Source organism: Oryza glaberrima, chromosome 1 (genome assembly GCF_000147395.1).
Source record: "Oryza glaberrima chromosome 1, OglaRS2, whole genome shotgun sequence".
NCBI lineage: Eukaryota > Viridiplantae > Streptophyta > Magnoliopsida > Poales > Poaceae > Oryza > Oryza glaberrima.
The window spans coordinates 4,978,038-5,122,216 of record NC_068326.1 but is presented as its reverse complement, the minus strand read 5'-3'; the positions used below and the strand labels follow the sequence as shown (position 1 = coordinate 5,122,216).

The 144,179-nt window shown below is 40.4% G+C and overlaps 10 protein-coding genes and 1 pseudogene across 25 annotated transcripts; 6 read left to right on the top strand and 5 right to left on the bottom strand.

The window, feature by feature from the left end:
• Nucleotides 1-4,408: 4,408 nt before the first annotated feature.
• LOC127776252 (uncharacterized) lies at nt 4,409-14,998 on the top strand. Of its 3 annotated transcripts, none has more exons than XM_052302623.1 (5): nt 4,409-4,781; nt 5,419-5,525; nt 6,239-6,386; nt 7,261-7,370; nt 9,024-14,998. In XM_052302623.1, exon 5 carries the CDS (start codon nt 10,628-10,630, stop codon nt 12,035-12,037), a length of 1,410 nt encoding a protein of 469 aa, XP_052158583.1. In that variant the 5' UTR covers nt 4,409-4,781; nt 5,419-5,525; nt 6,239-6,386; nt 7,261-7,370; nt 9,024-10,627; the 3' UTR covers nt 12,038-14,998. The 3 variants fall into 3 exon arrangements, 1 of the variants encoding a protein (XP_052158583.1); XR_008018147.1 differs by lacking the exon at nt 9,024-14,998 and adding an exon at nt 7,561-9,016 and having other exon boundaries at nt 4,412-4,781; XR_008018146.1 differs by lacking the exon at nt 9,024-14,998 and adding an exon at nt 7,447-9,016 and having other exon boundaries at nt 4,412-4,781.
• A 1,358-nt stretch (nt 14,999-16,356) lies between these two features.
• LOC127753932 (G-type lectin S-receptor-like serine/threonine-protein kinase SD2-5) lies at nt 16,357-18,884 on the bottom strand. The gene is made up of 3 exons (XM_052279386.1): nt 18,292-18,884; nt 17,517-18,197; nt 16,357-17,392 (listed from the first exon to the last, which is right to left on the bottom strand). Exons 1-3 carry the CDS (start codon nt 18,882-18,884, stop codon nt 16,357-16,359), a joined length of 2,310 nt encoding a protein of 769 aa, XP_052135346.1.
• A 2,027-nt stretch (nt 18,885-20,911) lies between these two features.
• LOC127753913 (G-type lectin S-receptor-like serine/threonine-protein kinase SD2-5) lies at nt 20,912-23,340 on the bottom strand (annotated as a pseudogene).
• Nucleotides 23,341-26,482: 3,142 nt separating this feature from the next.
• Nucleotides 26,483-31,790, top strand: LOC127760774 (uncharacterized). The gene is made up of 8 exons (XM_052285074.1): nt 26,483-26,716; nt 27,875-27,930; nt 28,021-28,145; nt 28,267-28,426; nt 28,663-29,075; nt 29,215-29,697; nt 30,303-30,384; nt 31,128-31,790. Exons 1-8 carry the CDS (start codon nt 26,636-26,638, stop codon nt 31,264-31,266), a joined length of 1,539 nt encoding a protein of 512 aa, XP_052141034.1. The 5' UTR covers nt 26,483-26,635; the 3' UTR covers nt 31,267-31,790.
• Nucleotides 31,791-43,161: 11,371 nt separating this feature from the next.
• Nucleotides 43,162-51,917, top strand: LOC127774085 (protein GRAVITROPIC IN THE LIGHT 1-like). Its single transcript, XM_052300363.1, has 2 exons — nt 43,162-43,523; nt 50,015-51,917. The coding sequence occupies exon 2, from the start codon at nt 50,113-50,115 to the stop codon at nt 51,682-51,684; it is 1,572 nt and encodes a 523-aa protein (XP_052156323.1). The 5' UTR covers nt 43,162-43,523; nt 50,015-50,112; the 3' UTR covers nt 51,685-51,917.
• Nucleotides 51,918-65,819: 13,902 nt separating this feature from the next.
• LOC127760142 (uncharacterized) lies at nt 65,820-66,675 on the bottom strand. Its single transcript, XM_052284357.1, has one exon. The coding sequence runs from the start codon at nt 66,573-66,575 to the stop codon at nt 66,249-66,251; it is 327 nt and encodes a 108-aa protein (XP_052140317.1). The 5' UTR covers nt 66,576-66,675; the 3' UTR covers nt 65,820-66,248.
• Nucleotides 66,676-72,698: 6,023 nt separating this feature from the next.
• Nucleotides 72,699-77,780, top strand: LOC127762707 (uncharacterized). Of its 7 annotated transcripts, XR_008015545.1 has the most exons (7): nt 72,708-73,137; nt 74,320-74,437; nt 74,533-74,785; nt 74,887-74,954; nt 75,465-75,574; nt 76,037-76,132; nt 76,284-77,780. XR_008015545.1 is itself a non-coding variant. In XM_052287200.1 (4 exons), exons 1-3 carry the CDS (start codon nt 72,791-72,793, stop codon nt 74,734-74,736), a joined length of 669 nt encoding a protein of 222 aa, XP_052143160.1. In that variant the 5' UTR covers nt 72,707-72,790; the 3' UTR covers nt 74,737-74,785; nt 74,887-75,426. The 7 variants fall into 7 exon arrangements, 1 of the variants encoding a protein (XP_052143160.1); XR_008015547.1 differs by having other exon boundaries at nt 72,699-73,137; nt 74,533-74,767; nt 76,037-77,780; XR_008015543.1 differs by having other exon boundaries at nt 76,037-77,780.
• Nucleotides 77,781-80,011: 2,231 nt separating this feature from the next.
• Nucleotides 80,012-82,514, top strand: LOC127759920 (protein BZR1 homolog 2). Its single transcript, XM_052284132.1, has 2 exons — nt 80,012-80,439; nt 81,400-82,514. The coding sequence occupies exons 1-2, from the start codon at nt 80,149-80,151 to the stop codon at nt 82,204-82,206; spliced, it is 1,098 nt and encodes a 365-aa protein (XP_052140092.1). The 5' UTR covers nt 80,012-80,148; the 3' UTR covers nt 82,207-82,514.
• A 1,067-nt stretch (nt 82,515-83,581) lies between these two features.
• On the top strand, nt 83,582-87,687 carry LOC127754770 (aquaporin NIP1-2). Its single transcript, XM_052280346.1, has 5 exons — nt 83,582-83,800; nt 84,770-84,994; nt 86,262-86,468; nt 86,557-86,618; nt 86,976-87,687. The coding sequence occupies exons 1-5, from the start codon at nt 83,651-83,653 to the stop codon at nt 87,187-87,189; spliced, it is 858 nt and encodes a 285-aa protein (XP_052136306.1). The 5' UTR covers nt 83,582-83,650; the 3' UTR covers nt 87,190-87,687.
• A 6,863-nt stretch (nt 87,688-94,550) lies between these two features.
• On the bottom strand, nt 94,551-106,829 carry LOC127783291 (protein FLOWERING LOCUS T-like). 8 transcript variants are annotated; one of them, XM_052310568.1, is made up of 9 exons: nt 106,119-106,388; nt 104,918-105,032; nt 104,048-104,402; nt 103,600-103,658; nt 98,046-103,043; nt 97,758-97,977; nt 97,585-97,646; nt 97,372-97,412; nt 94,551-95,436 (listed from the first exon to the last, which is right to left on the bottom strand). In XM_052310568.1, the coding sequence occupies exons 6-9, from the start codon at nt 97,947-97,949 to the stop codon at nt 95,189-95,191; spliced, it is 543 nt and encodes a 180-aa protein (XP_052166528.1). In that variant the 5' UTR covers nt 97,950-97,977; nt 98,046-103,043; nt 103,600-103,658; nt 104,048-104,402; nt 104,918-105,032; nt 106,119-106,388; the 3' UTR covers nt 94,551-95,188. The 8 variants fall into 8 exon arrangements, with proteins under 8 accessions (XP_052166528.1, XP_052166544.1, XP_052166546.1 ...); XM_052310584.1 differs by having other exon boundaries at nt 98,046-98,133; XM_052310586.1 differs by having other exon boundaries at nt 97,758-97,958; nt 98,046-98,133.
• A 2,241-nt stretch (nt 106,830-109,070) lies between these two features.
• Nucleotides 109,071-110,894, bottom strand: LOC127766724 (B-box zinc finger protein 22-like). The gene is made up of 2 exons (XM_052291851.1): nt 110,071-110,894; nt 109,071-109,869 (listed from the first exon to the last, which is right to left on the bottom strand). Exons 1-2 carry the CDS (start codon nt 110,809-110,811, stop codon nt 109,540-109,542), a joined length of 1,071 nt encoding a protein of 356 aa, XP_052147811.1. The 5' UTR covers nt 110,812-110,894; the 3' UTR covers nt 109,071-109,539.
• Nucleotides 110,895-144,179: the final 33,285 nt, after the last annotated feature.

Below are 144,179 nucleotides of genomic sequence, written 5' to 3'. Positions count from 1 at the left end.
GTAGGGCATGTTTCACTATCCACAACAATCCAACCATTTGAACTCAATACAGTGCCAAGTGCAACATATCTCATACAAGCTCACTATCCACAAGTTCAAAGACAAGACACACAAACGTTCCTAACTATCATTCCAAAACAGACAAGCTCACTATCCACAAGTTCAAAGACAAGAGACGCAGATATTCCCCAACTATTCCTCAACTAAGACACGGATATTCCTCAACTATTCCTCAACTATCATTCCAAGATGATGTAGCGAACCACGAAACGTGCATTACAATACTGCAAAACAGACAATAGAACTATAGAAGCCATTAACCAACTGTAAAAGTACTATTAACATAGAGTATAGCCACAAATCACATCTCATTATACATCACAACTTGTTAGATTAAAGTATTGCCAATATGTAGTTGCTCAAATCTAAACCAGCCACTTAAACACGAGATAAGAAAAGCTTCAATCGACTGCGATAGTTCAGGGGTAATTCAGTCGACCGCGATAGTTCGGAGGGTAATTCGTACTTTTTTCTTTAAACAAAAAAGAGGTCGTTGGTATCGATCTTCAGTATTAGGATTAATGTGCCTTCTTAGGATTTTTATTGCGAATAACATTACTTGAAACATACTCCCTCTATACTCGTAAAGGAAGTCGTTTTAGATAGCGACATGGTCTCCAAAACACATCTTTAACTTCTTGCTTCTATAAAAAAATTTATTGAAAAGCGATATATGTATACTTTTATGAAAGTATTTTTTAAGACAAATCTATTCATATAATCTTTATATTTTCAAACTCAACAACTTGAGAGTTATTCATGATTTATATTCTTAAGGTTTGACTTAAACATTATCCTAAACGATTTTCTTTACGAGTACGGAGGGAGTATGTATAACACTCTTTTGTGACTCAATAAATTCAACTTCTTGTTCCCCCTTTTTTTTTCTTTTCTCGGCAGCAGACGAAATTCTTCTTAGGTAACATTTCAATACCAAAAGTTGTAAAGGAAAATGATCAACAGGAACACATGCATGTACCATCTGGATTCTTCACTAGTTCATTGCATTGGTGACAGCAAGCAGTAGCTAAAAATCGACCCTTGTGTCCTGTGATGAGGGTACGTATCTGGGACGGAGGCAGTGACTTTGGCAACATGGCCTGGCGGTGGCACAGCATCTACGGTGATCGAACAGGCGAAGTCCGGCCGAAGGGCACGCACGCACGCAGACATAGAATTAAATTTGAAAATATACTTTTAATTCGTTTGTTTCTTAGAAATATTCGTGATACAAACTTTTTAGAAGAAATATACTGTCGATCTTACATAATCGTTATGCGAAAGTGACGAGAGCGTGACGACGCACGCAGTGTCGCGTGGTGGGAGCGCGAGACCGCGCGAAATCACGATATGAAAGAGCGAGAGCGAACGGTCTCGCGTAAGGAATCAGCGAGACCGAATGTCTTGTCCATCAGTGCCGATTAATTAGTGATTAATTACTCTAATTAATGATTAAATAATAATAATTAATGATTAATTAGGATAATTAATCACTAATTAACCATTTTCAACAGTCGCTTTCGCCCGGTGAGCGAGCGAGACTGCTCGGTCTCGCGGTTTGGCCGCGCGAGACCATGTGGTCTGACGCCGCCACCACGTAGGTCCTCGATTTTGCCATTCATAGTGTCGCAGTTTTATCGTACGAGACTGTGCGGTCTCGTCCTATTACCGCACGACACCGTGTGGTCTCGCGCTGTCGTTGTGCGAGACCGTTCGCGTCGTCACGTCCACGTCACTTTCGCGATACGGTTGTGCGAGATCGAGGGTATATTTCTGCTAATAAATTTACATCCCGAATATTTGAAAGAAAAAAACGAATCAACAGTATATTTTCAAATTTAATTCCGCAGCCATAGAGCAACGAAGATCGATTAGGGTCCCTTTGAATTACAGGAATGAAAAAACGGAGGAATAGAAAAAACATAGAATTCTAATAAGAATGTAAGTATAAAATAGAGGATTACAAAACACAGGAAAAACATAGGAATAACCGTTTGATTAGACCACAGGAAAAATACAGGAATTTGATGAGAGATAAAGACTCAAAGGATTTTTTCCATGAGGTTCTACCTCTTGTTAAAATTTCTCCAAAACTTATATAGGAAGAGGCATTCTATAGGAATTTCATATGATTCTATATGATTCTATATGGTTCATTCCTTTGATTTAAAGGACTTTGTAGGACAAATTTTTATAGGAATAAAATCCTCTAAAATTTCTATAAATTTTCTTTGAATCAAAAGGGGCTTAGACTTGCGGAAGCACACAGGCATTGCACACACGCAATCGGACGTTGTCGATCCCACCTCCCACAGTCCCGCGGTGGCGACGTATAGTCCGTCCGTCGCACCTCTTGCCGCGACTGCCCACACTGCAATCACCAGCCAGCCAGCCTCAACAAGTGTTAGCCGTGATGTCAGCGAGCGGGGGTGATGCCGTCACCATCACGTATGTCGATCGAGATCGGCAGCGCACTTTAGCACCATCGACTGGCCGTATGCCATGGAAATTGGCAAGCACCAGTGAGCAAGTTCCGAGGGATTCACTTGTGTCGATGGTGTTTCCTTTGCCCTGCGCATCAGATCAGATATGCCCGCCCCCATCGATGTTCAGCCTAATCGGGGCCCTCTCAAAGCTCTCGCCTAATATATGCTGGGGCTCGATACTGTCGAATTACATTGGTTTCAGAAGTTTGGGAATGCGAAATCAAATCCGACTCATAATCGAGGGACAACAGGTGGACTTTCTCCACCGATGGAACTGCAATGCGTTTTGGGCTGGAAGCCATCACCATTCAGGTGAAATATCGTGTGATTATCTTCTCCATATACTATCTCGTGCTACATCCATCAGTTTGCACCGGACTGATCACATCACTATATCCTTCTTGACATAAAAGGGAGGAGCTCACCCCTTCCAATACAACAGGTGAAATCCATCCTCATAACCCCGCCCCCACATCCCCATACCACATTCCTAGTGGATCGGTCGGTATCATCTAGCTCACACCCAACGTTCCAAATTCACCCACCTCTCTCCCCGCAAACGAGCGTCCCCTTCCCAAGGAAAAAAAAATTCTATACAGAGATGCCGCGCGCCACAGCATGTGTAGCACCGCGTAGAATAATAATATGTGTCCAGTAGCACGCCGCAGCCCGAGCCCAACTTTGGAGCCGAGCCGATGTTTGGTCTCCTACACCCGCATATCTGCCAGCTCGTTGAGAATGCCTGAATGTACATGGAGTAGCTCCGATCATTTTTAATTGTACAGGTGTTGAACTATACAGGAATACCAACCACACGAAGGCATGAATGTTTGCAACACACAACCAATTCTAGCACTATACCCAACATGACTAGTATAAATTACAAGGGTTAATTGGATCTATGCCATTGCAAATTTGTCTATTCAGAAAAAAAACGTCATTATAATTCGTCTATTTGTAGCCGTGCCACTGGAATTTTATAAAATTAGAATTATGTTATTGTCGTCACGTTTTCCATCCATTTCATTCCCTTTCCATGTTCTTCTTTCTATCCCTGTCTTCCTCCCTCCTCGTTTGGTCTTTCTTCGCTTGCCTGTATCGAGCCGCTCCGCCGCCCAATGCACTGGGCTACAGAAACCCGTGCCTCACCGCTCCTCCGCGTTGCCTGAGGAAGCCGCCGCTAGTGGCCAAAAACTGTCACCTCTTGGTCTCCTCAATGATGCCACCTGACCGAGAGCTGCTGCGCATAGCTATAAATAAATAAATTGTAATGCTATTTTTTTTGAATTTACGAATTTGAAATGGTGTGGATCTAATTAACCTAAATTACAATGTGTTCATTGACAACTTAAAAACACAACTGGTGTTGAAACTTGAAACCAGGTTAGGCAGGTTCACAACATCGTAGTTGTACAGCATGTAAAATCATTTTTGTCTCTATTGCAGAAATAAAAGGAGAGCCAAAACACTACCCTTACATAGGAAACCCAAAAAAAACTTCAGAACTAAAGGTGTGTTTAGTTAATGCTAAAATTAAAAGTTTGATTGAAATTGGAACGATGTGATGGAAAAAAGTTTGATTGAAATTGGAATGATGTGATGGAAAAGTTAAAAGTTTATGTGTGTAGAAAAGTTTTGATAAGATGAAAAAGTTAAAAATTTAAAGAAAAAGTTTGGAACTAAACTCGGCCTAATACAAGCCAAATTACCTATCGGGCCATATGCAGGATGCACTCCCGTCTCCTGGAAAGCTTTGACTCCAATCAGCGGCAGCAAGAGATGGCTCGGCTCGACTCGACACCAAAGGTGGCTCGGCCCGCAGCAGGAGATTAACACACGCGTCACTATTCTGCGCGGTGTTGCACGGGCTGTGTAGAATAATTTTTTTTCCAACCCCAACCCGCACCCCAACCTCAACCCGCGCCTCCCCCAGCCCCAGCCGATCTCCGCCATCCTGCCGCGTCAAGCTGTCGCCATCGTGCCCTCCCTCCCCACGCCGCCGCCTGTGCCGACTCCCTGCCGCAAGGTATCCTCCTCACGCCAGTTCGCCATCGCTACGCACCCGATCTCGCCGCCGGAGCCGCACCTGTCACGCCCGTCCAAGGCGCCGCCACGAATCGCATACGGAGATCGGTGCCCTCGACCTGTCCATCAAGGAGAGCTCGTAAGGCGGCTTAACGAGGAGGAGGCGCTGACCATCCTTCGCCCCTCCATGGGTCACCCCGCCGTTCCACGGTCTCTGATCCCCTGTCAACACCAATTGCTTTTCGATTTTGGCCCACTCTGATCCGTTTGATTCTGGTTTGTGTTGCATAATTTCTCTTTCTTGCATTTCAGTAATAACCGTTGTAAATCTATAATCTCGATTCTGGTTCTATTGCAAGCTATGGCCAGTATTTGTTTATGAGTGTACCAATAGATTAGAGCTAATTCATGTGGTGCCAATCGTCTCTACTTAGATTTTTTTTTACCAGGATATGGATTTTGGGGAAGAAATAATGTCGATTAACCATTGCTTTTCTGTTTATTTTAAACAACCTTTTGCTATTAATAACTGCGCTGATGCAATGGGATTTCAAGTTGGATTGCTTAAACAGTATGCTTCTCATATAATTAACATGTTTTACACCTCTTATACGCTTCACTAGCGTATGGACCTAAAGGTGCTTAGCCAAGCAATTTATCTCCAGGAAGGAAACGAAATTCAGGATGATAGTTGGTGCATATGACATGGAGTTGTTGGATATATAATTTAGGAATTGTTGCAAAAATTGCTATTTACTTTTGTTGTTCGTACATCTCTAGCTTATCTAACTGTATATACTCGAGATCTATTGCTGAATTCTGTCAACTGCTTGTTCTACTTTTTCAGAGGTCTTGCAATTTAAATGCTCACAGTATTTGGTAACATGGTGCCCTCACTATGCTGCATAACTTCTGTCTCTGCATCACTATCCAGTTGTTGCAGTTCCATTTGAGGTAAGTTTGGAACTGCTTAAAAGCATTTAATTCATTCCATTTGAGGTAAGTTTGGAACTGCTTAAAAGCATTTAATTCATTCTTTAGTTCACTGGAAATAGTCACTCTAAATAACACCATATGTATAAGGACCAACTGTTATCAAGGAAATTTAACTTTCAAATTGAAGAAAATGTATAGGATGCAAAACATCATATACGATGGATTGGTTGTTAGTGGTATTTAACCTCAGTTTCTTATGGTAATACAATATGTAACACTACCTATTTTATCAACCTTTGTTTTCAAGTGCTTGTTTTCAGACAATTGTTTAATATCATGGGGAGCTAAATAACATTTATTACTAATCACCCCCAAGCAAATGTATTGCCAAGGGCGCTATATAGCTTAGCCATTGCCTTAATTAATTTATGGCCTGCTTGCCTGGAAAATCTGAAATGAAGATCTGTGATATGTAGAGATGTCACCACGAAAGAAATGAGGTAGTTCTTAGATGTTTGGTATCTTTAGTCTTCAGTGATATGGTATTCTTCTAGATACTTGTTAATCAACAAAAGAAGTGCATTCAACAGTTTTAGACTTTATATTAAGACATGTTCAAGTTTTCCTCTTTTATGATATTACTTTCCAATCTCCGTTGTGCTAAACATCACTAAAAACAAGTCCCCATAGACATTGTCCTTCACTCTAAATATGGGTGCTTGCTGCTGCAGGATCTTGGGAGATGCCAGATGTCTTTATGGGAGCCAAGTAGCCAACCATACCATGTTTGATTATGACAACCTGAAGGTTGGCTTCCCAGAGGCGGCATAAGGCCCCATGGTGATCAGATGAGCCGGAGAGTCCTTAGTTTTTCAGCATGTATGTATATATTTTTCATGCTCAATTATAATGCTTGGGTGATCAGGACCTGTCTGTTTTAAACTTTAGTTTGGCTATGCTAAACATGAACTAGGCAGAATTCAGATAACAGTCTATCATAGGAAATAAGCAATAATAAAACAAATCGGTAGCAGTATGTATATGTTGGTACTTGATTGCTTGGCTGTGTTCATAATTGAAAAGCTGTATGCTTTTTAAAACAAGTAGTTTATGCTTACAGGCTTTTTCAAGGAATTTGAGCTACTTATTACAGCTGATGTGCTGCCTTCTTATATGTTATGTTCAGTCCACACGACGGATAGCTCACTAACATTAAGCAGAAATGCCCCCTTCATGAGAAAAAGAAAAGTTATATGGCCATATGTCTTTGCAATAAATAATTGACACCGGACTGTTGGTGTAGGTTGTATTTGATAGGAACCATCCTGTTTAGCAGGTTGAAAATATCTGATACTGTGTTAGTCATTCCTAGGCTGAAATCATTGGCAAATACCCTGTCAACACCATGCTGGGGCTTATTTTACCGAGCCACATTATTTCCCACCTTCAGTGATCCAATTGTCAAGTACTCAAGTTGAATTATCGATGCTTAAAGATAGGCTTATACACGATGTAACATTGTTTTCAGTGGCAGGTAAGCATTAAGAAGCTATGACAATAGAAATATGTGGTTTGGGAAGCACAGTTAGTTAGACATGTGGCTCAGGGCATAGAGTAGTGGACTTCAAATTTTATAGGAGTCTAATTTTCCATATATCAGAATATACAATGTTGAAAATTGTACATATACATGTTCTGGTTTATTCGATATGCATATTAACAATATGGTAAACTTTGACACTGCTAATTCTAGGAGGTTACTCAAATTTTGAATGGCAAATTCGAGCACAGCTTATATATCCTGGAGATACATGTTTGTCAAGTGACTTGCGTTCTTGCTGTTGGCTGCTTCATTGTTCTGCGGTATAACTCAGTATGGAGCAAATTTGCACTTATTTATATTCAGATATATTGTTAATTTATTTTTCATTTGTTGCAGTACATTGCCGATATTAAATGATAAATTGAGTTCTCTACATATATACAGTTGCAGCATTCATTTTTCACATCATTGTTGTTAGAAATTAGTTTGATACTTTGATTCTTGCTGTAGAAATTCAAGATTTGAGAAGCTCGCCATGTAGGACAAATAACTTCAAAGTTCCAAATACAGCATACTAAAATGTATGTGTCAAAAAGCAAGTTTCCCCAGCAGTATGGTACATAAACACTGGGCTATGTAGAGTCCCGCACTTCAGGGCTATATATATAACAAAATTAAATTGGACTGTCCATTTAAACATGAATAAAAAAAATCCTAAAATAAACTAATTATTGAACGCACGCATACAAAAAGGGTTCATGTCCCAAAATAAACTATTTTATCACATCACGCGAAAAAAGGTGATGTGACATGAATCACATTATAGTGCTTTATAATGGGCGGCTTCAACATGAATACAAACAAATCCTAAAATAAAATATTTATCAAACGCGTGGCAAAAAACAAAACATATGTGTGACATTATCCTAAAATAAAATATTTTATCACATACCCACCAAAAAAATATCTGAGCATAACATCAAACGCGTGGCAAAAAAAAATTAAAAGAGATGCGTGACACTATCGTGTATGCTGTTTCACTTCCTATATCTATCATCCGATTTTTTTTAACAGCACTACCATTCCAGTGACCCAGATTGAATGGCGGATGAAGCGCCCGAGCGAGCGTCGTTTCTCCTAGCGCCCTGATCTGAGTACTCTCCCATAAAAAATCCATCTGAGCTCTGCATATAACCTTTCTTTTATATATTCATTCATATCACATCATCTCCCAGTTTGAAAAATATATTTTGTTAGACAAATAAAATTGCACCGTAGCGTTTAGCAGGGCATATTACTAGTGCTAGGGTAGGAGTAGGGAGGCGGGAAAATTGGTGCTGGTCATTGGCCCTCCAACCGCGCGATTCCCGCGCCCAAATTCCTTGCCTCCTTCCCCAATTGCCCCAAACCCTAGCAAGGTGCGAGGGATCTGGAACCTTCTGAAAACGGGAGCAGGAGCTCGCGCCAAGCACCACCCCCCATGGCGGCCGCCGCGGACTAGGCGCTGCTCGACCTGATCCCCCAAATCCACTCCCTCTTCGCTGATCCGCTCTAAGTGGTGAGTCACAACGGAATGCGAGGCTCTACCGCATTAGGGATTAAGGTTGGGGTCGAGATGATTTCTTGGTTTCTCGTGCGCTTCGAATTCTTGTTCTTGCCGGCTCATTTTGGTACTTGGGGCGCGCATGGGTTAGGGTTGTGTTTTGTTCGAGGTGTACCTTAGGGTTGATAAGTTTTGTTTTGGACATTAATGTTCATATTGCGTTAAGCTTAGAAAAACAAAAAAAGAAACAAGAAACAAATGTGCCAGTTCATGGTGGATTTGATATCTTTGTTGATGGTTCGGTGCCCATTCATGATATCATGTATATGGAGTAACAATGTTTCCAGTTTTCCATGACAAACTTAGATTTACTCCAATCTTTTGTGGGAGGATTAACATTGCATCAGCCTTTTGTTGTCAAATTCAACAGGAACTGGCCAAGTTTGTTCAGCTTGGGATGGTGGAGTTTCTAATCAGATTGCTGTATGTCATGAGTTTATTTACATAATGATTAAACGAGTGTGATACTGCAGCTCCACATGACCATAGGATGAACCACTTGCCTGTCCTTTCTCGTAATATTCTTGTTACTTGTTTAGTGGTTGATTCATTGAAATTGTTTGAGTTGTTGGATTTGTTTACCTTGGCAGACTGTTTCAACAATCGATATGTGTGTTTTTGACAGATTTCATATAAATGGCTCAGCAGGAACTTCTCTGTATCATCCAATGATTCCAAGAGGTAAAGGTTCCCTTATTATGGATATTTCCCTTGATCATTGGATGAAACATCCTGACCTGTCATGACCGGCAATGGTGACACTGAGAAAGAGGTTTAACTGTGAATGATAGTGTGTGTGTTTTGGGCTAGACTTTATCAAATAGAATGCGGCCTGCGTGCCTTAAATCGTTTGGGCCAACGGCCCATGTAATCAGGAGATAAATACTCGAGAGAGAGAATGGCTGTGGCCAACCTGGCAAAAGAAATCGAATCTATCTCTCTCCAAACTCTGTCTCTCCTCTGCCTCAGCTCTGTTTCTCTTCGTCCCCAACTCCGATCTCGTCTAAATATCTCTCTCTTGTCGGCGGCGAGTTTCGCGGTGGCGTAGTGTTACAGTGGTATCAGAGCCAGGTTGTGGGCGGGGCCGTGCGTTGGATTCTTCCTGATTCGCCACGGCGCCCGCAAAACTTTCAGCCCCTTTGAAGCAAGCTAATGGACTCCATGGAGTCCAAACTCTTGGAGAAGTTGGAAGGCATCACAAAGTGGATGCACGAGATTGATCAGCGGCTGGATTCCCAAGGTGGCAGTCTCGAGAAGGTGACTACCAAGGTGGATCTCGCCATGGATTCCGTCGGCAAGGTGCAGCAAGAGTGTGCTGAGTTGGCCCGTTCGATGAAGCGGGTGGCCAGCTGCTCTGATCAGGCCGGGATTTTGGGTTCGCCTTCCGGGATCTCGCAGGTTAGTGCAAGTGGTTCCGCGACTCCTCCGCCGTTGAATCCACCTGTTCCTCCTGTGTTGGATGGGGTTGATTTGGGTCGTGGTTTTGGTGATGGGATTTATCGGCGTCATCAGCCACTTCCTAAAATGGATTTTCCTCGTTTCTATGGTTCTGATGTGCGGATTTGGTTGGATATGTGTGAGACTTATTTTGACATGTACCAAATCACTCAAAATTTCAAAGTCTCTGCTGCTGTGTTGCATATGTCGGGAAATGCGGCTCAATGGTATCATTCTTATAAGTTAGTGAATGAGGTTAACTCTTGGGATCAGTTTAGAATGGCAGTCGCAACAGAATTTGAGGGTGTTGTGGAACGTGAGAAAATGTCTGCACTAGATACTCTGACTCAAACTGGTACAGTGACTGAGTATAAACAACAATTTGATTCTCTTGTCTATCAGATCAGAGTGTTTGATCCATCTGTGGGGGGTAAAATGTTAGTGACTCGTTTTATGAATGGTCTTACTGAAGAAATTTGAGCTGCTGTTGTTGTTCAATTGCCTGACACTGTACAGCAAGCATCTGCTATTGCTCTTATGCAGGAATCTGTCTTGGCTAGTAGAGCTACCAAAGCTCTCAAAGGGAAATTTGTGAAACTTCCTCAGTACAAGAGTGATATCAGTTCTGATACTACTCCAGGTCGAGTAGATAAAGGGGATCTATGGAAGGCTAAGCAGTTGAAAGACTATCGACGTGCTCAGGGTCTTTGTTTTAAGTGTGGTGACAAATATACTCCTGAACATCGTTGTGCTGTTGGAGGCCAAATCAAAGCTATGCAGTTGGAAGAGGTGCTCACTGATGACATATTGGATGCTGTTATTGCTGCAGAACAATCTGATGATGAGGAGGACTGTCATATTTCTCTGAATGCATTGACAGGAGCTCACCTTCCTACTGCTATTCGTTTGAGAGCATTGGTTCACAGTAAAGTCTTGTTACTTTTGGTGGATTCTGGCAGCTCTCACAGCTTTATTGATTACAACTTTGCACAGATGCTGGGTTTACCTCTAAAACCAATTCCTTCTACTCTGGTGAAAGTTGCTAATGGTGATTGCTTACCTTGTCAGTATGTGGTTCCTGGTTTTTCTTGGTGGATTCAGGGGCACACATTTACTTATGACATGAGGGTGGTCACTTTGGGGGGTCACGATGCCATCTTGGGTATGGACTGGCTTGAGCAATGGGGGGAAATGTCTTGTCATTGGGCTAATAAAACACTCAAGTTTCAGTATCAAGGGTCTTGGATTTCTCTTCAAGGAGTACAAGATGCTGCAGTCCCTTCTGAAATTGCTGCTGTCACTCTGCCACAACTTTTGAAATGGCATAAGGGTTGTGAAATATGGGCTGCTGCTTTGTTGGAACATTCCCAGGATGATGTCCAGCATGTGATTACTTCTTCAGTGCAACAATTGTTAACTGACTTCGACGATGTCTTTCACGATCCTAAGTGTCTTCCCCCACACAGGGTTTTTGATCATGCTATTTCTCTAGTACCTGATGCTATTCCTGTCAACTGCAGACCTTATCGCTATTCTCCGTTACAAAAAGACGAGATTGAGAAACATGTGAACGAAATGATTGATGCTGGTTTAATTACACCTAGTATGAGTCCCTATGCATCACCTGTTTTACTTGTCAAGAAAAAGGATGGTAGTTGGCGTTTTTGTGTGGATTACAGAAGATTAAATGCTCTCACCATTAAAAGTAAGTTTCCTATGCCGGTTGTTGATGAATTATTGGATGAGCTCTCAGGCACTAAATTCTTCTCTAAACTGGGCTTGAAAGCTGGGTATCATCAAATTCGAATGGTGGAAACTGATGAAGCCAAGACAGCCTTTAAGACACATCATGGGCAATTTCAGTTTAGGGTTATGCCATTTGGTCTCACGAATGCAACCTCCACCTTTCAGTGCCTTATGAACTTAGTCTTTGCACCATTTATCTAGAAGTTTGTGTTGGTGTTTATGGACGATATCTTAGTTTATAGCCCTGACCTTGATAGTCATTTGCATCATCTTCAGCAAGTTTTTGTTATTTTGAGGCAGCACCAGTTGTTTGCTAAGAGGTCTAAATGCTCTTTTGCTTGCACTCAACTGGAATACTTAGGACATATCATTTCTGACAAAGGAGTTAGTACTGATCCTGAGAAGACAGCAGCAATGCTGGCTTGGCCTGTGCCTACTTCTGTTACTGAATTGAGGGGATTTTTGGGACTGACAGGCTATTACAGAAAATTTGTTCAGGGTTATAGTATCATAGCATGACCATTGACACTCTTGTTGAAGAAGAATGCCTTTCTTTGGACTGATGCTGCTCAGCTTGCTTTTGATCAGTTGAAGACAACTATGAGTAACACTCCAGTGTTAGCTTTGCCCAATTTTCAGCTTCCTTTTACTTTGGAGACTGATGCATGTGCTTATGGTCTTGGTGCTGTTTTAAGTCAGCAGGGTCACCCTATTGCTTATTATAGCAAAACTTTGGGTCCTGTTAATCAGAAATTGTCCATTTACGAAAAAGAGTTTCTAGCTATTATGATGGCTGTGGATAAGTGGAGATGTTATCTGCAGAGAGGTCCATTTATCATTAAAACAGATCACAAAAGCTTGTGTCATTTGGATGATCAAATATTGGGGACTGAATTACAGCAAAAGGCAATGACTAAATTGATGGGTTTGCAATATTCTTTTCAATACAAGAGAGGGGTTGATAATATTGTTGCTGATGCTTTATCTAGAATGCCTTCCTCCTCTCAATTTTGTGCTCTTTCTGTGGTCCAACCGATCTGGATTCAGGAGGTGATCAATTCTTATACAGTGGATCCTCAAGCTCAGCAGCTACTAGCTGAGTTGGCTGTGCATTCTCCTAATTCTCAAGGGTATTCATTGACACAAGGGATTATTAGATTCCAGAATAAGATTTGGATTGGATCCAATGCAGGACTGCATACTAAGTTGATTCAAGCTTTTCATGCTTCTGCACTTGGTGGCCATTCTGGGATTGCTGCTACTTATCATCGGATTAAGAAATTATTTGCTTGGCCTGGTCTCAAGTTGGATGTTGAAAATTTTGTGAAGCAATGTCAGGTTTGCCAACAGGCCAAACATGAACACTGTCGGCTTCCTGGACTGTTAGCTCCTCTCCCAATTCCAAAAGAGGCCTGGCAGGACATCTCCATGGATTTTATTGAAGGTTTACCGCGCTCTGATGGTTATAATGCAATTTTGGTGGTGGTGGAACGTTTTACTAAGTATGCGAATTTCATTCCTTTGCGTCATCCATTCACTGCATCACAAGTGGCTCATCTGGTGGACAAAACTGTATTTAAAACTCATGGCATCCCTCGTTCTATTGTGTCTGATCGTGATCGTCTCTTTACTAGCAAGTTTTGGACAACTCTTTTTGCTACTTGGGACACTCAATTACAGATGAGCACAGCATATCACCCGCAAACAGATGGCCAAACAGAGCGTGTCAATCAGTGTTTGGAAATGTATTTACGATGCATGACTCAGGCTAACCCTAAGAAGTGGAGCCATTGGATTCATTTGGCAAAATTTTCGTACAATACAAATTATCATATATCTCTTGGCTGTTCTCCTCATAAGGCTCTTTTTGGGGTGGATTCTCATTATTCTCAAGTTCCTGATCTGACATTGGCTACTCTGCCTGATGTGGTGGATGTTCAGACTAAAAGGCAGCACTTGTCTGAATTTTTACAGCAGCAGTTAACTTGAGCCCAGCTGCGTATGAAGAACAAGGCTGATAAAGGTCGTTCTGACCGTGTTTTTGCTATGGGTGATGCTGTTTTCTTGAAGTTACAGCCTTATGCTCAGTCCTCAGTAGTTAATAGACCATATCCTAAGTTGGCTTATAAGTTCTTTGGCCCTTTTACTGTTTTGGAGCGCACTGGAGTGGCGGCTTATCATTTGGATCTACCTGCCAGCAGCACTGTGCATCCGGTGTTTCATGTTTCTCAACTCAAAGCTCAGGTGCCAGATCATACTCCTGTTTATACTTCTTTGCCATCCCCAGTGGTTCTTGATGCTGCTGACGTTGTTCCTGAGGCGATTTTGGAGCGTCGACTAGTGAAGCGCGGCAATGCAGCTCATGTCCAGGTGTTGCTGAAATGGTCTTCATTACCAGCAGATCATGCTACTTGGGAGGACTATCATGTTGTGAAGACTCGCTTTCCAGATGCTCCAGCTTGGGGACAAGCTGAAACTCCTGCGGGCGGCACTGTCATGACCGGCAATGGTGACACTGAGAAAGAGGTTTAACTGTGAATGATAGTGTGTGTGTTTTGGGCTAGACTTTATCAAATAGAATGCGGCCTGCGTGCCTTAAATCGTTTGGGCCAACGGCCCATGTAATCAGGAGATAAATACTAGAGAGAGAGAATGGCTGTGGCCAACCTGGCAAAAGAAATCGAATCTATCTCTCTCCAAACTCTGTCTCTCCTCTGCCTCAGCTCTGTTTCTCTTCGTCCCCAACTCCGATCTCGTCTAAATATCTCTCTCTCTCGTCGGTGGCGAGTTTCGCGGTGGCGTAGTGTTACATGACCACACCTAACTAGTCACTAATTCTTTTCAGGTTGCTTCAGGAGTTCGTTAACACTTAACAAACATGGGGCTGATCTTAAAGTGATTTACAGTGTATCTGGATGGTTAAAAAAACAACTCCACAGGTGTAAAACTCACTTCAGGCCATAAACTTGAAGATAATGTGTTGCCTTAGGCTTATTATGGTACAATTTCCCAATTTACACCATACGAACAATAAGAACTCGAATTCTTATCAATACTGGAACTCAGAGCATAGGAGGGAAAGTCGATTTATGGATGGAATCAAATATTATACCCTTTTTCTGATAAATGTTGAATTAGACTGAAAAGTGGAGAGTGGGCATCTCTGAGCTTTTTTTTTTTTTTTTGGGGGGGGGGGGTGGGTGGGTGGGTGGGGGGAATCCCCTTTTAGCTGTGGCGTGGGAGTTAGGGTTTGATGTTCCAGGAGACAGCAGCGAAGCAGTTGGGCTAGTGGCAGACTGGCAGGTCATCAGCTTGCCGATCTCTCGAGGAGACATTAGTGAGGTATCCAACCTCCCTTGAAATTCTCTTGCTCTTCGTGGTTCTAATCTATTCTGAAATTTCCCCCCTTCTAGTTGGGAATATCTTCATGGAGCCAGCCTTACGGATAGGGATTCAACGCCTCCTACGAGCTTCTCCTCGTGGACATCTCCAGGAGATGATCTGAGCACCAGTGAAGCCATTACAATCTCCCCAAGGCGTCATATGCGTTCTGAGGTACTTCTCTCCTGATGATACTAATGACACAGGTAGCATGCAAAATGTACTGTACAAACATAAATAATGTCTGCATGCACTCATCACTCAAATGTATAACATATACTCCCTCCATTCCAAAATATAAGGCACAACCACCCTTAACCCAAAGACCAAGAAATAATTATTATCATCTTGTAGTTTGGAACTTTGGATCATCCTAATAAATATAATGCATGCATCCAATATGATTATATAACATGAGAGTGGAGAATTTTAAAAAGTAATAATTTAATGGAGAAGATGTTATAATTAATTGCATGCTTGCATGCATGCCTTATATTATGGAACATCTAAGTCTCTAAGAAAAGTGGTCGTGCCTTATATTATGGAATGGAGGGAGTATAGAGGAAGAGAATGATCTTGTGTCAGAAGGGAGGGCAATAATCATCTGTTGACATGATATTTGCCAACTACCCTGAATACTAACAGGGGAAAAATCTCAAACAAATATCATCTGTGAAGACATATTTCAAAATATTCCTCACACCCTGAATGGCAACAGATAAAAAACAAATTAGCTCATAAATCAGCACTGTTGGCTATATGTGGCATCAACCTGATTGTCTGATGCAATGAAATACTCAAACTAATCAAATATTTAATAACAAGAATAACAACAATAACAGTAATAACAACAATAACAATAATAACCATAATAATATCAGGGCCTTAAGCCCCATGTACAATTTATTAAAACTGAGTGGCCATATGTTCAGTACATCGCTGTTTTTCAAGGGCCATTTTAAAATCTCAGTATATATAATGCATATATGCATGTTATTTCAGATTTTAACTTAGACAAAGACATTTTAAAGCTACATTGCTGAAACATACATGACAATCACGAACTAAATCAAACTTCATCATAGGATAATTAGAAACAACACTAGTGTTGAACACTGGACCTTTTTTTACCTATGATTTCACCTAGGGGCAGATAAAATTGATGCTTCAGGGTGCAATGAACTGTTGAGCTGCTCAACTGGAACAGATATTGCAGGGCTCAAATCAAAGAAGTTATAACCCAAATTGTCATCTACCGCCCTTTCTCCTTCCATGGTCTTCACCACCACGGACATGGATGGTCTTCTACTGCTATCGCTCTGCAAACACCACATGGCAAGCTTCATCACCTCAATCACTTCCTCCTTGTGTAAGTGCATTTCATCACTATTCTTGTCAACCAGATCTTCAAGCTGGCCTTTCTTTGCCTTCTCTTGCAGTAAAGTAATGAGCTGAACATTCTCCTCTGACTGAGAGTAGTCAATGTTCTTTCTTCCACTGATGATTTCCATGACCACAACACCAAAGCTATATACATCAACCTTCTCTGTGATTTGTGAAGTCAGCCATTCAGGTGCCATGTATCCAGGTGTCCCTTTCATTCTTGTCACAACTTTGCTTATCTCCCTCTCGATCAGCTTTGATAGACCAAAGTCAGCGACTTTCGCATTGAAGCTGTCATCTAAGAGAATGTTATGTGGTTTAATGTCCAAATGAACAATTCTCTGCCTACACTCGTCATGAAGATAAGACAGACCCCTGGCGACATTGGTGATTATCCTCTTCCGCGTGCCCCAATCTAGTGGAGCATTGCTATGCAAGTAATAGATCCACTTGTCTAGTGATCCTCTAGGCATATACTCATAAACCAGGAGCCTGTGTGATCTCTCCACACAAAAACCTATCAGCTTTACCAGATTGATGTGATGAATGTTGCCAATTGTCTGAACTTCTGCTAAGAAGTCCTTCTTTCCTTGACCTGCTCGATCCAGCAGTTTTACTGCAACCATCTCATTGCCTAATTTTCCTAGAAAAACTGAACCAAATCCTCCTTCCCCGAGCTTGCTACTGAAATCATTGGTTGCTGCTTTCAGCATCTTGAAGGTGAACCTCGTTATTGTTCCAGGCAGGTCTGCAAAATCGCTTTCATCAGCTCTTTGTCGATTACACCTCTTCCTGATGACCATTGAGATAATGGTGAGTGTCACTAGTGCAGCGGCGGTTGCTCCAATTGCATAACCAAAAGTGTTTTTTTTTCTTTGATGGAGGAAGCAGGTGTGTACTCTGCACCTTGACGTACAATGTTGACCTATCTTTTGAGTAGTAGCCTGGATCAAGATATGCTTTCAGTGAAAGGACTTCTGGTAGCAAGTAACACGTATTCAGATATGACATAGAAAGAGATAGATCCGGATAGAGCAAAGCCTGAGTTTGGTTGAGATACAAAATAAACAAGGCAGCTTTACAGGAGCAGTTGCTCAAGCAGTCTTTCTTGCAACTCTCTTCATCGGTCATTGGTGCACCACGGCTATCGCCCCAGAGATGGAAGTATGTAACATTAGGAATTGCTACGAGTTGGTGATCTTGCATAGCTTGGCAGGAAATCTCAGTTTCCACCGCACAACCAAGAGTAGGTCTCATGTTGTCAATTGGCTTGAAGTATGTGGTATTGGGACAGGAGCACTCCGTAGTCGAGCAGTCCATGCCCTCAGTGGAGCAGCCCTCACTTAAGCAGATGCCGTACTCCCCACAAACAGTTGGGTATTGACAGTAGTTTAACTCAAAGATGTCCTTTGCTATCACCCAGCGTTGTTTGAACTCTTCCCATTCATATAGCCTGAGATGCCCATCTGACTCAAACCTCAAGTACTGAAGTGAGTGTGCAGGTGGCAATTTGGTCTCCAGTTGATCAGATCCAGGGATTGATAGGCTCCCATTCACCAGAGTCACAAAGGTTGGTTTGTACTGATACTGTGTGATGCTTTCATTTTTAACCAGATATGACGAATAAAACTCAAAACCGATTGTATGGTTGAGGTTGGTCAGATCCGGCAAACGCATAGAGTCCATCAGACCGAACAGTGAAATATAACTGTCTGCTTGTAGTCCAGTTGGTGGCAGAGCTGTTGGGCCTTAACATCATTCCCTCCGCTAGCATCTGCCCAGGGAGCAAAGAATCTGTTGGATTTTCGAACGACTGCCACACCGGCATGTAGGCATCATTAAATAGCACCAGGTTGCCAGAGTTGGTGATGGTCATTCCAATGACAAACTGCCCTGAGGTGCCGGTGGACCAGACAACGCTGCCATCTGCATTTGCAAGAACCAAATCACCACTGGCGGTGAAGCTCAGGGTGGCGTTCTGGTGTGCCGCAAGGTCACGGTTGGCAGACCACACGACCACAGGGATATCGCCGGAGCCTGAGGTGATGTAGACGGCGAAGAGGATGGCGTCGCAAGGGGAGGAGCAGTAGAAGCCGGCAGCGAAGGACAGTTTCTCGTTGCCATTGCCTGGGACAGAGCAGAGGAGCACGTCTCTAGAGGTATTGCTGCTCCAGACCCTGGATACATTTGCAACGGGGCCAGGGGTTTGGTTACCACCGCATGTTTGCAGGGCTGCATGTGCGGCAGTGAGAAAGAGGAGGAGGAGGCGGCCTGGAAGAGCCATTCTCGTACACAGCAACAACCATGTGCACGCAAATCCCACTCCTTTTTTTTCCTTAACCCCCCAATTAGCGTATAAGAACTAAGAAGAGGACTGCAATTCTCTGGATGCTGCTGATTCTTTTTTTTATAAGGACTTGTGTTTTTCTTCTTTCAAAATTGTACAACCATCTAAGGTCAGATGACCATTGCACTAACCCAGTTGTATTGCTGTCGACTGTCGTGTGCCGTATGATAGAAGTATTGGTCTAAAGGCAACGTCTTTAAAGAGGACAGAGGAAAGCAATGAGAGCCAGGTACATTTCAGTTCCTTGTCCATATCACATGTTGGTTTATCTCAGCATTGACTTTGAATATTCTTAGTCAAGAAACAGAACTAGTGGAACAGATAAAATACAGATTGTTTTCAAAACATTAAATTGAGTAACAGATATCGATGTAGACTAGAATAAATATGTTTCCACATCTGATGTTAAGAACTAGTCTTTAACCCCTGCATAGCATGGGCTATTATTATAAACATTAAAATATTAATCACAATATGTTGGTAATATTTAGAGTTACAGCAGTTTAAATAAAGTAAAATAAAAATATGCCTCAGCTACACTTTTCTAATTTTTATATTCAAATTTTGGAATTAAAGGTGGCACATGACATTGAACACAGATTGGATTTAGATCATGATGGTATGATCCATCTAATGAATTATACAATTAGTACATATTTCCTCTGTTTCACATTCTAAGACGTTTTGGGTTATGAACATATGCATGCATAGATCTATGTTTGTGCTTTATATATGCATCCAAATTAATAAGGATGTTAGTGAATTTAGACGAAGGATGTAGAGGCCAAAACGTCTTATAATGTGGAATGGAGGGAGTAGATATCAGATCAAAATATCTCTTGGAATGGCGAAAAATAGGGAACATCTATTTCAAGAATGTTTTGATCTAAGTAACAGCAAGAAATTAAAATGTTTAGCACAAGATTAGTGAAATACTATACCGAAATTCTGGAAGAGGTAATGTTGAAGAAGTCATCTGTGCCTCGTTCTCTTTACTGTGAGGAAGAAAACCTATGATTATATGACATATTAGCCATCCTATCTTTTCACGAATATGCAGTTGAGTTGAGCACACCTATACATAGCCAGTGCAGGCCACCACATTGGTCGCAAGTTAGTTGGCTTAGGATTACAATAGTTGATTTAACTGCAGTAGAAATAAGTTGTAGGACTTGTTAATTAGTCGGTCAATTTAAGTATTGCTGTGCGTATGAATAAAGATCAGCAAGGATAATTAATCTCTAATATCTTGTTCTCCTTCCTCCATGTGCGCTCCCCCTACACATTGCTGCTAATTTCTAGCCTGAGATGTGAACGTTTATAACTCATACTTGAAACATGAGGTTTGTCAATTAACCTGGGGGCACAGTGGATATAATTTACATACTATTGACGCGTGACGACTATATTCACCATCCAAATAACACAGATGTCTATTTCACATGCTAAAAGAGTTCCCTATTTCCAACCTACATCTTACGTACATTCAAAATTTGAATCACTGCAGTGCTTTTATTGACATAATCATCTTAATATCATTGCGAGATGGATAAATGACGATCAGCAGAAGTTAAACCTGTTAGCTAGGGGCAACCAACAAAATGGTGCAACAAAAGACACAAAATAACTGAACTGAAACAGTACTACCATTTCTAGTCAATACACAGATTAACTTGGGTATGCACTGATCGATATGTGATATCAATGATATGATTGCAGTAATACAGTTCACAAAAATGGTTTTCTACATCTGCATTTGCTTCAGGTGGAGGCATGGAGCCATGCAGTGACATCTTGAATGGGTCAACGGGAACATAATTCGCAGGACTTAACAGGCTAATAATCTGAAGCGCATGGATACAAGTTATCCTTGGAAGGAAAGACAATTCCGAATCCGCTTTGTCTACAAATAAGGAAGCTATAAGTAATGCAACCATGAATCTCATGGAGAGTTCGATCCTGGCTCAGGATGAACGCTGGCGGCAATCAAAGAAGTTATAGTTCAAGTTGGCTTCAACATCCCTTTCTCCTTCAAGGACCTTCATCACCAATGACATGGAAGGCCTTCTTTTGCAATCACTCTGCAAGCACCACATTGCAAGCTTCATTATCTTTATCACATCCTGTTGGTGTAAGGACATGTCATTGCACTTCCTGTCAATCATATCTTCCAGGTGACTGTTCTGTGCCTTCTCTTGCAGTCATTTAAGGAGCTGAATACCCCCTCCAAGATTGGAATGGTCAAGGTTTGGCCTTCCATTGATGATTTCAATCATCACAACTCCATAACTATAGACATCAACCTTCTCGGTGATATGAGATGTTAACCATTCAGGGGCCAAATATCCAGGTGTTCCTCTCATTCTGGTTGTCACGTGACTCTGGTCCCTATGTATCAGCCTAGACAATCCAAAATCACAAACTTTGGCATTGAAGTTATCATCTAAGAGGATATTTTGTGGTTTGATATCCAGATGAGCAATCTTATGTGTGCACTCCTCATGAAGATAAGCAAGGGCCCTAGCAATGTCGGTGATGATATTGCGCGTGTGCGCCAGTCAAGAGTATCATTGCTGTCTTTGTAGTAGATCCATTGGTCTAGTGATCCCTTGGGCATAAACTCATACGCTAGGAGCCTGTGTGATTTCTCTAGACAGAAGCCAATCAACCTGACCAAATTGATGTGATGAATTCTTCCAATTGTCTCGACTTCTGCAAAGAATTCCCTTTTTCCTTGACTTGCTTGATCCAAACACTTCACTGCAATCTTCTCCTCACCTAACTGTCCACTGAAAACTGAACCAAATCCTCCTCCACCTAGTTTGTTGCTGAAATCCTTGGTTGCAAGTTTTAGCATCTGAAAACTAAACCTTGTTGGCATGCCAGGTAGCTCAGCAAACTCGTCTTCGCCATCTTTGTCTTGCTGACGCCGTATTTGGACAACTACCAAGACAATGGTGAGCATGACAAAGAAAGAAGCAACTCCTACAAGCACAGGAACCAAAGGTACTAATCTATGTTTTTCCAGGTGAGGTGAAGGTGTGATCTGGACCTTCAGGAATGCTAAAGAATCATATCCTGGATAACTTGTCTTAAGTGAGAGGACTTGTGATACCAAGGTACAGTCTCCAGCTGATTTATTATCAACATACCGAAACAAGGCAGCCTTGCAAGAGCAAGTGGTCAAGCATGCTTGCTTACAGCTCTCCTCATCAGTTAGTTCTGAAACTCTGGAGCTATCGTAGTATAAGTATGAAACATTAGGTAGAGATATGAGTTGGTGATCTTGTATAAACTGGCAAGAGATCGGGGTCTCCAGTGTGCAGCCAAGATGTGGTCTCCTGTCATCGACCGGTCTGAAGTATCTAATGTGACTTTCAGTTGCAGTTGGACAGGAGCACAGTCCATTCAAGCAGATCCCATACTCACCGCAGACAGTTGGGTAATCACAGTACTGAAATGGGAAAACGTCCTGCACATATAGCCATCTACCATTTTGGTCTGCTTGCCATTCATACAACCTGAGTTGCCCATCAGATTCAAATCTAATGTACTGGAGAGACAGAGCCGGAGATTGAAGGGACAAGTGTTCCAGATTTGCAGATGAAGAGGATGGAACAAATATGTCCAAGCTCCTGTTCGCCAGAGTTAAATACGCTGGAGGATTCTGTGACTTGTTTCCAGTTGACACTGTGAACTCATAGTAGGGCTGGGAGTTGCTAGATCCTGCAAATGCATAGAGCCCATCCGAATGAACAGTTAAATAATACAGGTCGCTGGCAGTCAGATTTACTGCCAATGCGTTAGGCTTCAATCTCATTCCTTGCACCAATCTCTGTCCAGGGAGCAAGGAATCCGTTGGGTGGTCGAATGACTGCCAGACCGGTAAGTTGTTGTGATTATACAGCACCAGGTTGCCGGACTCTGTGAGGGTCATTCCTGCAACAGACTGGCCGGAAGTGTTGGTAGACCAGACAAGGCTGCCAACCGGATGCTGAAGAACCAGGTCCCCCTCAGCCGTGAAGCTTAGGGTGGAGTTCTGCCGGATCAACTGGTCCCTGTTGGCCGACCATACAACTGCCACGGGTTCTGGGCGCCAAGAGGTCATGTCTGCAAATTCACCGGCGTCAGTAACAGTGTAGACTCCAAAGATGTAGGTGTTAACCAGGGGGTAATTGTAGAAGCCTGCAGCAAAATGAAGGTTGTGATTGTCTGGTACGGGCCGGCTGAGTAGAGGGTTAGCGACGAGAACATCGGTTGTTGGGGAAGTGCAGGTCCAGATGGTGGACAGGTTCGCGGAGTGTCCTGGGCTGTCGAAACAGCAGGTTTGGAGGGTGAGACCAGCGGTGGTGAGGAAGAAGATGAGGAGGAAGCTTACAGGAGCCATGGCCATGCCTGGTACAGACAATAGGGTGCAGCTAGATTTTCATGCTTGTATTTTGAAGATTAAAGTACTGCAATCTGCAGCATTGCTTTATCTGTCATCTGTGAGTTCTAATTCCTTGTTTGTTTTCCTTGACAGAGTGTTCAGGCCGGCAATGAGTCACATTGATGGATATGGCTATAGGAAGCTTACTAATGGAGTATTATCGTGTGGGACGGGGTTAACTAACCAATCAACAAGGACCAAAGTGGCTTGTGTTTTCGATGTCTCCCCGACTTTGCTCCGACTATCAATCATGTGGCCCGTGGAAGATTCACAAACCAACGGCCAGCGGTTTTTTACGGGGTTGACTAAAAGTCGTTAGTTTTTATCATCTTTTGGTCGGTTTTCGTTATACCAGTGGGGAGTGGTTTTCATTTTGTAAACGAAAAGGTAAACCTTGCATAGACCGTTACACTTTCAACGAAGGGACCTTTGTGCATGAACTCCCTGTACAGTTCCCCCTCAGCTATCTGGCAGTCGATGTTGGCTCGTGCAGATAAATCCATGTACAAAAAGGTTAAGGACAAGGCAAAAATTGTTAGGATGTATAGATCGTTGTACTTAAAAACCTTTGTGCGTTCACTTTGTGTGGAATTGAGATCACCTGCATACTGCACTTGCTATAGCCACTGCAACTTGAGCAGTCATATAAGCACCGTTGGATTGGGAAGTAATGGCCAAGATATTACTGGGCATATTTGACAAATGCTGTAGCTGCGTATTTCCCGTAGCGAGCACGGTAGCAGTTACTGTTTGAAACGACGTGGCATAGATTTAAACCGTTGATCGTCTTAATCCAACCGTGAAAAATGATTACAACTGCTAAGTTGCAGTCTCTATTACAACTGCACTGGAACCATATTCCTTTGTGTGTGTATATGTCCGGCAGCCTGCACTCGAATCCCGATGTTGACTCGCGCAAAAGAAAGTCCATGGATAAATAGGGCAAAAGAAAGTCCATGGATAAACAAGGTTAAGGACAAGGGGAATATTTGTAAGCACCCGATGTTCACTCTCGTAAGGAGTGAAGTGTACAGGCAATTTTTAAATTTGTACGGACATGTTATATAGGTTTTAAATTTCTAAGATGTATTTTTGCGTCCTCGAATTTATTATTTGTGCCGTATATGACTAAATAGGTTTCAACTTACTTCATGTGTTGATGTGGCATAGCACAGCGGTGCATATATGTTAGTGGGACCCACATATTAGTAAAAAATAAATAAATAACCATCTTTTTCTCCTCTCTCTCTCTCTCCTTTATTTTTATTTTTTATCCTCTCTTTTAATTTAATTTTTTTATGACTAGCACTTTGGTCCACCGACACGTAGGCATCAACGTGGTGTGCCACGTCCGCACATGGAGGGTTGGAACTTATTTAGATCTATATGACACTCACGACAAGTTCGGAGACAAAAAAAGTATATTTTGAGATTTCAGAGACTTAGATGACACTCTCACAAGTTACTCACAAGTTTTAGGGACTGCTCATACACTTAAGTGTATGCAGGTTGTTACACTGAATAAACCAACACCCTCCATCCATGGTTGATGACTTTGTGCTGATATGCATATTGTTCTTCCCGATAGGCAAAACCAATGAAAGAGTACCACCCTCTCCATCCATGGTTGCTGACTTTGTGCAAGAGTATATCCATCCAAAATCAAAAAGAACCACTCCCCAATATTATACCTTTGTGTTGTGAGTTAGAAGTTGAGAAGGGATTTGAAAAGAGAAGAGTTTGGGGGTTGAGTGGTTGAGAAGAGAAGTTAAGAGCTAGTGAGCTTTAACCCAATCTTTGAGCACTTGGATTCATAGTAAGCAACTCTTCGATTGTGTTTGTTACTCTTAGAGGTTAAGCTTTCTAGTTAGCAGAGTGTTATTCGGTGAACTTCCAAGTTTGTGAAGGCTTCCCTCACCTCCGCAAGGAAAGAGGTAATTTAGTGGAAACCAAGCTATTTTCTAGGAGATTGCATGTTATAGCAAGCTTCACCGGTGGATCAGCGCTCATCATCCATATTTGGATCTTGAGTCGTTTGGAGACTTGCTAATCCTAGGTGGTTGCTTGAAACCTAGATTTCCTTGGGGTTGCTAGCCTGGTAAGGGAAGTGGTTGAAAGAGACAAATTCTTTCAGAGTTTCCTCAACGAAGGGCGGAAGCAGAAGCAACTACCCCCTCCCTACAATGCCGTCAATCCTGGTCCTCGTCGCAAACCCGCATGCGCAACCGCCGCTGTGATCCGTCACCTAGCCCCTACCACAGCCATAAGGATCGGTCCCCTAACCCCTACCACGACTGTCACCGCTGCAAGCGGAGAGTGGACCGGACATCCGACTGTGAGGGCGGTGGAGCTCCCAGGTTGCCCCTTCTACCGCCACTAGGAAAAGGTGGACGATGTCGCCCGGGACAAGATCGACCCTTGCGCGGACTCCGCTCTCTTGTTGACCACCTCGCGTTGCACTGGGCCAGCCTCCACTAAACTGGTCCGTCACCCTCGCTGCCCGCTCTGAGGGGCTCGTCGGCCACCGGCACATTGGCTAGCAACCTCAAAGCTTGGGCTGGGTCCGGGGGAAGAAAGAGAAAAGAAAGATGGGAAAGGATATGAGTAGGCGCTGACATATTGGCTTCACAATTGCTTTTCTTGTTACTTACATGTGGGCTTCACGTCTACTTTTAATTCTCCTAGTGACTGGACTGCAACATGAATGTCACGTTAGCCAAAATCACTCCCCAATCAATCGAGGGAGTCATTATATATGATTTTAATAGTTAGAGGGATCCATATATCCGGTTTTAGTGTTGAGAGATACGAATCAGGTCTAACTGAGAAAGCCAAGTTAAATTCAACTTTTTCCTCCTAAAATAGGGATGTTGATATATGATGGGCCGGAACGGTCATACGACTTACGTTGGGACGGCAATGCGTTTTGGGCCGGAACAGGCCAGAACCTGAGTGTGATGTGCGCGCCATATGTGGCCCATCGGGTTAACCGGACCGCTCCAGCGTGGGTCCCACTGTCAGTGACATGGATGTATCTAGAGCAGGTGGGGCCTACCCCTGCGTCCCGGTCTCTCGGGCTGCCGCCTAGAGGAAAAAGGAGGGAGGCGGGAAAACCGCCGCTTGGTCATTATCCCCCCAAGCGATTCCCGCCAATTCCCCAATTCTTCTCCTCCCCCCAATTCCCCAAACCCTAGCGAGGCGCGAGGGCTCTAGAATCTTCTGGAAACGGGAGAAGGAGCTCTCGCCAAGCACCACCCTCATGGCGGCCGCCGCCGCGGACCCGGCCCTGCTCGACCTGATTCCCCAGATCCACGCCCTCTTCGCCGATCCGCTCCGTGTGGTGAGTGATAACGGAAATAATCCCCATCCTGATTAGTACGATTCTATCGTCTGATTTCGCGTTGTCTTGCTCTTGCGAGGCTCTACCGCGTTACGGCCCGTTTGGTTGGAGGGAGTTTTTAGGAGGGATTGGTAGTTCAGAGGGATGAGGTTATTAAGTGTTTGGTTTGGTTGGGAGACATGAGAATTTTGGTAGGATTGGGATGAGGAATTAAGGAAGGAACTCCCTCCTTTTCAATACTTGGGTAGTGGCAGGTAATTGGGATATAATTTCTCCTTTATTTTGTCTAAACAAATCTCAGCCATCCGTTTTAATCTCCAACTAAACTCCCTATCAATTTCCATCACCTCTACTAAACAAGATATTAGGATTAAAAATTAAATTCCCATCTTAATCTCATCATCAATTCCCTCATATAAACTCTGGTCCCCTTCCCTCGTGTTACCAAACAAGCTTTATCTGTTTCTCGGTTCAAGGCATTCGAAAGAAGGAAATATTTGGGGGAAGGGGGGGGGGGGGGGGGGGGGGGGCGAGACGATTTCTCGGTTTCTCGTGCGACTTGTCTTACTGTTCTTGCCAGTTAGGGTTTGCGTTTCGTTTGAGGTGTAACTTAGGGTTGCTGGGTTTTGTTTTGGCTATCAATGTTCATATTGCGGTAAGCTTAGAAAAGCAAAAAGAAACAAGCAACAAATGTGCCAGTTCGCGGTGGATTTACTGTTCTGAGTTGACACGTCTGCTTTTCTTTGTTGATGGCTCGGTGCCTATTCATGTGTATGTAGGGAGTAAAAGTGTTTCCATTTTTCCATGACAAACTTAGATTTACTCCAATCATTTGGTGGAGGATTAAGATTTGCCTCAGCCTCTTTGTCAAATTCAACAATTTTGAAGCTGGTAGTTTGTGTAGCTTGGGAAACACGACATAGATGTGATGGTGGAGTATCCAATTAGATTGCTGTATATCATGTGTTTATTCACATAATGATTAACCAAGTGTGATACTGCAGCTCCACATGGCCATAGGATGAACCAGTTGCCTGTCCTTTCTCTTAATATTTTTGTTACTTGTTTAGTGGTTGATTCATTGGACAATGTTTGAGTTGTTGGATTTATTTGCCTGGCAGACAGTGTTTCAACAATTGGTATGTATGTTTTTGACAGATTTCATACAAATGGCTCAGCAGGAACTTCTCAGTATCATCCAATGATTCAAAGAGGTAAAGGTTTCCCTTTTATGGATATTTCCCTTAATCATTGGATAAATGAAACATCCTAACCACAACTAACTAGTTACTAATTCTTTTTAGGTTGCTTCAGGAGTTCGTCAACAAACATGGGGCTGATCTTAAAGTGATTTACAGTGTGTCTGGATGGTTAAAGAAGAACCCCACAAATTATTGTGTAAAACTCACTTCAGGCCATAAACTTGAAGGTAATGTCTTGCCTCAGGTTTATCATAGTATAGTTTCCCAATTTACAGTATACCCTTTTCTGATAAATGTTGAATTTGACTGAAAAGTGGAGCATTTGTTTTTTTTTTCTTTATGATGCAGAAGCAAGGCAAGAATTTAAAGATTCTTGTTCAGTTCAAGTGTACAGTATCCAGGCTTGTATTCCAAAAGATACTGCTGTACTTTGGAATCCTGAATTTGTACAGGCAGAGGAGCTTTTTAACCGGCCATTTGATGAAGAAAATTGTTTGAGAGATAATAGGTATTGTTCTTCTTAGTCACCTTGCTTAGCCCCCAAAATCAAGAGAAGACATAATTAGATAGGAGCAGTACAGAATGGGTCAGAGTGGGAGGGAGGGATGTAATATACTTATATTAAACAGCAAAAATATAAATAAGAACTATATGGTGCAAAAAAAAAAAAAAATACAAGTATCCCAATGTTTGCCACTTATTTCCCTCATCAGGATTATGAATTCAGTATCTTCTCTTCTGCAGGTTTTGTGGTGTTTTGAATTCTTTTGTCAAGCGAACTGCTAATGGGAAGCTTGTGAGTTCATTGCCGCCAAAGCCTATAAATAGTGTTGCTGCAGCTGCACCGTTGAAAACTAGTAGTGCTCCAAAAGAACAATCTGCTAAGGGTCAACAGCAAGGTCTACCTGGATCATCCAGTCCAAAGAAAGGAACAAGTAATAAGGCTGAGAAGGATATTTCCTCGGTCTTGGATAAAGCCACCAATGCTCCTGTTGTCAAAGAATCATCAATTGCTCTGCAGGGAAACAAAAACAAGGCTCAGAATGGGAAGGCGCTGCCCAGTAATGGTGGATCACTTGCTACGATGTGGGGACGTGCATCAGCTAAACCCAAGACTCCAGCTACCACTAATCCTACAGTTTTACCAAGTGTTGCTGGTATTGCATACAAACATTCATGTTTCTTTTCTTTGTTATATTTTCTTGCATGTTAATTCAAATGCATACCTAATCATGTAAAATCAGATATGTCAAGTTAAGCATACTTCTGAAGTTCTCATCTTGTTGCTGTTTTCAGTTACAGCTGATGCACAAATATGTGCAAAGGAAGAAGCAAATGCTGATAGTAGTGATGATGAACAAGCTGTACACTACAAGCGTGGCTCTAGTGCAAATAACAGAAAGAGAAGAGCAGTCTTTGATCTTTCAGATGATGATGAAGATGACAATGTTGTAGCCATTGCATCTCCTGAGCCACCGGAACAGTGCATTACAAATCCTATTGATGAGGTTGCTCAAGAAAGTAACCCCAAACAAGAAAACTTGGAAAATAAACAAGAGGTTGAGAAGGATGTGAAATGTTGCATAGGAAGGACAGAGTCTCCTGAGTGTAAAACCAAAAGTAGCAACACTGTCAGCCATTCTGGGATCACCTTAAAAGAAAAGAACAATGGTCCACCACCTAATGACAATAAGCAGGATCATGCTGCTGAGACTGCTTCCAACTCACCTAAAAGAAGGAAAGTTTTGAAGACACGAATAGATGAGCGGGGAAGAGAAGGTAAGCATTATACTCTAATCCCATAAAGTATATTACACATGTTTCTAATATGTCAATATTGTTTACTTATGTTTACTGGCTACCGCAAAAACAAAGGCAAAACTATAATAATACAAATGCAGTAAAAAAAATTATTTTTCCTGTATTGTGGCTAGTTTGTGTCTTTTTTATGGAAAGCATGGTTATGTTGTGTTGACATGTTGTCCTATATAACAAAGCAATAAAGACATTATGCAGTTCTTTTGAAATAGTAAGGATAGTACAGAAAAGTGTAGTTTAGTCTAATATAGACGAACGAAATAGTTTACACTATAGTGACGTTTAGTATGTCCAGATTTATTTATAGTCAATCTTCTAGTTTTAAGCTCATGTAAGGAAATCATGGAAATGATGCTTTTTTCCGTATTACTTTGGGTATTACTTTGGGTGCATGGCTGCAGTGCTGCATGCTCACAATGCCTACAGAATATTAAGGTGGCACTGATATGTGTTACCATGTATTGTCAGAATATTATTGTAACATGCATCTTAGTTTAATTCCCTGGTCTGCTTTACATCCGTATTAATTGGAGACATTGATTTTCTTACTTGCTTTTCTGTTTCAGTAACCGAGGTTGTCTGGGAGGGTGAAGCTTCTGCAGGTGATAAGGCTGAGAAGAATGTGAGCGATACTGGTGCTGCAAACAGGTAATGTCTTCTGCCGTGTTTGATGAAATTTGATAGCTCATTATAGTTTCACCACATTCAGCGTCAGTTTCTTTTATATTTTTGTACCACTAACGACCTGATTAGTTTTCATGTATTAATCTCCATTGAATTAAAGACAACGTGGTTCTGACTATATTTGCCACTATGGGCATGGAGTATTACCTAATCCCTAGGTCTTCTTCCGTTTTGTGGAAATGTTTGGCCCTGTAGCCATAAATAATCTGTCCAGTATGAAGCTGTAGGTATGGTATGGAGCTGGCCATAGAGTAGTAGGAGAAAATGTAGTCATCTAATCACCATCCTGCTGATTGGTACCTTAAACCCTTTTACATCCTATATCTTATCTACAATAGCAATCCAATTTGTTTGTGAAATATTGTTCAGCCTGCTTTCCTGATCTCTTTGCACAGCTGGGGAAAATATGTATTGCAAACCATATATGTAGTGGAAATCTAAAAACTAGCATCGGATGTAAAAATAGACATCTGATTGATTTGTTCTCTTCAAGTCCTAAGTACTAGCTGTGTTGGTGCATGCAAGTATGCCATCTAATCTGATTTCAACATTTTTCCTGATTTGATGTCTCTATCTTAATTAGTTTGTGAGACGACTAGGCAACTTCAGCTAGCGTGTCATTTTTAACAGAACTCCCTCACAAAACCAACGTACCTGATCCGATTGGACCTGCTGATAACTATTGTTCTCCTTGCATTTTCTGTCAGGGCAACTCTCTCAAGCAAGCCGCAGCCAGTAGCAAAGACCGAAAAAAGCAATGCTTCGAGTAAAACAGCCGGCAACAAGAAACCTGCCAAGGCTGGAACCAAGCAAGGCAACATTATGTCATTCTTCAAGAAGGTATAAGCCTTCTCGCTTATCTGACAGAGTTATTCAGGAAGGAGTATCTGTTGTTGCCCTGGCTAAAGCTACCGTGCCAAGCTCCCAGGCAACTGTAGTATTAATTGATTCAAGTAAACAGACCAGCATGTTTCAGAATTCAGAAGCTCACTTGCTGTACATATCCTGTGTGATTTTGTACTGGTACTACTACCCATTTTTCAGAATTCTGTATGAATTCTGAAGATGCTGCTGGATGAGTATGGCAACGGCATGGCTTGTGAAGTTTGTACTGTAGGCTGTATGGCTGTATGCATCCAGGCACCCGTGCGGCCGTGCCTTTGTCACTTCGCCGTGTGGTCAGATTCAGGTATGGGCATTGTAGCCTAGTACGTGTACACGTGTACTAGTTCATGGGATGCTTTGCTTGTTTTCCCTGACACATGCACTGTACATCACCTGTCAGCTGCATGGTCCATCATCCATGACATACCAGGTCAACCTCATGTAGAAAGTTAAAAACAAACAGTCATCTGTTAATAACTTTTGCATCCTATATCTGGTTTGATAGCCGCTCTCTGGTCGCCAACAAGTAAAGCAGATGAGTACAACGTAAGTAAAGCTCTACTACTACTATACCAGCAGCAGAAGTATGATCTTGCCGTCTCGTATTTAATCTTTTCTCCTCTGAAAGTTCGATCGGCATGTACACTGCGTGTTCTACAAGACAAGCTTTGTCAGCACGACAGTGTGTGATCGAGCTTCTTCTCCAGTTCTCCTCTCCTTTCCGTCTGCCATGATCATGTCTTCCCATGATTACGCCACGTTAATCCTACCTAAACACCGATCCTAATCTCGCCGGTTTACTACTTATGAACGAACACGATCTGTCATCATCGTCGTCGATCGTCGAGATGGTGCCTTACGACGGCAGCAAAACGGCAGAGCAATCAGGGAAAGAGGAATTTGGATTCTAGGTAGAGAGAGACAGACACCAACGTCACAACTCGATTGGATTCTACTACATTGACATGATACGTAGAGTGAGACCTGCGTGTCCGTCCTTGTGTTAGGTTACAGAAAACGAACCGTCTCGAGGAAGATTACGAGCTATATAGCGTAGTTAGGAGAAAAAGGACTTGAGGTAGGATTAACAAACTCAAGAGGAACATGTAATTAACCCAAACTTTGCATGGTAATAATCAATTCATTTGTATGATGACATTGGAGGAGATTAGCATGATGACTTTGGATGAATCGTATGATCTGTCCAACTCAATCTATAGGCTTTACTAATTAATACTCCCTCCGTTCCATAATAGGAGAGATTTTCAGTTTTTGTTTGCAACGTTTGACCACTCGTCTTATTCAAATTTTTTTTTGCAAATATAGAAAACGAAAAGTTGTGCTGTAGATAATATAGTAAGTCACAAATAAAATAATTAATAATTTCAAAATTTTTTAAATAAGATGAGTGATCAAACATTGTAAGTAAAAACTTAAAATCTATTGTATTATGGGACGGAGAGAGTAGTAATAACGGATGAAGATGATGATCGGGCCCTGCACGCTGGGACCCACTCAAGTGTTAAACTCAATTTGGGATCGCCACCCTGTGGGCTACCGGATGGATATGCTTCGACCAACTCTGTCCGTGGGCCCACAGAGCCCATGCCACGTGGGTCCCGGTGGCGGCCACGTCACCCGTATCGTGCCGTGCAAGAAATTTTTTTCTTTTCCTCTGATCGTCGAAGACAGGAAGTTCTACGGCGGTAAATACCAGTACAAGTTTTACTTTTTCAAAAAACGACACTACATTCCTTTCAAATTTTAAAGGAAGGAAAGAACCATACTCATAGCTAGACTTTATTTACCTTTACATGGAGCATTTAGGATAATGAAATGTCCGTAGTAATTTCGTTAATCTCAAGATAGCCGGCTCAGTCTTTCGGAGATGTTTATATAAGTAGGGTATACGTGTGTGCGTTCATAGAGATGAATGTGCACACGTGATAATATACGCTTATGTTGTATTATAAGAAAACATTAGTTTTCACATAAATTAATTATTATACAGAGTAATCCCATTGGCAGATTACACTACAGAGCGAGGCCCTTAATCCCGTCTGACAGGTGGGGCACACACATATCTCTCCGTGGGTCATCCACTCCTAGAGGCGCTGAGCTGGATCATTTTGGGCAGGGGCGGTGGGAACGCTGGCCCACGAGTTGGGAGGTGGGCCCCCCGGGTCAGGCCCACACGTGATGGGTCAGAGCGGTGCATTTGCACATGGGCCGCCTAGTGCCGCCAGGACGGTCAGAGCGCGGGCCCCATGTGTCATAAAGAGACAGCCACGTAGGTTAGGTTAGGTTAGGTTAAACGCCCCGGATTAGGGGACATGAATACATGATGCCCCCCAAAATTTTTTTGACCCTAGCAGGTGGGCCCTCGTGTGAGCCTTGTTTATTTTAGTTGTCGTATTGTGCCGCATGTAATCAGGTACATAGTGCTCCGTCCAAAAATATAAAAAAGTACTTCCTCCTATTTACAATATAAGTCATTATAGTATTTTCCACATTTATATTGATATTAATGAATCTAGATAATTATATATGTCTAGATTCACTACCATCAAGATGAATATGGAAAATGTGAGAATGACTTACATTGTGAAACGGAGAAAGTAGAGGTTTTTATAAGAAATTATGAAATTCGCATGTAAAATTAAATGGTGAATGATTAGATTGGTTGAGATGAGAGTGTGTGTATATGGAGAATAACTATATTTTTTCAATTAATTTAAACTCAACAAATAGCTAGTAGGATGTAGGGAGCAATTGACTGATAATCGCTATTGGGCTCTATCTCAAAATCTTTCAAGTAATTTCAAGCATGTTTTTTTTTAATGGACAACGGGGGTAATTTCAAGCATGTTAAAGGCCCCTTTAATTTGAAGGAAAAATATAGGAATTTTTAGAGGATTTCAATTCTATAGGAAAATTTCCTATGAAGCCCTTTGAAACAAAGGATTTAATCATATCCAATCCTTTGAAATTCTTATGGAATGGACAATCCTATAAATATTTTGGAGGAAATTTAGCAAGAGCTTCAACCTCTTACTAACTTTCCTTTGAGTCTATCTCTCTCACCCAATTCCTGTGTTTTTCCTGTGGTTCAATAAAACGGTCATTCCTGTGTTTTTCCTGCGTTTTTCAATCCTCTGTTTTACACTTGCATTCCTATTAAAATCCTACGTTTTTTCTATTTCTACGTTTTTCGCATATGTAATGTGTGTTCTATGGTGTGATACTTTAGCAGTGCATGCCTGAGTGTGCGTCTTGAAAGACTATTAAACGACGTAGGTTGTTCACTTGTTCTTGTGGAAAAACTGAAGTGAGGACAGTCTATCAACACATCTGTAAAGAATAAAAAACCCTTAATATTTTTTGTCTCAATCAAATTTTACGAAGGCGACGAACTTCTCGTCAAAAGAGCTAACCTCCATACCCGGTGTTTGGAAGTTGGAACGGTGCCAATCAAAGGTTAGTTGAGAAGTCACCGTGAATTTAGACCATTTACACATCCGTCCCATTTTAAACGCAGTCACGAGCTTCTGTGTTCAACTTTAATTATACGCGTTGTTTGAAAATTGTTTGAAAAAAATAAAAAACATCAGTCACATATAAAATATTAATTTTGTTTTATCATCTAATAACAATAAAAAAACTAATCATAAAAAAAATTTCAAATAAAACTCATGACTACGCTTAAAATGGAATGGAGAAAGTAATTACCAGAGATTGTACCGTTGCAACACCTTTCAAGATTGTGCCGTGAATTTAGAGCCCATAGGTTGGCCTAATAAGCCAAAGCAAAAGCTAAAATTCAAATTTTTGAACCTGAAGTTGATTTTAAGATATTTTCAATGTAATTTTTTTTTATATTAGCTTTTAAATCGCTACAAATAAATATATAAAAGTTTTATCTATAAATTAATTTTTATTTTCTAATAAACCTTTTTACTTACCAGAGAGCATGAACAACCAATAAGCTTCCTAGACCATTTTTCCGACAATGGCAAGATGCACGGATGGCTTGGGACGTGATTGTACCATTGCAACGCTTTTCATGCATGAGAGCAAAGAGAGCGTGTGCCATTTTTGGGCTTAGGATAACCAATTACACATGCAAATTCTTAAAAGAGAAAAAAAAAAGAGCACACATACAAAGTGGAAAACGCAGGACAGGGAACTAGGCAGGAGCCAGCTTTTCTCATCACATTTTCAGTTCTCCCCTTGTTTGGACCATCTGTTCATGATTGACGACTCAAATGCGGCTATAATTCCTCGCAACTTTCATACCGTTTAGTCCTTCGATTTTTCTCTCGGGCAAACTAGGGTATCTTTTATGTATTATTAATTGAATCCTTTTTTTTAAAAAAAAAGAAAATGGCATAATCCTGAGCTTAGAGACTTTGCAAGTTAGTGTCCTGATTTCCAGACGATCCTGGGTAGCTGTTCCTGCTAGTCTCACCGGCTAGCCACCTCACTATGATGTCTTACATTTATGATGTATTATATTTATGATGTTCGACGTTCTTCATAATTGTTTATGTATGTATTTGTTCAAAACTAAAAATGTTGTTGGTTACGACTATGACAGCTTGTTCTTCGTAGCTCGTTGCCAGCTGAATATATGATGTAACAATAGAGAGATTAACAATCAGTTATTGCTGATAAAGCCATACATCGAATTAATCAAAACATGGAGCCGGCCGCTTTGCATATGCATGTCATCAGACAAAATCAAATGTGACAAAACTGCAAACTCTTTTTGCCTGAATCTATATATCCAATCTGAATGGAAGCCATGATTTGCTCTGACCTAATCATGGGGAGGTTGGTAGCAGCTGGTTGTTGCGTGATATGCTCGACGAGATCGATCAGCCACACAGATGTGAGATTCATGCACATAATTCTCCAAGATCACGTACCTTGCAGTCAAAGCATATATAATAGGCTAATTAATCCTGTCTCTTAGCCCTGCTCTTACGGAGGTAATCATGGTGTAAACCACTGGACCGACTAATAATTCGAAGTGCCCCCTACTGGTTAGTACTAGTACTTAAACTAAAATGCGACACACGCCGTCACATGATGAACATGATTATTATTATTATTTCAAAAAAGAACAAGAACATGATTATACGTACTGAAAGCAAATGCATTATAAATATTAACTAAGTTGTGATCTGTTTCAAGATTGGGAATGAACTAAAATTAATTTGCGCACAACTTTTTCTCTGAGCTAACGATTGGCAGGCACACTGAGCAAGAGTTCTTTCTCCTTTTACAAGTATACATTATATTAAATATATTATTACTGCATTACTTTTAAAGGATTTAGATTATAGTATATGGAGTACACGTTTGTTAAGAAAATAAAATTATCAGAAGTTATCAATCACAAAGAAACTAGCTAGTTAAATAATTTAATCTTTTTCCATCTAGTTGCACGAGAGTCACACTCATTTCTCGCTTTCAGTCCATGTCAGACAAAAGAGATAAAAGTATACCGCATTAATAAAACAGGAAGGAATTGTGTGCTTTCCCTTTAATCACGATCGATGCAGACATTTTGATTTACAAAGTTGCATATTTGTTTTGTGGTTGGAGCTGTATATATATAGACACAAATACTACAACAGTTATGACAAAGTTGCTTTGCCGACTACAACAAATTTAGGCTTAAACTGTTTCGTCCTCTTGGATTAGTTACGGTGTCGCTTGCAAGTTCATGATCGAGCTACCTTAATGTGATCCTTTCCAATAAATCTACTAATCTAAAAGGTAGTGATTGTCAATGCATGAAAAATACTGTATCTTTGACACAACGAGCTGTATTTACACATCAGAAAGCTCACGACCTCGAAGACGATGATCACAACACGTTCTAGTTAATCAACATATAAAAAACACCATCTCTAATCTTTCTTTTGTACACACAATGCTACATACTCCATCCGTTATATAAAAAACCAATCTAGTAATATGGACATAACTCTCTTTAGATTTGTTGTATTAGAATGTATTATTTTTTTTTTTGACAGGACGAGGGAGTATTGCTTTCAAGAAATTAATTAATTAACACATGGCGGCTAGCTCCCATCAAAGCAAGTAAGCAACACAGCTATGTTGATGTGTACACAAATGTTCGTTCTGTTCACCTAAAGCTTAAAACTGGTTTGGCTCCGAGAAACTTCAACGGAAAGCAGCCGGTTGTGATGAATGAATCGCAAGCGAAATGAGTGACCAAATGTAAAAACACCTACACACTCACCCATGAAAAGCCCATGCATGGAATGATTTGATCGGATTCCAAGTGTTTTTTTAAAAAATATGTTTTTGATTGCTTTTTAGTCTTAAGCTAGCTGGTCATGATCGAGAGGTAGGTCGGGGCCCCACATGACAGGCTCCCAAAAGGCAAAGTACCACATTTTATGGGGTGGGCCCACACGTAGGAGAGCCCCGCTTTGAGATATTCTCAAGTGCACTCACCTTGGGAGGACCCACCTTGCAGGTCATCTCGTAGGCCATCATGCTGGGTTTATCTTTTTTATTTTTCTCCATTTATCCATGGCTTTTAAGCTTGATTGGCTACAAAGACAAAGAAAGGTAGGGGTAGAGGTAGGTGAAGGTGAACATGCTGCCCTCTCTAAAGAAACACGAATGAAAAGAAAAAAAAAGGGGGCTTTGCATTGGTTTAGAGTTTAGATAATGTTGGATACTCCACTAATGTAACCTCACAATTCACAAGATTCACGCTAGGAGCCTAGGATATTCAGGGAGTTTGTTGGTCAGTGTGAGTGTGAATGATGAGTCGGTGCGTTTGAACTGTCCGTTTGGCTTGGCTAATTTGCTTCACGCAAAAAGAGACAGATCATGAATTATTCATTAAGTATTACTAGTAACTATTTTAAACATGAAAAATAATTTTATATAATTTTGTTTTAAAAACTTTAAATGTAAAATATATCATTTATTAGTTTGAGAGGCATACTTTCTTGACCCATGAAAAGGAAGATATCCTATGCACACAAGTTTCTAGTGCACACTAACTATCAAATGTCACAGAAAATTCTAGAAAAAATAGACACATATTTTCAATAGTACTACACCTAGTATGAAATCTTATCTTCAATTCATTATATTTTAGACGTAACAAAAAAGTGAAAAATCTGACAATTTTAAGAGTAATAATCTGCCGGTATTTTGGTTTATTGTTACGGCTAAAATATAATGAATTGAAGATAAGATTTCATACGTAGGTACAGTACTATTGAAAATATGTATCCTTTTTCTGGAATTTTATGTAACATTTGGTAGTTGGTGTGTATAGAGTTTGTACTAAAAACTTACGTGCATAGGATATGTTCCGCCGATGAAGTCGCTCAACCAAGTATCTGAATCAAACTCAGCCGTCAGTCTTTTGCCATCTTGGGTATGATCATGAGCACACCTGGCTGATGAACAGTTTGGTGAATGAATCGATGGCATGCTGGCATGCATGCTGAGGGGTTTGCCCCTTTTTGATTCTTTTGAAGGAGCATTGCATTGCAAGATGCATGAAGGTGCCGAGATAGCTCATCAAAAGGTGACCAACGACCAACGGCATGCATCCATGATCCATCAATGGCGCTTCACCTGGCAAGCTCCTTGCAGTTGCAGTTGCACGCACGGGGAGGAACTCGACGAAAGGCTGCCAAAATCGCACAAGACAAGCTCGCACGTTTAGGTCCCCATCACTGATATGAGCGACAGTGCGCCACTGGTTTGCATTCTTTCATAACTTTTCTTGGTTTATTGGTCTTTGTTGACTTAGACCGAAGATGTAGGTTATTTCCATTATTAAAAAACAAAACAACCGACACAATTTTAATATTTATAAATACGATAAAAAGTACCTTAAAATCAAACCTAAAATTAAAATTTAAAATCTGGTTACGAATAAGATAACAAGCAAACAGTGAAGCTGCACCGCAAAATCCATTTCTGTGTTGTAAATCAAACATGCTATCAAAATTATTTTCTAAAAAACACATTACAAATGCAAGCGTCCATGTTGATTTGGTTTGATGCCGGACAAGACAATGGCTTAATTCTTCACGTGAAATCAGGGACGGATATAGCGTGGGTGTTGAAGGAGGGAGGAAAAAGGAGGAAGAAGAAGATGAGTCCTCCTCTATCCTATTCTAGATCCGTCCCTGTGTGAAAATACTGTAGTACTTCTTTGAAGTTAACAAAATGTAACACAACGACTGAAATCGAACCTCAGAAAATCCCCGTGTTGTATTTGAAAAGAAAATATGTCGAGGAAGCTGGGTGTATCATATCAGCATCAGTATGAGGCTATATATCAGCCAGCAACAGACAGGAAGTATTCTTCCCGGTTGGATCCCTTCAATGGCGGACGCGTGCATGACAAAGCACGAAAGCGACCACCACAAGAGAAGAGACGACGGTGCCACACTGTCAGTCTTACACACCGCATCATGTTTCCAACTCCTGCATGCGTATCGCCGTTCTGCTTTCCTTTGTTTTTTTTTTGGGTCTTGTCTTTCTTCTACAAGTGCCAAACAAAATTAGTTAGGTGAGAAGCAGCTAAACAGGGGAAGATTAAGCCAAGTATCTTAAATCTTGGGACCCCGTACTTCCAGCAAAGTGACCCCGTCGTTCCCGTTTTGGGAGGTCATAGGTTCAACAGTCCAGTTTGGCAGTGCGAACTCTGATTCGAGGACTGTGACACAATGTCTCGTGTTTCTCCCTCTCATTTTCTTTTACACTTACCCCCTTCGTCCCATAAATAATTCAATACTAATTATTTTTTTTTAAGAATTACACAGTACAACGCAGACACTCACAACACACGCGCACTCACCCCTATAAACACATGCACGCAAACCCTATCCCTATGAGCATCTTCGAAGACTGGGCCTATGAATACACGCACGCAAACCCTACCCATAAATAATTCAATACTAATTATTTTTTTTAGAATTACACAGTACAATACAGATACTCACAACGCACACGCACTCACCCCCTATAAACATACGCACGCAAACCCTATCCCTATGAGCATCTTCGAAGACTGGGCCTATGAACACACGCACGCAAACCCTATCCCTATGAACATCTTCGAAGACAGGGCCGGTAAATTCTGGAGAGATTGACGAAGTAACCACAGACGCCTCGTTATCGACGGGTACGTCGTCTACCACTGAAAGCACGACGCCGTTAAATCCTGAAAAATTTGCTCCCATAGGGAGTTGAACCCAGGATCTTAGGTGCTACTGAGGCTCTTGTAACCAGTAGGCTACAGGTCTTTTCGCAATTCAATACTAATTATGAATCTTAACATATACGTATTCTGATTTATGTTTAGATTTGTAGCTAGGATTTTTTTTTTTTTGACAGAGTAGTATTGAGTTGTTTCTCATATGGATGGTTGTTTTGAACGCTAAACGCAAACTTGATACAACCATACAGGTATTATCTTAAAGTTATTTTAATTGTATTAGTCACATCTCTTTGGTTTGGAGTATGATTATGGAAAATGTCTTGGAAGTAGGTTAAAGGAAGCTTCTAGCGGTTGCATCTTCTTTTATAATCAGATCTTTTCACAAACATTTTTGCTTTGCATTTAGATTTTAAAAAAATATAGTTATAACATTTAGAAAATAAATTAGAAGTCAGAATCTGATTTCCCTATCTTCTCCGAACTCATCAGCTGCTTCTTAAAATATACTCTAAATAGATCGTAATATCGAGTAGATTAATGCTGGCTTGAGATTCATGTATTTTAATACGACAAAAAAGAGTACTATTAAAACAGGGACTGGAAAATAATCGTGCATGTTGGGAACGAACCCACATTTTTCTCCACGGTCGTACTCCAGACAATGTGATGATGTGACACCAGTGTTACATGACTTTCAACAAGTAACAGTCGATAGTACTGTTACTTGAAGGTGGACACAACCTATCCGGTCCCACATGTCAGTAATATGTATTGATATAGGAGTAGTACGTACTATCACCGTCAAAAGTGAGGTAGGAGTGCAATATAAAAGTGGCTGGTGATTTACCACCAGCTTTCGTCTACTGATGGACCACATTGCGGTCTGGCCGTAACGTAAAATGGAATGACCAAAACAGCCCCAGTTGTTTTTTTTAAAAAAGACCCATTGGTTAAGTTAATTACTGCTAGGACTCCATAATTATTACTATCTCAACTCTCATGCAGCAGCAGCAAGCAGGTAGAAAGGAGAAACGAGAAAGCACATGCTTAAGAAGCACTGGTCTAGAAAAAGAAAAGGAGTTGGAGTACTCAACAACTGATCTGGTCAAATTGATGAGTATGGAGGTTTGATTTTCTTTTTCCTCGGTGATACTTGTATCAGAAGCAAATGTGTGTGTAAACCGGCAACATATCCTATGCACACATGCCCTCACGTGTACACACGTGCACACCAACTAAAAAATGTCACCAAAAAATCTAGAAAAAATCATACACATACTTTCAATTGTATTACACCTAGGGTTAAAATCTTAACGTCAAATTCATTATATTTTAGCCGTAACAAAAAAACAAAAAATCTGACAGTTTTAAGGTTGCAATTTTGTCAGAATTTTATCTTTTTTGTTATTCTCTATGTAGAATGAGTTTGAAGATGCGACTTTGCACGTAGATGTAATACTATTGAAAGTACATGTATGAATTTTCCTATAATTTTTTGTGATAATTTTTAGTTGGTGTACATGGTGTGTACACGCGAGGGCCTGTGTGCATAGGATACGCTCCCGTGTAAACCAGGCAACACAACATCACAGCAATGACAAGTACTCGTCATCCTCTTCTCTGCAGCGATCACCACATGGCATAAATGATAAATTTGCTTGGAACAATTGAGGCCAAACGTGATTATTTCTTGAATATTTTTCCAGTAAAAAAAATCAAACTAAACCTTCAAACAACTTTGATTGTTCTTTTTCTCTACAGAGAAATAGATGTTTCAGCCATTAGCATGGTGTCATGCTATAAACAGTGCCTTAGAACAACTGTCCATGATACAATGATTTGAGTGATGTAAGATCAGATCTTCAATATGACACTGTGGAACAACACAAATAACGTACAGTAACATTTCTCTGGCACCACAAGAAGGATGGCACGGCCGAAACAAAAACAGTGACGTTTTAGCCTGTGTTCATTTGGGGTTAAGAACCCTTCGCTCTAAAAAGGAGCAACAAATTAACATCTAATTAATTAAGTATACTTAAAAAAATAAAAAGTAGATTAAAGGAGCCATTGTTTATAGCATATTTATAAATAAAAAATAATTTATAAATAAAACTTTTATATACGTGTTTTTAGTATTCTAAAAGTAATACTAGAAATAAACATTGATGAAAAACCTCAAAATTAGCTCTAAATTTAATATTGAAAATTTAAATTTTGGATGATAAGCATAAATATAAGTCAAAAAATAAAAAGATAAGGCCCTAATTTTCAATAGAAATTTGAGAAACGTGTTTGGAAGATGTGGGAATAGACGGTTCAGTTTTAAAATTTATTTCTAATAAAGATTCAGAAACGCCGTCTAATAGATTTTTTGAATAAAAAAATGTACTCCTACCAGCTTAAAAACATATATAGGAAAAAGAGAGAGAGAGAGAAAGAACGAGGAAATCGCTTCCTGCCGTGTGCTCCACCCCTCGTCCATCGCGTGCCACGTGGCGTGGAAGGCCGGAAACCCGGAACGGGCGGGGAGGGCAATTTCGGTACACCACCCTGGGTGCATTGAATTGAATTCCCCCCCGAAATAAATTGAGCCGGAGATTTTGAGGAAGGCGTGGAAAATTACAGAAATATTTTTTTTGTGTTGTGTCTGTCTCTCTCTCTCCCATCACAACCGCGTCGTCTTCTCTGCTCTCTCGCCATTGCCGCCGCGGCGCCGCCTCCTCCTCCTCTTCTTCCCCCGCTGGTCCGGCGAATACGGCGGCAAGCCGGCGCCGGTGGAGACGGGGTAGCGTCCGGCGCCAGACTGCGCCGACCTGGGTGACCGACTGAAGTTGAAGGTGAAGGAAAGGGGACGACGACGACGTCAGGTGTGGAGGAAGTGACTTGCAAGGTTGCCGGCGCCGCGTCTTCCTTCGGAGTTCGTACTCGAGGGGCGTCTTCCTCCCTAGAGGAGTGTACGCTTCTTCTCCCGGCCTCTACGGTGAGTCCTCCTCTTCTCTCGCTTTTTTTTTTTTTTCTGTTTCTCTTGTTGTTTTTCGATTCCTTCCCCGTGGTTGGCTCGCTTCTCTCTCTCGCTCGTGTTCGTTGGAATCCAAGGCGCGGTTGATGATTTGATTGGACCGTAGCTGATCTGCGGATGCTTAGTTTTTCGTCGGGTTTGGTAGAGAGAGGCTGCTTCGATCTCGCGTTTTTTGACTTTGATCATAAGGTTTACCCAATTTGAAACCGATGGATTTGGTTGCGTGGATACTATCAAACTGCTTCATGGCTCTTAGCTTGTGCCGATTTATGATCGTCCTGGATGCAATGGAGTAATTAGTCGCTGTGCCCCAATAATTATTCAGTTCCTTCTTCATGTGTTTTCTCTGTTTTTTTTTGTGTGCATGAGGTGACCTCGTGTCCTTGTTTGGTTTGAACTTTGAACACGCGAGGACGATTACCCTTGAAAATAAGTGGTGGAGAAACAAAACTTAGATGCGTCTCTCTGCTGGTGATCATCTGCCACTTGTTAATTATTTTTCTGCAAAATAAAAAAAATCGGTTGCTGAAGATGAGGTCGGCGTAGTAGGCTTTGACAACGCCCCCTGAATTTTTTAAACCATCCTGAATCTGTGAATAACACCATTGCATAATCTCTGATAGTGAATTGAACCTACTATTCTACAAGTGTATACTAATGTTAAACCTGTCAAGAAAGTACTTGTAAGAGTAGTGAGCCCTTGTGCCTTGATAAGGGTGAGCTTCAGGTTTGCAAAACCGTGCAATTACCGAACGGCTATCGTGGGTTATAACTTGTGGTAACTTTTTGAAATCACTGTATACCATACGATAATCTTTAAACCGGGAGTGACTAAACGGTTTGGTAAACCTGTTGAACGCTAATTGTTTGTGTTTCTAAACGGTTTGGTAAACCTGTTGAGCGCTAATTGTTTGTGTTTCTCAAGACGGCATTCTACTACCTGCGTCCTAGTAACCCCTCAATCCATCCCAAGATATAAGGATTTTGGGTGGACGTCTAGATTCACTGTTTTAGAATGAGATGGGATTACTCATTCTAGGTTATAACATTTTGGGCAACAGGATAGTATTATGTCGAGATTCGGTGTTTAGGATGAGTAAGATCGTAGGTTATAACATTTGGGAAGGACACTATATTACACTGTTTTTTTTTTCACGGTATGAACTGGCTATACAGTATTGGTATATACAGTATTAGTACACAGCATTCAACCATGTGTAACTAACGGGCTACGCTCCGGTGCATTTTACTTGCAGTATTCTACTCCAAGTAGAATTAATCTCAACCGTTTATTTTAAAGGGTAGATTAGTAATCTCTTAATACAGTTTAGGGTAATTTTGGCATGGGTTGAATTCTTTTTCTCATCTGGTACGGCGGAGTCGTCGCTTTTCTTTACGTCCGACGCAATCCGAGCTCCTGACGCATGCACCGCATCAGTCATCGCAGGCGGCGGCACGGCAATATTAGGTCCAAACCAGTATGTTGATTCTTTGAGATCCAACCTAAACAACCGTTGATAACTCGAATCTTACTCACAGCACAGCGCCTCGACACGCAGGCCCGCATCAGGTTACCGCTCCTCCTCACCCGGCAGGCGGCGGCCGGGCGAAAATCGCCGGCGGTGCGGTCGGCGGCTCGGCAAATTACAGTTAGATAATGACAAATTACGATAATACCCCTACACGAATTATTATCTCTGGACAAATATGCCCCTCCATATTTTTACTACTATAAAAATCTGGTGGGAGTAGAACTAAATCTCAACCCTACGATTAAATACGATCAACGGCTCGGATTAATTTCTATTACAAGTAGAAAGCACCGGAGCGAGCCTCGTAACTAAAACGTCTGCACCTTCATAAATCGGTAGGGCGTAAAAGACGCCATGGGTTTTTAGGTGCACGATTGATCTCTGCATTTATCTCCTGGCGTAGCGTCTTACCGTACATCGTACTTAGTTGACTTCAGCAGACACGAAAAGAATGGACGGGGGCCCACCTGCCAGTCGTGGTTCAACGGTTACGGTTAGGTTACCATCAGAGGATAAACCTGGGCGTCCCACTTAACTTTTGATCTCAGCAACTGATCTAGTAGTATTGAATTGTACTAGTAATTACTGTGTGGTAGGATTACTAGATGAACATGCCATTCGCTCATATTAGTGATGGGGGCATTAGTATCTGCGTATTGTTATTACAGTCCTGGGTACGGGGTGCCTGGGTACTGCTATGCTGGTGAATGTTGTTAATTGTTCTGTCTGTTTTCTGTTTCCAAACAAGTGATGTCAATGGATTTACTATCAAAACTTTGACCAAACAATAAAATTTCATAAACTATTCGGTCAGGAAAAATTCTACTACTAAGTTTTAGCAATTGGTGTCAGATTTTGATAACAGATGAAGTAGCGCTATGATCATGGGTATTTTATACACATGTTATTGGATTCTACCAGCCGTGTCAAGACTCGAGAGTGGCTTACTCCTCTTACTATTTTATATTATATGTCATTTTGATTCTTTTATGTTTTTTTTAAATTTGACTAAGTTTATAGAAAACAAAACATATTTTTCAACACAAGACAAACATATCATAAAAATATATTTAATGTTAGATGTTGTGAAACTAATAGTTAAACTTGAATAAGATTGACATGTGAGAAAGTCAAAATGACTTATAATATAAAATGTAAAGAGTAACTGACAATCACAGTGATGAAAAGAAATAGTGCTGTTTTTCCAGGTTCAGAAACGTCCCAGTGTAGTGTATGACTAATACACTGTATTAGTGTTCAGTATTAGCAGCGGTGGCTGCTATTGGTTCGTCGAATCTATTCCTCTGCCTGCCAATTGCAGTTAACTAAATCACTAACCGGATGCGGTTTAATAAGTTGGTAGCATTGCTGCATGTGCAGCAGTATCAATGTATTCATAGTACCGTAGTACAATCAGGGGAAGTGACAGGAACATTAGGGGTAAGTGGCGGTATACTAATCGCTGCAACCAACCAACGTTTAGTGCCAGTAATTAGTACTGTTCGTGCAACGTTGTGATGCGTAAAGTGGTGTGCTAGCTTAATGAAAGGCTGCACTGCTGCCAATCCTGGCAGTCCACCAATTGATAGTACTAGTAATCAAATTTCTGTATGGACTAATTCGTTTCTTTCTTGTTCCGTTTTTTTCTGGTTCTTTTGTTTGGTTTCATTTCATTTGAGGGGAAATGAAACAGCATGGCCTGCAGTGGTTCTGCAGTTGCACGTGAGCTCTGATAGTCTTCTGGGGAATAACAGTTGCAATTAGTCATAGTCTAGCGCATCTTTTTGTACTATACTACCTGTTTGTGAATATTTTTTTACATGGGAGTTTCACCGAACTCCCTGTTTGTCTCTTGAATTTGAAAAGATAAATCATCTCTGGGAGGGTTAGTTACTGTTCTTCACTTTTGGTGCGTTTCACCAAACAAGTGGCAGCACCATGATTTTTTCCAAAAGACAAAAATTTTCCGGTAAAGAAGCACGTGATGTCACCTAATACCACCGGTAGGATGCAGCACCTTGTCGACAGAAAAAGATGTTTTTGAGTTCAACTTAAGTGGCATGAATCATTGCAAATAAAGCTGAGAGGGGTAGGATGTTTTAGTGCTACAGCACAATAGTAGCAAGCAATGTGCTGTTAATCGCCGTCCATTCCTTTTCGTTTTTAGTAGGAGATGAGTTGCAAGTAGCCATCAGGAATGTGTCGCTCGACATGCGCATTGCACCTTTCTTTGCTTCCACTATACTCTCATCTCGTGATAATTGAGCCGTGGAAAACTGTAGCAACAGATTTGTTCAGCTGCACGAGGACATTTGAGTTATCCTTGGTGTCCGGGCTTAATCTAGGTTAAGATGATGCTAGCATATAGGACATGTCGGGTTTGATTAGTTTATGAGCATCGGAACATCGGAGCAAATAAACTAACCCAACCTATGAATTGGCTGAGTTGCTTGAATTTCATTAAGGCTGTGTTTAGTCCACACAAAAATTGGAAGTTTGGTTAAAATTGGAACGATGTGACGGAAAAGTTGGAAGTTTATGTGTGTAGAAAAGTTTTGATATGGTGGAAAAGTTAGAAGTTTAAAGAAAAATTTTGCAACTAAACACGACCTAAAAAAGATTTTGCATGACCTCATCCACTCAGGTCTGTCTTTGGTTGGAAGTTCAAATGCAAAAACGATTTTGGATCCTATTTGGTTTTAAAATGGGGATCAGGTGTACACAAAACACACATATTTTAGCACCATATACTAGTAGTTTTGTTATTTTATTTTATATACCCCCTGATTATGACTGACCTAACCAATCTCCAATTGAATCTAGCATAACCGGAGAAGTTCCAAACATTGCTATTGCTATCAACAAAAAGCCATTGCCTTTATTAGGTTCCTGCCATGTGTGAACCCCGGAAGCCAGCAGCGGCTAGTCATCTGTCCTTACCCTTGTTTCGCATATCACCAGCATTACTTAGATTTAATAAAATTAGATTCAGATCAGATTGCCGGCCTGCTGCTGCTGCTGCTGCTGTTGAGTTGTTGACTGCATCATGTTCATAGCACAGCTCCACCACTGTTGGAACACACACGTCACGTAATTACTTCCCATGGAGCCTGGAATCCTCGGTGAAAGCGATTTTGATCAGCATGTGATAAGGTGCAATTAATCCCTGTAATTTTCTGCTTAGTAATCGATTCGGTTTGTGGCCTACGTGCAATGACAGCGATCATTTTGGGGAGGAGGGGAGAGAGATGTTTGTGTTGCAAGTGTTGCCACATGTTGGGTGAAAACGGCGACCCTCCAAACGCCGGAAAATACAGAAGGTTTTGAATCATTTGGATGGAATTTTTCATCATCAAGGTTTCTTGTAGTGTGCTGGAGTACTTGCTGTTTGGGTGGTAGTGAAGGATTTGTTGCGTTGCTCACAAGCTTCAAATGCTTGCCTGTCTTTGTTTTGGCACGTGTGGCTCTGTGCTGGTTTGTGTGAAACTTCCCAGGATGTCGAAGTTAGAGCTTACCGTGTTTTGCCTATTTTTGGACATAGGAGTGTGGCACAATCATTTATCTGTTCTTTTATACTCTTCCTTTTTCACTTCCTCTGTTCTTTTTTTTAATTAAAGAAATTTTAAGGAGATGGCAGCTTTTCCTATGCTTTTTGTGGTTAGGTTTAGCGTGTGTTATAGGATACGACGATCCATATTTTGTTGGATAGGGCAATCTAATTTTTTGTTTGGTTTGTATGGATATGATGATCCAATCTTTTTTTTTGTTAGAGGGATATAGCATGTATGGGAAAAACCAAAAGTTAGTGGGACCTATTTGTCATATATATTTTTTCATCGAAATTTAATCATCTGAGATCTTGTTTTAAAGATTTAATTGTAACAAATATAATGTGTAATCAAATCATAAATTAGATAAAATGTTTAGGAGAAAAAAATCAGTTGGAGCTTGCTTAACAGAAAATCAAGCGACCACAGCCAATCAAAATAGGACACATCACCCAGACCAAAACTAATGACTTCATCCAGCCAAATCGACCAGATGCAATTATCCAGCATATTGAGAGAATATTCCTTATTCCGGACCGCCTCATCTACTCTGCCCTTCAACCAAACACCAAAAAAGAATCGGGCGGCCATCTCCCATCAGACTCATCCACCCAACCTGGCAAATGGGATATGGGAGGTGGGATTGGAAAAGGGAAATGGATAAATGGCTAGGATTAAATGAGGTGGGAAGAATGGATGGCTAGATGCAATATTACTCTTTGGAGGGTGGGATATTATTTCCCAATCCTCAAACAAAGCCTCGGTTGGCACAAATAAATGCTTGTTTAGACACAGCTCGAATTCTTTGCAATGCTTACTAGAATTGGAAATTGCTCAAAATTGCAGCTCTAGATACAGCGTGCATTCGGTCAAATTTCAAATAGAGAGCTGAAGTGAGGTCCCATTGGCTTTGAATACTTACTATTTATATTTGAATTTAGAAAATTGCTATTAAAGCATTAATTATTTGCAGTATGTTTGTAGTACTACTCTTCAGGGCACCGTATCACATCATAGTAATTGCATTATACTCTTAATTAATTCAGACCTGAATCTTCTCCAAAAATGCCCATTTCTATATGCATCAAGCACGTGTTAAAAAAGAGCACCCAAAAAGAAAATAGAGTGCAAAATATAGTTAGCTGTAAAAATTAATGAATTAGCATAGTGCCCCTCTAAATTCTCCCAAATCATAGAACCCACCCCTCAGCAGTCACCACCTCATCGATAGCACAACCACACATGCACAGTGTCACAGTGGTCACATCACCCACCCCTATACCCCCCTGCTCGCCCCCCATCTTTTTTACTTTACAGTATCCCCCAAATATTCCCGCAAAAATTAATCCCACTCCTCCCCATTCCCCCGCAGGCAGAGGTAGTAGTAGTACTAGCCCAAGAAGAGGAAGAGCAAGAAGAAGCTGGAGGTGGAATCCTCCCGCCGGCGACGAGAGGCCGCTCTAGATCGACATGGACGCGCAAATGGCGGCCGCGGCGGCGCACCACCCGCTGCCGCATCAGCAGAAGGCGGCCAACCTGGCCCGCACCTTCACCAAGCTGCTCCGCCGCAAGCGCGCTGACGCTGTCGCCGCCGCCACCGCGGTGGGAGAGCCCGGTGTGCCCGATGCGGCCGCGGCGTCTGTGGTTGGAGATGAGTACGAGTGCTCCGTCGAGGCGGCGGCGGCGGGTGTGCCGTCGTTGAGCAAGCTGAAGCTGTCCGGTAACCTCGGCGCGGCGTATTCGCTCGACGCGTTCTTCCGCAATGCGGCCGAGAAGAAGGCGGCGGGGGTGGCCGGGGTGGCGGTGGCGCAGACGTCGCCGCAGGTGGCGCCGGATGTGGCGAAGGATTCGTTGCTGGCTAACCTGTTCGCTGGCGTCTCGGCGGTGAAGGCGGCGTACGCGCAGCTGCAGCTCGCGCAGTTCCCCTACGACGCGGAGGCGATTCAGGCCGCGGACGCCGCGCTGGTGGCGGAGCTCACCAGGCTGTCCGACACCAAGCGGCGGTATCTCCGGGACCCCGCCGCGGCGGCCAAGAACGCGGCGGCGGCGGGGCACACCGCGCTGTACGCGCACGCCGAGGAGCAGCGGCATCTCCTCAAGACGTACCAGATCACGGCGAGGAAGCTGGAGGGCGAGCTCCGCGCCAAGGAGGCGGAGGCCGACCGCGCCAGGAGCTCCCTCACCGCCGAGCTCCGCGCCGAGCGCGCCATGGAGGCGCGTCTCCACCCCGGGCGCACCCTCGCGTCGCTCGACGAGCTCCACCTCTCCGGCCTCAACCCCACCCACTTCCTCACCGCCCTCCGCCACACCGTCAAGTCGATCCGCTCCTTCTCCAAGTCAATGCTCAACTCGATGCAGTCCGCCGGTTGGGATCTCGCCGCCGCGGCGGCCGCCGTGCACCCGGGCGTCCAGCTGCGCCGCGCCGGGGACACCAAGTTCGTCTTCGAGTCCTACGTCGCCATGAAGATGTTCGCCAATTTCCACCGGAGGGACTTCAACCTCAGCTTCTTGGACGAGCGGGAGTTCTACGACCGCCGCCGCTTCTTCGAGGAGTTCACGGAGCTCAAGGCGGCGCCGGCGAGCGCCTTCCTCGACGCGAGGAACGCGCGGTGGGGCGGGTTCGGCAAGTTCCTGCGCGCCAAGTACCTGTCGCTGGTGCACGCGAGGATGGAGACGGCCTTCTTCGGGAGGCTGGAGCAGCGCGGCATCGTGAGCGCCGGGCCGGGCTTCCCGGAGAGCTCGTGGTTCGCCGACTTCGCCGAGATGGCGCGCCGCGTCTGGCTGCTGCATTGCCTCTTCTACGCGTTCGACGGCGGCGCCGAGGAGGACGGCGCCTCCATCTTCCAAGTCCGCACCGGTGCGCGCTTCTCCGAAGTGTACATGGAGAGTGTCAGCGACGGGCGCTCCGACGAGGCCGCCGCCGCCGCCACCGCCGCCGCCGAGGAACGCGTCGTCGGGTTCACCGTGGTGCCGGGGTTTAGAGTTGGCCGGACAATGATCCAATGCCGGGTCTACCTGTCGCGGCCGGGACGGCGGCCATGATGGGTTGTGACAAAGCCGTCTTGTTTCAGGTGTCCGGCGGATGATAAAGGGGGAGGAATGTCCATTTTGGGGCGGCCGTCGAGGTCTCCCGCCGGCAGCCGGCTGCGGCGGCGGTGTTGGTGATGATGATCAGTGGGTGGTTATGTATCTATTAAGGGATGTAGTGGTGGTGATCATAATATAAATGGCATTTTAAGTTTGGATCCATTGGAGCAATCAGCAATGTTCTTGCAGTGTTCTTGTCTCGGATCAGATTGTCTCCTGTCACTTGCTTGTTTTGCAGGGGTTGTACTCTACACAAGATGGAACCAAAGATCCAGTTCATGAGCATCCATGTATGTTGGGTGGTAACTACTGCTACTACTAACTGGTTAGCATATTCTTGCTCCAATTTTGCGCTTATTTAACTTGTATATTAAATCATGGGGGTTGATCTGATCAATGTGGTCTTAGTTCTGGAATGGTGTTCTTGTTTCTGGGGAGGAACAAAACAATAATAATAAATACTTTTTGGATGTTTGTTGCGATGGCTTTGGCATGTTGGAACTTGTGATTTGCTGTTTTGCAGTTGGTTGCCTCCTTTTGGTGGTTTGTGATCAAGAGCTAAAGTTATGCGTAGTGCTTATGGGCGACGGCATCAGCATGGACTAGTTAATCTTGCTGGCTTCTTTAATCTTTAAGCCAAGCCGCCTGGTTTGGTTTGTTATGAGAACAAGACAAGGTGAGGATCAAAAGCTTTTCTTGCTTTGGCTAATGTCAAATACTCACGCACAAAACGGTTCTCCACTCTTTCAGTGTTGCTGTCTACTGGATTAGCTCAGTTTTGCTGACAGTGTCAAATATAAATGAGGATCATCAGCATAGCTGAGCTGTTCGTGTTGATCCATTACTTTTTTTTTTCTGTTGCATCATTATAGCACCTCGTGTACAAGTACAACCTCTTTTCCTTTTTTGTGTGTAAGAAAGTGAGGTCGTATTTTCAACTAATTTTTTTTCTCCTTTTGCTTTTCTTTCTTATTTGTTAAGACAATGATAACTGGTGCTAGCTTTGGTTTGGGAGCATGATACACAGCTAATTTGCACTAAGCAGCAACAGAAAAAGGATCGAGATGTTGAACGTGAAAATAATCACACACTTAGGCCTTATAATCCAAGTGGAGTGGGGGACTTTATTCCCTAATTTTTTAGCTGAACTTTACTCCTTTATGAGAATGTCCCAACTGTTGTTTTGACCGTCATCTTTAGGCCTTAATCAAACGGGTCGCATCTCTGCATTTTGGCCCATGGGCTATCGCCTGAATATATAGGGGCTAGCCAATGGGGTCATCGTACATTCTTAAGGGCCCGTTTGAATTGGAGGAAAAACATATGAATTTTAGAGGATTTTAATCTTATAGGAAAATTTCCTATGAAGCTTTTGAAACAAAAGATTGGATCCTATCCAATCCTTTAAAATTCCTATGGAATGGATAATCCTATAGAGATTTTGGAGGAAATTTAGCAAGAGCTTCAACCTCTTGGTAAATTTCCCTTGAGTCTATCTCTCTCATCCAATTCCTACGTTTTTCCTGCGGTTCAATCAAACGGCCATTCCTGTATTTTTCCTGCGTTTTGCAATCCTCTGTTTTACACTTACATTTCTATCAAAATCCTACATTTTTCCTATTCCTACGTTTTCTCAATCCTGCGAATGAAAGGGGCCCGAGTGTTATTCTTTGGAGTCTTGTTTCACAAAACTTTGGGCGGCATGCAATAGGCTGTAGGCTTTAGTACAGCAAGTAGTACTAACTTGGTTGAGAATTATCCCTGCAAATTCAGCTAAAATTTACATTGTCTATTGGTAGAAAAAAACAAATCATCGTTAGGTAAATTTGTGAAACTACCCTTTTTTTTGCTGGTAAAACTATGAAGAATCACACACTAAGGGTCCCTTTGAATCGTAAGCTTGAGAAAACATAGAAATAGGAAAAACGTAGAATTTTGATAGAATATAAGTGTAAAATAGAGGATTGCAAAACGCAGAAAAAATATAGGAATGACCGTTAGATTGAACCGTAGGAAAAACGCAGAATTTGAATGAGAGAGTGACTCAGAGAAAAGTTACCAAGAGGTTGAAGTTCTCGCTAAATTTTCTCTAAAATCTCTATAGGATCGTCCATTCCATAGAAATTTCAAAGGATTGGATATGATTTAATCCTTTGTTTCAAATGGCTTCATAGAAAATTTTCCTATAGGATTGAAATTCTCTAAAATTACTACTTCCTCCGTCCCAAAATGTAGCTACATAGTACAGGACCTGTCCAGATTCGTAGTACTAGATAATGTTCCATCCTGTACTAGGTAGCTACATTTTAGGACGGAGGAAGTATATTTTTCCTTCAACATTCCATCTTTTGTACTATAGGAAATACATTTGTAAACTGTCCGTTTTCTCAAATAATTTGCAACCAAAATCGTACTTTTGTTAGGTTACTTCAGGTAGTTCATCGACAGTTCTTGGAACGAAAAATCAAAATTCAGTAGGTCCCAAAAATGTTTGACTGTCCTAAGATAATTTCCCTTAAGCCCCTGCCATCCAACCAAATCATCCAATTCCATTATTTCGAGCACATGTTGGTTGCAGGCAGGAGGAGCACACAAGGAGGCAGGCAAATCACAAATAATCACAGGTTCGTGCGTGCATATTAATTCCAGTGTCATGCCACGAGACAGGAAATGTCAAACATGTCACGTGGCAAACCGGAGCTAAAGGTCAAATATTCCAGTGCCGTACATGTCGTCTTTCGGCCATGGTCCATGGGCCCCTTCCAAGAATGGACATTTGATAACAGATGACACTGTCAAGTGGGCTACTAACGCAGACAAATATGCTGTGGAGTACCAGTACAATCTTTTCTTTCACTGTCTGGATCTATAATACTTATGTACAGTGTATATTATTATGTACATTGTATACTGAAATGTCACGTATACTCTCTGGCTTCCCAAATATAGTACCACATTCATCTTAAAATAAATTTATTTTAGGTTTAATTACTCTCTGCAATTTTTGGTTTATTTTAGGTCGAAGTTAGTAATTTACATGGTTTTATCTTTATCTCCTATTTTTAAAGTTTTAAAGTGCAATTTTAGGAAATATTTCAGATCAGGAGTATGGCTTTGCTGCCCTACTCCTGTTTCTTTCGCCACATGCAGCAACTAAACTAAGGCTGTGTTTGCATCCTCATGTTCCCAACCCCTCTCCCTCGTTTTCCACGCGCACGCTTTTCAAACTACTAAACGGTGTGTTTTTTTTGCAAAAATTTCTATACGAAAGTTGTTTAAAAAAATCATATTGATCCACTTTTGAAAAAATAAATAGCTAATACTTAATTAATCACGCGCTAATGGACTGCTCCGTTTTCCGTGATGGAGGAGTGTTCCCATCCAGGAGGAGCGAACACAGCCTAAGGCCTGTTTGGATCTAGGGACTAAAATACATCGGATGTTAAAACACTAATTAGAACTTGTTTAGTGTCTTTATTTATAACAAAACTACAGATTTAGTGTCTTTATTATCACAAAACTACATGCTTCAGCATTGATGAAGCATGTAGTTTTGTGATAATGGAGACACTAAACTTATAGTTCTAGGATAAATGGAGATATTAAATATGTAGTTTTGAAAACAAGTTCTTAAATCTGTAGTATTGTGATATATTGTGCAAAGTACCTGTAGTTTAATTTGTGATAAATAAAGTCAGTGAATTTATAATTTGTGAAATAAATTCTTAAATCTGTGGTTTTGTGAAAGATTGTGCAAAGTATATATAGTTTTATGAAATTTACTCTTTTTTAAACAACTTTTTTATAGAATTATTTTTAAAAACACATTGTTTTATAGTTTGAGAAGCGTGTGCATTTAAACCGAGAAAATAAATGATGGGAAAAGTGAGAAACAAACGCAACATAAATGCCATAAAACTCCTATATTCAAAAAGATACCTTGAATTCGATTCCCTATCTATCCAGTCTGTCTCATTGTGGAATGATTTTCCAACACAAACATGGGCTTCGATCCAATAAAGGCAAAGTTGGTAACTTGACGCCAATGCAAGCAATTTGCAATTCTCAAGATTATCCGGGACTTCGCCTCTGCGATTTGAAAACCTAATCCTGAATCCCATCATGCATGTGTTACATACGTACACCGGGGCATGCAATCACGCGTCGCCCCTTTTCGTAATCAAATCGATCCGTGCATGAACACATATGAACAATATATATTAATACTTGCCTGGATCGAGAGAAATTAAGCCGTCGATCGAGTCGATCTTCTTCTCGGCGTCTCAACCATGACGACGACGGCGCGTGTTCTTGCGACGCTGGCGATTGCGGCAGCATCGGTGCTAGTGCTCGTCTTCATGGCGCTCACCGTCGCCTCCACGGCGGCGACGGCGGGCGTGAGGCGGAGCGAGCAGCATTACTCTGCTTCTAGGACGGCGGCGGCCGCGGCGGTGGCAGCTGCGTCGTCGTCGTCGTCCCCATCGGCGGCGGCGGCGGCGGTGCCGGTGTCGTCGACGGGTGGCCAGTTTGTCGCCGTTGCCAAGACGGGACGGCCGCCGCTGCCGCCGTCCGGCCCCAGCGACGGCGGCCACAGCTAGCTTAGCTAGCTAGCTAGCGTTCGCGCGATCATCATCAATCGATCGAGCTTGTACATAACCGTATGATTAAATTATAATCCGAATGATAATAATACATGATACATCCATCGATTCTGTGTAAGCAATGTTTAAATGCTTTAACTACTCCGTGCTCGCCGTCGCCGTCGCCGCCGCCGTCGTTGAGCTACACCGCCGCCGCCACCGCGCGCGCGTGCGACGGCAACTTGGCGCGTCGTTGCCGTGGTCCGTGTGATCGGTGGGCCCCGGTCACCGAGGAGTGGGCCCAGGGGCGGCGCACGCGGGCGGGGTGGCGGTGTGGGCCCCAGGGATTCGGCCCAGTTGGGCGGGAGCGTCGCTGTTGTTGGATAGATGGGCCAAGAGTAGGCCCACGGGAGCGCAAGTGGTGGTGGCGCGCGTGCTGTCGGCCCGCCGCGAGACATGCCGCCAGCTTGCGTTGCATCGCGGGAATTCAACGAAGGAACGAATTACAAACGCGTTTTGTTTTGTTATAGTTGTTGGATGATGGCCTGACCGGAATCAAAATCAAGGGTCTTTTTCTCAAACTTTTGTGTGTGTTTTCATATGTTCAATCTCTTTTTTATATAGTAGTACTATGCTTTAATGTGGCACTTCGATCAGTTGCATTGACCTAGGCAAGTACTACAAGTAGAGTAGAGGAGATCCACCGAACCCTGCAGCATTGGCACTTTGCCGGAGATCCACTGAATGTGTATAAGCGTATGTTCGTGTATCTCTAAAATTAATGGACATAAATATCAAGTCTAGAAAAAAAGCCTTGTGATAATTAACACCGGCGCTTCATTTAAAAAAGACAATTTTTTTGAAGCATAAAGATAATTAACTCGATCTGGTATACTTGTATCACGTACACTTGTACAAACTAACCGTTATGTAGATAGCCGTTGATCAACTTTAGTTAAAAATTTTCGCTCAAATATAACTATATATACATATATATATATATACATATATATATATATACATATATATATATATATATATATATATATATATATATATATATATATATATATATATAATGTTTTTACGATCAATTGCATAAAGGCTTTCCCCCAAACTATCAAATTCGGTATTTGCTTGTAGATGGAGCGCCTACCTGGTGCCACATAAAAATGTTGATTATCACAAGTCGGCACCTCAACCGCGTGCAAAATCGTTTTTTGGCCTACAAAAGATATTTGGCAAAAAAAAAAAAGGAAACCTAGAAACCCTAGCCTTGATCCCCTACCTCCCCTACGCTAGATGCGCCACTAGATCTGGCCTACACAAGGCTGCTAGCGATGGAGGAGCCGAGGCGCATGGTGTCCGCTTCCATCGCCGCCTCTACCGTTGTGAGGCCACCAAAGGTAGAGGAGCCGAGGCGAGCAGTGGATGCTCTCATCACTGCCTCTGCTGAATCTGGTTGTCGCAAGGCTACCGACGATGGAGGAGGAGGAGCCAAGGCACGCGATGGTCACTCTCGTTGTCGGCCGCTGGTGGATTCGAGGAGAAAGGAGAGGGGAAGGAAGGGTTGGGGAAGGAGAAGTGATGGGGGAGAGAGAGGAAGGAGGAGATGTGGAAGAAGAAGAGAAGTGATGGAGAAGGAATGCGGGGTGCAGCGAAAATGAAGGGAGAAGGAAAAGGATGGAGCCAGGTCTTCACTTTCGCAATTGTTCTTCTTAACATGCATGTCTGTGAGAACAAACTATTTCCATAGGCAGGCCTTTATTGGACATCCCCTGGCTTATTATATATATATATATATTTAGTACGTTTGTAAAAATAAAGGTGGGCGTATACAAAGACCAAATTAATTTGTAGTAGTGTTGGTTGAGCATAACTAGAGTCGATCGATGGACACACGTAAAATGACCCATACCATTTCTACATTATGGATTTGCATGCACCACTATGCATTATATGATCCATACCACTTCACAACCTAAAGTAAGTCAACACATGTCGCCCCCCCCCCCCCCCCCCCCCCACACACACACACACACACTTAAGCAGGGCATCTCAAACTCTCAATGTGCATGCTTGTTTCCACAATCCACACTGATATTATCCTATCCAAAAGTCCAAGCATAACTATCTAGGGCCCATAGAGTTGAATTCAAGAAGGGGCGTCTAGAGTAAGACCTTGTTGGCATTATACTCTATTATCTGTACCAGCTAAATATTTCAATTTTGTCTATTTTACCATGAGAGTTGAAAGAAAGTAGTTTGATTGAGACCATATCAAAAAAGTGCTTTCATCTCTTTCCTCATCTTTCTGAAGGCAGCATCTTTGTTGCTGGTGTTGAAAAGACCTAACTAGATATGATGGAGATAATGAAAATATCTTGTGGACCTCTATGCACTAGTGTCTAGTACATATATGGTCTGCAGTGGGTAGGCCATGTCAAGCAAGTTTGTTTCTATTGAACATCACGGGAAGATGCTGCTGGTTTATTTTGCCTTGCTGTGTTCATCATAGCAAAGTTGAGCCCAGATTAAGTTTAGGTAACCGGATCATTAAATCTTAATGAAACCTACTTGAAACTATGTCAATTCCTTCAAGAAAGACTTGATTTTTGATGTAAATCATGGGGAAATTACATGAAACATATGTGATTATATCAGTTAGCATGAGATCTATAAGAGATACTTAGATTATGGCCCACCATTATGACTACCTAATGCCAACATTTATGCACACATGTCATTTCACCTTTTATTTTAAAACATAAGTTTATTTTTTTTCAGGATAAAACAAGTTTACATTAACTGATAGGTTTTGTCGATATCAAAGATATGACATTCATTATAACTCTGTTAGCGAGATATATGAGCGTCACATCTCAGTATCTCATATTGTGGGCATAAAACCAACTACACGATAGTATAATTGTATTAGATAGACTTTCTATTAAAATAGTGCAAGCATATTCTTTAGCAAAACGCAAAGGATACATCTCATCATGAAACTCAATGGTTCGTCAATACTACTATATATCTAATGATCATATTTATGGACACACGCCATTTCAACTTTTTTTTTTAAAAAAAAGGAGAAACTGTAAATGCTAGATCTATATTAACCAATGGGTTTTATCAATATCTAAGATATGGCATCATTCTAAGACATTGCTCTATTAGAAAAACCATTTTCGCAGACATGGTGTCTTTTTTTTCCTAGACGGGTAGGTCTCTCGGAACCAAACGACCGCATACAATTATTATAACTTCACGAGACAGACTTTCTATTGAAACATTTTGCCTGCATACGCTCCACTCCAGCGATGGCAGTGGCAGCGTCATCACAAAAGAACTTGAGCTGATCAGCATTATTGCATTAATATCCTGTACGTGCTGTGGGGATCGATCAAAAGTGCAAAATGCCAAAAGGGTTTACGCACAAAACGCACTCACGTAACGCGTATAAATCCCCCCCCCCCCCCCCCCCCCCCCCCAAATTGGGTGGCTGCTGGCGTCGAATCGGTCGTGAATTGTGTCAAAATTTTGACATGGACAACTCCTGGGAGACCCGGCAGGAAAGCCAGTAGTTGCATGGAATTTTTCCAACGTGCCGTGCATTACTGGGAACGACAACTTTAATTATCTGCTGTATTAGAGCTAGTTTACTTTGCTACTTAATTACCATGTTTATCCATTCTTGATTGGCCATTTAAAGTTGGAGCCGTGAGCCTGTGATGTTAATTAATTCTGATTCTACATATATATTACCTATCTTTTAATATATACGTTGTTAACTTTCTATCAACATATAACCATTTATCTTATTCAAATTTTTTTGCATATAAAAAATATTTAAATCATGTTTAAAAGAAATTTGATGATAAATCAAGTTATAATAAAATAAATAATAATTATATATTTTTTATAAGATAAATGGTTAAATCTTAACTAATATAAAGAATCGTATTTTTCCGTTCGTCACAGCGCGGACGAACGCGTCTTCGCCCCCACCCCCCGAATCCCAATTGCTCTCAGACTTCCCAAAACCGGCACAACCAAATCACTCTTGGCTCCCCAAAATATCGACCACAATTATCACAAAATCTTCCCAAAATCGGCACAACCAAATCACAATCATCACAAAATCACAAAATAATTGTTAAAGAAGAACAGCAAAACTATATCACAAAACTTCTCTTGCCTTCCACCGGATCCGCCTTCGGCCATCGCCACCGCGGGCCCTCAGCCGTTGCCACCGCCGCCATCGGTTGTCACCACGCCATCCATCTGCGGCCACCGCCGACGCCACCACCGCCGCTGGTGGGAGAAGAGAGGCCGCGGAGGGACTTCCGCCGGATCCGCCCTCGGCCATTGCCACCGCGGCCCTCGGCCGCTGCCACCGCCGCCGTCGGTCGTCGCCACGCCATCCATCTGCGGCCGCTGCCACGCCTTCCATCCGCGGCCGCCGCCGACGCGACCACCGCTGCCGGAGGGAGAAGAGAGGGGCGGAGGGAGCCGCCGCTACCGGATCCACCCGCGGGGCGCCGTCACCGCTGTTCGTGCGCCGCCGCCGCGCGGCGAAGTGGACCGCCGCCTTCACTGCTTCACATCTTCGAGAGGCCGGGCGCCGCCTTCGCTGGGAGTGGCGAATCGGAGAGTGGAGAAGATGCGTCGCCGTCGCTGGGGCCGACGCCGCTGCCGCAGGGGCAGCGGCCCTCCCCCTCCGGCCAGATCTGAGAGGGAGGGAGGGAGGGGAGGGAGCGCCGCCTCCGCCACCGTTGCTCCCTACTCCAGCCGGATCTGGGAGCTAGGGAGGAGCGCCACGCCGCCACCTCCGCCGCCTGCGGTGGCCGCCTCCACCATCGCTCCCCTCCTGCAGCCTGATCCAGGAGCGGGGAGAAAGGAAGGGGAGGGGAGAGCCGCCTTCACGCCGCCGCCTGCCATGGCAACCGCTGCCGCCGTCCCCTCATCCAGTCGGATGGCGCGCTGCCGTCGCTGGTTGTGGGAGAGCCGCAAGTGGCGGAGAGACGGGGAGACGGAGAGAACGACGAGAGAAAACTGAGGCGGAGAGTTCCAGAGAACGAGATAAGGTACGAGAGGAGGTGGGGTCCACGCTGATTTTTTTTTCTTTACCGTGCGATAGGATTGATTTTTTTTTTCTGTAATTTTATTTTTGGTTTTTTTCTGTGGTGCCGGCACATAGTACATTTTTTTTATGTAATTTTATTTTGGTTTTTTCTGTGGTGCCGGCACATAATACATCTTTTTTAATTAGATTATGTCATTTACTTTTGGCCACATGTTTAATCATTCGTCTTATTAAAAAAATTATGTAACTATCATTTAATTTATGTTGTTTTGAGTTGTTTTATCACTAAAAGTATTTTAATCACGATTTATATCTTATGTATTTGCATAAAATTTTTGTATAAGAAAAATGATCAAACATATGTCTAAAAGTCAACGACATCATCTATCATCTATTATATAATATAAGCAATTTTTTTCATAAACCATCACTTATAAACTGCTATAGGTGCCGGTCTTTTAGCCACTGGGTGTTCGAGTGAGAAAAAAATGACACAAATCCAAAACCCAGCCAAACGTCGACAGAACTGCACCGCTAGCGTTTCCTACGCTTCGATCTGTTTCACAAAATCGGAAGAAGCTCAATTCGAGCATGCTCTATCCAATTCATATATTGATGCCTAAATCAATACAGCAGAACATGCTAGATCGATGCCTAGGTCAACAAAATCATCCTATCTAAAAATTGAATCAACCGGAAAGATGTGAATTATTAATGTCCTTGTCCAAAAAAGAAAAACTAACTTCTCAAATCCACGACATGTTGAGGTCACAGATGTTGCCGTTGCTTGCCCAAGGCCGAGGCTAAGGACGCCACCGCTCCCGCTACCTGCCAAGGCCAAGGCCGCTGCACATCGGGGTCGTCGCCACCTGTGCCGACGCCATCACCTCTCCCACCGCCCGACGAAGCCGAGGTCACTGCTCGCTGTGGTGAGGCCATCGCCTCTCCTGCTGCTCGACGAGGCCACTGCTTGTCGCTCATGGGGAGGCTGTCGCCTCTCCTGCTGCTCGACGAGGCTGATGTCTTTGCTCGCCAGTCGGGGCCACCACCGCCATTGCTACCGCTCGCACTCGCACTGCGCTGCTTGCGTGTGGATGTAGGAGAGATCGGTTGTGGGAGATATGAGAAAGAGATAAGGAGAGAAGTGGTGTGTGGCTACGGTAGAGAGAAAAATAGATAAGGGAGAAGAGAAAAAGATAAAGTTGGATCTGTCTGCCCCTGCCTGCCGCCTCCATCTCCCGCCGAAAGGGAAGAGGGGGAGATAGAGCGGCACTGCCGGTGGCCTCCCACTAGAAGGAAGGGCGCCACCCCTGCCTGCCGCATCCATCTCCCGCCGGAAGGAAAGAGGGGGAGATAGAGCGACGCGCTGGTGGGGGGAGGGGAGGGGGAGGGGCGCCGCCGCCACCGTTGAGAGAGAGTGGGGGAGAGGGGAAATGATTTTAGGGTTAGGGTTTGGGCTGTTGAACTTTTATATAGGTCGGAATCAAACAGTACTGTCCATTAGATCGTATGGCTACGGCTTCTCCCGCGTCAAGCCGAACGGCATTCCCAAGCTGCCCACACGGAATAAGTTCACTTTATGTCGCTTAAGTTGCCCCGATTCTGTTCCCATGCTGTCCATACTTTTGGGTTATATCATATAAAACTAAACCTTAATCATATAATATTTCTATATTTATTATATTTTTTTTTGCAATGCACGAACATTTTTCTATGTCAAAAAAATTGTTTTAATTTACAGAATTAGTTTGCTCTATTTAAGCTTTTTAAAACTTTTCCTACTTCATATTAAATTATTTTTAGCTAATGGAATTAAAGGATAATTAATTATATTTTTTTTATCTTTTTGACCAAAGGTCACTGCAATTTTATTTTATTATTATTTTTTTCTAACAGTATGCATGATTAAAATTACCTTAATCCGTTGCAACACACGAACATCATTGCTAGTATATTTTAAAAAATCAACGGCAAAACGAAGGGTGTACTTCTCACCCGAACTCCTCGAGGGGATGGCGATGAGGTTTATGTTGGTGCCAATTATTGGTTCGGTTTCGACTTGACTGATGCTAATTTTGGCTTATGTAGAAGTCTACGGTAAGATTCTTCCTTTTTTAGGTTTCATGCCCGGCAGTAGTGTTATCAGTTATCACTTATCACATCCCGTACGTCATTATCTTCAACAGTGTCAGGCCAGCTGAATAAATGTTCTTATGCCAGTATGCCTAACTAATGTACTTGGGTTTCACAGAAATGCTGCTACTATGGTTTGTCTAATTCGACGTACTACTCCACTTATTATTGAAATATTGACAATTAATGACACTATATTCATGTTTAAACATTTACCTTTTCTCTCTCTCTTTTTTAAATAAATACTTGAAAATATATTATACTACTGAAATATGTAGCATGAAAAAAAATTAACTATAAAACTTTTATTCATTATAATATAATCATCTAAAAGTAATTTGTGGTCAAATTAAGTAAAACAGTTGTAACAATCATTCGAAAATAGATAATTTTAATTTTACACCTTTTTTGAGGGATAATTTGGTCCTGTTTGGAATGAGGATTTATTATCCTTGAGTGGATGTAGTACTAAATTTGAACCATCCACCCAAGGGCTAATATTGTTTTGTACTGAGTGGTACCGCTCATTGGTAATTTCCTAGGCCTGTGAGTAAGCACGACTTGAACCCCTCACTAGGTAATTTCCTAGGCCTAGGAGCAAATTCAGGCCTTGTTTAGTTCGCGAAAAGAAAATTTTTTGGTGTTACATCGGACGTTTGACCAGATGTCGGAAGGGGTTTTGAACACGAATGAAAAAACTAATTTCATAACTCGCCTGGAAACTGCGAGACGAATTTATTAAGCCTAATTAATCCGTCATTAGCACATGTGAGTACTGTAGCACTTATGACTAATCATGGATTAATTAGGCTCAAAAGATTCGTCTCACGATTTCCATATAAACTGTGCAATTAATTTTTCTTTTTATCTATGTTTAATGCTCCATGCATGTATCAAAGATTCAATGTGACGTTTTTGGGAACTAAACAAGGCCTCACTTTCTGCGTGAACAGAGGAAATAAGAGTCTCCGTTTGGTATAGCTCCGACTCCTAAATTTAGCTTCAGAAGTTAGATTTGGAGTAAAGTTGTGAAGCAGCCTAAACTCAGCTCTATCTCTCTAGTTCATTTTGTGAGAACGCTCCACTCAGCTACGTTTTTATTTTAGGTGGAGCTGAAATTATTTGGTTAGGCTCTAACTCCAATAGAGGTGGAGCTGGAGATAGAGCCGTGTCAAATAGGCCTTAAGTTTGCCTAATGTATACTCCTTTAATACTTAAAAAGGTGGTACTAGTAGTGACAAAATCTGTCAGCCACCTACTTCCTGCTGTAAGTTTGTAATTTACCCTATGAACTTTATAATATTAAGAAACAATTAACTTTATAATATTAAGAAACAATTAGATCTAAATGGATAGTTGTATATAAATTAATTAAATTTGAAAAATGGATAGGTAACATGTTTTATGGAAAATATATTTTATTTTATCCGTAGTAAAGTATGGTATTTAACAAATATTACAAAATATCTCTAACCTAGATGTACTGTTGCTACACTGAAGCCTATCTCAACCATGTTGCTTTAGAGCGATAACAACCCAAGATCGTCTTGACCTATTTGGCACTACTCTATTATCATATACTACTTTTTTAGTCTTAAAATATATTAACCTAGTAATAGAGTACATATCTCTGTATAGGTATTTCACATGACTAACAAAACCGATTAAAATGATTTTTCTTCATAAGGATAATCTAACCCAGTTTTTACAATGTTATTTTTTATATATAAAAAAGAAAGATGTAGGAGTCCATTTAACACTAACATAAATACCTAAATCAGCTTGAGATTGCAGCTCACCTAGTACTAACACATAATTAGATTGGAGAGCAATGCACGCAACATAATTAACGATGTGTGTTCATTGTATCTATTTGTACGTGTACGTTGTGCTGCAAGCCAAAGCAACCCAGGGAAGTCCAAGCAGAGTAGGCGACAATTTTGGCGCCAAGCACATGGAGAGGGAAACGGTTTCAACTCAGCCAGCCAATCAGATCACCTCGTTCTGCTCGTACTCTAAGTGGCGATCATTGATACTCTCTCCGTCCCAAAATAAGTGCAGTCATGGTTTTCCGCGCCCAACTTTAACCGTTTGTCTTATTTAAAATTTTTTAAAAAGATTAAAAACATAAGTCACGAGTAAAGTACTTTTCATGTTTTATCATCCTATAACAACAAAAATGCTAATTATAAAAAAATTTCAAATATGACGGACGATTAAATGAGCACGGATGCTCATGGCTACACTTATTTTAGCACGGATGTAGTAATAGAAAAGGACGACGGCTAATTGATTCGTAATTCAACTCATCAGAAGAAAAAAGATGTAGAAATCCAACGGAATAATTGAATTGCTATTTACACACACACATCATTATCATCTAAACACATAACTAATCCCTCTTACATACATCGTAATTGCTAAACCATGTTCAATTGAAAAATTGAGATAAAATCTTGCGAATTTCTAACCTTTAGAGTTTCACAAGATATTTATATACTCCCTCTCTTTTTTAAATAAATAACGTCTTTAAACACATGTTTGATCATTCCTCCTATTTAACTTTTTCCTACAAATACATCATACTTAAACTATATTTTATAAAACAACTAAAAAATATTTACATAAATATTTTAAAGAAAGTCAAATATGTATAAAAAAAGGGACACTCTGAATCTACTGTATTAACTAACTATAGATCAGCCGGCGTCGTCCCGCTAGTGGCCAACGCCGGGGCTGGGCACCGACCCGAGCATCCTGCTGCTGCGAGCTCCGGTGGTCGCCGCCGGCGGCGACAGCGGCAGAGGTGGTCTCCTCGGGAGCAGCATCTCCTCCTCCGGCGGCGAGGACGACGCCGTGCTTCTTCTTCCTGCGACGGCGGCGGCGGCGGCGCCGGCAGAGGATCCCATCATCATCGTCACGGCCTCCTGAACAATCTCCCCGCCGTCTCCCGGCATCATCCTGGCTTGCAAGAACGGAGCCGACGATGTCAGCAGCAAGAAGACCAGGAGCAGGACGGCGGCGGCGGCGGTCATGGACGCCATGGTTGTCGGTCAAGAACTCAGAATTGGATCGATCAGGGCTAGCTATGGCTGAATTCTTGTGTAAGATTGATCAGGTTGTACAGCTGAATTCGTGTGTTTGGCTCGTGCAGGAGAAGGAGATAGCAGAGCATATTTATAGGCAGAGGAAGAGGAGGAGATGCTAGTCGTTGCCCCAGTGCCCGCGAATCTAGCCGGCATTTCGATTGTTTTGCCACGTCATTATGGTCCCGTTTGAGTTCACTGAATATAAAGATTTTTATTATGAACACATAAAACGAGAAAATCGTTAATGTACGACTAATTAACTTCTAGTTATTATAAAATTAAAAATAGATTTAACTGATATTTTGAAAAGTAACTTCTACATAAATTTTTTATATGAAATGCACCGTGTAGTAGTTCAAATATCGTGACAACAAAATACCAAGGTAAAAGGTTTATCTTAATTAGAAACGGAGCTATGCTAATTGATTAGGCTATGTTTGGCAACCTGGGTTAGGAACCCATGTGCTGGGCACGGAAAACGGAGCAATCTATTAATGTATGATTAATTAAGTATTAGCTTTTTTTTTAAAAAAAGGATCAATATGATTTTGATGCAACTTTCGTATATAAACTTTTAGAAAAACATATTGTTTAACAAATTGGAAAATGTGTAAACGGAAAACGAGGGAAATAAGTTGAAAAAAGGGGGAAGAACATAGCCTAAAGACTATTAGACCCTGACTTGTTAACCCAAAAATCATGCAAAGGAATTGCAAGTACGGCCTCGGCTCTATTAGACGGACCCTGACTTGTTAACCACCGTCCTCGTCAAAAACTAGTGCTTAGTACTACCCCCTACGTGTGCGACAATGGTGCGTCCCCGTAGAACAGGGGAATCGAGTCAAACGAGAGGGGCTAGAGTACAAAATGTACTATGATGCTACTGTGTAGGAAAAGGAAAACGAGGGGGAATGCGATTCAAATCCGATGGAAATATTGAAATCGTGCCGGAATTGAAATTTGGAGTTCGGTCGCCGTCGCCGCCGCCTGCCGGCCGGACGGACGGCGAGTTTAATTGCCGGCGTATTTGGAAACTTCCTCGACAGAGATCGAGAGTCAGAGGAAGCTTCTAGTTCTGCAAGTTGCAGGTGGCTGTGCCTAGTTGCTTTCAGGGTATATTTATGTCTGTTTGGCAAGCTAATACCCAGGGCGAACACAGGATTAAAATTGACCCGGATCATCTAGTGTTATATCGAGTGACGTGGTGCATGCATATTGTACTCGTAGCTATATCGAGTGACGTGGTGCATACATATTGTACTCGTAGCTATATCAAGTGACGTGGTGGTGAGTAAGGAGGGGACTATGTCGAATCACAACTTGATAGCTAATGGGAAGGGTTTTAGGATTTAGGCACACCGAGTAAGAACTAGCCGACTAGAATGTGGCGGTAGATATCGGCCACAACGTACGACGTCACCTAGTGGACAGCGAGATACACTGCTGTCGGACAGAGAGTATTGGAAGGAAGTACCAAGGTCGCTAGCATCTATGAGTGGCAACTCCTCCGGCGGCCACTCGTTAGACGCGCTGCTCCTCCTCTCGAAGGTGATGGCTGGCTGCGTGGAAGCGCAAGAATTTTTCGGTGAGTGTAGGACGACGCATCAATTTCTCGCTTCCCATCCTGATTTGTTGTTGATTGTCAATTAGATCGAGAGGATTGGGAGCGAATGGTTCGAGTATTGGTAGTGACACCTCAATGCATGTACAAAGATTGCGAGAAAAGTAACGAGTAAAAATTGATTGGGATCCTAAACCCCATTGGCTATATGGTAAATCCGTCTATGATATTACCTGCTTTCTCCGTTTTAAAAAAAACCAACCTCATATTAAGATGTGATATATTCGTTGTATTAGGATGTGGCAACAAGATTTTTTTTATTGGAGGGAGTAACTCTAATGCGAGCTTAATTAACTACTGTAGCTGATTACCTGATCATCCAGTCAGGATTGATGAATTAATGAATGAAACGCATGCATACCGGGTTGATTGCAATTGGTCGTACGCAAGGAATAGGTTTAAATACTCTCTTCAATTTTTACGTTTTACTTGTCTGTTTCACAATGTAAGTCATTCTAATATTTTCCACATTCATATTAATGTTAATAAATCTAGATAGATATATATGTCTAGATTCATTACCATCAATATAAATGTGGGAAATACTAAAATGACTTACATTATAAAACGGAGGAAGTAGATAATAACACGATCTTCAAAATAACGTTATTGACTATATTTTTTTTATATATAAACTTATTTCTATTGTAGTAATTTGCAAGACAACTCTATATGTTGTTATAGTGCCTTTAAATTAAATATTTTTAAAGATGTTGATAGTTAAAATTGTAAAAGTTTAATTGACTATGGAACGGGATGGTGTAGGTCCCAACTGGCAGGGGAAAACCAACATCACAACATGCATGCATACATGTTACCGACATGAATTCTTGTGTTAAGGATGTTGCTGGAAGTTAGAATGCTAGCTAACCACTTCTCAGGTCCTGGCTTTATGGATTAGTCATATTCAAGCAATCAAAATAGCTTCTGCATTATTGGCCCACTATGCTCTATGCTGATCTATCGTACTACTAGCTAGTACTGTATTAAAGATTTAAAGGTGGTAACACTCTCAGGGGTGAAAGTCATTTTCTCAACAAATGCTTCAGGAAAACGGCGCTCGCTACTTGCTAACCTAACACATCTGATACTATATCCTACTGTTCAGGGATCAGTGTATCCGTATGATGTTTCAGTAAACAATCCAGTATTCCAGTGGGTCACTAGCTAAACTACATGTCACAAGTTGGTATATATTTGTGACACATATGCTCACTATATGCTGCTGATGATTTCTTAGCTCATTCATATTGCATCAACCATATATAGTATTACCAACTAAGGCTCCCATCGGATGGCCTAATCAGCCAAAGAAAAAACCAAATTTTAAATTTTCAATCTTAATTTTGAGATTGATTTTAAAATATTTTCAACGTAGTTTCTTTTTCAATATTGGCTTTTAAGTCACCAAGAACACATTTATAAAAGTTTCACCTACAAATTTATTTTTATTTCCTAATAAGCCGTTTTGACTTATTAGATAATAAGCCAAACGATGGGTACCTAAACTATCTTATGATGAGCTAATTAGAGATAATCACTCAGGAAATGATGTACGTGTTTTGTCTGATCTGCTGTGTCAGGGGCAAAGAGTGGCTCTTCCTTCCAAGCCAAGCCTCCCGTACTACTTACTTCTCCGTCCCAAAATGTAACTACCTAATACAAGATGTGACATTATTTACTTCCTCCGTCTAAAAAAACTCAACCTACCCTCCTAGGTTAAGTTTTTTTTGGACGGAGGGAGTAGTAATACAAATCTGAAGTGTTCTGTCCAGATTCGTAGTCCTGTCCAGATTCGTAGTACCAGATAATATCACATCTTGTACTAGATAGATATATTTTGCTACGGAGGAAGTATCTTATATTCTCTCAAGAGACTCCAAGGAGAAATGCCACAGATGAACCAACCAACTAACCTCATGCTGTTGCAGTGGCGCCTCGGAGACATACTCCTTCTGCATCAGCCATCTGAAAACATATACATGCAATTTATACATAAAAATGCAGTGGCTTGTGTTGCTCAACTGTGCATGGAGAATTGGACTCTTGGAACTTGGAAGGAATCAGGAGGGTGTGTATCAGTCCATCTTGTTGCTGTTCCTTCCTGCCAATGCTTCTCTAGAAAGAACTTTATTTGATTTAGATTATTGAACAGATTAAACTTGGTTATAGAAATAAATTAGATATTTTAAGAACTAAACTTAAACTAAATTAGACCGACAGCAAAAGGGAACAGCTGAACTGAAGAACAGAGTTGCAACTTCGCACCATTTTATCTCCACTTTATAGATCCGAAAATAAACACAGCTCTCGTACTGTCTTTTAACTAACATATTCGCGTCAAGATTATGCGTCGACGTCCAAATATTCAACTTCACTTTTGCCTATAAAAGTAGGATGAGCATATCATCAGATCACTAATATATAAATGCGTTTCATCCAATAGCAATAAAACGACGCACGACTGGGGCTCATTCAAGTCAAAATCTGCGGAAAAAGTTGCAGTTTGGCATGTTGTTGAGAGCTGTAGCGATCGACCCGGAGAAATTCTGCACAAGGAATTAAGGCCTGTTTAATTTGTGAAATGAAAATTTTTGGTGCCACGTCTGACGTTTGACCAGATATCGGAAGAAGTTTTCGGACACGAATGAAAAAACTATTTTCACAACTCGCATGTAAACCGCGAGACGAATCTTTTGAGCCTAATTAAGCCATCATTAGTACATGTGGGTTACTGTAGTACTTATGGTTAATTATGGACTAATTAGACTTAAAAGATTCGTCTCGCGATTTACATGCAAAGTGTGCAATTATTTTTTTATCTATATTTAATGTTTCATACATGTGTCCAAAGATTCAATGTGATGTTTTTACGAAAAGTTTTTAAAACTAAATAGGGCCTAAAGGCTTGAATAGTTGAATTGATTTAGTTGTTATCAGCTGATCGGTGCATCTAATGCTAAGTAGCACTGTAGCAGCCGGTGCAGGGCAATGTGCTGTTTATTTCTTCTCCGGTTCCTGAACCTGCCCTGATCCCCGGTCGAGTCTGATGTGGCGCCACCTCTTCGCCTCGGACAAATCTTAACAAGCATTTTTATTCGTGTTCATGTCCTTTCGATCATATTTATACCTACGTGAATCAGTTTATTTTAGAATAGAGGGAGTAATCTTAGTCGGTGATGCACTGATTAATAAGTAGGCACCTAGGCCAACTAGTTAGAGGATCCAATATAGTAGCCGTAAAAATATTTTCCACAGAATAGATACGCTATTCCTTCTGGCTCAAAATAAAATGACATATCTAATTGATCGAGAGTTGTTTGAGGGAGTTTTTGGTAGCTGCAACTTCTCTCCTCTCAGCATTAAGAGCTCCCTCAAACTGTTAAATATGTTATCTATATTTTGGACCAACAATATATTCGGATGAGTTTTCTAGGAGGAGTTCCTATTAGTTGTTTTTCTTTTATCAACTATATATACTCTTGTAAGCTGTACGGGAAGGGGGTGACGTTCCCATTATGATTCCCCTAGTTTGTAATCATCTCCTCTATAGTGATTATTGCTGGTCGGCGCCCATGGTTTTTTCCCGCAAGGGTTTTCCACATAAAAATTCGTGTCTCCGTTGTGCATCTATTTTTATAATACAAACAATCTATTTTTTTCATCTAGATTTTGAGAAGATGTGGTTATAAATCCGTAAAATGATGTGTTTTTCAGCTTTTCTAAATTATTAGAAGTTAAATACTAATCGATTTTCCTTAGAATTTTGAACTCCAAACAACACTTAAATCACATACTAAAGCCGACTAGACCGACTTTAACTGATTAATCGGTGAAAACCGACTAATCCACAGATTACCTTTTGATTAGGGCGGTCTACCCATGTCTATCAAGTATCAACTGGCCATTGACTCGTAGGTCGACCAGTCAATTGAGCCAGTACACTCGCTTTCGTCAATTGAGCCAGGGTTGGGAGAGTTCATTTGCGGGTGCACGTGCAGTGCAGTCTTTTCGAATTTCGAGTGATTGAAAAAGAAAAACACACACGACCAAATGAGAGAAACCTAAATGTACAAATTCGTGAGAATTCTGTGGTGTTTGAATCTCCTGAGAATGAAGACGAAGTTTAAATGTTTCACGTAAAACGATGTAGTAATAACATGTAATTAATTAAATTTTAACTATTACAAATTTATAAAATGGATTAATCTGATATTTTAGAACAACTTTCATATAAAAAGTTTTCGTACGAAACACTCTGTTTAGCGGTTTGAAAAACGTGCTACGAATATCCAAAAATTAATACATCCTTTCCAGAGGAAACGAACAGGGCCGAAGACTGCACGTTCCATGGGCTTCACGGCATTAGGCTAGTAACAAAATACCGGCCCATCTACGTGAATGGGCCCTGGAGTTCAGTATACCGGCCCATTCGTGTACATGGGCTTCGATCTAGGCCCATCCAAACTAGGCCATACGGATTTTGATCGGACGGTTCAGATCACACCAGATCTCTTCCCCGTCTCCGTCACCCGAACCCTCTCAACCCATGGCACTCTCCGCCGCTCGCCGGCTCTCCTCCGCCGCCGCCGGCGGCGACGCCGCGCGGCCTGGGACGCTCTCTTCCCTCTTCGCGCCTCGAAGCTCTCCGAAGCCTCGCGCCCTGCGGCCGGAGCCCGGGGATGGGCCACCGCAGGAGCGGAGGAAGCCGAGGGCGAGGCCGAGGCCGAGGTCGAGGCAGCCGTGGGGTGAGGAGGCGGCGGCGCTGCTCCGGAGGTTCTACGACGGCGGGTACCTCCCGGGGCCTGACTTGTCGGTGGCGCCGCACGTCTTGTCCCCCGACGTCGTCAAGGGCGCGGCCGAGCGGTTCGGTCATGATCACCAGGTCGTCGCCAAGTGAGTGCCGCCTCTCCGATTGCTTTGTTCCCTTTGCGCTCTATATAAGTTGTATGATTTAGCTACATCAGATGGATGCCACTAAATTACCATGAAACACTAGATTTTGTGAGTTTAATTCGGAATGCCTGTATTTTTTTTTCTGTTGCATCTCTGAACAATATGTCGACAGTGGAAGTATGACGGTCGTTAAGTATCGATTTCGACCGTCAATTATCTCAATAAATAAAAATAGGACTAACATTTCTTACACGTACATTAGTTTCAAATAATGTACTTCCTCCATATTTCACAATGTAAGACTTTCTAGCATTACCTAAATTCATATAGATGCTAATAAATCTGGACACATATACAAAACATATATAGTGATCAACGGATACATCTAGATAAGTCCAAAAAGTCTTACAATATAAAACGGAGGGAGTATGTTGGTAGCAAGTTTGGTCTAAACTCTGGATATGGTGGGTGAATTCATTGCGTTTCTGATTTCGTTAACCTGGGAGAAGATGTGGTAATGTGGCCTTATAGAAGAGAACAAGTGAACAGCTACCCTGGGGAATTACCAATGTCTAGGTCTTCTTCAATTTGGAAATGAAGAGCTTAGTTTGTGGCAATGAGTTTTACCATGTAATTGGTTCTGCTTCCTTGTTTCAAATCTTGACTTTCTGGATTGTGGTATGCCGTATGCATTGTGCTGATGCTGCTGTATGTTTTGCAGTGGATTCTAACAATGAACTGCATTCCTTTTTTTTTCCTCTTACACTTTGGAAACTGGTTAATTGCCACCTACAGTGGGGGAGCTATCAGTCCTGAGCAGATTTTATAGGTTGAACACAAAACTATACTAAAAAAAATCATGAATTAACCGTTTACTTATCTGAAACTCTTCCATTTAACTTTCCGTGCTCTGAAATGCTGTGTTTCAAGATTAATAGTGATTCCAGGCATAATACATCCTTGTGAACAACACTGATCATGCTCCCTGTCCCTGCATATGCTACATGAGCTGGCCATGCTTGATATTTTGTTGAACAGTTCCTTTGGTCTTTTATGTTTGATTTTAATATTCTTTGGTAGTAGTATGTAAGGCAAAAAAATAAGTTGAAAATAACATTGAAGAACTATCTTTATCACCCAATTTCTCCGCTGTTGAAGCTGAACCTTGTGTGTGCACTGTAGATGGTTGTCTGGAAGTGACTTGAAGAAGGTTGCGTTGTTTGGTTGTCCATCTGTTGAGCGAAGAACAGTTTTTGCATCAAAAAGACTACGAGCTTTCTTTAAAATCCAGGAAGCTAAAGTAGGTATCATGTAATTGTCAATTTAATCCTATGCGAGAATTACTTCTGTCAAAACATGCTTGAGGTTAACGTTTTGCTCGTTGTCCTCCTTCAGATATGCGGCTCTTGTAAGATGAGAAATTCATGCCAGTTTGTTAACCAGGAAGTATCTAGGCATGATAAAGTGATCCTGTCAGATACTATGAGAATTCTTACTTTATTCGTCCTGGATACATGTCCTCAGCAACTCAAGGTTACTCCTGAATTGAAAGCTAGCATTTGCAAGCTTGTCAAGGACACCATAAACCTAAGCCACTAATTACTAAGCAGATCATTTGTAACTGTAGAAGGTACTTGAAGTATACCAGGTAGACAAGCATTCATGTTTCGTACATTTTATTTACTTGATACTATGTGACAAGGGCTAAAACATAATTATAACATGTTTTTTTTCTGGTGCTTTTGCCAGAGAGGTGACCAAATTTATTTGGATCAAATGGATGAAGCTCATATTTTGTTTGCAAATACTACCTGAAGGTTAGAGCGCTGACCTCGCATATTTATATTGTGTGTAACTTCTGTTGAGGCAGGGGTATGTGAACCTGACTGAGTAGCAATTGACGATAGCTGTAAACTGCCAAGCTCATACTGTTTGATTACATTATTTGATTCCTTTAAGTCAGTTCTGCATATTTATGAGGTTCCTTGTCTCTTAAGTATCTTGTGTCAGCTTGACGAGAGATACTCCATAGATTTTTCTAAGCTCCTTTGCTTTCAGAAGCCATTGTCTGTTTCAATGACCTTATAAATATTTATGAAGCCATTGTTTTAATGACCTTATATCAAGGAAAACATAAGGATATCTTGTTTCCTGTTTCCTGTGATTTGTTATTTTGCTGTGAACTCGTAAAAGTTTACATAACGCCGTACCATGATATCCTTTTTTCTTTAAACATCACCAACGCTTCCACATTCCAACACATGTATCACATACCATCTGATTACTTGTTTTTTGCACTTAAGCAACTCAACCTGATTGCACCGCAGAAGCAGATGCGCTGAAGCTAAGATGCAGTGGTTCACCCAGGAATCTTGCATCAGTCAGACTCCCCATGTGATGTTGTTTAGCTAGCTGTAAACCATTTAGTTTGGACAAGGTACCGTACCCCTATCACTCAATCTAACTCTTACTCTTTCTTTAATAACCTGTTCCTTTCGTGATTAGAAAAAGATCAGCCAATGTATGCCCTTAGCCGGCAATGCATCTGCCTTCAGGTTTTGTTGGCCATATTATATTCGAAGCACTATGGTTCATGTGCCCCTGAAGCTCCAATTGGCATGGATCCCCTTATCCTATCAGCGCATGCTAACTTGGTAAAATATGATGCAGTAGAAAAAGGGAGGCCCTTTTCAGACCAATGCCCCGTCACTTTCTACCTTTACCTTGTAGCCACGAGCTTTTCTTCTCCTTCATATGATGGAGATTCTTGTGCTGTATTCTTGTCCAACCATGGAACACTGGGTCTTTAGCAACCATTGTCACGTAGTGATGTAGTCGACAGGATCAAGAGTTCGTTTTCAGACTGACTGGAAACACTGATCTTTGGTGTGTTGTGCAGGGAGAGGAACAGTTTGGCTTCAGACTCACTGGACTGCTTCTCTGCATGGCACCTCTCTTGTAGAATAATCCAGGATAGCTGGTCTCCTGAGGCGAGGTCGGTAGGTCACTTCATCTATGTGATAATGTGAACCCTTCCATATTGCCGCCTGATGAGAACTGAATCTTCTACGGAAGTGATGCTCTACTCTCTACTCTGTTTTTTTTTTCCTTTTGGTTTCTTTTCCCTAATCTCTTGGACAGTTCAGTTTTGATGGATTCTTCTGGCCTCGTGTTGATGATCAAAGTATTCAAGTCGTCGTCTCGTGCTGATGGCTGCTTGCTTGATTTTAAACTTCGGCTGAAACTCGGAGCCTCTTTCACATTTGTCCGGTCAGCGATTGCTTTTCTTCTCTCCCCCGGTTTGCCGCTTGCATGGTAGTGCCTGCCACTAGTAATCTAATAGCATAGGTCTTCTTGTTAACTTCTCTCACATAATAAGTCAAGTAGTAGTACTTCAGTTAAGCAAGATTGATCATGTCAGAAAGCATGCTATTTGAACGTTTTGAAAGGTTGAATCACAGGAGCGTGATGCATGCATCTCACTGATGCAGCAGAGAATCAGGTTATGTAATTTTTTATTCTCCTGGAAGAAGTGTAGAAAAGTCCACAATCCTTCAGTTTTGATCGTAATCAATCTACCATCAAGCTTCTAAAAAAATTGTATCATCAAGTGGAGCCCTCTATTAAGCTGGCTGGTTGGATTAATTAGAAGTGCATGTTGACAAGGCGGCAGAGTATTCAGCTGGAGAAATCCTTTGTGTACGCAAGTAGGACGTTTTTTTCCCCCTCTTTTTGAGGGAAAGACGCAAGTATGTTTTCTCGTTGCCTCTTCTATCGAATCACGGGAAAATTAATTCGGGTCTAAAAGCTCATTCTGCCTGTTTGAAACTTGAAAAAAAGAGAAAATGTACTGGTTTCTAAAAGAATTGAATTAATTTTGTTCCGTGAAACTTTTCCAGAGTCATGTGAAATGAACTGTTTTTCCTGGTGGAGTTGAATTCAGTAATACTAGAAAATTAGCGCGCCACTTGGCGCGCTCATTATAGCCCGTGTGTACTTGCTAAGTAGTTTCCAAAATTCATGTCTATAAAAGGTTGGTAAATGAAATATTCAATGGTGTTATTAACCGATGCAACAAGTTAAGCTAAATTATGATGAGCACACTAACCAATTATGATGCAAATGTCAGTAAATTGCGCCACTTTTATAGATCATTTTCTTTTGTCAGGAGGAGAAGTACTCTCGAAATAAACTACTGAGCAGGATTGAGACCAAAGAAAAAACTATGTATCAATGCAGAATTGTTTTCATGATTATAAATGTTATTAGAAAGGGTATTCAGAAAAAAAAAATCAACTTGAGTTTTGTCAAGAACCATTCCTGATTATGTTCTTCTAGCGCATTAATATTTCTGTTCCAAATTATGCTAACTGTATATATACTAATAGCTCTAACTCATGTATAATTCGATTGCTGCTACGATGGAATCAGTAATACATAACTTAACTGATTACTAATCCATATAAGAGTTTCATAACTTAGCATCAAATTCTGCAATTTCTAGTTGTGTTTCTCCTGGATTTCTGCAGAAGTAGTATAGTAGCAACAGAGCAATTAATACACTATCCAACAAAATAGTCCTAACTGTGCTATCAAATGCAACTCTAAGAAAGAACAAGATATATTCTTTCTTGGTCATTTCATCGAACACCATGAATGCACAGTTCGCACTACAAATCAGCAACCACACGTTCAGGAAAATAAATTGAACAAACATTACACTGTAGCTTGCTCACCACTACCGGCCATGGCGACGACCGATAAGCGCGCTCTGCTGACCGCCGAGAATGGCCATGGCGGCGGCGGTCCAGTCGCCATGTCGTTCAACACCAATGCCATCGTCCTGCTCGCCCTCCTCGTCTGCGGCCTTGGCGCGGTCACGCTCCACGTCGTCCTCTAGTGCGCGCTTCGCGTCACGTCGTAGGCTGGGATCCCTGTCGTTGGCTCGCCGGCACCGTTACGGGAGCGGGAGGCGTCGAGATGAGATCGATTGGAAGGGGAAGAGGCATGAGGTCGATCGATCCTTCAGGAGAGGACGAGAGGCTAACTTTTTTGCATTTTACTCCTTCGCTAGATCATATTTTACATTTTAGTCCTTCGCGGGAAGAGCGTATACACGAACCACGCAGCGCCACGTGGCCTCACTAATCGCACGCTAATCTGCATAGATTTCGATATATAGAGATGGCTTTTGCCCTTGAACTTATCTGGAGTGCTGCTAGGATAAATAAAAACTTATATTTTCTGCCACGCTATATTATATTGGTGTTCTTCTATAAGGTCTTGTTTGGTTAATCCCGGTGAGACCTCTTCAATCCCCTTTAAACCGAATAGGGCCTAATGAAGATGAAGATATGATCACAAAGTTAAGGCGCGCAAAACAATGATTCAATGAAGATATTAGCACATGATTAATTAATTTTAAATTACTATAAACTTGAAAAATAAATTCATTTATATTCTAAAGCAACTTTTATATTTATATCTAGAATTTTTTTGCAACATACTCCCTCTGTCCCATAAAAATCAACTTAATACCGGATGTGACACATCCGATTTTAGATTCGTATTTTATGGGACAAAAAGAGTAGCGTTTAGCAGTTTAAATAGCATGTTAATGAAAATCGAGAGAAAATCTATATCTTAATCGAAAATAATTCCACGTAAACCGTCGACGCTTACACACTTAATTATCTCATGCCAGGAAAAGTCGCTCTCCAGTAGGTGACACCCCAACTAGGGCCACCACTAAGCTGTCACCCATGCATATGTAAACGCATGCTTTAATTAACCCCGTATATTATGTTCGAGCACTAAGCTATTTTTACCTACGTTATTCTCTTAATCAATCACAACAATTTTCCTTTTAATTGTGCATCTACTTTCTCTGGTTAACATATCACAATATTTTTATAATCATTTTTAACTACTTTCTTAATAGCTATAATTATCTTAAAAAATATTTGTATTTTGATACGGAGAGAGCACTATGCTATCCAAACCACCCGTTGCATCGTACATGCCCAGACCAGAAGCCACCAGTATGAGGGTATCAGGGTCGTTGAGGTCTCTCCTCCTACACTACACGGCTCGTGGGGGCCATGGGCCGCCGGGGATCACGTGGTGGCAACTGGCAAAAAAGCCCACATCGCGCGTGGCGCGGACCAATCGCCGGGCCTCCGTGCGGCGGGGGGTCGGGTGGGGGTGGGCCCCGGGCCCCCACGCTCACGTGCACGCCGCACGCCGCCCCGTAACCGCGTTCCGCTGTCCCCCCCCCCCCCCCTCACCCCCGTTTCCCCGTCACCTCCACGTGGGCCCCACGATCCACCACGTGTCGACGCCACCCCAACCCGCCGAGCACGAGCACGGAGGTCACTGACATCCTGGCCCCACCCCATCCTCGCACGCCGAGGTGGGGAAGGAGGAAAAAAAATAAAAATAATCGCACGCGCCAAAATTAAAATACTGGACGGAGCAGTAGCACAGTACTCGACGTCCGAGCGAGAAAAAAAAAGAGAGGCGTGGGTTGATCGCAAAAGCAATAGGCTCCTCACGTGTCCCGCTCGTGGGGCCCACCGCGCATGGGTGCCCACGTGCAGCGTCGTTGACGTGGACCGAGCCGAGGGGGGTGGGGCCCACCCCGGCGGAGGGAGAGAGACACGCTTCGTGGTGGGTGCCCCCCACGCACACCCTAGTGGCTAGTGGTGTGGGGTGGTGGTGCGAAATGACGAGACTACCCCTGGCGGGGTTAGAGCAGACGCGGCGCCGCGGCGGTGGCATGTGCGTAAATAAGCGGAGATCGAGGGGTAATACGGTGGCGAGGCAACCCCCGGTGCTTTGTCAAAGCTCACGCCACTGCAGCCTCCGCTACCCACCCACAACCTCCTCCCCCTCCTCCGCCTCCGCCTCCGCGTGATCTCTTCTCGCTTCACGCTTCTGTCCTCCTCTCCGCGGCGGCGAGAGCAAGGGCGAGGCGGGCGGCGAGGTGAGAAGGTGGGGGTTTGGGTTGGTATGGCGACGGGAGGAGGAGGAGGAGGGGGAGGGATGGGGGGAGGAGGTGTCGGAGGAGGAGCGGGGGCGGCGGGGGTGGGGGTGGGAGGGAGGATGCCGACGTGGAGGGAACGGGAGAACAACAAGCGGAGGGAGCGGCGGCGTCGCGCGATCGCCGCCAAGATCTTCGCCGGCCTCCGCGCCCACGGCGGCTACAAGCTCCCCAAGCACTGCGACAACAACGAGGTCCTCAAGGCCCTCTGCAACGAGGCCGGCTGGGTCGTCGAGCCCGACGGCACCACCTACCGCAAGGTACCCCCAGATCTCCCCCCTCCCCTCCCCTCTCCGCCCCACCGGATCCGCCGCGCAGGCCGCCGCCGCCGCGGCGACGATGTGAACTGTGATTCCGTTTTTTTTTTTTTTTTTTTTTTTTTTTTTTTTTTTTTTGCGCCGTGGAGATGCACGTGGTGGCGACTGGCAAAGGTGGGGTGAAGATGCCGCCAGTCTGGACCCGCGCACGGGTGTGGTGGGTGGGTGGGGCGCGGGTGGTGGAATTTCCGGGGGGAATTTTCGCGCGGAGAGCATTGCAGTTCGCGGATTCGTGGAATCCTTTGCTAGGGCGATTGTTACCACCACTCCACCCGGTGATTCCCGCTTTGCTTTTGTTTGCATAAGCAAAAGCGGCGGATCCTGGCTCCTGATTGGCCGATGGGATTTGTGGTGGAGCGGGGGATGCATGAACTCGGGGCGTGTGTGTATGTGTGGATCGGATCGGCCTTATGCTTGCGTGATGTTGACCTTGTCTTTGCCCTTGGATTTGGGGATAGATATGCGCTTGTGTTAACATAGTGGTTTGTAACGACGATTGACCGTGAGTATCTGCTCTTCAAGACTGGGCATTAGCATTTGTGTTGTTGCATTAGCAAGCGTTGCTAGGTTGTCTCTTCAGAATTTCATGGCTACTGCTGATTTGCTCTTCTAGAACTGAAACAATACAATTAGTACTACTTTCGAATCTGCTGATGATTGTAAATTAATGAATCATAAGGTCATTTTTAGAGTTGAGTTGAACAATGGGGCATTGGAGTTGCATGATCTATAAAATCTTGGAGGTTGTTTGTGTTGTTAGTTCACTCACCTTGTTCTGTATCAAATGTGCTTGTCTGCGTCCCAAACATCCTGAGAAACAATGCATTTGACTTAATTTCAGCTAATTGAATAATTTGATGAATGATTTTATTTATGTGTAACCGATTGTGCCTTTTTCCACAGGGATACAAGCCTCCTGAACGCATGGAAGTGATTGGGTGCTCCGTATCACCAAGCCCGTGTTCCTCGTATCAACCAAGCCCGCGGGCATCATACAATGCGAGTCCTACTTCCTCCTCATTCCCTAGCGGCGCATCCTCCCCCTTCCTTCCTCACCCTAACAACATGGCCAATGGTGTTGATGGTAATCCTATCCTCCCATGGCTTAAAACACTGTCCAATTCTCCATCATCAAAGAAACATCCACAGCTTCCCCCACTATTGATTCACGGTGGTTCCATTAGTGCCCCTGTAACTCCTCCATTGAGTTCACCAACTGCTCGCACTCCTCGCATGAAGACAGATTGGGATGAATCAAATGTCCAGCCTACGTGGACTGGTTCGAACAGTCCCTGCGTGGTGAACTCCACGCCGCCCAGCCCCGGACGCACAATGCTTCCGGACCCAGCATGGTTAGCTGGTATCCAAATATCATCAACAAGTCCATCATCACCGACATTTAGTCTTGTGTCATCAAATCCATTTAGTGTCTTTAAAGACGCTATTCCGGTGGGCAACAATTCATCGAGGATGTGCACGCCAGGGCAAAGCGGCACATGCTCCCCTGCGATTCCTGGCATGGCACCACACCCAGATATTCATATGATGGATGCGGTTTCTGATGAGTTTGCATTTGGAAGCAGCACAAACGGTGGCCATCAGGCGGCTGGTCTGGTGAGGGCGTGGGAAGGCGAGAGGATCCACGAGGACTCGGGATCGGACGACCTAGAGCTGACTCTTGGAAGCTCTAGGACAAGAGCTGCTGCTTAACAAAAAAAAAAAAAACTAACCTGGAGGCATTCTTGTCTGTAGCTTATTTGTTCGTGTTCATTAGTTTCTGAAAGAGAGACCAATCGTGTGGTTCCTTCAGATAGCTTCAGTTGTGATGATAATTGTGTTATTTATGTGAGACACGAGCTAGAGAGAAAGGGGGCTTTAATTCGGCCAAACCCAGCTGTGATATGGTAATCTCAGCTGGCTGTAATTTTAAAGCCCCCCCTTTGTTGTGACAAATGTAAATTGATGTGAGAAATCATGCAAAATTCATGGAGCGTTCAGCTCAACGAAGCATTCATTTGCGTTCCGTGCACGGACAGCAAGGCATCCACATACTTTTGCCGAAGCCTGCTGCTTTCCTCGAGCTCCACGGCGGCGATGGCGGTGGTGGTCGACGGCGTCTCGCCGCCGTGGTCCAAGGAGGCCGTCGTACACCTCCTGTCCGGTGAGCTGGTGGTGGTGGTGATTGACTATTGTATCATCCTTGCCAACTCGTGCACTACAGGGTCATTTTCAGGCTTAATTGAACGTGCCATTCGAAGTCAGCAAATGCAGCTATGAGAGCACACCTGTGCCGTCCTTTTCCACTGCCTTCAAAACCAAATCTTGCCCTTGAAAAGCCAGACCACACTTGTACTGTCTGTTCTCCGTGTGAGCATAACAGCAGGAGTGGTCGAGTACCTGATAGTAGTAGTAACAAAAATTTTTTTAGACCCTGGGATTTGACTTAATCAAATGAAGAATTCAGTAGCCCTGATCACGTAAGTATTAGTGTCACAGCTCACCAACCCTGCCTGCTGAAGAACGGCTTGGAGGAGACAGAGACAACTAGGGCAAGTGGTTTGCCAAACTTGCGCAATGATTCGATCAACCGTGTTCTGATTGAGTCTTTGGTTGAAAGGTAATTTGCATTTTCAGAGGGTTAATCTTGACTTGTGGTGTTCGAGAAACCGCCCCTGATTTCTGAACATTTAGTACAAGCCAAGTAATTAGAAACATATTATAGAACTTTAGTTGTGCTGTTGTCTTCAGTCCATAAGCCAAGCACTAGTCTCCGAGCTGTCTCCGAGTAGGCTGGACTGCTGTATATGCATATGAAAAGTTCGTTTGTTTTTACATGGATGGTTTGTCATGTCCTGAAAGTCTGAATTTCATCTGTTTTAGTACAAAAAAAGAGAATGACTTGAGAGTTGAGATGAATTCAATTAGGTAGGAAAAACGTACCAGCAAGACTATATTTGCCAGATTCTGATTTTAAAATTCGTGTTAATCCAACTTCAGATGGCTTTCGTCTTTGCACACGCCTGCCTGCATCAACACACTCATGGTGCTATAAAAGTCTAGAACATGATGCAGCTGGCCTGGACTAGTCTTTCACTGTCTTTGTGCTCTCAATTCTCAACAGATTGATAGCTTTGCCATTGAGTCAGGGAGAGAGATGGCTGGGAGAGAGGATGGAGCAGCAGCAGGAGCCATGGAAGAAGGGCAAGACAGCAAGGAGGTGAAGTGTGAGAGTTCAGAGGATGGAAGCAGCAGCAGCAGCAGATGCCATGGCAACGACGTGATCTCCGTCCAATTCATGCAGAAGGTACGTATGGTGATGGTCGTTGCGAACTTGCGATACACGGTCTCCTGGTACTACCCCGTTGCCGTACCTGAACTCGCAAACTGAAACTCTGAACTTGACACCCGTGTCAAAAGCATATGGTTTCTGACTTTCTTCTCCATTCCTTTTCAGCAGCAGTAACACGTTTATAGTAATTCCGTTGGCGATTACTACCATCTGTGACTTTTTGACTGTGGAGTAGATTTCTTCATGTAGACTAATTCAGAAACAGCATTAGAGATTCCTAGTGACTGACTGACTGACTGACTAATAGGGATGAAAGCGGTCAGCCTGCTATCCCGTATAAGAGCCCGAATGCTAGTTCATTTTCAATCCACTGCTACAAAAATTAGATGCAAAAAATACAGTTACAGTTGTGGTTTAGGGGACAACAAGCCTGCAAGCCCGCCCTGCTTTCATCGATCCCTACTGAGTAGTACTGGCTAACCGTTGCTCTGAATATTTTCGCAAACTGAAACTCTGAACTTGACATCCATATGCGACTAATTCCACTGGGGATTACTGTCATATGTGACTTTGTGAGTGTTCATTTCTTCATGAAGACTACTAACTCAGAAATGGCATTAGACTATTAGAGAGGGAAATATACGGTGGAAATCATATATCTAGTAGAAACCTGAAAATTACCGTTGGATTGAAAAATAAACGTTTGAGATTCGTCCACATCATCAAGAGTAAAAATTTTACTCCTAGGTTTACTCATGAGTAAAAATTTTACTGGACGTGGACGAATTTCAGACATCCATTTTCTAATCCAATGGTAGTTTTTATGTTTCTACAACATACGTGGTTTGCGCTACATATTTTCCATATTAGAGATTACTCGCCTGACCAACTGTAACTATGATTGATCCTTCTAGATCAAATTTTCAACGAACATTGATTGCTGACACAGATCCATGGTGCATGTGCATGAACAAAAACCTGCAGATTCTTGCGGAAATTCTGGGGACATATTTCATGATATTCGCCGGGTGCGGCGCCGTGGTGGTGAACCAGAGCACCGGCGGCGCGGTGACGTTCCCGGGGATCTGCGCCGTGTGGGGGCTCGTCGTCACGGTGCTAGTCTACTCTGTCGGCCACATCTCCGGTGCCCACTTCAACCCCGCCGTCACCGTCGCCTTCGCCACGTGCGGACGCTTCCGGTGGAAGCAGGTAACAAAGCATTTTCTTGGATCTGGAAAATGACATCCCAACCAACGACAATTTTTTTTCTAGCTTTCTGTAGCACAAACGGAGTTATCAGTGGCACGTAGATTGTCCGACAAAAACAGATTTTTGGTTTCATGGTTCGCTTATTGGCTGACCAGCCGCAACCAAAATTTAAATTCAAAAAAGTTGATTTAAAGGTTTTTGTTATATACGTGTGTATAAAAAATATACAGTATACAAAGTTTGTATACGTGTATATAAAGTTTGTATACATATATAGTATTAAGAAATAAAAAACCGAGAAAAGAAAAAAAAGGAAAGAAAAAAAGGAAAAGAAACGAAAAAAAAGAAGGAAAACAGGAAAACCATATGTGGGAATCAGATCTACTTTTTTTTTCCATTGCATAGGAATCGGATAGCATGTTTTTTTGTCGTTGTTTTTCCCCCTTTTTAAGGGAACCGGATCTACGATTTTTTTTTTCGCTATTTTTTTCTCGAACTCTTTTTTTTTTGCTTTTCCCTGTTTTTAAGGGGAATTGGACTTCTTTTTTTTCGGTTTTTTTCGCTATTTTTTTTATTTAGACGGACGGAGGAAACGCTTTGTATTTTTTAAGTAGTAGAGATAGAGAAGAGATATATTTTTTTTAAAAAAAAAGTAAAGTAGTATAAGTAGAAGAGAAGATTACGGACAAGAAATTTTTTTTAGGGAGTCGTAGCTTTTCTCTAGGAGTCGGACCTTTTTTTTTCTTTTTTTCATGGTAGAAGTTTTTTCTCCTTTTTTTTCTCGCTTTTTTTCTCCACCGGGGAGTCGGACGTTTTTTTTTTGCCGATTGATTTTTTTTCCTCCTTTTTTGTTTTTCTCGCTTTTTTTTTCCAAACGGATGACGGAAATTTCTTTTATTTTTTAAATAGTAGTAGATAGAAGATAGATAATATTTCTTTTCTCCTTTAACATTGGTTTTTAGATTGTAAAGAACATGGATGTAAAAGTTTTTACCTGTCAATTAAAAACGAGAATTGGAAGGAGAGACATTTTGCTCCAAACATTTTCTAAGAAGGAATTGTGATCTCGTTGATTGAAAACCACACACACCACTTAACGCTGTACTATTAAGTACATCTCTTTCTACCCGTCAATTATTTGTGGTTGCTTCCTTCAATTTTTCCAGGGCTTATCAACCGTGGATCAAACGATGGATCGGATTATGTTTCGGTTAAATTTACTGCCAATAACTCATTTGTGGTGATCAATGTGTGTGTGGGGGTGCAGGTGCCATCGTACGTGGTGGCCCAGGTGCTGGGATCCACCATGGCAAGCCTGACGCTGCGCGTGGTGTTCGTCGGCGGCGGGCGCGGGGAGCACTTGTTCTTCGGGACGACGCCGGCGGGGTCGATGGCGCAGGCGGCGGCGCTGGAGTTCGTCATCTCCTTCTTCCTCATGTTCGTCGTCTCCGGCGTCGCCACGGACAACAGAGCAGTATAAGATCGAACACCAAAACTAACAAATTAACTATATATATATATATGCATGATGATCGATGATAATTTTGTGGTGTACAACACAGATCGGTGAATTGGCTGGGCTCGCTGTCGGTGCGACGGTCGCGGTGAACGTGCTCTTCGCAGGGTATGTGTTGAAGTAAATCATAAAATTTTACAGTTAACTACGTGCTGTTGATGCCGCATTAGTAGTAGTTGTTCGGTATTCTTTTTCGTTTATGCTTATACTTATCAGCCAAAGTTTGAATTTCTAAAATTAAATTTGAAACTAATTTTGTGAATTTTTTTCATCGAAGTTTATTTTTCAGCCCTTTGCTTGTAAAGCGCTAAAAACCCGTATATAAAAGTTTTATTCACAAATTATCTTTTTTTTATAAACACGTCGTTTGATTTATTCCACGAATAAGCTAAACGATGAGGCCCCTCGTTGTTGTTGCTGCTGCTGCTGCTACAGTGTGTATTGCATTGGGGGTTTAATTTGCAGGCCGGTGACGGGGGCGTCGATGAACCCGGCTCGGAGCCTTGGTCCGGCGATGGTGGCGGGGAGGTACGGCGGCGTGTGGGTGTACGTGGCGGCGCCGGTGAGCGGGATGGTGTGCGGCGCGTGGGCGTACAACCTGCTCCGCTTCACCGACAAGCCGCTGCGTGACATCGCCAACACCGCCTCCTTCCTCAGGAGGAGCTCGCGTAGGAGTTAGCGATAGATATATAGACAGAATTGAAGCCGTTCTGTCTCTCGAATTTGCAGCAAAAATCCAATCACCGTGATGCTAATGTTTTTCATGCCCGTTGCAAGTGTAAATGTGTAATTAACGGCCCAGGCAGGCAGGCAGGCGGACCGGCCCATCCTTCGGTTGATTTGGTGAAATTTGGGCCGAGGCGGAATGAAGTATCGGGCCGTGATGTCAGAGATGCGGTGGGCCCATAGTGGGCTGCGCGAGCGGCTAGTGGGGTCGTCGTGCACGTACGTCGGTTGCACGATTCTCTTTTCTTTTTATTTTTACCGAACTAGGTAAAAACCCAGAAGTTGCAACGAATATTATAAAAGAAAAAAAAATACAGTATTGTCGGTCGATTAGATATATAATGTCATCTTCAAAGGCAGCCATACTAAAATATGCTGCTATGCTGGTGGATCATCTATTCTTATCCTCTTCATATATTTCCACAAGTTATATGGTCGGACAATCGTTGAACACTTCTAATTCACCTGATACCCACATATATATTTGTGTGTGAAACCCCTTGCAATTTCTAGAGTTAACAATTCTCTTATTCATTCATGTGTTGTGGGGCTTATGGCCCCCACATGTTAGTTTGTGGTATTAAAGGCAGACTCGAATACCACACTAGCATCACTTAAAGCAGTATATATACACCAAAACATACATATACTACACTCGGACATATAAGAATATATAATAATACATCATTTGACACGATCTCGAAGATAAAAAATCAATGGTAGATTCATATCATCATTGAATTCTATTAAAAACGCACCCACGTGCAAAACATAATAACTTTGGTTGGAGGTTCCCCAGTAGAATTCAATAATTAATGCGTCTTTGTTTTGTGTGGATATTTATTAGCTTGTGTTTTCTTTAGCTTTGCTGGTGTGTTTTTTAAAACTTGTTTTTTATGCTAGTTTGTGTGAATTTGTATAATAATTGGCTATAGCTCCTTGAGCAAAGGCTGAGATTTTATTCCATTATCTAAAAAATGCAAAACATAATTGTGAGCATAAGAATCTTAAACCTGGTTGGTGGTGGAGTCACTCCATCAACGTACCAATGGTGCTTCCTCTACACATTTTTTTTTCTTTTTCTAACTTGATGATTGGATAGATTATATATACTAGATAGATACCCCGCGCTTTGCTGAGTGATATTTTTATTCTACCAAACAGTATTTGGTATATATTGAAGTGTTATTCTTGCTTTGAATGAGGAAATAATATGGAAAAGAGACATGAATGATTAATCTAAATGGACTACATGAAAACTTGATAGCCAAAAAAGGCACATTCAAAATTATACATACAGTTGATCTCAAAGAAAACAAAAACAAAATCACCTTCAATTGAGATCGATGTACATACAGTGAGATGTCAGTGCTGTAGCCACTTGTAATTATGAATTAGAACTTGCGCAGTGTGCAAAAAAAGTTATCTGAGGCTAAATTAGAAAAATAAAGATCAGACATAATTTGAAACAAAGTAGGATATATTATAAAAATAGATGCACAACGGAGACACGATTTTTACGTGGAAAACCCTTATAGGAAAAAACCACGGGCGCTGACCAACAATAATCACTATAGAGGAGTTGGATACAAACGCGGGGAATACATTGGGCTGTTGCACCCTTCTTGTGCGACTTACGAGGGATATATATAGGAGAAATCTATGAGTCCTAGTGGGGAAAGATTTAAGAGTCATACTAGGAAACTAATCATAATAGTCAAGTTCTATTAGTAAACTTATCCGAATATATTGCAGGCCTAAATTTCGGATCACATATTTAACAAAATCTCCACCTTGATACGAATTTCCCAACATAAAAATCTTCAATCTCCAAACAACCTCACATATGAGATAAAATCACTGTGCGGCAAATAGCCTCCATGACTATACTGTATCACCCTCGATCCAGAAGAGGTAGACTATACTTCAAACTCGCCATTGGGAATAAATCCTGAATCTGCTAGTATAAACCGGTGTGAACCTAGCAGAGATGCAAAATTGATGCACAAACTTTAAACTCGCCATGGGAATAAAATCTTGAATTTGCTGGCATGAATTTCTGTAATCCTAGCAGAAACGCGAAACTCTTGTGCTCAAAACGGAGTACTTAGATCTCCTTATTAACCTTCTGATACACTAGGCAAACGGACGTAGCAATTCCGCCGAAAATTTGACCACCCTCATGTGATTTGGACAGGAACCTTCCAACTCCCTCTCGATGATTTCGCTTGTGTGTCCTGAAACATGTATGCGCAACTGATAGATTGGTGCACGACAGTATTAGCATCTCCTCATCCCGCTTCAAATCATCACTTGCCATAATGAGAATTTGTATCTCAATCTTGAAACGGTAGATCAAATTTTAAACTCGTCTTGAGAATAAAATCCTAAATCTGCCGGTATAATTCGTTGAATCTTAGCAGAAACGCGAAACACCTAGATGCATAAAACGAAGTATTTTGATCTCTGTGCAGAACCTGGTAGACTTGGCTTTGTGAACATGGCAATTGAATTGATTCCCTAGTATACACAAGCTTGGGTGCGTATAACAATTTCCCCTCCGAAAAAATCAGACTAGACAGGAGCTCGCGGTTAATTTTGCCCCGGGAATCGTGCGTGATTAGATGGCCTCCTGCTTTTCTTGCGCTGCTCTTTCTGCGATGGCTGTGCAGCGGCTACTGCTCCTTTTTCCTGTGCAGGAGGACGGCGACGACTCGGACTTGCCGAACCTGCCGATTAGTAGGGCTGTGTTTACATCCGAGGGTAAAATTTTCTGGCGTATCACATCGGATACACGGATATACTCCTTTGTTTTTTAATATATAACGCTGTTGACTTTTTCTCGCATGTTTGACCATTCGTCAAAAGAATTTACGTAATTATAATTTATTTTGTTATGAGTTGTTTTATCACTTATAATACTTTAAGTGTGATTTATATCTTATACATTTGCATAAATTTTTTGAATAAAACGAATGGTCAAACATGTGAGAAAAAATCAACGGCGTCATCTATTAAAAAACGGAGGTAATATATTTGAAATATTAAGTGAAGTTTAATAATAAAATAAATTACATAATCCGTCTGTAAACTGCGAGACGAATTTATTAAACCTAATTAATCTGTCATTTAAATGTTAATGTAGCACCACATTGTCAAATCATGGAGCAATTAGGCTTAAAAAATTCGTCTTGCAATTTACACGCAATCTGTGTAATTAGTTATTTTTTTGGTCGATGTGACAGGGTGAAAATTTTTGGGGTGAGATCTAAACAGGGCCTAGATCGATTCTTCAATCGGGAGAAACACGCCGGCCGCCAGGACTAGTAGATCTAATCTTCAATGCTTTAATACCACTTGTTATAAAAATTGATGTATAATGGAGACACGAATTTTACGTGAAAAACCCTTATGGGAAAAAATCACGGGCGTCGACCGACAAGATCACCATAGAGGAGTTGGATATAAACACAGAGGATACATTGGGCTATCGCACCCTCCCTGTACGGCTTACAAGGAATATATATATGGGAGAAATCTATTGAGTTTTAGTGGGGAAAGACTTAAAACATATTTAACAAGATAGATTTATGCCGGAATATAAAGTTGAATGCAAAGTCTCGTACCCACAAATCTATCCTAACAAAATATTGTTCTATACAATCTGGCATCGCTGCAACCTAAGCAAGTTAAAAATAGGGTGAATAGCCAGTTCAGTCCTTCAACTTTTGCTCAGAGGTCGAATTAGTACTTCATGTTTTATAATGTCCAAATAGGACCCTAAAGATTATCATGCGGCTTAATATAGTCCTTAGACCCACTTAAAACGCCACATGGACATGCCACGTCATTTGTACATGTAAGATAACATTTAAATATCCATTTTAACCTTCAATTTTCTATCAAATATAGAAAACAAAAACAAGAAGAAGCAATCATAAAACAAAAAATGTTAATTTTTTTTATCTATCAATGCTACATATTTTTGCCAATGGTCAAAAGCTTTTTTTTTTGTGTTTTCTCAATAGTTTTTCTTTATTTCCTATGAAAACATAAGGGTGTAAAGGACATTTAAATATTGAATTTACATGCATAGATGATGTGGCATGTACACATGGCATGTTTAGAGGGTCTAAGGACCATATTGAATCACACAATGAATTTAAGGTACTTGTTTGGACAATACGAAATGTCAGGGACTAAATTGATTCTTAAGCGAAAGTTCAAGGATCATGTTGGGTATTCACCCTTAAAAATACATAATCTAAATAATTTTCCAGCATGAAGCTTGGATGAACGGAAAACTGCGGGATGTATACTTTGTACTTCAGATTCATATATGCACCAAAAATATTGATATCTTGAGCTCATAATTATAGTTAGGAATCCATGCGTTAACCAAAACAAAACATTAGCAGTAAACAGAAGGACCATAGAAATTCGAGAGAAAAGGGAGGGGGAGATAAGTAAATAATTACCTGTGCTTGCCGTCAATGATCAATTAAACAGGGTTGAACAACGAAACTAAGCCAATAAGATTGAATTGTAGGCTACGTTTCTCAGAGTAGGACCCTAAAGTAATCTAATATCTCACTTTGTGGAGCAACTGTGCGCAGGATGTACTAGTAGCAAGCCTACAGAAGGAGAAAGAGCACCATGGCAAGATGGTCCAAAAAAGTATGCAGGCAACATGCAACAAATAGTCTCATCAAATAAAGTAATTCTATGAAAAATATTTGAAGGGGTCTGCTTTACCTCATAGTGCAGCGACAAACACTTTTATTGGCTAATCAGACAGTTGGATTTTTTTTTCCGTAAGAAACATTATACATTTTTATCGAACTAAGAAATTTTTGATATTTGACGGACAATTTCAGAAAGAAATCCGAAACCAATCTGTAGCATTAATAATGGTTAATAACGGTTTAGTTTCCAATTTTTTTTCCCAAAAACGTCACATCGAATATTTGGACATATACATGGAGCATTAAATATAGATAAAAATTAAACAAAAATTTATTGCACAATTTGCATGGAAATCGCGAGACGAATCTTTTGAGCCTAATTAGTCCATGATTAGCCATAAGTGCTACAGTAACTCACATGTGCTAATGATCGGCTTAATTAGGCTCAAAAGATTTGTCTCGTGGTTTCCATGCGAACTATGAAATTAGTTTTTTCATTCGTGTCCGAAAACCTCTTCCGACATTCAGTCAAACATTCGATGTGATAACAAAAAATTTTCTTTTTGCGAACTAAACACACCCTAACATACCTGATGGGAGGTTTGCAAAATCCGAGATCAAGTAGGCGAGTAAAAATTTTGAACAGGGGCTAATCAAATTCCTGTGCATCACTGCAATGATGATCGGTGGCACTTTTCCCTGCTTGATCAAATCAGTTGATGCTAGAGCTATTACATCCTAGGCTTCAATTCAAATAACTTGATATCATGGTGGAAACCACCTTGGAAAGAGAGATTGAATTCTCTCTGTTTTTTTTCAACAATGAACTGTATTCTCTCATAGGGGAAAACAAATTAAATCTGCAACTTGACGATAGAAAATCAATAAAATAACCTTGTCAACGGAAGAGAAGCGGCCAGGGTAGGTAGAACATCACTCGAGCCAGTTGCCTATTGTCAAATAGTATGAACAATGAAAAATGAGAAAAATGAAATAGAACTTGGCTGCTTGTGAGGATAATGATGACATGCGAGAGATTCATCAAGCGATCGATCTTCTGATTGATTTCAGAAAGACGAAACAACTGTTCGAAGCTCTCAAACATATGCAAAATTAGTTGATCTAGGTGAGGTGCCGATCACAACAGATCGTGGTCGGAGAATACAATCACGAAGGCCTTCAAGATCAGATGATAAAACCAGGATGACATGCCCTTTAATAACTGGCATCCGTTTCCTGGCTCTTTAGTACTCCCACCGTCCCTAAATATTTGACGTCGTTAACTTTTTTTTAATATGTTTGACCGTTCGTCTTATTAAAAAAAATATAAGTAATTATTATTTTTTTCTATCATTTGAGTCGTTGTTAAATATACTTTTATGTATACATATAGTTTTACATATTTAAAAAAAATGAATAAGACAAACGGTCAAACATGTTTTAAAAAAATCAACGGCGTCAAATATTTAGGGATGAAGGAAGTAACTGGCATCCGTTTCCACTTTTGCGTGCATCACTTGAAGGAGGCGACCAGCCACGACGTGGGAATTCAATGGTCAGGGATGTGGGACGCCACAGTTTAATCTTCCATCCAGTCAACCATGGAGATCGCCATGTACGTCCTTATAAATGCACACGTCCATCTTACTCCAATGAGCACCTCCACGAGACTGGAAACAATTAATTAGCTGTAAATACAAGCATCTCGTGCCAAGCATATGACTTTAATTTAGGTGAATAGGTTCCACTACAAGAAACCTAACCATTTAAGATACGCACACTTCGAGACGAAAAAACTCATATCGATGAATTATATATTATAAAGATAATAACAAATAATTTAGAAAAGCACTATCTGTTCAATGCTTATGTAGAACGTTTATTAAGCATCAATATCTTCTACAATAAAACCTTTAATTATGTGTTAGCTGCCCCCCCCCCCCCCCCCCAAAGCTATCCTCCATCCCCGTGCCCGATCTAGCAACGTTGCTGCACTCTCCCATCTTCATGGCCCACGACCGACATGCTGTTGCCCTAGCAGCCTAGCTCCCTCTAAATTCGGCGAACTTCCCTTCCACGGTTCCACCCTCATCCTTACCCTAACTTTCAACATTGACTTGTCAGAGTTCGTTGAAGCATGTTTGGACTTCACTAGAGCTAGAAATCAAAGGAGGTTTTAGATCACAAACAGTGAAGCAGATATGAAGGTCATGAATACAATATTTTGGTTGGATTGTTTTTTCTCATATGATGTTTAGCGAATTCAAAAATTCTTAGCAATTGTTATTTTCCCCATACATAAGTCTTGGATTGAGGTTTTTTTTTTTAAAAAAAAAATCCACGGTCCACATAGGCCACCCTCTAGATTTGTACACGGGTGCGCCCCTCACCCTGAAGAATTTTCTTCCTGAACTTGAAGAAGCGAACCTAAACCCTCAACAAGAGTTGGATAAAGATTAAGATTTTTGTGGCACGCTTTTCAAACTGCTAAACGGTGTGTTTCGTGCGAAAACTTTTTATATGAAAGTTGCTCTAAAATATCATATTAATCTATTTTTCAAGTTTGTAATAATTAAAACTCAATCAATCATACGTTAATACCATCTCGTTTTGCATAAAAAAAACTTAATCTTCATCTTCATCTTAAGGAGAAAAGAACACCATCATAGCTGCGCCGGTGGAGATCAGGAAGTTGGACAGAGTGACAGAGAGACGATTCCATGTGCGTCGAGTTAGCGGGCGATTTTATTCCTGTGTGATGTCGATGTGATGATATGATGCAAGATGCGTTTAGGGATCCATGGCCATGGATACATAGCGCCTCACTGTTCAAGTTTGAACGGTCTTTTGTGATGTGCGTACGTGTTCATAGTGTGTACTAATCCTAGCCAATACGTACCTAGAGGAGAAATATGTAGATGGAATATTGGAATTGAAGTATCAATAGATCACATTCCTTTTATTTTGTACTACTCCATAAAGCCACTGCTCACTCCGTAGATTATACACATTCTAGTATTTCGAATTAGAGTTTGTCTATAGGTCCATGGTACTGTTACGATGTGTTTAATTTAGTTATAGGTTACTAACTTACTATATTTTATGATTTATGATTTCATGATAGAGAGAGTACATTATTAGACCGGCCTGTTCGAACCCACTGGTTATTCCTTTAGTTAATTATTAGGAAGGGTCACCGGCGAGCGGCGGCAGCCAGCCGGCTGCAAGAGCTAGCTAGCTAGATAGATACGCCGGCTATATACATAGCTAGCTATGCCGTGACGGTGGCCGGAAGCGGCGGCCGCCGGTGCCGCCCTCGGGCTTGCAGGTGAAGAAGGCGGCGGCGACGGGGGCGCCGAGGGCGTGGTCGTCGGCGAAGCCGCGGGTGGAGAAGTTGTGGCGGAGCAGCGGCGGCTGGTCCACGCCGCCGCGCGCCATCTGCCGGAACAGCACCACCGCCACCCGGTGGATCCCCGCCGCTGGCCGGGGGCTCTCGTAGCACACCACCTCGCGCCCTGCAATGTGCAATGACATATTATTACCAATTTACCTCCGTGCACCATATGCACACATATCGCCAAATTTACTTGCTGTGCAATTGATAGTGCATGCATGCAGACATTCAGGCAATTAATTAACAGTACTGTTAGTTCGAAGATATTTGTAAGCTAATTCCTATATATATCTATAAAGTTCAACTCCACTAAGTGTAGGTAATACTAATTCTCTCTTCTCTCGCGATGCCATATCAACTCAATTGTTTTTAATCTTTGGATGATTCATCAAGAGTGTAAATTGCATCTCTTCACATCACCTCAATTGTTTTTAACTTTTGGATGATTCATCATAGGTGTAAATTGCATATCTCTTACCCCCAAAACGCACACAATACAATCAATCATTTATAACTTTTGGATAATTGATAAATATAAATATATATATAAACATATAAACACTTGAAAAAAAATTATATAGTAGGTAAGAAAGAAAATTTTAGATATATCACACAATTCTCTCACAGCAACGCATGGGGTACCCATCTAGTTTATTAGGGATGATGTACAAGGCTAGCTTAACTAGATATACTCCCTTCGTCCTAGAATAAATTTATTTTTTTCCTCTCATTTGTTCCAAACTAAGTTTATTTTTTAAAGTAATCATTACATAGAAGTTTGTAAAAATATGAAATAAATATATTAGAAGTAGATAAAGAGAGAAATAATTGCATTATTGTTATTTGATAAAGTGGGGGTATTCAGTATTTTTTATTTTATATTGAGTGAATAATGAATATATATTTTGGGGCGGAAAAGTACAACAGAACAATTTAAAAAGAGTATTTTATTTTATTTTATATTGGTATGTGTGGGATTAATGGTAGAGGTGAAATTGAAGGAAAGATGATTTTGATTGGTTAAGATGACAAAGTAGGTGCATAAATTAAACAAGATAATATGAGTACTGATCGTGATGCGGGAGCAGATGCCAAAAATAACTTATATTTTAAAACAAAATTTAAACTATATAATTTGGGAGGGAGACAATAGGAAGCACAAACTCGAGCAAATTATTGTAATAAAAAAGGATAAATTATTGCAAACGAAAAAGATAAATTACTGTAAAAAGGACAATTATTGCAAACAAAAAGGAAGATAAGTACTAGATGTACGATCGACAAAGAAAACGCTATAAAAAGTTGAAAGTTATTGTCAGGGACACGCGAGTCCTTTACATATGCACAACTCACAACTTTCGTATTTTCAGATTAGCTTTGCTGCTGCAGCGCGGCACCTGAGTTTAGCGAAACACGGTCATCGGCTATGTAAAGATCAAATATCCAATTACATGGTTCTATTTATGATAGTTAGATTCAGACTTTTGCTGTATATATTCATACAGCAAATGATGCATTCCTGCTTATATCTATAAAGGACATTTAATTTAGTATTTCTAAGATCAAGATAAATTAATATACTATACACTGATGAAACTTAATTTGCATGATAAAAATAGTTGCAATTACAAACAGTTTAGTAGTGGATAAAATATGCATGACAGAAATTTGCTGACAGTATTGAATAAATAACTAGATTGATGAGTGTAGTATGTGCTACCGCTAGGTGTTAAGTAGGGTAATCAGGGCACTTCTATAAATCAGATGGTTGATTTTGGCATCTCTACAAGAAATACAGTATATGCATGATCCATTTCCCATTTTAGCATGCACTAACAGCATCTAACGTACTAATTGTTTGAAGATCTCATGACCGTTTTGTTTTAATTGCATATTGCATTGCATTTGATGGTAACATATGATATGTAGATATATTCGATCACGCATCTCGCAAACACAAAACTGCACTAAGAGATCTCATGGAAACAAAAAAAAAAAATGAATGTGCAGTTATCAACTGATTCAGCTGACAGTGTTAACGAATGTTTCCCCATACCATAGTTCGCATCAGTTGTTCCAGGAATATCTGTCACCAACCTGTGCAAGCAAACAAACTAATGGTCAAATTCCAAATAACCATGCTTACGTCCACGTACTGAAGTTACTGATCGTTCAGAGTTTTTCAGACATCTACATATATGCACGCTGCATGCTGTACAACAAATAAAAAAGGACAAATAACGATAGATATGATAGATCGATCGATCACCAGTGTAAGTACTCTCTCAACGTCGGATTGCTTGGGTTTGGAGCATCTGGATCCACCATCACCTTAATTTGCATGAATCAGACATATACACAGCAAATTAATTAATATGTAGTCAAGAACACAGCTAGCATCATATATACTTCAAGAAATTAAAGTAACATATATATACTGACGAGCGTGTAGAACTGGTGGAGATCCCCTCCGACCTCGACGCGGGGCCTCGCCGACACCGCCGACGGCCGGAGGTCCTCGCCGTTGACGACCCGCACGCCGTTGTACATCACCCGGAGCGTCACCTCCGGCGAGAACAGGTCCACCACGTCGCCGATCACCCGCCCCAGCACCAGGCTGTTCGCCGACGACATCTCTTCAAGCTAAATAAATCAGTTGAAACTACAGAGATTTCAGTATAGTTAAACAATTACCCTTGAGGACGTACAATTGGATTGGACTCTGCTCACATTATATAGAATAGATAGCCAAGGCTGCGAGCGTCATAGTCAAGAATCGAATGATATCGTCGCTGCATCCACCTTCGAAAAAAGATATCTTCGATGCATCCAAAAAAGAATCTTATTCTGATGTATGAAGTGCTACGTCATTCCAGTGCATGCAAGTACGCAATATATATGGGCCGGCCGGCTAACTCTTTACGCATGGGCCAGAATTTTAACTAGCTCTATATTCTTATTAAAACGATTTTATGGAGCTTGTAAAAAACAGCTTCTACATCATACATAGGAACTCACGATCACAAAGTTCATTTTAGTGGGTAAGTGTATTGGTAAGATGAAAGTGGAACGGTATTTGTCATATACTCCCACTGGTGGAGAAACCCTTATTTATCCCGGTTTGCAACCCCCTATAATCCTGGGTTGCAAACTAGGACCAAGAATTCAGTCCCGAGTGAAATAATCGGGATTAAAGATACATAGTAATTAATATACTCCCAAATATAGAAATTAATATGACTCAAAATTTATACCGGACATCAACATTTCCAGGCCATTGATTCCAATGCACGGGAATTCAAACATTTTTGAGCAATCATGTGCTTACAAGAGGAATCTAAGCAATTTAAAATTTGAACAATAAGATAACTAAAAGGTTTTTTTTTCTCGTTTACCTTAATCTTTGCTAAATAACACAGAAATACTTATATTTAGAAACAGCGGGAGTAACTTTCACATGTGAAAATCAGATTGCTAATTTATTATTTTTATTCCAAAGAAAAGAAGCCACTCTCGCTCTCAAGACTAAAAAATTCTCACATTAGATAAAAAGAAAAAGATATTAACCATCCAATTGTGATATATCCAAATTATAACGGTGTAAATATAGTTGTATATAAAATATGATGGCATCTATAAAAACAGAAGTTAAGAGTTCTATACAATTGTATCTATGAAAATATGTGTTAAGAGTTGTATACCAAATCTGGTTTTTCTATTGTATATAAATTACAATTATATATCAAATGTTAAGTGTTGTATACAAATCCACTTCTACATTAATTTATCTAACCTCACACAAAGTTGTGTGGGTCAATTCACTAGTTGTATCTGATATGGATTCTTTATTGAATAATTTTACAACTTTTAACCAAAATATCAGTTATTTCTAAATTATATTTTAATGAATACTGTAGAAGGGTAGTTTATTACAGTAAGAAAGATATTACATCTCATAGCTATGATCGATTGAGATAAGGTTGATAAGACATCCAAAAAAATGAAACAATATATATCCCTTGTAAGCCGCATAGGGAGGGTGCGACAGCCCAATGTATCCCTTGTGTTTGTATCTAACTCTTCTATAGTGATCATTGCCGACCGGTACCCGTGGTGGATTTTTCCCGTAAGGGTTTTCCACGTAAAATTCGTGTCTCCGTTGTGCATCTATTTTCATAACATATCCTACTTTGTTTCAAATTATGATTGATCTTTATTTTTCTAAATTAGCCTCGATAACTTAGAAAACCTAAATTCAACTACAAAATTAAGTTTTAAATTCAAATTTTGGATATAACTATTTTTTTTGAACGAATTAGCTATATAAGAAACCAACTAGAGTTCGATGAAAACCTGATTTGATTAATTGTCGCAACATATGTAAGCAAATGAGCAGAGCCATAAAATGATTATCCAATTTTGATAAGCAAGAACTAAGAACACTACTGATTTGATTAATTTATAGACTGCATTTTGAGAATTACAAGAAACTTCAGGAATTCGAGCAGAAGAATTTTGTTGAAACTCACTGAAATTGGACTGGTTCTTGTGAAAGTTTTGTAAAATTGCTATGTTTTAAAAGAATCTTAATTTGGACTAACTTACAAATTATTCAAAAAGAAACTCTGCTATGACTGCATGTGTTGTTCTATAGCTATATATCTCTATGCCACAATCTCTAGAAGCTAAGCCATCTCTACTCTTTTTTTAACAGATACATGCAGTCACAAAGAGTTCCTTTTTAATAATTTATAAGTTAGCCTGAGCCAATATTCCTTTAAACAATAGCAATTTTATAGAACTTTCACGAGAACCAGTCCAATTTTAGTGAATTTTCACAAAATTCCTCTGCTCGATTGAATGCCTTAGGGCCTCATGGTTTTCCCTGGTTTTAAAGTTGATTTTGATGTTTTCAATGTAGTTTTTTTTTTCAATATTATAAGTCGCTAAGAACACATACAAAAAGAATTTATTTTTTTCAATTATTTTTTATCACTAACAAAAGTTTTACTTTTAAATTATTTTTTATCACAAATAAGCTGTTAGGATCCATAAGCAAACCTTAACTTTCTAGTAATTCACAAAATGTGAAGGACAGATCGAAGACAGGAAGTCTGTCGGCACTCGGCTGTCGTTAAAGAAAGTGCTGGTCTTTTTCAAATGTCACCTCGGCTACCTCCAAATCTACTTTCATTGAACTCGCGGTGTGATGCACATGCTACAGTAGATGAATCTTAAAATATGTACCTCAGATCGCAGGACACAGAAACCTACGTTATCAACAAGGTTGGAGGAGCCTTCCGATTGAGCGCCCAATACCCCCAAAAAAAAATCGATCGATCAAATGTTTCAGTTGACCAATGAGTGAAACATCAAGTTATATGGTGAAACGAAAAACCACCAACTGAAACATTTAAAAATTTTATGAAACATGGTGAAGATACACGTTGAAACATGTTCCTATCACATATGAAACAACAAATATTAACGGATTGAAACATATGTTTTTCTTTCATCAAAATATAATCATACGATATCTTGTTGTAAAGATTTAATTACAACAAATACAACGGTGTGATCGGATCATAGATTGGATAATTAGTTTAGAAGAAAAATCATTTTGAAGCTCACTAAAATACATGCATACATGCATCAATGAGGTGGAGAGAGAGGAGAGAGTAGTGGCATGTAGTTTTGGAAATTTTGTGAAACACACTGAAGATATATATTGAAACATATCACTACCACATATGAAACAAAGAGTGTTAACGGATTGAAACATACATTTTTCTTTCGTCATAATATAATCATGCCATATCTTATTGTAAAGATTTAATTACAACGAATACAACGGTGTGATCGGATCGTAGATTAAATAAATAGTTTAGGAGAAAAATCGTTTTGAAACTTGCTAAAATGCATGCATGCATGAGGTGGAGAGAGAGAGGAGAGAGAGTAGTGGCAGGTTGTTTCGAGAATTTTGTGAAACACATTGAAGACACATATTAAAACATATATTTTTCTTTCGTCATAATATAATTATGTAATATCTTATTATAAGTATTTAATTATAACAAATACAATGGTGTAATCGAATCGTGGATTAGATAAGTAGTTTATGAGAAAATATTTTAAAGATTGCTATATGTATGTATTGTTGGAGCAAAAGAGGAAGCGGTAGTACACTAGTTGTTAGTAGTACACCGGTACCAATCAGATATTTGTTAGTAGTACACTAGTACCAATCAGAGCCCGATGGATTGGTTCACCGATTCGGGGCATTCTCCAACAAGGTTAGCTCCCTCATTGGTTGTCCAAAAAAAAAAAAGCAAAAGCCAAAAAAAATATATTCAACGTAGTTTCTTTTTTAGCATTGGTTTTTAAGTCGTTAAGAGCACAAATATAAAAGCTTTACGCATACATTACTCCCTCCGGGCTGATAATACTTGTCGTTTTAGACAAGGATGAGGTCAAACTTTAGAATCTTTGATTATGAATCATTTTAAAAATATTTGTCTTTCAAATATGGTGACTACAGGTATATATTAGTCTTAAAAAGTACTTTAATAAAATCATATATTTGTTAACACTTTTATACATATTATAATAGAAAATAATGGTCAAAGTTGTTTTTTTTAGACCGTGATCTTGTCCAAAACGACAAGTATTATCAACCTGAAGGGAGTATTTTATAGTTGTTAATAAGCCGTTACTTTATAATCAGTTTAGGGGCAACCGATGAGGTCCTAGGATGCCAACTAGGGTAGAAAAAGTGTGGCTACTGTATTTCTTCCTTTGTTTCATATATTTATTTTTTTGAAACAGTTTAAGTATCAATGTATCATGTTGCATATAGCTAGAGGCATTATGCAAGTTATCAGGAGTACGCTAACATGTACTTAAAAAGGGATAGCAAAAGCAATACTGAAGAAAAGTTTTCAAAAAAGAGAGAAAGCAATAATGAAGAAGGCAAAAAGCCAAGATGTAGTGGGCAAGTGGCAACCTACTTAGCAGAAAAGTCAGGGCATGCATCCTAGGATATCTGATTGATCAAATTATCAAATTATTCACATGGGGATAGAATATGCAGGGGCATTGTTCATTGGTTCATATAAAAGGGACATAGCTTCACAGGGTTGGCCAGCTATATAAACCAAAACAGCTTATTAGCGAAAAAAATTTATAGGTAAAAAAATTATGTGTCCTTAGCAACTTAAAAAAACAAATGTTGAAAAAAAAATTACGTTGAGAACACCCTAAATTCTCCAAAATTAAGTGAGACGCACAAACCACTACTTTTTATAAACAATCTTTCATAAGTGGTATGCCAATGTTGGCATAAGTCCAGTAAAGAATGGTTTGTTATCTTTTGAAACATGTGTGGTGTGTGTTGTAGTCATAGCAACCAAACAAACACTTGTCTAATAAAATATGGGACACCTATCATTTAATACGGTAAACAGTAACAGCAAACCAAACAGACGAACATTTTGCGAAAGATGAGAAATCTACACACTGATCACTGATTGGGCCGGGCTCGCTAGGTCTTATACAGCTAATCAAATTAAGGCCACTAGATGCTGCAGGTAATAATTAAAAAGAAAATTATTACGAAACAAAAAGGCAGGATTCCTCGGGTGCTCACATGGTAAAGGAGGAACAAAGCGACAAAATCTTTCTGGTTAAATGTATTGGAGACACAACGTGAATCACAGACGAATCAACAAGCTGAAAGACAAAATGTGAATCGGCTTGACTTCAGGGTGGCTATAGCAAGAGCATGGTCAACATTCTACTAAGTAATGGAGTCTTTGCTAAGTAAATAATTATCTCAGTAAACCCTCATACAAAGCAATGTACTCTCTAATCGTCAAAAGAAAGCTCTAGCTAGGGAGCACAAGCACACCAAAAAAATGACTTTGGGGAAGTTTTTGTCTTGTTTAGCCCCTTATACACTCATTAACTAAATTAGGATACATACTTATCTTTATGATAATTGATAGCTGCCCTTCTCAGAATTTGGAGGTTGGAAAAACACTCTTCACGTCTTTTTAACATTCTTCCCTTGATTATTTTACTACTGGTATTGGTAAATAGGGTTTGGCCTACGATTTTTTAAGGAGCATTTGCATTCACAATTGCAAGGAAGAAAGAGGGGTAGTGTTGGAGCAAATAACATTATTAATCACATATTGGTATCAGCAAAGATGCCCTACCTTTGTTTGGTGACTGGAGGGACCAATTACTAGAAACTTCTATGTAAAAAGTCAAAAAAAGGGCATACCATATAGAATTTTGCAGTATCCTGCTTTAGATCTGGAGAAGTGAACGGAATAAATGCACCTGTGTTGCCCATCAGCATCAGAATAACGTTACGTACTTGAACAGTGTGATTGATCAGAGTACCAATGAGGAAGAAAACATGTGCAGGGGAAATGAAATCTGTTGTCTTTTACTATGTGAAACTAAAAAAATCAGTTGCCTTTTACTATGTGAAACTAACTGGAATAACATAGTTTGAATCCAATGGATATGTAAGATACAATTTAGGGATGCAAAAATTTGAGACTTTAGTTACTAACCATAATTTCAGTAAGTACTTTAGACATGAAAAATAATATAGAAAGACATTTTATTCAAGAGACAGGTAAAGCAAACAAATTGAACTCACCAACTGATGCAAACGTCAGCTTGTGCAAGGAAAGAAAATGGTTACAATTACTAAAGCATACCTGGTAGAAACAACTAGGAGCAGAAAAACTGAATAAACTTTCCATCATGTTTGATTTCATATCCTTCACTTTGTGGCATCGGATAACAAGGTCTGACATGCCATCAGGCACGTTAACACTCCATCATGTTTGATAGTAGAAGACAACATGAAAGAAAAGAATATTATATGCTTACATCGTGTAAAAAATTAAAAAAAGACAGAGAAAAATAAGATATCAGTTAAGCAGTTTTCAAGATAAGAATGAATGACAGTTTGTGATGGCACCTACCTAGATTGTTTCCATCCAAAAACCTCTTTATCGCATCAACACCAAAGGAAAGAACTGCACCTCTTTTGCGTGAACCTCTCTGAAGCTGAGGCTTGGCACATTAAACCAGTCACAAGAGAGCCCAGAAGGAATATAGCAATTATATATATTGAAGCAAGCTTTGTTTCCATGTAAATATTTTTGCTCGACATTGCAGTGATTCAAAACAGTCAGAACTCAGAACTACAAGGGTGGCATATAGCATCAGATATATAATGTTTGCAGACTTGGGGCTATCGTTTACAGATTACATAAATTCAGGTTGCAGTTGATGGTGTAGCGAATTTTAACGTGATATCCTTATAATTTAAGAGAATCAAAGAAAACACAATCAATCCAGAGCACAACTGTTTGTGTTCATAAAAGAAAACATAAGTTCCACTCAAGATTGGACAATGATAACTAGAGAACTACGTATATGCCTTATACAGGAAGCTCACATAAATAACCGATGGCCTTAATGACATAAAAGATATAACTTCACTCCATGAACACTAAATAAACTCCCAAAAGCTACAAACTCCTTACTTATTACATGAGCGCGAGGCAGGTGACAAATACCTCAGAAAACAGCTCAACAAATGTATCGCTCAGTTTGGACTCAGTTATTCCTCAAAACCATATATAGTTTTGTTCATGCTCTTGCTTTCATGGTATCCTCATTTTAGGTAGATACCTGAAGCATAAAAAATAGCCACACAATTTTATAAGTAAAGCCTGTGTATCCATTTAATTTAAATTTAGCTAGTACCAGTATGTAATGGAAAAACACATACTAGAGCAAATTAAGCTAGCTTCACACCATCAAAATAAGAACCACACATAATACATGTTGGATTGAGCCACCAGAATGCAAAATGTGTAAAAATGACTTCAGGAGAAAATGATCCTCTGTCCAGAGTCTCCATTGAAAAAGTAAGGGTTTTCTGAAGCCCATTGAGCTCAAACATATTTAAAAGATCAAAGCAATGAATGAAAAACAAGAGATTAGTCCAACGAACAACCACAATTTAAAGTTTGAGTAATGGCGTTCCTTTCATGAGGTCAAATCTCCTACTGTTTTCCGTCAAAAAATTTTCACGCGGTATGATATATAATAATATAACACTCTATTTGTTACCAATCACACCGGATTATGACATTGTCAAATGCATCCGAGAAATTGTAATGTATAGAGCTATATTATGAAACCCCTCAAATGTTAAAACAAATATCCGACCATAAATCTCCACAAACTGTAAAAGGACAGGCTCTCAGGGCATTCACATCAACAAGCTGGCATTGATTGAAATAAGTATTGATCTTGTAACACAATCTGGAAGGAATTGTGTGTTCACAAAATGCTTCAGTTAAATATCAGCACTATGTTAGTGAAAGAATGGCGAGCATTCAATTCATCTTAGCACAAAGGAAATCTAGAACCTCACTTGCCTCTATTTCCGTAGATATCAGGATTTCAAGATCTAGGGTGTGTTTAGTTCCACGTCAAAATTGAAAATTTGACTAAAATTGGAAGTTTGAAGAAAAAAGTTGAAAGTTTATATGTGTAGGAAAGTTTTGATGTGATGGAAAAGTTGGAAGTTTGAAGAAAAAGTTAGGAACTAAACAAGGGCCTAGTTGACAAGCGACAAGTCGAAGAGACTTAAATTTTTTCAAGCACTCTATGTTTGTAATTCAGAGACAGGATCCCTTTCACAATCAATAAACAAAAAGGAGGTAACTCAATCAACTGAAATAACTCATCAGTCGGTCAGTCCCCCACCTTCACCCAACCACAAACATGCCAGTTTTTTCTCCAGCTGGCCAAAATGGCCCCTCCAATTGCTTGTCGATTCGCTAAGGCAACTAGCTTAAGCCATTTCATCTGCATATCTGCGCTGAAAAAAAATATAGGATAACTGGGACGCGATCTCAGTAATTTGGGAATACATATCTCGGATCAAACCATGTCGCGGATTATGCATTCAGAAAGCGCCCGTGTGCGCAACTGCGCACCAGAACTAGCGGTCAGATAGGGTTTAACATCCGAGGTTTAGGGATTACCGACGAGCTAGCGGGGCCACCACTATGGGCGATCAGCGAGGGTGCTCCCCCGGGGAAGGCCGGAGAAGAGAGGCCGCGGCGGAGGCGGCGGGTTTTGGGGATTCCGTGGCGGGAGTGCGGCCGCAGATCCTGATCACCGGCACCCCCTCTCGCCTACGCCCACCACCGAGCACCCCCGAGCACCGAGCGCCGGGGAGGGAGGCGGTCCGCGGCGGCGGCATGGTCTCCGGCGAGGCGGCGACTCACCGACCTCGCCGACGCGGATGGTCAACATGCCGGTTTTTTTTTCTCTCTTTTTCCCTCATTTTATTTTGGGCCTGTACGGGCTAGTGGGCCGAGGATCCTTGCAGTGTACGCTTCTGCTCGGTTCGACTTGGTTTGCGTGGGCTGTGTGGGCTAGTGGGCTGCTTAGCGTAGGCAAGGTTTGCGTGGGCTTAGTAGGCCTCGGCTCCTTCCAGAGAAGGAAAAGTGCACCGGAGGTCCCTGAACTTGTCACCGAGATACGAAAACATCCTCGAACCGCAATACTAGATATGCGGGGTCCTCTAACTATACAAAATCGGTCACCAGAGATCCCTCGGTGGTTTTGACCCGGGTTTTCATTTACGTGGCGGCTGAGTCAGCGTGGACCCCACGTGAGCCCCACATATCAGGTGTCACGTCACACTCTCTTTCCCCTCTTTTCTCATCTCTCTTTTCCATCTCTTCACTCGCGCCGAGCAACGCGAGGCGCGGTGAGCTGGCGAGGTGACGGTGGTCGCGACTCCGGCGGTGAAGGGTGGTGGCTAGCCCGGAGCTCGGCAGGGCGACGCAGGAGAGGCGGCGCGAGCTCCCGACCACTCCACGCAGGGGCGGCTGGGATTTGGCCCACTTATATGTTCAAATTTTGGGTATTTTAAAAAGATATCTGTATCTTGCATATTGGCGCTTTTTTATAAAAAAAAATAGGCACGATTCTCTCTTCTTTTTTTTTTCTTTTTTTTTTTTTTTTGCAGAAGGTTGGAGAGATGGATTGTTAGGTGTCCTCCTGGAAAGCACACCAGAAATGCTGTAGTGAAAGCGATAATAAACACGAGTCGTGGGATAAATGACAATGACAAACAGGCAGAATGTAGTTTCATTTCGCATCTTTACTAATTTAAAAATAAAGTCGTCATCCTCCTCCTACACTATCGTAGTTCTCACATAAAAAAATGCTTTTAAACATACCACACCAAAAAAAATATTAATGTTTCTACGTAAAATCAACCCGGAAATTAAGTTGGATGAAAAAAAACTGGACCACATAATTTAGTCGAAGCCCTAATATTTACAGTCCCAATATTACAATTTTCTCTATAATTCCAGTCGTGTTGTAATACGTGGCCATGTCATTAATGCACATCAACAACGGGTATTTGAATTTCTGTCTCCATCTAATTTTCGTGTACATATTTCTTTATCTTTTCGCTTACGTTTATGCTTATCGGTTAAAATTTGATTTTTCAATTTAAAATTTAGAGTTGATTTTGAGTTAACATATATATAAAATTTTATTTATAAATTATTTTTTGTTTGTAAATATATCATTTGGCTTAGTATATAGGAGTATTTGCCTGCTTGTTTTCAGTAACTCCTTTTATTTTATTTTAGCCTTTAAGATTTGTCCTAAAATATAACATTTTTTTCATCAGAATTCTCTTCTCAACCAATCACAATCCTCTATCATTCAATTTTCTCACCTACCTCTACTTCTCAACCAATCACAATCTTCTTACATTTAATTTTATTTATTTTCTTAATACCCATGTTCAATCTTAAAATTCTTACGGAGGAAGTTGTATCAAACTGGAGCAGTACACGGAAAACCACGTATGCTCAAATTGGCTTCAGCTTGCCGTACGAGTTTCAGTTTGGAAGTTTGAGTGATCATCTCCTACTTGTACTAATAATAAATAAGAGTACTATGAACGCGATTACTCGGTCAAAACGCAATTAGCTGTCGCCAATCTCATTACGTGCCTTTTCGCAAAGTCAGAACGAATTAGTGCGAAACAGTCCTCCATAAATAGCAAAACAGTAGTAGCGACACAAAAAGGCACAGATTTTTTTTTCAGGTGATACGTCAATGATTTGTGACAGTCCAACAGTTTGCAGCCAAGGCCATCTCCAGAATTGAAGAATACTCGAAAAACTTCTCGTACCTAAAATTAAACTAAAACACTTTTAATGTCCTAAAATAACTAAAATTTAGTAATTAGACATAACATAATATTATAAATATAATTAGTGGATGTATCTAATCTAATTATCTAATTATAGTTTGCTATTCTCCTGTTTTATATTATAAATTGTTTGGATTTTTTTCCGTTACACAAACTTTTTACAATCTGATAAAAATTTTGTAGAAAAATTAACAATATTTATAATATCAAATTAGTTAGAACATTAAATGTAACATTGAATAAATTTTGATAAGATGTTTGTTTTATGTTATAAATATTGTTATATTTTATATAAATTTGGTTGAAACTAAAAAATTTTGGTTAGAGAAAACTTCAAAGCAACCTATAATATAATAAATTATATAAAAATTGGAGGGAGTATATTTTAATATGGACGTAGTATGTAAAATTCCTGAATTCAAAAAAGGGCCAAAGGACATATCCGGAGGCAAACTGTATGAAACAAATTGATTTGCAATTTTCTCCACTTTATTTCGTTTTCTTTTCACTGTCCTTAATTTCTACTCCATCCGGCTCTAAATATAAGGGATTTTAATTAGAAAAATCACTTATATTTTCTAAATATAAGGGATTTTAATTAGACAGCCAAAATCACTTATATTTTCTAAATATAAGGGATTTTAATTAGATAGCTAAAATCACTTATATTTAGGACGGAGGAGAGTAGTAACTAACACAAAAAGTTACACAAATGCAGCATTGCAGCCCCTAATTAATCAGATCCAAAGCTATTATATCCACTAATACAGAGTAAGCGATCACCTAGTAGCAGGCTAGCTAGCCAAGTACATCAATTTACTTCAACGGATTACCACTAATTAATCTCACACTCAAATACTCCTACTACATGTACCAACTCGAACATTTTCTCTCTCTTTCATTTTTTTTCTCTCATTTTGTTGCCGCGCTTCTTAATTAGCATCTCCTCCGGCGTTTCATGGTATGGTCACCGGCGCCGGCGGCGGCGAAGCAACGGAAGGGGTTCTCCGGCGAGGAGATGTCCGGCACGAACACCGCGCTGGCGTCGGTGGCGCCGCCACCGTAGCGCGGGTCCCGTTGCCAGTGGAGCCCTGACGCCGTGGGCGGCGAGGGGAGCTCCGGCACGGCCCAGTGAACTTCCGGCACCTGGCCGAAGAAGTCCTGGCCGCCGCCGCCGGCGGCGGCGGCGGAGGAGGAGGAGGAGGACGACGACGACCTGCCGCCGTTCGGCGAGCCGTCCATGCTCCCGATCTTGCCGCTGTCCGCCTGCATGCCATTGGAACGCGCCACGTTAGCTCAAGCTGTGTCTCGCAAAATATCTCATGCCATCGATCGCTCAGATCAGCATGAGCGAATAATGAGGTCATAAATAGATCGATTTTTTAGTAGTATTTTGATTATTCGTAGTACCAATTTGATGAGATATTGAAAAGAAAAGAAAAATCTGACGAGAATTTGGATGCTGACCTTGGACGTGCCGTTCTCGGCGAAGCCGAAGCCGGAGCTGAAGTCGGCGAAGCCGAAGAACTCGTTGAGCGGCCAGTCCGGCGATCCGCCGGCGAGGTTGCCGAACACCGCCGCGGCGGTGCCGGCCGTGACGGGGCCACGGGAGGCCCGCTTCGGCGGGGTCTTGGTCACCACCGGCGGCAGCGCAGGGGTGTTGAACTGCTCGTCGACGAGCGACCAGTCGGGCAGGTTGCCGGTGATGCCGATGTCGTGGCCACCGGTGGCCCAGTCGATGACGTCGTCATCGCTGTAGATCGGCGAGGGGCTGCGCTTCGGCGGCGGCTGCGGGGGCGGTGCCGTGTTGCACGGCGGCGACGACGACAAGGGGTGTGGGGGGTGTTTGTCGTCGTCGTTGGCGGCGGCGTCAAGGCCGACGTGGACGCCGGTGAGGAGGAAGCGGCGGTGGGCGGAGACGAGGGCGTTGGCGGTGTGGACGGCGACGTCGCAGGCGCGGCAGAGGAGGGCGCGGTCCTCGACGCAGAAGAAGTAGGCGTGGGCGTCCTGGCAGATGTCGCAGGTCGGGGGGGAGGGAGAGGAGGAAGAAGAGGAGGAGGAGGAGAGGAGGGGGAGGCGGTGGTGCTTGCCGGCGAGGCGGTTGGCGGCGTGGACGTGGAGGTCGCAGCGCGCGCAGAGGGCGGCGTCGTCGGCGCAGCAGAGCACCCGCGCCTCCGCCGCCTCGCACGCGGAGCACAGCACCTTCATCGATCTAGCTACCTACCTACCACCACGACTCATCCACGAGGCGGTGGCCGGGGGGGGGGGGGGGGGGGGGGGGGGGTGCGAGGGAAGGAGGTTAGTTGGTGGTGGTGAGGGGATGTGGCATTGCCCAAGATATTATTGTCGGTCTGTCTCTCCCGCGGGTGTCCACGGAGGGAGGAGCTAGTATACACTGACGGCTTCCTGGGGAGTTTTAAAATAGAGTAAACTTTACGAAACTATAGTATACGGATTTTAAATTTTTACTGAATGTTTTGACCACTCGTCTTATTCAAAAAGAATTATAGAATTATTATTTACTTTTTGTGATTTACTTTATTATCCAAAGTACTTTAAGCACAACTTTTCGTTTTTTATATTTACATAATTTTTTTTAATAAGACGAGTGGTCAAACAGTGCATGAAAAACTTAAAATCCCTTATATTATGGGACGGAGAGAGTATTTTACATATACTCACCCGTCATTAAATATTTGACACCGTTAAATTTTTTAGCTCATGTTTAACCGTTCGTCTTATTAAAAAATTTTATGAAATATGTAAAATTATATGCATACATAAATGTTTTTTTAATGAATCAAATGATAGGAAAAAGATTAATATTTTTTCTTAATTTTTTTAATACGACGAACGATCAAACATGTTTAAAAAGTCAACGACATCAAATATTTAGAGATAGAGGAAGTATTACTATACATATATATGATTTGATCGAATTATCGCAAAAGTTATATATTTAAAAAGAATATGTATCACAAAATCTACAGATATAGTGTCTTATGGCTGTGTGTCTTATGACAGAAGCCGGAGATGTAATCATTTCCATTATTAAAAAAAATCTACAGATATAGTGTCGAATTTATTCCAGAACAGATACAGTATCAAATTTATCATAAAAAGAAAGAAAGGTGCTAATTAATTGCTGGATTATGAGATAGAAAAATGTGGAGTCTAAAGTTTTAACAACAATTTTGATAGTCTTCCGGTACAAATTCATTGTGTTAGAATGTGTTACATCTATCCAAAATCTATTATATTTTAGGAGGGGGAAAGTGGATATCTGTATTTTTAATGGGTAAATTGGAACCATGTCATTATAATTTTGTAAAGTTTGAAATATGACATCGGTATCTCAATGACATGTAGAACCCACATGAGTCAATGACATGTAGGTCAGGATGACATATCTTAAATTTTGCAAAATTATAATGACATGGTTCCAATTTTCTCATTTTTAAAATATATATTTTATAATATTTTCAAATAAAATAAATACTTAATCGTTCTAAAATAAATCAATTATGTATAGGATGTAACATATTCTAATATAGTAATAAATCTGAGTACTGTGTGATAGTATTTTAGATTGATTTATTTTGGGAGCGGCGTACTGTATGGCGGCACATGGGGGATGTGGGGCGCGTGGGGACTTGAATTGACCAGACAGGGATCGGGGAGGCGGTGGATGGATGGAGTTTTGAGGAGAGTTGAGTTTGGGCCGACGTCTCGCACTGCACGCCGAGGCCACCGCTTTGACCCCTATTCTCGCCCGCTTCGCCCGCCGCCTGCCGCTGCTACAAAAAAGCCTGCGACTGCGACACTGCCCGACTGGACAAATCACCGTCTCGCATACATGCAGTCCTTTGCATCTTAGAGCAAGTTTAATGGTGTAGCCAACTACTAGCTTTAAATCATCTATAGTCAATATAATAACTAATTCATACAATAGTTGTTTATTATACTATTACTACATGGTCCCACCTGTCATACACACATTACGTCTTGGAGTCCGTGTTACGGTTAGCTACATATCTGTAGCCCGTTGCTCTTCTCTCTCTTCCTTTATCTCTTTAAAATATATTTATAGTTGGCTTATAGCCTGCTATTATACCTGCTCTTAGGCCTTTCTTCTAAACTCGCTTTCACCACACCCTCCTTCTACCCTACTTCTTCCGTCTCAAAATATATAGTTATTTTTAGCACAGTACCTTATTCCAAAATGAAGCTATTTTTTCACCTACCACCTCCTTTCAACCAATCACAACCATTCTTCTTCACCTAGTTTTTCTTTTTTCAACCAATCACACACTTTCTCCAATCATTCTCATCTACTTTCTTAATACTCGTGCCAACCTTAAAAATATAGGTTTTTTACTGTCCTTGAGATTGTGCAGTACCAAATCCTGACCATTGATCTGGCATCATCCAATGGTTAGAAATCATCCGTACCTCATGGTACTGCACCTCCTCATTGAAGTGGTACTATGGGTAGAAGGGTATTTCTGTCCTTTACTGTTTCACAAGAGAAAGAAAAAAACGTCGGGAAAGCACAGCAGCGGCGTGGCGGCTGGCTCGAGGGGGATGGCGGCGGGCGCCTGGACGCGTGACGGCGGCGGCGGTGGGCTGGACAGCGGAGGCGGCGGCGGCTGGACGCGGCGGGCTTGAGGGGGACGACGGCGAGCGGACGGACGCGCGACGGCGGGACGCGCGGCTGGACGCGGCGGGCTCGAGGGGGACGGCGGCTGGCGGACGGACGCGCGGCGGCGGGGGCGGCTGGATGCATGGCGGCGGGGGCGGCTGGATGCATGGCGGCGGCGGGCGGCTGGATGCGGGACAGCGGCGGCTGGATGCGCGACGCCGGCGGCCGGCTGGATGCACGATGGCGGCGGCAGCCTCGATTGGCGACGACGACGACCGGCTGGATGGGGGACGGCGACGACGGCGGGCTGGATGGGCGACGGCGGCGGCAGCCTCGATTGGCGATGACGACGGCGGGCTGGATGGGCGACGGCGGCGGCAGGCGGCCAGCTAGATGCACGACGGCGGCGGCGGCCTCGATTGGCGACGACAACGGCGGGCTAGATGGGCGACGGCGGCGGCCGGCTGGATGCACGACGGCGGTGGCGGCCTCTATTGGCGACGACGACGGCGGGCTGGATGGGCATGGACGACGAAGAGATAATTTTTTTAGTCCGATAATACCCCTGCTAAATCAACGGTTAGATTAGATTGGTACCTCATGGTACCTCGTAGCTCATGGTACCTCTTAAAGGATAGGAAAAATGCTCTTAAAAATATCTTCATTTTTTAATGAAGGAGGTAATATTAAGTGACCCTTGACGGAGGTTCGATGTCAAGTGACAAGAAATATGCTGCCACCGAGGGCTTACTAAGAAAGTCACCACATCCTCATGAGTATCTATCATCTTCGTTCTAATCTCTCCAAAGCGGAATGGTTTGGAGTGAATTGTACTATAGAAAATTGTAATATTAACAAATATGATTGCATCCTTAAGAATACGTACGAAGGTAGAGTCTGATATAACACGTACTCTTAGTTTAAACATATCACTTAGAGACTACTTCATTCTCTTATCTTAAGACAATAACGTCTCTTAATATTATCAATGCACCACAATATTTTTTTTATTACTCTTCTTTCCTTTTCTTCATCTACATGTAATTAATTTTTTTAATAAATATGCTAAGAGTCGACTGTAAACTGATGTCATAGGTAGCCATGATGTTCTTCTTTTCTCCTCTCTTTGATATTATTAAATTAATTTGTTTATGTAGCAACGGAGAGAGTCCGCTAATAAGCTATTGTACATATCCTTAATGCAACTACCAATAGAATGATGTAGTTATACAAATAGATACAATACATTCACTAGGCTAGAGAGAAAAACGAGAAGTCTAATTATTTCTCTTACTATAAGAGCCCCACAATTAACTGCATGTGCTTCCCTATACTTCTCGGACCATTTTTTTTATGTGAATGACTATCAGGCTTTACCTAACAGTATAACTTTTATATAAAGAAAAAAAGGAAAGAACAAAGACAATTACAAATGTTGTAATCAATCCAACACTAATTGAAGTATAGTGGAAATACAGCCCCCTATCAGCGAAACCATGGGCGATCGACAAACTGAACAGCGGGCGATTACTAGCTAGCTCAACATGAAAGAAAGCAGTGTCTACCACCATCATAAATGATGAACTAGCTAGCTCCGGCCTCTCTGCCCTGCAGCAACCGCGGCCGTATCGATCACAGGCCATGCGGCTACTGGGTGCACTGAAAGCGATTTCTATCCATATATCTATCTTACGGATCTTGCAACTCGATAGCTAGGAGTAGCAGCTGGGGGTGTGACCACCCCACTGGTTATCCAAAGTTGCAGATAATGGCCGGCCATTTAATTTCAGATGAGTTGCATCCACAAACTTATTCAGAAAATGCAGTCACTTTTGTCCTCTTTTCAGTTGTCATCGTCACTCCCGTTAGCTGGCTATTTAGCTCGGGCAAATTGCTGCTTGTTCATGCATCCTAGATATTTTTGTGTAAGCTAGAGCAGATGATATGGAACTGATGGATTGATCTAGTCGCTTTTTCTTTACACAAGAGATAATGGGATCCAACGCTTTTCATGGGGATCGATGCGGTGAACGTACTTTTAATCGCCACACAGAAATAGGAGGACGCATATGATAAAAGGGGTTGTTTACATACAGGCGTGTAAAGTTTTGACGTGTCCCATCACATCAGATATTATACAGAGTGCCGTATGAGGTGTTCGAGTACTAATAAAAAAATAATTATATAATCCGTCAGTAAACCGCGAGACAAATTTATTAAGCCTAATTAATCCGTCATTAGCAAATATTTACTGTAGCACCACATTGTTAAATCATAGAACAATTAGACTCAAAAGATTCGTCTCACAAATTAGTCACAAACTATGCAATTAGTTATTTTTTAGTTTATATTTGATACTTCTATATGTTAAACTTTCGATGTGATATGATATAAAAATTTTAGGTGGGATCTAAATATGGCAAAAAAAAAAAAAAAGAAAGAACTTTCTCGAGCATTCAACTGGGTACAAACTGGCTTTGGTCCGCAGTCCGCTTGATTTAATTACTTGGTTATACATGGTATAAGTTGATGATCCATATTTACCCATGTATTAATTATTTTAATTAATTACTCCGTACAACTTGTTTAGTGGAGTCACTCTTGTGACTTAATCGTCGAGGGCGACAAACGCGTATGTTTAAGTCTTCAAGATAGGATATTTTGTCCCCAAAACAAAGTTGGGTTTGTAAGCTGCTTTGGTTACCTAAAATTTTGCAACATTTTTGTCGCAATTTTTGTTGTTATATATGATTTTTCTTTATTTTATATAAGTTTGAATATTTATGCATGTAACTTTATAAATTTTATATGGACTGTAAGTTTATTTCATGTTTAAGTTAAAATAATTTATTGTTCAATCCGAAAGAAGTAACTTTTACAGTGGAGCGATGAGAAGTATTGTATATTGTCATTCCATGAATGCAAAAAGTGACTGAAATATTTAAAATTTTATGGACCCGAAATCTTTACATCCCTATAAATTAAAATGTCTCCCGTGACGTGAGCAAAAAATTCAATATAAAACAACTATTACAACAAAAGCATGCAACTTTATATATACATGTATTTCCTATACAATACTCCCTTTATTTTTAATATACGACATTGTTTTATCTCATTAAAAAAATAGTGCAAAAATTGGAAGAAAAATATAAGTAATGCTTAAAGTAACTTTAATATGATAAAACAAGACACATCAAAATAATTGTTTTCAATGCAAAGTGAGTGTAGCAACATATCATATGGGTTTAAGTCTTAGACTTGTATGAGTACTCATAATTAACAGGTAATTATTCCTTCGGTAGCATACAACGTATAAGTGATAATAAGATGATCACGATAGTTTCGTTAATCTCAAGATATGCCGGCCATGTTTCTTAGATATGCTCATAAATATAGGATATGTATGTGTGCATTAATATCTAGGAATAAGTAGTATAAATGTCTACGTTAACTTATACTCCCTCTGTCCCACGAAGGATGTCGTTCTAGGTATTGTCAGCCAAATTAGAGTTAGGTGAAAATGACCATATTGCCCATGTTTATAGGATTGCAGCAAATCATGTGGAGTCTTGAGAGTAGCACACTGCAACAATCAGTTGTACTGCCACATCTACTTAAAAAAAGAATATTTAAAGCATGATAAAGTTAATTAATAGCTGGTGCTTGCAGCAGCGGTACACATTGGTGCCAACTTTATGGATTATAGTAATCCAATCAGTCCCATCAATTACAAAATTTCGGCTACTGTTACTTTTCTGTGTTAATACTAGTTGATGGGAAAGTTCAGCGTCAAGTATTTTGGGACATTTGCTACTGAGCAAAGCGACTTCCTTTATGGGACGGAGAGAGTACTATGTTTCTAAAAAAAAATAGATATTTTAAAAAAAACTAATGGTTAAACATTATATGTTCAAAAGTCAACAATAACGTATGTTTTTTTCTTTCAAAAAAAGAAAATGGTAAGTAATAAAAGGAAAACGATACACATATAAATAAACAAGTAATAAATAAATACATGCATGTAGCTGTGCCTTGTGTGGTCCTGACATGAAAAATATATACTCCTATATACACATGCAATGTACCGGCTGGCAATAAGCCCATACTTGTAGATATGTACAGATAACCGGCCGGCTATCGATCATTATCGCATATATAGCCTTTATCCCGAAGAATGTAGAGAAATCGATCGACCAAAGTAAAGATGCGGGTGCGTTTGTTGACGGTGTGTATTTTATAAAAATTTTCTATAATAAAGTTGTTTTAAAAAATATCATATTGATCATTTTTAAAATTTGAAATAGTTAATACTTAACTTAATCATATGCTAATGGCTCACTTTATTTTACGTATATTCTTTTTTCCTCTCCTCTAAAGGTTTTTTAAATAAAATGAATAGTTAAATATGTTTTAAAACGTCAACGCCGTTAAATATTTAGGGACGGAAAAAAGTACTAGCTAGCACCATAAATAATATCCTATCCAGATAGATCGATCGAGAACACCACGACGCTGACGCACCGATCGGGACTTGGGGATATGCACCGTATGTCGTATACGTACGCAGGCACCCACGTATGCCGACACGCGTGGTGTACGTACAAGCTAGCAGAGCCGTCTCGGGTCGTCGTATGTGTACGTACGGAGGAATCCTTGTACGTTCCCACGAGCTATATATGGGCTGTTGGGTCTCTGAAGAAGAGTGGGCCTATCAATGTATTTTTGGGCCTTGATGGCCATTGATTGAAGCATCCAATTGGGCCTAGGTCCAACAGTAGAAAATGCCCATGCAAGCGTGCGTCCGGTTAGCCCCTGGACAGCCGCCCTGGCTCACGGGTGAAAACTCCATCAAATTTCGATATTGATGAGCAACTTGATGGTGAAATTTCCATAACAAATACTGTACTAGTTATATTGAAGTTTGCTAAAGCTCTAAAATCTTTTTGGCTCCGTTCACTGGCCATGATGTGTGTGTGCGCGTTCTAGTGATAGTCGGGGCGGATCTACAGTACAATGACCGGTATCGGGTGACACCGACGACTTTCGGCAAAACCTATAGCGAAACTGTTTATCCATATGTTATAATACCATGATTTAAGCATAATTAGCATATTATGACACCGATAGACACATTATGATACCAACGAATCAATTTTTTTGGATCCGAGAGAGTCCATACCTCGAAAAGTTGTTTCGACGTTTTTTTCCATTAAAATTTTAGGTTTGATCAATTTTATAAAAATGTTTCAACGACATCTCACTAAATATATTTCAATAATATATTTATTTTGTGTTTGAAATGATGCTACAATTTTCTATTGATTTTTTACTAGAGGAAAAGTCAACGTGACTTATAATATATATGAAATAAAGGGAATAGTATTTGTGTTATTACTACTCCATCTATCCCAAGAAAAAGTACATAGTACTTCTTCCTCTCTAAGAAATAAAATAACTTTTGATTACGAATCTGGATGAATAAAATTATTTTTAAAAAATTATCCTTGAAACAGAAAGGGTGAATCAATATTGTGTTGTGTGTGCAGGCGCACGCCATATAAGTATATACACCGGTATGCATAGAACATTATTTTTAAAAGAAACACAATATAACCATAGATGATCATAACGTATGCACTCACTCATTTTTGTGAACATATACCACGCACATCCCTTTGTACAGATGGATCGACGACGATCTGAAAAAAAAAATAACGTATCTAGTAACGAATCTAGACATACATATATATGTCTAGATTTACTATTAATTGTACTATATATTTGGGATCAGTAGTGAGTACGTCTGACTCGATCCACGTATGTGTGTGTGACCACTTGCCAACCAGATGAGCAGAGCAGAATTGGTCAGGTCAGATTGATCGATCGGTGTGAGGTGAGCTGCTGCCACAAGAATTTAATGGCGGCGTCGCACTCGCGCATTTATTTTACACGCAAAAGAATGATTCGATTCAATTCGAGCGAGTACCCCGTACCACTCTCCCTCCATCCCCCTCATTTAGGATAGAGTTTAAAAATGTATCTCAAAATATAGGTTTAACTTTAATCAATTATATATATCCTCTATCTGTCTTAATAAAATAAATTAATATTTAAAATCTCCAACACAAACTTTCACGACGAGTGTAAAAATGAAAGACCAAACTATCATTCATATTTAATCATATAAAAGTAGCATCAGCTGGTGATAGATAAGTGGTATTGAAGAAATAAAATTTAATTTATAGGCCAGTGGTAAACAGGAGACTTAGGCCTTGTTTAGTTCCCAACATTTTCTTTAAACTTTCAACTTTTCCATTACATCAAAACTTTCCTACACACATAAACTTCCAACTTCTTTTCTTCCAATATCCAATTTTAGTCAAACTTCTAATTTTGACGTAAAACTAAAGACAACCTTAATAAACAACTTAGCTAGCTAGCTACCTTGGGACAATTATTAAACTCTACAAATCAAATTATTTCGGGACGAGTCAAAAATAAAATTTCTTTTCAATGTCTCTCACCTACCTAGTCACCAATGCTGATTTCTACCGTTAACAGCATCTTTTTTTTCCCTCGCTGCCCAGTACACGGACTTATATAGAGAGTGGTAATTGTTAGCTTTTCACTTACACGTAAAACGTGAAGAATCATTAATGTATGATTAATTGTGTTAATTATTATAAACTTAAAAAATACGTTTATTTAATTTTTTTAAAAAACTTTTACATAAATGTTCTTTTAAAAATATACCGTTTACCAATTTAGAAAACGTGCTAAAGGAAAAATTGAAAGTTGCAGATGCTAAAATAAGAAGCGAAACAGAGGCCTAGATTCTTTGGATGCCATAAATCCATTTGTTTTAGGATAGAGGGAGTCAGTTGTTGCGTTGTACTTTTGTTTTCTTTTGTGCTGCTGGTGGTACCAGCTGACAAAAAGTTCTTTTCTTTAGAAAAAAAGAATAACTAAAGGTTTCACTTAAAGTTTAATAGTATATGTACTACTATACAGTGACACAAGCGATATGACAGTACTTAACCCTACTAATTAATAGCTCATATTTTGTGTTGAGATATCGTCTCTTATCTTCTCTTCCATATAAAGAAGAAAAATAAGTGCTACAAAATAATACTCCCTCCGGTTTTATTTTAATTGACGCTTTAGATAATGACACGCTCTACAATATATACATTTGACCTTATTTTTCTATTATAATATATAAATAAATAAATACATGTTTATTTTTATTATAGTGTTTTGAAAGACAAATCTATATATGTTTTTCTAGTTTCTTTAAACTAAATATTTTTAAAGTTATTGATAGTCAAAGTTATAAAAGTTTAACCTCAATCTTGTCCAAAATGTCAATTAATATAGAACCGGAGGGAGCAGTGCGCTAGGATGTATACATGTATATATCTTCAAAATATATGTCATCACGTGCAAGCTAAAATTAATTACAACTTCGTATTTTTGCTAAGACACGGTTCCCAAAAACTGCGACAATAAAGATTAGTTACAACTTCGTTAGCTAGTGTTTAACTATTTGCACGCATGACGCATGATGCATTGCACGTTAATTGGACCAACCCGTGTCACATAGATAGAATTACAGTCGATCTTGTGCTAAACACGTAACGTTACATACGCTGCGTACCTTGCATTTGATGAAATATTAGTTAATATGCAAATTCCCACAAAATATTCGCAAGAAATTTACTCCTTGTTTTATTTCTATGTATGATTATGATTTAAATTGAAAGCATATGTACCAAATTAAATGTACCACTAAACTTGTAGTACTAATAACACGCTCCAAAAAGAATTGAAAGGATCATTTTAAAATACACTAGCGTAACAGTACGTTAACGTTGATTTCTGAGGTGGTAAAAAATGGCACGTTAACTTCATATATATGACAACTTTTTTTTTTCTAAAAAAAACAAGTCGAATTTGGGATACCTCTTCAAATAAAATTAGATTGTCCAAAATCTTCTAGTCACTAACCCAAAAAAACCATATCTACTTTCCTAATCCAAACAGCTTAATCGTTCCCATCCTCCCGATTCTTCTATATACCAACCCCACATGTGCGGGTTAAGATTGAGCCAAGTATTATATATCATACAATAAAATTTAGCATAATATGGTAGGCTAGCTAGCTTTTATTTCAGGACGCTAAGACCAAGCTGTGGCCCATGTGGTTTAGGGTCCACCCTTACACCTTTATGAAATGCTATAAGGGTGTGTCCCCTTCTTTAGCCTTATTTAATTCTTTTTTACATGTGAAAAAAACTTAACTAATTACACAATAAGATACTTTAATAGGCTACACATTATATTGTCAAATAGTTTTGCTGGGAAGAAAAGGTAAATAAACTACCTGTTATTTTTTCACAAGAAATCAAACCACTACTTATTGATCATATATCGGAAAAAAAAACCTCAAGCCCCTGATGATGGGTGTTGGGTCAGGCAGCCAGCGACTCAAACCACACAACAGTATGGTAACCTTTATATGATTCCTGCTGTTTGAATGTGCTGGGTGTCTAGGACTGAAAATAACACATTGATAAGATAATCATTCAGCTCAAACTAATATTTCAGTTTCTCTTTTATGAATTTTAGCATCAGACAATGCTTAGATAAGACTTTATATATGGATCCAACACCAGTATTGTTTATTTGTTTTATCAGAATTGTAACGTTTTCAAAAGTTGAAATATTTAAAATATTATTTATTTTATAGTATAAATAAAAAATACATATATTTAGAATCTACATATTATTTATTTTATAGTATAAACAAAAAATACATATATTTAGAAAATTGTTATCATTGTTACAGAGTTCGATTCAATCTTAAAAAAAGAGCAAATTGTTCATGTCATTTATTTTTCTATTTATTGTTTTTAGTCCTTGAAATATACGATATGTGGTCATGATACTTTCTCCGAATAATTTGCAAAGAATTTTACAAAAAAAGTATTTTCCCCTTTTTTTTTAATTCTTCTTCCCTTTTTTACATGTTTGCACTAGTTTGATCACGCATTGTTGGATTATGGTGCCGCACGGCCCATCTACACACATGGAGTGACTCTTATTCTCTCTCTTTTTTTTCAATTCACCATCGCAACTTGCACGCTTGCCAAGTTTATAGAGAGGGTTTCTTACATAGCGCTCTTTTAGCCGCTTGTATGATATCTCGCCATGTGTCGCTCACCTAAAGGATTGTGAGAGCAACTAATCAGCTAGCATAAAACCAACCAGCATGAGATAGATAGATTGCAAAGGGGAAAAAATATTTTGGGAAGCCTCTAGAATCTGGATCATGTGCCTTTTGTTTGCTTCTCGGTATTTCTTTTCTTATGGATATTCTCTAGATTTATCTCAAAGTGGATAAATAATTGGGAAGTCTCTAGAAATTGGATTTGTCTTCTTCTTTTATTTTGGCTATTTCTTATGCTTAATTTTCTTAGATTTATCTCAAATTTTAACATCGCCATGTGGCTCAATAAGATGGCTCGAAACACAAACCAGTTTTAGAAATATAGAAATTCCATGCGTCTTTTGACACGCTCATGTTATAGCCTGTCCGCATTGATTCTGTAATTATAAAGTGGAAATTTTGAAAATTTTTAAAGAATAATTTGCTTTTGTTAAAATTTGAAAATCTTTTAAGTTTTCTCTCTTTTTTCTATTTAGGGTTCCTTTGTAGAGTAAAAATATAATTGTATTGTCTATTAATTGAAAAAATAGGTGATAATATTTTAAAAGGCATTTTTTGCAAATGCATATTTTTTATGAGCTAAATGATTTAATATAAGTATCTATGTTGGAAAAAAATATACTTGTTGATAAAAATTAAAGTCTAACCGGACTCCACTGATCTATACCTGATATTTTGCTCCTTACTAAAATTCTTTTAAGCCCCATGAATCCTTCTAGATTCTTCCCCACTTCACCTTTGCATTTTCTCTTCTCTCTCTGTGTGTAAGCTATAGCATCTAGGTCTTTTTTTTTTCTTACTCATGTTTGATTCTCTTTTTGCCTATGGATGTTTATTTCCTTTTTCTATCGAGCCATGTAGGACTCTGGAGATGGTTCAGCACTTCAGCACTGTTACCACGTTTTTGCGCTTATTTTTTTTCTCTCATATAATTCCTAGATTTATTTGCAATGTGAAAGGTGCCACATGGCCCAATCATCGTTTGCATGCACAGCCAGCATTAGAAGATAATACTAGAAAATAGATATGCCAGTTGGCGCGCCCTCTGATTATATAACTTGTGTGTGCTATTTAGTGCTTCTTCCAAGCGAGGACACATTAGCTGGCATTTCCGCGGATTATACATGCCCATATTCTTTCTAGCAAGGACTATTTAAGGGTTTCTATATTTGAAATCTAAATCAAGTAAAAGAGTAATACATTTGGTCATATCATTTAACTTTAATGAATAAATAAATGTATTCTAAGAGAAAATATTTTGAATATTAAATAATATTTAATTTTGTATTGAACATGCATAAATACTGATTATGTATTTTTATTTTATTTTACTTATTCATGTCTTGTTGACTTTGGTCTAACTTGGTCAGTTGGTCTCATGGTCCATCGGCCCAAGTAGCATATATTTGGCCCAATTAGTCAGTCCAGGAGGAGAAATTTGGGATTTTACTATCGTAAAAGGATGGTTTCGCTAGAATGCTATCGCTTCAAAGTGATTCATTAAAATGCTATCCTAAACTGAGGGGTGTTCACCAAAATACTATTTTTGGTCTTTTTGTCTAATACTAATGTTTTTGCTCTATTTTGTTTTGTCTTGCGACCAAATTACCCCTGCCTCTATCAACTCCTTTCTCTCAACCTCTCTATAGGGACTGTAGGGTGGCGCATGAGGAGGGAATGGAGGCGGAGCAAGCGCCTCAGCTGGCGGTGCTAAGGACTGGGGCAGCGGCGCGAGTAGACTGGGGAGGAAGGAGGCGAGGAGCAGGTGGGGGAACGGCGGGGGCCAGCGCCGGCGCTGGAGCCAGGGCCGCTGCGGAGGGGCACCGCTGCCGAAGAGAGAGGCAGAGAAAGGCAGCGATCGATTCGATCTGGTCTCTGGTCAAAGAGATAAGAGAGAAGGGTATTTTGGTCAGAAGAAAAAACAAAATAGAGAAAATCATTTCTATTAATCGAAAAGACCAAAAATAGTATTTTGGTAAACACCTTTAGTTTATTATGGCATTTTAATGAATCACTTTAAAACGATAGCATTCTAGCAAAACCATTCTTTGCGATAGTAAAATCCTAAATTTCTCGTCCATGAGTTAGGAGACCACCAGGACGTCTTCTCGTGTTTCTCGATGGATCGATGGACCTCTATCTCTCTAGCTTTATTCTTTTTTTTCTCTGAAAAAAATTGTTTGGGATTTATCTGTTAATTCAGGGGTGACACGTGGTCCAATCAATACTGCCCATCGTGGCCAGCATTAGATATATTGATTGATATGTTTAAATTTGTATACGGAGAAAATATGTATACTAGGAATACCACGGGTATATATATAGGACTAGCTTATTGTTGCATGTTTTATTTTCTTTCCAAGCAAAATATCAACATGATGCACTTACTGCATTCGAAAATAAGAACTTCTGATTTTTTTCCCCAAGATTAATGATAGAGGTGAAAATTTAAATGAAGGATGGTTTTAATTAGTTATGACGAAAAAGCAGGTGAAAGAAATTGAATTAAGAATGGTTGTCAATAGTTAAGATGACAGAGCAGATATAGTAGAAGTAACTGTATTTTGGAATGAAAGCAGTGCTACATACTACTCCCTCCGTCCAACTATGTAAGAATTTTGTAGTATTTAAATTTTACCAAAAAGAAAAGGTATTCCTAAACTACTACTGAACTAGTTACATTAATCATCTTCTATCCGAATTTCATCTAATCCCTAACACTAACCAATTATTAAATGTGGAACACTAAAGTGTTTCCTTCCCAATCTAAAGATGATTATATTGTTGGAGGGAGGAAGGGAGTATTCGTTGTAGTTGGTGCCTTTTATTCTTTAAACTTTTTCGATGTGTACTCCCTCTATTTTATATAAGACACATTTTATTTTATTAAGGCAAGGTTTCGATTCTCTATGGTGATAATAATTAGTACTACTACTAGAATTTGGTCGACCAACAGACGGAATGATTAGTAACAAACGCATATGCATCGATCACGCCGTACTGTATAGTATTAAGTATATTTCTGACGTCTTCTATACCCAACATTATTTGAGCATGTCGTCAGGTAGTATATATGTGAAGTTGTTGTCCATGACACTACTGTTCCCCTACATCATCGAATACTATACAGTCTATTATTACATCGTCCGTAAAAAAATATATTACAAATTTGAACTTAAACACAGGTTTTAAGGAAGTATATTAAACTAAATGGTGGAGAACTGTGATTGATTGAGAAGAAAAATTAGGTGAAGAAATTAAATGAGAGTGGATTATAATTGGTTGAAAAAAATATAGGTGGAGAAATTATATATATATATATATATATATATATATATATATATATATATATATATATATATATATATATATATATATATATATATATATATATATATAAAAGATAAATTTTAAATTATAAAAGTTACTTTCTCCGTCCCAAAATATAAGAAGTTTTTGTTAGATGGGTCACATCCTAAGACTACAAATCTAGACATGTCATCTTCAAATTTGTAGTACTATTATATATATATATATGTATTCCATCTAACCAAAACTTTTTATATTTTAATAGAGGAGCGCTATATTTTGGAAAACAGGAAGTAATTACTAATAGCATTTGTCTATTTATAGGTGAAACATTAGTAGTAAGGTCATGTCTTCCTGCAGCTGCACGCCCGGCTACGGTGATGAAGCAGACGGTGGTGAAGCAGCTAGCTGAACGCCTGAACCGACACACTAGCTATAGCCTATAGCTCCAACAATTAACTACTCCTCCACTACTGCAGTACTCCTACACTTATGTACTCTCCTGTCTCCTCCAATCCACTGATGAATAAACTGGTCCACACGTACACCATCGGTCCCAAAAATTAAAATTTCGCCTACTCCTTTTGTTGAAAAAAATTAATATTATCATTCGTTGTTCTATAATAGATCAATATTTTTTTATGGAGAAAGTATGTTTTGTATCGTGTATAAAAATTGCAATAGTTTATTTTGAAATGAATGGACTAGTATGAATTTTGTCTAACAAGCTGTGTATGCATATAGTACATAGTATATATATATTTTAAATATAGTTTATTTTGGAATGAATTGGACTATTGGAGTATTATGTTGACAAGGAATCAGTAGGGACGATGGTATTCTTTTCTGCTTTGGCCATGTTTGGAGATGGAGTTTTTGGGCGCTGCAATTTCTTAATTCTAGGATCTCCAACTCACCCTCATAATTTAGTTTCTCACTCCGATTGAATTTAAATGTGGTTGTAAAATCTAGAAAATAAATATAAGAGATAAAAAAATCTGGTTTTAGTGTGGTTCTCACTGATTGATTATACTCTCTCCGTCTCATAATAAGTTTATTTTTATTTTTAGTTCCTTTTATTTGCCTCAGAAATAAATTTAGAGCAATCATTGCATTGAAGTTTGTGAAAGTAGAAAATATATAATTACATCGTGATTAGATAAAGTTATTTCTGGTATTTGACCGGTTTATAGTGGTATTTGATAAAGTAGTGGTATTCTACATTTTCGTTTTGTATTGATAGGTGTGAAAATGGTGAAAAATGAACATATTTCTGGACCGAGGGAGTCCTAAGCAAATGCTTCACGGATTACTAGCTCCAATGTTGCTGCAAATCTGAAATTAATTAGTGGTGTGGATAAAACTCTTCAAGATTGAACTGCATGTTCCAGTGAATTACGGAAAAAAAGTATTTATATTATGCATCGGGTAGGCCTAATCCAAGGCACGCACGCACGCACGTACGTATAACCAATCACACCCTAATTAATTAATCTTCTGTTGTTGTTGACTGATGATCAACCGAAAGTTTAATGAATTTTGCGAAGATTAATTAAACTGGCATGCCGTAGTTGTAGCGAGGTGTGGTGTGCATGTGCTGTGTGTTGCATCAACCTGCAGCAGTGTAGCGTGCCATTCCATGTGTTCAGTATTCGCTGGGTTTTCCTGGCGTCGTACACGTGCAGGTTGGCATCTGACACTGCCATGCATGCAGCGATGCCCGTTCCAATGCCTCAGGTACGGCGTGTCGGCTGTCAGGCTGACCACTGGGCCCCCCTCCTGTATCCTTGGGCTATCGCCCATCTATACATACACTAGCAAAATAGTAGTACGCAGACAATCAGCTGGCTAAATGCATGCTGAGATGGAGGAGAGTAGAGAAGAGAGTAGAAGTGGACTTAAAACTTACAGCTAATTTGGTGGACCCTATATTAATTGTAAAGAGCTAACTATTATATGGGTAGGTTGAAAAAATGCTACAAAGAACCTATAACTAACAGATCGGCTGTATTATAAGCCTTGCTCTCAATAGTACCGGTTGAGCCATCTTTAGTCTCGGTTGGTGTTACCAACCGGGGGACTAAAGATTGATCTTTAGTCCCGGTTATTTTACCCGGGACTAAAGATAGCGATTTTTAGTCCCGGATTGGTAGTCCCGGTTTAAAAACCGGGACTACAAACGCTTTCTCCACCAGAGACATCTCGTAGAAAACCTACCTGTCCTATAAAAACGAATCTACGACCGAATATGACAGATGTTGGTTTTTATGGGAAGGAGATACTCCCTTAAAAGGAATTATGTTTGTTTTTGCAGGATGGAGGGTATACACTTCGGCTATCATAACCTAAAATAACTTTTAAATAGGAGATAAATGCATTCAGAGTTAACGAAGGGAGAGGAATACTTACGTCAGGATTTGATAAAGTTAATGTATTTAATCTTTTTATTTTTATTAGTACGTGTATGATAGATAAAAATAAATTTATTTTGGAACATAGGAGTACTCTCAGTCCCTAATCCATACTAGTAACTTTTTTTAGAGCAATCCATACTAGTAACTTAGTACCCCTGCGCTCTGAGCTGCAAAATGTTTGGAAAAAAAATGCGCTGATATTGTGTGTGTCATTGGATCTGAAATGGACGGATAAACTGACTGCAGTATGACCCAACATCATCAACAATTAATAGTAAATATTTTTTTCGTATAACTAGCTCCTACCTTCATCCGAAAATATAGTTATCTACTCCCTCCGGTTTCATTTTAATTAACGTTTTGGACAATGACACGGTCTCCAAAATATATTTTTAACATTATTTTTTCTATTATAACATATAGAATAAATAAATGCGTGTTTACTTTTATTATAGTGCATTGAAAGACAAATCTATATATGTTGTTCTAGTTTCTTTAATCCAAATATTTTTAAAGTTATTGATGGTTAAAGTTATAAAAGTTTGATCTTATAACCTTGTCCAAAACGTCAATTATTATAGAAGTGGAGGGAGTACTAATAATACATTTTAAATATAGTAATAGAGAATAAGACACCACATAGTAACAAACCACTAGGTAGCTACATTAATTTTAACAAACGCTAAAGGTAGCTATATTCATAGAATGTTTCTGCGTTTGCTATGAATAAAATGGTAGTTTTCCTAAAAAAATAAAGTGCATATAAACGTCCTTAAATATTTAGCCAAAACAAATAGACTTGGTTCTCGTAGAATATGTAATTCAATTATATATTGTTCATGGGATTGTTTAGACATTTTGACATGCTACACGTGAATGTGTGACTAAATGAAACTAGCGTCCGTACCGTGCATAGCGCAGGTGGTAAGGTACAGCCGGTGTGCTTCTCGGGACCCGTGTCCGACTCCCTGCTCGCCCCGTGTCTAGTTCACACTGAAGTTTAGAAGTTTGGTTGAAATTGGAACGATGTGACTGAAAAGTTGTGTGTGTATGAAAGGTTTGATGTGATGGAAAGTTAAAAGTTTGGAAAAAAAAACTTTGAAACTAAACCGTACTTAAATATTGATATTGGGTCCCTTCTCATTATCCGACGCTTTTTTACATGTGTATATGTAGTAATTTCACCATTTTATACTATATTAATTTGAATCACTGGTGGAGAAAGGGGCTTTACTCCCGGTTGGGGACCCCCCTATAGTCCCGGTTATACAATCGGGACTACGAATCCGGGACTAAAGATGGGTATCTTTAGTCTCGGGTGAAATAATCGGGACTAAACATGTTACCAACCGGGACTAAAGATGGTAGGAGCAGTCCCGGTTAATTTTTTTTTCTTAAATCAATTTGCTCCCTAAATATCCCCGATCGTATTCCCAAATCATCCCCAAATCAAAGTAGCATCACAGATCTGGAAAGAAATACATCACATATTGAAAAGAAATGCATCACAGATCATAATACATCACATCACAGAATCTTAAACAAAAAATACATCACAAATCCTAAAAGAAATACATCACAACTCCCAGATCAGATCCAATATCACATACATCACAGATCAAATCCAATGAATCACAAATTCAAAAAAAAAATTGGCAATAGAGAGGATGGCGCCGCCGGCCGCCGCGCCCGCCCGCCTGGCCGGCCGCCGCGCCCACCCGCCCGGCCGGCCGCCGCGACAGCCCGCACGGCGGTGGCCTGCCCGCCCGCCTGCCGCACCCAGACGGCCGGCCGCCGCCGCTCTCGCCGGGCGTCGCTGCTCCCGCCCGGCCGTCGCAACCACTCGCTCGGCCGCCGCTCAAAGAGGGGAAGGGGAGGAACGGGAGGGGAAAGGGGAGAGGAAGGGGATGAAGGGGGAGAGGAAGGGATGGAGGAGTAATGAGAGGGGAGGAGATCGAGAGGAGTGCGCGATAATATCTGAGTTGGTGGCGCGTTCGGGGTACTCTTTACTCCCGGTTGGTAGAAACAACCGGGACTAAAGATTATCTTTAGTCCCGGTTGTTTATACCAACCGGGAGTAAAAATAATTGATATAAACAATTATTTTGGCGGCGCGCGGATAATATCTAGCGTGCGGTTCGGGGTACTCTTTACTCCCGGTTGGTATAAACAACCGGGACTAAAGATCTATTTTTAGTCCCGGTTGTTTATACCAACCGGGAGTAAAAATAATTGGAGTCTTTCTTGAACCCCACGACTTATTGAACCGGGATTAAAAATGATCTTTAGTCGTAGTTGGTAACACCAACCGGAACTAAAGAACAAAAAAGTACCCCTCAACTTTTAAACCGGGACTAAAGATGTTTTTAGTCCCGATTTTTATTAGAATCGGGACTATTGTGGAATTTGGCCGACCGACCAAAGATGGTTTCTCCACCAGTGAATAACCTCTTGAGACTATTCATAAAAAGAATAGTATATATGAGCCAGCTGGAATGACAGCTTCATGACAACCAGCACCGTAAAATTAAGGACTTCCTTTCGAAGAAATAATGCTATATTAATTCTTACTCATGTACATGCATACGATAAAACTGCAAAGTATTTTCTCCTCCCTCTACACAGCAGCAAGTGTGGTTTGAGCAATTTTTTTGTATTTAAATATTTTTCATCCTTTTAGAATGCACAATATGATGTGCATCTCTGTTTACATGAGCTTGTTTCTTAGTAGTCGACTACTCTGGCTATATATGCTTCTGCCTTGCGCCCATCGTTTTTTCATTTTTAAAACAGCCTAACCCCGATTAACAAGAAATACCACACTAATTAATTGGTAGCTTAATTTTCTTTTCTTTTTTTGAACTAATATACTTGTCTTGATTTCTATATATATCAGCCTATAGATAGCTCGAGTTTGATCGAATGTTTGATCAATTTGTCCTAGCTAGTCTATGATTGAACTTGGACTCGGTCCATCTGGGTCCAAACGAAATGTTTAATATGTGAAATAATTGACGGATCAAACAACTAAAAAGTCCTTGCTTGAGCGTGAGCACGATATGTTGGGTCAAACAAGTAATTAAGAAACTAGTTATGCGATGGGATTAATTAGGATATAAATAGGTTGGCCTAGCTAGTCAAGTGTACATAATTTCAACTGAATAATACTACCTCCGTTTTTTAATAGATGACGCCATTGACTTTTTCTCACATGTTTGACCCTTCGTCTTATTCAAAAAATTTACGTAATTATAATTTATTTTGTTATGAGTTGTTTTATCATTCATAATACTTTAAGTGTGATTTATATCTTACACATTTGCATAAAATTTTTGAATAAGACGAATGGTCAAACATGTAAGAAAAAGTCAACGGTGTCATCTATTAAAAAACGGAGGGAGTATTACAAGTGGAGCCTATGATGGAATTAGTCGTGCCACATGCCCGGAAATCCATGCATCTCTTCAACATGTATAGACGACTGGCTATATAAAACCATCTCTATACCTTTAACTAATTATCACTAAAGGGTTCAAAATTAACTACCTACCATTAATTTATGTCCACAATTAATTAATATCCTCTTTAAAAATGGACGTAGTAGTAAACTAGTAATTAATAATATTTGCTAGTAATTCATATATAGTATGCACAAAGAGGGTAACATGTGATCATCAACTGCTATAATTTTATTCATATCATATCTATCAGCAATGAAGATCATATGCATAGATACGTACACCTCCTCGATCACGCAACTAGATCGAGAACAACACAGACAACAGTACGGATTTGTGAGATCCTACCGATAATATATACAGTATATATGTCTCCTTGTTGCAAGCTCATATCGAGGCATGGGCGTGTACTTTCTAGCTAACAATTCATCAGTCTAATTAATTAAGTTTTGCATAGAATCAAAACTACTAGTTGCACTTCTTCCTAGAAAAAAAACATGTGCATAATCTAATTATAATAAGCTGTTAGTATAGTATATACGTACACCGACTCACTAAGTCAGTATGATTATTTTATCGGAGAATGCATTCATGCCCCGATGTGGTCGATAACGCTGTTATACCGTATGAGCTACTCCGATTAATATCGTTTGTACGTAAATATATGTATAACCCTTTTTAAAGATATTCTGTGAAATATAAAAACATCGCATGATTAAACTGCCATAAGCTTTGTATCGGCCTGCGTTCCACTTCGACGGACGACAGTACAAATTTCCTCGAACATTTTTTTCTTTATAGATAATAGACAAGTTTCTCATTAATATCTCATAATCTTTTTAAGAAATCTCTTGATGGTTGTAGTGGTGTGCACATATACTATATGGTTGTGAAGTCACCTGCCCAAGTTTGAGTATCATCTTCTTTAATTAAGGTATTAGGGGCCGGGGATAATCCTTTTCATCATTTTTTTAACTACTCCATCCGTTCTAAAATATAAGCATTTTTGTCTAGTGTGTTCAGATTCATAACCAAAAATGCTTATATTTTGAGACAGAGGTACTAATTAAGCTAGCTATTGGTGCCAAGCGCTTATATACCGGCCTGCGTTCGAGTCCGCTTGGATGACACAATTTTTCAAATTTTTTTATATTGATTGATAAGTTTCTCTTTAATATCTTATAAGTTTTCTAAGAGCTCTCGATGCGGTTATAGTGGTGGGCATATATGGTTTGTGAAGTCACCCGCCCAAGTTCGAGTCTCACCTTCTTTAATTAACACATATGCGGGAAAAGGGAATCCCTCCCACCATTTTTTAAGGATTAATTAATTATAAATTGTTGCTTACTCCTCCATCCCTTAGTAGCGTCATATATAGCCGATGCTCTATAATGTTATTTGTCGGATTACTCCCGTATAATGCTTCGCCTCGTCTAGTATGTAGTAAATAATAGCTACTAATCTCTTTTCTTTATCTGAAGAAAATGGAAAACATTCAAACAACTGCATATGCGCACTTGGCATATAAAACACCACCAATACCCCCCAACTATTCCTTCAATCCTTTAACAAATAATTAACATGAGTACTAAATAATACTAGCACACACGGTTTTGTCTAAGGTCATACAGTAATACATCTTATTCGTAAGAAAAATAAGCGAAGAGTACGAAAGAAGTATTACTACATTAATTATATATTATGAAGAAAGTAAGTGATTCATGACGTATTACTTGTACCTAATTAAAAATATATATAGCTGGCTGCCCGGTATGTTTCTTTTGTAGTCGTCGAAATATGTTCCACAAGTTCTGATTACCATTTAATTAGCAAAGTACGTACGTACATGCAGTTTCAATCGACGCTATACGTATACGAAAGCTGCTAAGCTAGCTGGGTCAAACCATATACACGTACGCCCGTACGTAGGCAGAGCTAGCTCAATTGTTCAATGGTCGCCGGCTAATTATTGAACTAGCTAGCATTCTCTTGTAGCAACTGAAAAGCATGAAATAATAGCAGATTAATATCGAGTGGGGCATATAAATAAATATAAGTATATCCATACGTGTACTCTTCCCGGGCTGCAAGCTGCAACCTCCAGAAATGATAGATAGGCACAGCTCATGTTGATCTTAATTTTACCCCCTTCAATTCGTCTGGCTATAGGTAACTATCTGGCTTTTATATATATAAAATGACGTCGTCCACGAATGATCGATATATCTTGATGTAATACGAATATAGTATATGAGATCGACGTGTACATACATTGATTTAATTAATCGTAGATATTACATCAACATGCAAATCTTTTACGTGTTCCTAAAAACTAATCAATTGCATATATGACTATATATACAGTATAATGATATCGATATGTACATATATACATCGATTTAATTGCAGATATTATATCTAGTATAATATAATGGACATATTTATAAGCACATAAATTTCCTTATTAATATCCATCGCGATCGCTTTTCTTGCACTAGTACTTATGTACCCGCCAACATTTTCGAGAATTCGAAGTTAGCTGAAAGAGAAACGTAACCATATAATACTACACATGCGTACGGTGATACGTTATAATTTCTGAATGTACGTATGTAATTTATTACTTAGCTACAGTTCGACACACAAGTAAGTCTCGAAGAAGAAATATAATTAAACATACGCACGTACTTACTCCCAATTAATCTCCAATGATATACTACTCCATATGCATATATATCACGCAGATGCAAAAATAACTATAATTAATTAATTAGCTAGCCTCCCTGCCCTCCCATATATTTTGTGTGGCTTAAAAAAAAAGCCAAACTTTTTTGTAGACAAAACGTACAGGATCTTGCATGGTGCATCTGTCCCCGGCCGGCCGGGCAGGCGGGCCAAAGCTACAGATATATCACAAGAGAATCTCCAACCAAGAAATCCACATAGCAAAAAGGAGGGAAGCACGCACTCACGCTCACATGCAACAAAGAAAGAAAGAGAAAGAGAGACAAACAAAGACGAGATCACAGGGGGAAAAGGCATCAAGAGCTGGTGAAACATATATACGTACTCCTTTTTATCGATTCAGTACAAAAATATACTAATATTTTTAATAGAAAATACACATATTATTAAAACTAGGAAGATAGCCCGCGCATTCGCGCGGGCACGTGTCATAAGCTAAGTTTGAGATATCTATAAGAGCAAAATATTAAACGGAGAACATCTAGCACAATTTCTCCATAAATTGTTTTCATCGGCATTAATTGCTTTTATAATTTTATAACCTATTAGTTTTATATTGTATCATATTTAAATAATATCTATAAGAAATTATTTATAATCTTTTTTATCATTTAAAATTAAGGTAGACTTATTTTTTTTAAGAAAACATGTCAACAAAAGTAAAAATATGGTGTTTTTGAAATTACATATCTATGGACCATAGTTCATTAAAGGATTAATTAGGTGGAAGATGAAGCTCCACTAAATTTTTGGGTTTATATAGTCTAATATGGTTGATGTAGTTTGAGAGGTAATCCATATATGAACATTTCATGTAGGGTGGGTGAGAGGCTCCATGCAGCCTAACATGAATACGATAACGACGAAATATAATTGCGCAGTAATGTTTTGAAAATATCATGTACCATGAATACATTCTTTTTTTATGTAAGATAGATTTAACGATTATAACTAATAGTTTACCGGTTTAAAAGGCACATGAGTATTGCAGAATGTAGCTTAAAAATTATGGTTGTTTTAATATTCAATGTTATTGCGAAGTGAGCGCACCTCAACTGGTTAGATTTCTTGTGGTGGAACTTGCCCCCCGGGTTCAAGTCCTAGATTTGATATGGGTGTTGACATTTACGACTAATTATTCTTTCAGTGGTAGGTGACGTATCCATCGACAGCGAGACGCCGTGGTAACTTCTTCAATCTTAAAATATGTCGGCTCAGTCTTTTGGAGGTACTAAAGGGGTAGGGTGCGTAGACGCTGTGTTTCTAAGAGATTTCCAATATTATTGATTGTTTCTGTTTTAGTTTTATAGCTAAGAGAGAGGGAAGGAACGCCAAAATCTATTTGATTTTTTTCTTAAAAATATATGGATTAGTGAACAATAGCTAGTCGTAGAATATATATCTGATCCAAAGTAATGAATTTTTTTAATAATATAGTTAACTTGGTTCTTTACTTTTAAATTTTATAGTAAATAATCTAATTTATCTCCTACTTAGGCTACATTCGACCTCATTGGTTGAGCTTATGTAGGGCATACAAAACGATATAGACCATTAACGCATGATTAATTAAGTATTAAATATTACAAAGATGAAAATAGCTTTTCTAAAAAAAAATGTATAGAATGTATTTGCACAACACGCGCAGCTTAGTAGTTTAAATGAGGCATAATTTTTAGACAATACATTATTTATTTCTGTTTTTACAATATGTCCAGGGTAATATTTTAATTACTCATTATTTCATCTTGAACTATCAATATACGTTTATTTAATATTTTATATTATAATATAGATCTACTTTTGGCTGTGCAAGTTTGTAAAGTAATATATTTTTCTTATACTACCACCTTCACTGAATATATGATGTTGATCACCAATATATAAAAAACAATAAAAAATACAAAGGAAGTACAAAGAGCGTTTTCTTTTGGTAGTTTCACTAAATATTTAACGTTGGCCGTCATAAAATAAAAAAATACAGAGAAGTGCAAATCCACGTTTAAAAAAAGCGATGTTTTTTTTTTAATTTCCAGTAGTACGTACGTATACAGTTTTTTTTTTTCTGTATATCATTTCTTCTTTTCTCGGCCGTGGCTGTTAATCCATACGTACGTATGCCTTCTCAGCTTTTTCTAATCAATTTTTTTATGGAAAGTATTGCTCGGTAAATTAGGAGGGGTATATTACTATTTATAACAGATCTAATCCAATGGTGTAAACTAATGGGTCCACCAACTTAAATGAAAATTGAGGGCTAGATTTTTTTCTTTTTTCTCAGAATTTCTAAGTTTTCTATTTTATTATTGCGCCATGTGGCAGCTTGAGAGCGTTTTTAGAGCACCATGTGGCGGCATGAGAGCGTTTGTAGGAAGTTTAATGGACTTTTAAGTATATAATAGATAGATATATTTAAAGTTAAATTTAATAAAATTAATTTGGTATCATAAACTTTGCTATTTTTTATTATTTTAATCAGAAAAAAATAAAAAAATCAAACAACTTATAAAATGAGTACCAAGCTAGCTAGCCAAGTCGGATCCTTGTCGCCATCCACAAGTAGTAGTAGATCGCCTGACCGACAGCTTGGTAACGGGGCCCGCATGTGTATGTAGACTACCATCAACTCTCTGGCACCACAACGTACAGATCAGGACGTACGTACGACTCATGTTATTGGTACATGCACACAGTAAATAGTTTATATTTAGGCTGTGTGTTTAGTTCAGCGTAAAGTTTGGATTTTGATTAGGCTGTGTGTTTAGTTCAGCGTAAAGTTTGGATTTTGATTGGAATTGAAGATGATGTGACTGAAAAGGTATGTGTATGACAGGTTGATGTGATGGAAAAGGACTGAAGTTTGCATATAAACTTTAGATCTAAACACAGCCTTAGTGACATTAAAATCTTTGCCATGTGTATAAATCTCAAAGCGAATCTGATATAGTAGGGTGTAGAAAACAAGCGGATAAGTAAGGAAGATTTACTTGCCGTCAAATATAATTAAGAAAAAAACGTGAGCATTTCGGAGAGTCGAACGCGGGTCGATAGGGTGAAACCACGTGCCTTTGCATACCTTAGTTTGAGTAACAAACTGGTTAATCGAGTCAATCATCTTGTTTGAAGGTGCAAATCACATAAAACTTGTGTGTTGTGTTGGAGCGTTTTTGCTATATGTTACGTACACGCTTCTATTTTTTTTCACAAATATGAAAACACGATCCATAAATATGTCAATGGAACAATACAAATACTATATGCAGGAAATCAAAATACAAACTGCAAAGTTTTGAACAGGGAAACAAATTAAAGTGAGTGGCAGTGGTCAATCATGGAATAGAGGCCCATTTGGGGATGGTGTTAAAGTGAACCACAAAATTTTGATGGTCTACAATTGAACATGCCGATAGTAGGTGATAGACAATTAATATAGATTTATCCAAATTGATACGCACCCATTATTTAATCCTTTTCTTCCATGCCGGCCGTAAGAACCTTCCATTTCGATATATGTTCACATTCATTCTTATAAACCAGAAAGTTCTAAATAGCAATTATATTGAGATATTTTTACAACCTGTGATTCCCAGATGTGATGAATAATTAATATTGGTTTGGCTATACGTACATATGTGTATTTCCCCTTTTTGTGGACCACATTGCTTATTGTTGTCATTGAAGTTTTGACATATCTCCTTTGAAGTTAGAATATGCGAGAAAAATACAAATTTTATCTTTAACCATTGCAGCCAAATTCATACAATATGCAATTTCATGTATGGTGTTGATCTTTAATTTGTCCATGTCATATCAAGGTTATTGTCCATATGAAATATATATGTGCATTGTAGCACTTTAAGAGCAACGTGCGCACACATATTTTGTGCTCTTCCTTAATTAATGCTTCTCAGCATGAAATTATATATGCTACTACATCATTATCTAGGAAATTGTTCCATTTGCTTCCTAATTAGAGTAAGTTAGTTTTATTATACCCTCATCCTTAGTTTCGATTATGTGAAAACACAACATTGAGCTAATTAATCTCTCTATACTAGAAACGTATTACTAGTACAAAGTTAATTCGTTATTATATCGGTTTGAATTTCTAGTAAAGTTGACTATAGGGTAAAACCCCAGGATGACACCGTGTGCTTATATTTCCCGCATTCTATATTTGCAGGTCTTGCCACTCACCGAAGCTCAATTACTTTACGTTATTCATATACGCGAGATAAAGTAGATGTTGATTTGTTGCCAAGTGAGCAGTGGCGGATCTAGAAAATAATTTTCTTGAGCCGAGTAAATTGGCTAAATTATTAGATTAATAAGTATTATTTTATCAAAAATAGAAAATGGAAGTTGGAGAATAGTGTGTGTAGCTTTGGCCTTAGGCTGATGGCATCAAGCGTTGGTGTGAGTACGTGAATCTTTGACTTGAATTGCTTACATGGCCAATGTAGCCTCTACTAAAATAGGCAAATTAAGGGTTTATTTGGTATAGTTTCAACTCCTAGATTTAGCTCCAGAAGTTAGGTATGGAGTGGAGTTGTGGAGCTACCTAAACCCAGTTCTATAGGCATCTAGTGGTAATCCATTGGCTAATACATACGGCAGAGCTCATGCATTTGCCCATGGTGGTTGGCCCTTTGCTCCGCCATTGGCACTAGCACAGATCCCTAGACCTCATAGCGTGTTGTAACAGGCTATCCGTGACGGGTGAAAGCGAACCGTTACAAATGATAATCTTGAGTCGTCATAAATAGACATGTCCATGCTAGTAGGGGAAAGTGATGAGGTCGACGCACTACTACAAAACATCAAATAGATGTCGCCACTATAGGTGCCGGTGGTGCTAAAACTGGCACCTATTGGACTTTTCCCATCTTCACGGGTTGAAATCACAAAAAACCGGCACCTTTAAGTAATCATAGGTATCGGTTCTAAATATTTTTAAAAAACGGCATCTTTAATATATTATAGGTGTCGGTTTTTATAGAAAACTGGCACCTATGTAAATCGAGCCGAGCCAGCGTCGAATGAGCCGACCGGTGCGCCCCACCACGACGAGACGGGCATCGGATAAGGTTTGATCGCCTCGCTCCCTCTTCTCTCTCTCTCTCTCTCTCTCTCCCTTTTCTCTTGTCTCACTCTCTTCTCTCTCCCCTGCGCTGCCGGCGGCTGGCTGGCGGAGGTGGCAGTGGCGACCGCAACCTCTCCTCCGCCAGATCCGGCGGGAGGGGAGGCGACGGCGGCGGCAGCAAGTGGCGTGGATCACGGGCGGCAGCAGCGGCGACCTCCCCTCCGCCAGATCCGACGGGAGGGGAGGTAGCGGCGGAGCCCTCCCCTCTGCCAAATCCGGCGGGGAGTAGGCAGCGGCAATGACGGCGGCGGGCTCCCCACGGGCGTCGATGAGTACCCCCAACAGTGTCCTTCGCTTGCAGCTGCCTGATTCAGTGATTCAATGATGTTTGATGTGAGATGAATGTTGCCAAATTTTTTTTTTGAAATGAATGCTGCCTGATTCAAATGTTTGATTCAGTGATTTATTTTGTGAGATGAATGTTGCCAAAAAAAAATTTTCTTGCGGATGTGGGAGGAGGGACTGTTCGGCTCGATGCGTCGGCTTGATCGAGACGATGCATCAAGCCGGCTTTTTTTTTATTCATCGAACCTAAAAGGTGCCGGTTAATTCTAAGGAACCATCACCTTTTTGATTTACAATCAGTGCCACCTTCCTTGTGCCGGTTGGAAAAACCGGCACCAAAGGGAGTTTCCCAACCAGCACAGAATCCCTTTTCTCCCTTTTCTGTATAAGTGTACGGTGAAATTGGTGGTGCTTCTTTAATTAATGGACAAGCTAGACATTGAAATGCTGCCTAGAAAGGTTGAATCATGAGGTCATCAGCGAAACAACGGAGTGTTTATGTACAAGCATATAATAGTAAGCGTTTTGTATTGGTCGGCATATATCATGATCATTAAAATTTGTCAACAGAATTCAATATTGTGGTCCATCGCTAACCGACAAATGCATGCAGTGCAATGACTTTAATGTGTGACGTAGTACTAGTAGTGTTTATTTCCATCTCCTGTAGGAGTAAAATAAACAAACTATTAAAAGATACTACTCACAATATTAGAGCAAGTTCAATAGTATAATAGTATAGCTCACTACTAGCTTCAATTTATCTATAGCCGATCTAATAGCCAATTTATACAATAGTTGTTTACTATACTATTAACATATGGTCACACCTATCATACGCACATTGCGTCTTGAAGTCCGTGCTGCAGCTGGCTATAAATCTATAGCCTTTTGCTCTTCTCTCTCTCATCTTTTATCTCATTAAAATATGTTTATAGCTGGCTAATAGCCCGCTATTGTACCTACTCTTAACGTACTAGACACTAACTATTATTAGAAATAACCCCAAAATATCAACATATATATGTGCGTGTGTGACGTGGAATCATAAATGTACTCCATTACTTTAAAATAATGTATACATATGGAACTGTATTAGTGGGTTCAAGTCAGTGCTAGCAATTTACATGGAACTTTACTTTCTTTTTCTCATTGAAACAAGAAACCAAACAACACGAGATTTCAGTATAGTCGACATGCATATGACTCTAGACACGCTCACACTTTTTTTTAAGAAACAAATAACACCAAGTTCGTCTCTAGCGGTCCATTTGTTTTTCCCTCATCCAACGTAAAAAAGAACCAAGTAACACACCAAAATTTTCCCTCATCCAACATAAAAAAGAACCAAGTAACATACCAAAATACAACAATTAGATGTGATTTCCATGCAATCGTATAAACACATATATTATTTGTTCCTCTATCATCCAAAGAAAAAGTTATACGCTGGTATTACACCCCCCTCTTCATTATCATTTTGTTGTATTAGGAGATGTCTCACTGTTGTTGCATGGACATAGTGAAACCGACTTAGGGGTAGGGGGACGATGACTTAGGCGTATGTTCATGCGTGTAAAGGAGAGGAAGAGACACTCACCGTACCTGCCATGTGCACTCACCAATTCGAACCCATCCCCACCACCGTCACGTGATGCCACCATGCATCCTCCTGACCAACTGCGCCCATCACGCCATGTCACCCCGTCCCGCCAATATTAAAAAAAAGGTTTCCCACAAAAGGCGGTAGCGTGCCTTCTCCTTTCCCACCAGTTTGTCTAGCAAACGGTGACTCACAAGACTGGGTGGGATGACTAGTACCTAAGTCAACTGCCCAACAAAAGGTCAGACGGGCTTAGCTGGTCAACCAACTTTGCTGGCTCGTATGCATTATGTGGGGGTACTCATGCCTCAGTAATGTTGTGCCACATGGATTACTCTTTTAGTTTGCAAGAAAACTCGTCGGCTTTAGAATATTGGATCTGTCAGAAGTAACTATTATTGTGATCCATTAATAAAGATATGGTGAAGTCAGTTAGTCCAATATGCATAGCATGTTTTTGCCCATTATGGTGTATTTTAGTGTTGAAAGTACCTCATGATACCATCATTGGTAATATGTGACACATTTGACATTTCCGGTAGCTTTTAATTTCCATCCCCCACTATGGAAGTAAAAATAAGCCATATTCCAAAAAATACTAACGTATTTAATTAAATTTTGATATTACCCACATGAATTCTAAGCATGCACGTCCTTGCAAATTCGATCTATATATTATATGGAAAAAGTGTGTGTTACATTTTTTAAAATATTGTGAAATATCAATAGTATAGTGAATCCATCCTTCTAAATAGATTCATAGGAACTAACACAAAAGCTGTTGTATCACTATTGTTCTATGCATGCCAACAAACATTCATCAAGGAATAACGTATTCATATGCTGCAGAATTTACCACAAAGTTACCTAATTTTAGCGGTAGAAATAGTACTAACTATTATTAGAAAATACTCAAAAATATCAACAGATCGGTGACATGGAGTCATAAATATACTCCATTACTCTAGAATAGGTGAAACTGTCAATACTCAAATAAGTGCTATAAATTTACATGTAACTTTACGGTTGTCTTCTCGCTAAAACAAGAAATGAATAGCATGAGATGTGCTTGCTGGCGTGGTGGCAGGAGCGTGTGGTTTCAGCCTAGTCAACACACGTACAACTCCAGACATGTCCACAGTTTAGTATAATCTATTTAACGTCAAGTTTCTCTCCTGTGGTCCAACTTTTTTGGGGGTTCGACGAAAGAGACGAACCAAACAACACACACCAAAATACAAACAAAAAGATGCGATTACTTCACGTAATTGTACAAGTATATTGTCTCTCTATCACCCGAAGAAATTAAAAAGCGTATGTTTCATAAAAAAAGAAAAGAAAAGGGATATGCCGATATCACTCACTCATCTTTTTGTTGTATTACTATAGGTGACGTACCGCTGTTGTTGAGTGGACGTAGTGAAACCGACTGAGTAGGGGGATGCGGATGCAGGCGTAAGTTCGTGCGTGAGAAGGGATAAGAGATTCATCTGTTATGTGTGCCGACCAGTTTAAACCACACCACATATGCAGCCGTGGGATGCCACCATGAATCCTCCCAACTAATGGCGCCAATCACGCCACGTCACTCTGTCTTGTCTTTATAAAAAAAATTCCCCAAAAAGGTCTAGGCTAGCGCGTAACCTTCTCCCACCAGCTGTCCAGCAAATAGTGACTCACGAGCCTGGGTGGGGTGACTAGTACTTGAGTTAGTGGCCCAACAACAACAAAAGGACAAAGGGGCCTACCTGGTTAGCTAGCTCTGCAGACTCCTATGCGTTATGCAGGGGTTATTCATGTCTCACTAATTTCGTGCCACGCGTCAAGTACTCTTTTGATTTGCAAGAATACTCACCGGCTTTAGAATACTAGATTTATAACAAGTAATTATTATTGTACTCCTGTTTTTAAAGATTTGGTGAAACTTAATTAGTCCAATATGCATGGCATGTTTTTGTCTATTATGGTGTATTTTTGTGTTTAAAGTGATTCATGATACCATCATTGTTAATGTGTGGCACATTTTCGGTAGCTTTTTTCCATCCCCCATTATGGAAGTAAAAATAATAAAAAAACCAACATACTTAATTAACTCCTAATATCACTCACAGAAAAAGCATGCATGTATCTCCTCGAAAATTCAATATATATAAAAAAGTGTGTTACATTTTTTAATATATTGTAAAATATCGAATTGCTCTCTTAATTAAATAACAGTAGTAGTGACTAGTGAATCCATCCAACTTATATTCATAGGAAATAACATGAAGTTGTTGTATCACTATTTCTTTTATACACGCCAATACAAACATTTATCAAGGAACAATATATTCATGTGCTGCAGAACTTTATCACATAAGTTACCTAATTTTAGCTGAAGAAATAGCGCTAACCATTATTATAAAATTACCAAAAAAAACATATCTATAACGCGGAGTCATAAATGTACTCTATTATTCTATAACATGTGAAACAGTCGGTATCCAAGTCAGTGCTACCGATTTACATGGAACTTTATGTTCTTCTTCTTGTTAAAACATGTGGCAAATAGCACGAGATGTGTGCATGTAGGAGCAGTCACAACGCGTGGTTTCAGCCAAGCATACACGCTTATTACTCCAGACGCGTTTACACTTTAGTTTAAGCTATTTAACGCCAAGTTTCTCTGCAGCGGTCCATCTTTTCTTTTCTCCGGTCCGCCGAGAGAAAGAACCAAACACCAGAACAACAACAACAAAAACCAAC

Bases quoted from the DNA above. Each gene is read 5' to 3' on its own strand.
- LOC127776252 (XM_052302623.1), top strand. From the start codon at position 10,628: ATGCAGGAATCTGTCTTGGCTAGTAGAGCTACCAAAGCTCTCAAAGGG.
- LOC127753932 (XM_052279386.1), bottom strand. From the start codon at position 18,884: ATGGCTCTTCCAGGCCGCCTCCTCCTCCTCTTTCTCACTGCCGCACAT. The intron at 18,198-18,291 runs GTCTGATGGACT...TAAAAATGAAAG, and splicing joins CAGTTATATTTCACTGTTCG to CATCACACAGTATCAGTACA. The intron at 17,393-17,516 runs GTACGTCAAGGT...AATGGTCATCAG, and splicing joins TCAAAAGATAGGTCAACATT to GAAGAGGTGTAATCGACAAA.
- LOC127760774 (XM_052285074.1), top strand. From the start codon at position 26,636: ATGGCGGCCGCCGCCGCGGACCCGGCCCTGCTCGACCTGATTCCCCAG. The intron at 28,146-28,266 runs GTAATGTCTTGC...TTTATGATGCAG, and splicing joins TTCAGGCCATAAACTTGAAG to AAGCAAGGCAAGAATTTAAA. The intron at 29,698-30,302 runs GTAAGCATTATA...TTTCTGTTTCAG, and splicing joins AGATGAGCGGGGAAGAGAAG to TAACCGAGGTTGTCTGGGAG.
- LOC127774085 (XM_052300363.1), top strand. From the start codon at position 50,113: ATGGACGCGCAAATGGCGGCCGCGGCGGCGCACCACCCGCTGCCGCAT.
- LOC127760142 (XM_052284357.1), bottom strand. From the start codon at position 66,575: ATGGCGTCCATGACCGCCGCCGCCGCCGTCCTGCTCCTGGTCTTCTTG.
- LOC127762707 (XM_052287200.1), top strand. From the start codon at position 72,791: ATGGCACTCTCCGCCGCTCGCCGGCTCTCCTCCGCCGCCGCCGGCGGC. The intron at 73,138-74,319 runs GTGAGTGCCGCC...TGTGCACTGTAG, and splicing joins GATCACCAGGTCGTCGCCAA to ATGGTTGTCTGGAAGTGACT. The intron at 74,438-74,532 runs GTAGGTATCATG...GTCCTCCTTCAG, and splicing joins TTAAAATCCAGGAAGCTAAA to ATATGCGGCTCTTGTAAGAT.
- LOC127759920 (XM_052284132.1), top strand. From the start codon at position 80,149: ATGGCGACGGGAGGAGGAGGAGGAGGGGGAGGGATGGGGGGAGGAGGT. The intron at 80,440-81,399 runs GTACCCCCAGAT...CTTTTTCCACAG, and splicing joins ACGGCACCACCTACCGCAAG to GGATACAAGCCTCCTGAACG.
- LOC127754770 (XM_052280346.1), top strand. From the start codon at position 83,651: ATGGCTGGGAGAGAGGATGGAGCAGCAGCAGGAGCCATGGAAGAAGGG. The intron at 83,801-84,769 runs GTACGTATGGTG...AAAAACCTGCAG, and splicing joins CCGTCCAATTCATGCAGAAG to ATTCTTGCGGAAATTCTGGG. The intron at 84,995-86,261 runs GTAACAAAGCAT...GTGGGGGTGCAG, and splicing joins GACGCTTCCGGTGGAAGCAG to GTGCCATCGTACGTGGTGGC.
- LOC127783291 (XM_052310544.1), bottom strand. From the start codon at position 97,949: ATGTCGTCGGCGAACAGCCTGGTGCTGGGGCGGGTGATCGGCGACGTG. The intron at 97,647-97,757 runs GTCAGTATATAT...ATGCAAATTAAG, and splicing joins TCCACCAGTTCTACACGCTC to GTGATGGTGGATCCAGATGC. The intron at 95,437-97,371 runs GTATGGGGAAAC...TGCACATTGCAG, and splicing joins AACAACTGATGCGAACTATG to GGCGCGAGGTGGTGTGCTAC.
- LOC127766724 (XM_052291851.1), bottom strand. From the start codon at position 110,811: ATGAAGGTGCTGTGCTCCGCGTGCGAGGCGGCGGAGGCGCGGGTGCTC. The intron at 109,870-110,070 runs GTCAGCATCCAA...AATGGCATGCAG, and splicing joins CCGAGAACGGCACGTCCAAG to GCGGACAGCGGCAAGATCGG.